Raw genomic sequence first — 141,736 nt, 5'->3', positions numbered from 1 at the left:
GCCAGAACAACAACTATAGGTTATGGTCTTGTGTCATTTCTTTCCTCAAATGCACGGTTAAGTATAGATATCCTACATTTATATCAACGGGGAAAATATGAAACTCAAAAAAATTTAATCAAACCATTTGACTAATTTTTGTACAAACATATATAGAAAGCTTGTTCTAAATTTTTTTTACCTCTCTTGTTTTTGTTGGTCCTCATTCTCAGTTGGAGGCTAGATACTTATATAAGCATACTTATGTATAGGTGTGGTAAAAGCAAAACTTATACCACAGTTGAAACTCCTTTAGATTTTCACTTAGAATAAGCCAACTTACATGAATATCCTAGCACAGCAAATTTGGTAATTAAAAAAACATATTTGTTAAATTTGAATAACTATTAAAAACCCATGGCAAACTTAAGCCAAAATACCTCCTATTGATTTAAAATAAAACCCATCTATCTATTTATACATGTGCATTGCAGAGGGGTTTTTTAGTCGTTATGTCCGTTGTAGAGGTTACTACTTACTTAAGTTATACATTTATGGAGAATAATTGTAGTTGAACAACTCACTAAATTTACTTTTAGGATTTTTTGCATTTTTATTAAAATACTCCAACATTATTATTATTATTATTATTACACATAAATTACACATTTTTGGAGAACAATTGTAACTAAAAAACTGATTAAATCATTTTTAGAATTTTTTGTATTTTTTATTAAAAATACTCCAATAATATATGATATATTAATGCAGCCAAAGCCAATCCATAAGCATTACCTTTGAAAGATTTCTTCAAGGAGTGTGCACAGCAGATCATGCGTATGTCCACGAAATGCAAATGAGAGGTGCTCACAGGATCCAACCTCACTCTTGCAAAATTCTCACTGATTCTCCTTTAATTTTAAAATACATATTGACATTCCCTTAATTCGTAACTAACTTGCAACATATGTATTTTGAGACTAGTTAATTGCAAATAGTGCACGTACATTTTTCCGCAAGGGTAAATAAAAATAATGCTGATAAGAAAACACAACTTCTAATATTTCACGTATACTGTTTAAAATATATATATATATTTATATAAAGAAGGATTCTGCACTAGTTTAAAATTTTGACAAAAACAGCAAAGACTAATTGATTAGCGCCATTTACAGGTTTTGATACTGCTACATCTAGGATGGAAACGAAATTTTGCAATCTTTTTCTCATGGTCTTCATACATTATTTTTCTTCCCTCCAACAATAAAATTTAAATCTCTGTAAACCCATCTGATAATCTTTCATAATACAAACAAATTTTTTTATTTGTGTTTGGATCATGATTTTTAAAGAATTATTTTTTATCTTTCAATAAAATTTAAAAATAGCCAAAGAAAAAGCGTACCATCTCATACATTTACATTAGCATCATGTAAAGCACGCCATAGTTTGGTCATATTTTGATTTTCGGAAGCTAATTGGTTGTGGCTGGTTGTTTTCCTCACAAAAAGCTTTTTCTTATCGATGATGAAGCTGTCTCTGCAGCCTCCTACACTCAATCTTGAAGGCGGAATTTACTGTCTCCATGGGCACAAATTCTGCACCAAAGCGAACCTCAAAATTTTCTCCACCCCAACTAGCCTCCACCGGCAACATTAGTCGTAGCCAATAGCCTTAGTGTTGAGGGTAGATTTTGCTGTCCCCATTCATTTTCTGGTTTCTTTTCAGAGGCAATTGGAAGCGTGGGGTTTATGGGCTTAATAAATGTCCACGGTGAGTATATGGGGTTTTGATAAGAACATCTGCATGACATGATCTAGTTATCCAGCATTTAGACGAAACCAGCGAACAAGGATCGATGGTTATTGTAACCGTTTCTACATTTTTCTAGCTGTAGAAACTTTTATACACATTAAACTCTATGATGCAGAAAGGGTGGGAAAGTGCTGGTGGAGGGGTCGAATTCTTGTGCATTATCCTCAGGCTAATAGACTTGTAGTAACCCAGTCTTCTCATTAAATCATGGCCCAGTCATTTGAATCATGGAATCAATGTAAACTATTTGTAACTTGAATGGATATTCAGGAACCGCTTCCTGTATCTCCTTTTACTACTGAAACCAACAGGCTTTAAGAGCATTTTCTTGCTATGTGCGAAGCTGAATCTGAGAAGCCTGCAGAGGCCATCTAATAAGATATTTTTCTACCATTTGCTTCTTGATGCTGCTGATTTCTTGTTTCGTTGATTGTGTGAAGCTCACCTTTATTGTTTGTTCACTGTATTTTTGCATTATATCTGCCAGTTCTTCTGGATTCAGTGAGACAGTAGAGGATCCCTTAATCTGGCACCCAGGTGAGACAGCCCAAATTTAATAAACTTGTAGTGAAAGGGAAATAGGAATAGATTTCTCAGTTAATACTTAATGCTAAGCACCTGGTAGGCAAAACAACAAATAGTTGACCTACACCTAACCAACACACAATAGAGGAAAACAGACACAAAAACAAGTCACTAATAAGAGTTAAAATAATTGGAACAGGGATTAGAAGCCTTTGAAATTACGACAAGAATGCAGATGAAGTAGTGATCGAAACTATTATGACAAGGTAGTAGTTTAATGAAGTTGTCTTGGATCAATAGGGATTTTGATTTTGAACTTTGCATTTGGCTTTTTGGATTTGTAATGTTTGAAATATTGAAAGTTTTTCAAAAGGATAAAACTCTCATCTTAGGGAGAAAAGCTCGAGTAAATTCTCAGAGAGAAATGTTATTTGCACTTCTACTTTTGTTAATCAAACTTTCACTATCATTTTAATCATATAATTTTTATTTATTGGACTATATTATAATAAAAAAAATGGTGAAAATATAAATAATAAAAGATGCAGTGTAAATAATATTTCTCTTTTTGTTCTTGCGTGAACACAAGACAATTCGATCGAACCACATAAATTTTGTGTCTTTTTATTTGTTTTATTTGATTTGTTGTTGTCTTTGTTGAATTGCCAAGAGTCCTATTGTTCTCCTTGGTCACATATATTCAAGATGATTTGGAAAACTTTTCTAGAAAGTGTAAACAAAACCGATAACAATTTATGCTGTGGCATAATAGAGTTTTTTTACTTGAAATTTGCCACAAATTGGTGACAATTGTAAATTGTGTTAAAGACAAATTTAAATTTGTTACACTCTGATAAACATTGAGGTTATTTGGATAGGAGGTTATTTGAAATATTTATTTGAAATAATTACTGTAGTACTATTTGTAATGTGATGTATGTGAAATAAAAAAGTGGTTGAAAATTGTGTGTATGATATAAGTAAAACAAAATCTGAATTTTTTTTTTTTGAAATTCTTGATATCCAAACACACTCTCCACATATAAAATAAGACGAAAGGTCACCCTACGTAAATAGTAGAGGACATTGATTCTACTCATTTAGCTACCCTACATCAAGTAACGGGTTAATTACAATTAATCCCCTTGAAATGTATCACATTTATTATTTTATCCTCTAACCTTTAATTTTTATCACTTAAGTCCCTATAGGAAAAAATTACCCTTCCATTATTTTGATTTTTCATTTATCTTTTTCTTTCCCCTTCTTCCCCTCCTTTATTTCTTTTTCTCTTTCTTCTTTCTTCTCTCGTCCATCCTTCTTAACAAAAAAATTCATCTCAAAAGAAAAAATTTATATGAAGATTGTAATTGAGTTTATGGGTGCAATTTTGAAAGGTATCAAAATCTAATTTCGATCTTTTCTACGATGCCATGTTTGCAAATTCCAATTAATGATCATTAATTATGTCACAAATTTATCTTGTGATGTTTTCCTGAGAATAAAATATGAAACTGGGATGGTAAGGGGAAAAAGAAAAAGAATTCAGAGGTCAAAAAATGGTATTTTGGGAATAGGGTTTGAATATTTTGTGATCATTTGACAAGAAGATAGATATCCACAATTGCTCTTTTTTAGCTTCAATTGCTAAAATGAAGTTTCTTATGGGAAAAATAGAGAAGTAAAGAAATAAGAAAGAGATAAAGAAAATAGAGGGAATAAGGGGAAAGAAAAAAATACAAAAGGGAAAAAAAGGAAATTAAAATAATGGAGGAGTAATTTCGTCCACCAAGGGATAAAGTGAGACTAAAAAAAAATGAGTTAGGGGGTAAAGTGAAAAATTTTGGCTTAGTAACTTGTATAAATTTGCACTACAAATTTTGTATATGATTTTCAAATTTAAAAAGATCAAGCTAAACTTGAGAGTATGTTGCTTTTCAAGCCTTGACTAATTTGTTCCTCGCCAACAAGGGTTTTGACAACTGATTAATTTTGGACATTATACCAAAGAGAATACTAAATTCAAATCTTTCAATCCCTCCATAAAAAAAAGGGAAAAAAAAAGTCCGCCGTCCCTTGTTGATTAGCAATTTACAAGAAAGATCGAAAAAAAGAGAAGGCCTGCAGTTAGAATTAATGATAATGTATTAAAACTGGTAAAAAAAAAAAGGTTAAGAGATAGCAGTTAGAATAAAACAGTATATTGTCATTAATGTTCATGGCTCTTTATCTCATTAATTTTGCGAATATAATCATTGATTGGATTTAAATTGGACAAATTTGAGAGACTAGGGTGCCAAGTGTCTAAAATTAAGAATTTAAAGTGTAACAGGCTCAAATTTGAAGTTTAAAATAAGAAGTGAAAAGGCAATAGAAGTTCAGCGGTGTAGAGTAAAATTATTATTGCGCATGACCCGTGATAACCTTGTGCAATCTTCACTATATTTCTGTCAGTTAGCAACCAACCAAAAATTTATTTAACTGAATGCAATGATGTTTGTCTTGCGGAATTCATGTGCGACGAAAATCAAAAAAAAAAAAAAAAAAGCTGCTCCGCCCCATACTCCTTTTTATTTAGTGCCCTGCGCTTAGAGGCATATGTTTGTTTTTGGTTTTCGACACTTTGTTATAGAAACGTCAGCCAAAAAAAAAAAAAAAGCACTATCAAGGACTATATAAATATAAGGCTGCATAAAGCACCATTAAGCACTATGCAAAGCACTATTAAGCACTTTATAAAGTTATGTAAAGCACTATATAAAGTTCTTTTAAAGCACTATTAAGCACTTTATAAAGTTGTAGAAAGCACTATTAAGCACTTTATCAATTTATATAAAGCACTATATCAAATGAACTCCATGATTTCATCCAACTCTAGGATTGGCCAAATTAGCTATTGTTCCTTATATACAGATTGTTATAAAACTAATAAAATAAAATATTACAATAGGAATTGAAGAAGTATTAGAGAAAGGGAGAATGATATCCTTATATTTCAACAAGATACAAAAGTACTCTCAAAGGGTTTCAATGTACCTCTATATATAGGCACTACAAGGTTAAAGGTACATAAATCCTATTAAACATCCATTACTACAATAATATGAAGAAACCTATGAAACGGTTTCTCCACTACATGAATAGATTTATGAATTGTAACTTCTATACATAATGTAATCATAAATCATGAATTAATTCTCTTGGGAATACAAAGGGACATCCATACTTTTAATTGTTTCATAACACTCCCCCTTGGATGTCCATTACACAAAGAATATGCCTCGTTAAAACCTTACTAGGGAAAAATCCATCGGGACAAAAACCCTAGTGAAGGAAAAAGAGTACATTATTCTTGTGTATTAATTTCTCCCCCCTGATGCAAACATTATTTGAAATCTTTTAATCGTCGCATTCCAATATTCTTCACCAATTGCACTGAGATATGGTACTTCAGGACTAAATATCTCTTCATCTTCCTCTCGCGGTCTAAAAGAATCTTTATTAGGATCTAATGATCTGACGATCATTGGAGTACTTAATATATGTGCCTTATCCATATAAAATCGCTTTAATACCTTCCGAGTATATGCAGTTTGGTGGACAAAAATTTCACTTTTTAAATGCTCAATTTGTAAATCAAGGTAGAATTTTGTTTTTCCAAAATTCTTGATCTCAAATATTTCTTCAAATATTCAACACTATTTTGAATCTCTTCAGGAGTTCCAATTAAATTTAGATCATCAACATATACCGCAATTATCACAAAATTTGATCCATTTTTCTTGGTAAAAACATATGGACATATTGGATCAATGGTATAACTTTCTTTAGTCAGACATTCATTGAGGCGGTTATACCACATACGTCCAGATTGTTTTAGCCCATACAGAGACCTTTGTAATTTAATAGAATAAATATCTTTAGAATTTGATTTGCATGCTTCAGGCATGTTGAATCCTTCGGGGATTCTCATATAAATATCATTTTCAAGATTCCCATATAAATATGCAGTAACGACGTCCATTAGACGCATATCTAATTTTTCATTTACTGCAAAACTCACAAGATATCTAAATGTGATAGCATCCACTACAGGTGAATACATTTCATCATAATTAAATCCAGGCCTTTGTGAAAATCCTTGGACTACAAGTCTTGTTTTATACCTCACAATTTCCTTTTTCTCATTTTTCTTTATCACAAATACCCATTTATATTCTATTGGTTTTACACCTTCAAGTGTTTGGACTACAGGTCCAAAAACTTTTCTTTTAACCAATAAATCCAATTTAGATTGGATCATATCTTTCCACTTTGAACAATCATTTCTATACCGACATTCATCAACCGATTTAGATTCATGATTCTCATCAACTTCTATAATATCAAGTGCTACATTTTATTAGGCTCCAATTAAATTTTTTTTTTTTATGATTTCATTCTCTTCATAAGTTGGCTCTTCAGGAGCAATCTCTTCAAGAGGTTAAATTTTGTCATGACATTTAATCTCCGGAGATATATGAAATCAATTTATACCTTATTTAGGTAGGCTGGCCTTAAATTTATTTGTAGCACTTGTGCATGTCCTTCAGGGACATCAATTTTAATCAAGGTATTTCATGCAGGAATAGTTGATTTAATAACTCTTCTGGAGTCGATAATATATCTGACAACTGGTTTGCAATTTTCTGCAAATGAATAATTTCTTGAACTTCCAGTTCACATTATTTTGTATGAGGATCGAGGAAATCCAATTTTTCAGGTGATTTCCTTTCGGTTGATTTCTTTCTCCCCCTAATGTCGGGAATCGTAACTCATCAGAATAAATAAATCATTTAATAGATCACTCATCAAATATTTTACGATATTTAATCGTAAAAAGTGATTCATACCCGACATAAATTCTAAATTTCTTTTGGAGCCATATATAATATAAAGGGGGTATGAAACAATTAAAAGTATGGATGTCCCTTTGTATTCCCAAGAGGATTAATTCATGATTTATGATTACATTATGTATAGAAGTTACAATTCATAAATCTATTCATGTAGTGGAGAAACCGTTTCATAGGTTTCTTCATATTATTGTAGTAATGGATGTTTAATAGGATTTATGTACCTTTAATCTTGTAGTGCCTATATATAGAGGTACATTGAGACCCTTTTGGAGGACTTTTGTATCTTATTGGAATATAAGAATATTACTCTCCATTTCTCTACTTCTTTCTCTACTTCTTTCTCCAATATTTCACTTGATATTATAGTAGCTTATTTGATTAATTTTATAACACGTTATCAGCACGAGTCTCTACATTTGAACAAAAGGTGAAAACGGAGCCTCTACCTTGAGTAAAAGTGAAACAAGAGATTCTGCTCGTATTTTTTTCGGCAATTTCTATCTACTTATTGAGGTAAATTTTTGACACATAAATTTATTTCAATTTCTTATGCCTAACATTTGAATGATCGAAAAATACAAGTGCCTATTGCTGAACAATTACTAAACACAAATATATACTGGTTAACATCTTTGAGGTAATATTTCTCCCTTTAATTCTATTTATTTATCTTTAGAATTATTTGTTATAAATACTTATATTCTGATGCAATGAATTTTGGAGATGCTATTATAGAAAATCAATTATATTTGAGGATCTATTTGTCCTTTGAAATATTTAAAGAAAAAGATTCGACCACCTGAAGATGGTCGTTCTTTAACGAAAATATTTGGTCACTAGAAGATGGTCATTATTTCAAAAGCCTGGTATGATAAATTTACCTGTGGCTACAAGAACATAATTCTGCAATTTTCAGAATTACTTCTCAGTTGAAATTGTGCCGAGAAAATTTTACTCATAAAATATATTGAAAATGATATTCTCTACAATTGATTTCTCGAATATGCTCCTGTTGTAGCAATATTGAGAGAAAATTTGAGAAGTATTCTGTACTTATTGTATGTTAGTTCTGGTTCATTCCCAGAAGTGAATGTGACTAAATTTCAATTTATTAGTTATTGTTGCTGCCATGACTATGATTTTGGTAAATATATATTTTATCATGACAAGAGAAAAAATTACCACTTGAAATGGGATAATAATGATGAGGACAAGAAAATAAGAATTCTAAAGATAAATGTCCCGAAGTACATTTGACGAATCAAAATTATAATATCATCTTCACATGACCAATTTCTTTAAACACCCTGAACGTGTATGATGATTGATTTAATTAACTTTTCTTCCTGAAGAAGAAATGGATATTAAATATTTGGGATCAAAGGATTATGGTGATGATATTTGTCCCATAAGAATTATGGTGACAATGATATATGTCTCATTAATAAGTGCTACTACATATACTATATTCCAGTAAGAGAGACAAACACAATCAATAGTTGTGCTCAAGTGATTGAAAACTCCAGAAGAGTCACTACTATATTTCTCTTTGTAGGAGAAAATTTTATCATAAATAAAGCACTACTTTTTACCATGTCTCGAAAAATTTATTGAATTTGAATATCCAAATTGAGACACTAAATGAGACAATGACAAAGATCATGTTTAGAAATCAAATGAGATAAAGGTTAATTATATTATAATAATCATTCGAGAGAGAAATGATTATCGATATAGTTGTCTTCATTCTCATTTGATTTATAATCATCACCTGTAGTAAACAAGAAGTTTACTGATTCCAATGGATATATGATTTGACAAAAGTGAGAATATTTGAGAGCCGATAAGTATTTATACATACCCCCTTTATATTATATATGGCTCCAAAAGAAATTTAGAATTTATGTCGGGTATGAATCACTTTTTACGATTAAATATCGTAAAATATTTGATGAGTGATCTATTAAATGATTTATTTATTCTGATGAGTTACGATTCCCGACATTAGGGGGAGAAAGAAATCAACCGAAAGGAAATCACCTGAAAAATTGGATTTCCTCGATCCTCATACAAAATAATGTGAACTGGAAGTTCAAGAAATTATTCATTTGCAGAAAATTGCAAACCAGTTGTCAGATATATTATCGACTCCAGAAGAGTTATTAAATCAACTATTCATGCATGAAATACCTTGATTAAAATTGATGTCCCTGAAGGACATGCACAAGTGAATGGAGAGTGATATTCTTATATTCCAATAAGATACAAAAGTCATTCCAAAGGGTGTCAATGTACCTCTATATATAGGTACTACAAGATTAAAGGAACAATCAATCCTATTAAACACCCACTATTACAAGAATATGAAGAAACCTATGAAACGGTTCTTCCACTACATGAATAGATTTATGGATTGTAATTTCGATACATAATGTAATCATAAATCATGAATTAATCCTCTTGGGAATACAAAGGGACATCCATACTTTTAATTGTTTCATAACACAGATCATATTCACAAAGAATCTTGCAAGGCCTAGTTCCGTTGGCTTTTGCAAGGAAGTATCTGCCATTGACATGCTTAGAATCTTTTCAAAATATCTCTCCATTAACAGGCTCAGAAGGATATCTTTCCTATAGGTGCATGTATTGTATTCACGTAGAAAATAAAAAAAATGATAATCAAAAGTATATTCAAGTTAATCTAGTGAAAACATTACGGATTTGTTTCTTATTTGGATAGTTATATATTCCATTAGCCTGCAAGAGGAAACTGGGTAAAGTGCTTTTAAAAATAGACACTAGTTGTTGCTTTTGCAGATGTTTTGTTTTAATAAGCTCATAATAAAGCATTTGTATTGTTTTTTTAAGAGTGAGTGGATTCAATGAGAATCCTTGCCACTTTTTGCTGCAGATTTTAAGTTGCCTTCTCAAATCTTTAGATATTGTTCTGGACAAGGCTTTTATAAGAAGCTTTGATATCACTTTATTGGTTTTTTTTTAAGGTATAAATTAAGAAACAATATCTTAATTAGTGTTGTAAAAAAAAAAAAAAACTGCTTACAAAAGGCTTGTATTGAAGGTTGAAAGTAACTTTATGTTTTTCATTTATCAACTCACTATTTGTGGTGTTTACGTTAAACAAATTAATATAATTTCTAACTAACAATTATCCTAAAAAATCTCAACAAAATATAATCTAAATCTTAGCAAAAATATTTGTTAACAACTCAACATGCTTTTTTGTTAACAATATATCCTAACAACTAAATTTATTTAATAATTAACTAAATTATTCTAGTGCCAAATGAATCTATAAAAATTGGCATATCTCAACAATTTGCACACAAGTTGTCTACACACATGTAGTGCATTATTTTTTAAAATAATTTTATTATTCTTAACTTAGCACAATAAAGAACCTAAACATACTGAAAACCATAAAAAATGTTTAAATAATAAAAACAACTCCAAAGAATCTCTTCTAAATATGCTCATCTTGAAAAAGAGAATGTAACAAATCATTCATACTTGTTGCAGATCTTGTAGTCTTGTTTGCAAAGCATTTTCCTCCAAAATTTGTTATGTTTTCCATGAACACATTTCTTAATTATCTTTTTATCATACATACATCAAATCGCTATAATACATTTTCTACAAAAATTCTAAAAAATGGCAATTCAAATCTCCCATCTTGCAGCGAAAAAGAAGAAATAGGTGACTTTTAAAGAGGGATCTCTCTGTAATTTTGAGTGAGAAATAAAGGCAAGAGATTCATGGATAATGGATGGAGAAAATAGTATCCATTACCTAGTTGTGACTGAAAGATTAAGCTAAAACCTCATATATGTTCTATTGTATAACCCCTATTCTGCTGCTTTAGTTTTTTTTTTTTTTGCCCCGTTCTTCTTGCTTTCTTGACTACTCAATAGCCAGAACCTTTGTTTAGAGTTTCTTTTTTTCTTTTTGGGATTGGATTGTAAATTTTTTAAAACAAAATTTTATGTGTTTTTTGTAAATATTTATTTGTATTATTTTAAATTATTTTAAATTATTTTTTTATCTCATATATATCATATCAAAAAAAATGCTACAATGATTTTTCCCTAAAACTCTTCAAAAAATGCAATCCAAATGGGCTCAAGAGAGGAATTTCCCAATTTTTAGTGAAAGAAGGGAAGGAAGGAAGGAAAAGGGTGAACGAGGCTAACCAGACAGAGATAAAGAGATTATAAAAGTCTCACCGCCAAGAGATAGTCTAGTGGTAAAGTGGGCTCTTGAACTGAACAAGGTTCTGGATTCGAATCTTTCTCTAAACTTAAACCTAGCTATCGAACTTGGGTGCGTCGTGGGGAGCTGCAGCGTATTCCCTTGTTTGGTGTGTCGGCTCAAGTCCAAAATGACTCGAGTCGGGCATGTTCTGGGTCACAAAAAAAAAAGAATTATAAAGGCTTGGCAAAAACGAAAGAAAATGTGAATGAAAACACAGTAACGACGCGTATTAAAAGCATTTGAAATGTCAAAAAAGCACCAATCCATTACCAGATTGCAGTGTTCATTTGTCAACTCTCCCTTGTTTTTCCAGTGTAGATATGTAGATTGTAGACAAGGCTATCGCAGGACAGAAGTTCCAACTCCAATTCCACACTTAAAAAGTGCAAAGTCAAGTGTGGTAGCTTTCTCACATCAGCTCTATTTGCCTATTCTTGAGATTTAACCATCTGCTTCGTTTTCTCTTTTGAGGTATTCTTCGTCCTTCACTCTTATGTCTTAGTATTTGTTACTGATGAAATAAAGGGGTAATTATGTAGTTGTTGAACCGTTTTCTTCAGGGGTGTTAGGACCGACCCAGGAAATAGACAAATCCAAATTAGGACAAAGTAGGCGGTATAACCGACCATATAATAGATAGGCGGTAGATACCAGCCATATAATAATTAGGCGGTAAAACCGACCATATAAAGACGGATAACAAAGCAAATAAAAGACACAGAAGATTTACGTGGTTCGGTCAAATTGACCTACGTCCACGGGCGAGAGAGGAGCAATATTTCTACTATGAAGAAGAAATACAAAAGACCGTAGGAAAGTGGTTCCTAGGCCAATAGGCACTTACAAAAGAGTTTAGAAAATATTCCTAAACTCAAAACAAGAGAGCCTAAAATATTTGACTGAATGGGCTAGATGACTCAAGAAGCTAATAGCCCATATAACTCTCTTGAGTGGTGTGATCAATTCCTTCATAAGGCTCCCTTATTTATAGGAAACCAAAAGAAGAATTCCTTTGGCTTCTACCGATGTGGGACAAAGCACCAAAAGTATTTGGTCAACAAATGCGGCTTCAATAAATCTCCACCTTGATGAGTCCCCAACATCGAGAGATTATAAACTTGCTCCACCTTCTCCATATAAGCCCCAATGGGCTTAAATCACCAATAACGAACACCAACCAAGTCCAAGCACTGCTTGAACTTGTAAACTGAAAGATGTTTCGTAAACATATCGGCTGGATTGTCCTTAGTATTGATTTTCTGAATAAGAACTTTTCCCTCAGCAATGATATCCCGAATGAAGTGATACTTCACATCAATGTGTTTCGTCCTCTCATGATACATCTGATCTTTAGTCAAGTGTATGGCACTTTGAAAATCACAGTGAATATCAATAACACCTTGATATAGACTTAGCTCGCTAAATAAACTCTTCAACCACAAGGCTTCTTTGATTGCCTCGGTCACAGCCATATATTCTGCTTCAGTAGTAGACAAAGCTACGACAGGTTGTAGAGTAGCTTTCCAACTAACAGCACAACCGCCAATGCAAAATACATAGCCTGAAAGTGATCTTCTCCTGTCAAGATCCCCAGCGTAGTCTGAGTCTACAAAACCAACCAAAGTGTTATTATTTCTTCCAAACTCCAAACATGCATTTGAAGTACCTCGCAAGTATCTGAGAATCCACTTCACAGCCTGCCAATGTGCTTTTCCAGGGCAAGACATATATCTGCTAACAACACTGACTGCTTGTGCAATATCGGGACGAGTACAAACCATTGCATACATAATACTGCCGACTGTACTGGAATAAGGAACCCGTGCCAAATAATCTTCCTCTTCATCTGATTGTGGTGATTGAGCAGCAGATAGCCGAAAATGGCTTGCAAGAGGAGTAGATACTGGTTTAGCATCTTTCATGCCAAAACGCTCCAAAACTTTCTCAAGGTAATTTTTCTGGGTCAAGAACAATTTCCCTACTCCTCGATCTCGCTTGATATCCATGCCAAAAATTTTCTTAGCTGCTCCCAAATCTTTCATTTCAAATTCACTATTTAACTGCAGTTTCAAAGTGTGAATTTCTGACAAATTCTTGGCAGCAATGAGCATGTCATCAACATAAAGCAGCAAATAAATGAAAGAACCATCATTTAACTTCCGGAAGTAAACACAACTATCATACATGCTCCTCAAATAACCATGACCCAACATAAAGGAATCAAATCTTTTATACCATTGTCTTGGAGACTGTTTCAATCCATATAAGGATTTCTTCAATAAGCAAACATGGTCTTCCTTACCTTCAATTTCAAAACCCTGGGGTTGTTTCATATAAATTTGTTCTTCAAGTTCGCCATGTAAGAAAGCTGTCTTAACATCAAGCTGCTCTAACTCCAAATCATACATAGCAACTAAAGCAAGTAAAACACGAATAGAGCTATATTTAACAACAGGTGAAAATACATCATTAAAATCAATACCTTGTACCTGACTATAGCCCTTTGCAACCAATCGTGCTTTATATCTTGCATCTTCAACCCCTGGAATACCTTCCTTTTTCTTGAAGACCCATTTGCATCCAATAATTTTCTTAGCTGACGGCGGCTTTACAAGAACCCAAGTTTCATTCTGATGAAGAGATTCAATTTCTTCATTCATCGCAATCAACCACTTTGCAGAGTCATCACAAGAAACTGCTTCTGAATAGGTGGAAGGCTCACCAACTGCATCAGTTTCTTCTGCAACAGACAAAGCATATGCAACTAAATTTGCATATCTTTGTGGTGGTCGAATGTCTCTCCTTGCTCTATCTCTGGCTATGGAATACTCTTCTTCTTCTGAACTATCTTCAACAGTAGATTCAAGTGTATCTACTGACATTTGTTGAATAGAAGATTTGGTCTGAGAAAGACCAGAACTGTCAATATCAAACTCCACCTGCTTCTGTGTACTATCAGTAATACAAGGACTAGAAGACTCCTTCTTAGAAGATAACATAGACAATTCATCAAAAGTAACATCTCTACTGATTACAAATTTTGGGGATTTGGGATCAGGACACCATAATCTGTATCCTTTCACTCCAGAAGCATATCCAAGAAAAATGCACCTTTTAGCCCTAGGCTCCAATTTTCCATCATTCACGTGCATGTATGTTGGACACCCAAAAACTTTTAAATTGGAGTAATCAGCAGGAGTACCTGACCAAACTTCCTCAGGAGTTTTGAAATCAAGAGATGCAGAAGGAGAACGGTTGACAATATAACAGGCCATATTGATCGCCTCTGCCCAAAAGTCGTTTGTCAACCCTGCATTGGAGATTATACATCTTGCTCTCTCCAAAAGCGTTCTGTTCATACGTTCAGCCACACCATTTTGTTGAGGCGTCATCCTGACGGTGTGATGCCGAACAATTCCTTTATTCTTGCAGAATTCATTAAATTCACCTCCACAAAATTTCATGTCATTATCTGTTCTCAACCGCTTAATATGCTTTCCTGTTTGTTTCTCAATCAAAACTTTCCATTGCTTGAAAGTTAGGAAAACATCATTTTTATGCTTAAGAAAATAGACCCAAACTTTCCTTGAATAATCATCAATAAAAGTCAACATGTACCTGGCATCACCTTTAGAAGGAGCACGAGAAGGACCCCATAGATCTGAATGAATGTAATCAAGAGTACCTTTTGTCTTGTGAATTGTTGGTGAACTGAAACTGACTCTTTTCTGTTTTTCAAAAATACAATGTTCACAGAATTCCAATGGCCTGGTACTTTGACCACAAAGAAGTCCCTTTTTGCTTAGTATGCCCAAACCTTTTTTGCTCATGTGCCCCAAACGCATATGCCATAATTTGGTGATGTCTGTATCTGACAAAGATGATGTTGAAACAGCAGCAGCACCTGTAACAGTAGATCCCTGTAAAATATATAGAGTACCAGATCTGTGTGCCTTCATAACAACAAGAGCACCTCGAGTGATTTTGAGAACTCCGTCTCCACCTGAATACCTGCACCCTATAGACTCAAGAGTGCCCAAAGAGATGAGATTTTTCTTCAAATCTGGAACATATCTAACATTTGTGAGCGTCCTCACAATACCATCGTACATTTTAATCTGGATTGTGCCTTTGCCAACAACTTTACAAACAGCGTTGTTGCCCATTAAGACAACTCCACCTTCAGCTGATTCATATGTTGAAAACCAGTCCCTGTTGGGACACATATGATACGAACAACCCGAATCTAAAATCCACTCATTGTTAGACCTAAAATTATTTTCCGTTGCACAGAAAATAGTTCCATCATTCTCATCAGCTGCTATACTAGCTTCAGCAGATTCAGTATTTTTCTCAACAAATTTCCCTTTTTGCTTTTCTTTATTTTTCAATTTAAAGCAATCAGAAGTAACATGGCCCTTCTTTTTACAATAATTGCACACCACATTTTTATGTCTGGACTTGGATCTACTTCTATTTTCTGTGTTTCTCTTTTCAGATCTACCCCGAACAAACAAGCCATCGGCTTGACTCCCACTAGTTTCCCCAGTAATGTCCCTATCTATCTGTTCTTTAGATTTTAATGCAGATTTAATTTTCCGATACGAAATTGTTTCCTTTCCATAAATCATAGTATCGCGGAAATGCTTAAAAGACTGGGGAAGGGAACACAAAAGTAATAGGGCTTGATCTTCATCATCAATTTTCGAATCTATATTCCCCAAATCCATAATAATGGAATCAAATTTATCAAGATGGGAGAGTATAGATGTACCTTCAGACATCCGAAACATGTACAAACTCTGCTTCAAATATAGCCGATTCTCGACTGTTTTCTTCATATACAAGGCTTTCAATTTATCCCACATAGCCTTGGCCGAAATCTCCGTTGCTACCTCACGCAATACCTTATCGGAGAGATTTAAAATTATGCTGGATCTGGCCTTCTTATCCATATCGGCGAAATCCGCATCCTTTACATCTTCTGGTTTGTTCTCGATTCCGTGAATCGCTAGATCAACTCCGTCTTGAACAAGAATGGCCTCCATCTTGAGCTGCCACATTCCGAAGTTGACATTCCTGTCGAATTTCTCGACAACCGTCTTTGTTATCGTCATTGTTGCCACAAAATCAGTAACTTAAAATTTGTCTCAAAAATTGGCTAAACAAATATGCATAGTTATTAAACCCGGCCCGGCCCGGCGGTCGAACCGGTCAAACCGGTGAACCGGGCATGAGACCGGGCTGGGTTTCAAATTGGATCGTTTAAGCAGTCAAACCGTTGATTAGTCAACGGACCGGCGGTTCGACCGGACTAAACCGGAAACCCGGCCGGTTTTGTCTAAGAACCAGGTTTCATATAAAAAATTTTATGCTTATGCCGAGAGTCGAACCTTGTACCTCTGGTACAAAGCAACAACGACGCAACCGCTAGGCTACTTCATGAGATGGTGATAAGTTTGCTTACTTATACTATATAAACATTTTCAATTTTATCTTTCTTTTTCATTTCTCTAAAACAAATTTATTTGGAATCTTTTAATAAAAATTTATGACCCCCAAACTTATGAAATGGACTTCAAAAATAACATATTACATAATTCATTTTAAAAACATATATTATTTTTAATAATTTTTTGCACTTAAAATTTATAAATAAGTCAGATAATTACACTAAACATAGATAAAATTTTATACTTGAAATTTGGTGTATTACTAAATAAGTTTATATTTTATTGATTCTTATATGAATTAATTTTTTTATAGCAAATTAAATTATATGAGCATTTGCTATGACATTATTTATTATAATTTATGTCATACATCCTATATCAACATTTATAATATATAATATTTAAATATATGTAGTGACCCACTGGTTCAACCACTCACCCACCGGTTGAACCAGTGACCCGTTGACCCACCTCCTTCGCCGGTCTCCCCTCCGGGCCGAGTTTAATAACTATGCAAATATGCAAGTCTCGTGAGCGGACCCCACAGGGTGAGCGGGCCCCAAGGGATGAAAAGACCCCACAAGGTGAACGGGCCCCACGGATAAACGGACCCCACAGGATGAGTGGGCCCCACAGGATGGACAGACCCCACCAGATGAACGGACCCCACCAGATGAACCTGTCTTGCAAAATATAATAATCAGCTCTGATACCAGTTTGTTAGGACCGGCCCAGGAAATAGACAAATCCAAGTTAGGACAAAGTAGGCAGTATAACCGACCATATAATAGATAGGCGGTAGATACCAGCCATATAATAATTAGGCGGTAAAACCGACCATATAAAGACGGATAACAAAGCAAATAAAAGACACAGAAGATTTACGTGGTTCGGTCAAATTGACCTACGTCCACGGACGAGGGAGGAGCAATATTTCTACTATGAAAAAGAAATACAAAAGACCGTAGGAAAGTGGTTCTTAGGCCAATAGACACTTACAAAAGAGTTTAGAAAATATTCCTAAACTCAAAACAAGAGAGCCTAAAATATTTGACTGAATGGGGTAGATGACTCAAGAAGCTAATAGCCCATATAACTCTCTTGAGTGGTGCGATCAATTACTTCATAAGGCTCCCTTATTTATAGGAAACCAAAGGAAGAATTCCTTTGGCTTCTACCGATGTGGGACGAAGCACCAAAAGCATTTGGTCAACAAATGCGGCTTCAACAAGGGGTACATGACTTTCAGTTCCTATCTTCAGTTAGGGTAATATGCAAATATATATCCATAAAGTTTCGTCTGGTTCTGTTCATTTAGATAATACTTCTATTAATTGCATAACTCTGCTTTGATTCTGGCTTTAATGTGTTATTGCTTGTTTCTACTAAGGAAATTATGCTACCATGGACAATCACACATGTACCTCCTTCCATCACCATCCCTGAAAGCCTCATACAGAGGAAAGTTTTATCTTAGAACTTTATATTAAGCCTGCTGCCATGAATGGAAGTCTCTCCAGTCATTAATACACAAAATTTCGTTCTGATCCTTGTTCTACAACCTTCCAATCTTCTTCCTAACGTACTATATAATGAAACTTTCACTATCCTGTATAATAGAACATAAGGCACAAGATGAATATTTTGCTCACACCTCTTGTTGCAGTCAAAACGGAAAACAAAAGAAAGCTTTGCTGTTTATTTTTTTTTAAATTTTCCCTCCCAGTTTAAAGAAATCTTATTGGTTGAAAAAGTAACAATTGGCTCCCCATTACTTTCTGCTTGCCTTATTGCCTTATTTTGAGCATTCAACAAACATATATATGTACTTTTCTTACTTTTTCTTTTGATTTCTTCTTTCCGGTTCCAAGTTCAAAAGAGTTTTCTTCTACTTATCAACAGAAAAGGGACTGGCAAGAACAAAGTCAGGTTTCATCAACTGACTGGAATGGAAACTGAAGAAAAAGTTGTAATTGTTGTTGATCCTGGAAGTGAGGTCAAAATCAGTGTCAATTCTTCCAAGCCGATCCCCCCTGGGCAAGTAGAATTACCAAGGTACACACACTACTCTGCAAGCGCAGTACATTTAGCATCCTTGATCAACGATAAGTTATCCATGCTAGCTTCAGATCCTCTTAATTATGGTACAGTTTGTATCTATAGAGTTCCTGAGAAACAAAGGAGGAAAAATGAAGAAGCCTATACGCCTCGGTTAGTCTCGATTAGTCCCCTTCACCACGGTGATGTCCAGTTGAAAGCCATGGAAGAATACAAATTAAAGTATCTAAACAATTTCCTGCACACCTTTAAAGTTCCATTAGAACTTTTGGCAGAATATGTCCATAGTCAGGAAAAGAATGTATGTGGGTGTTATGAAGATACCTATATCCGAAATCCCTTTAAATTATCCGAAGTGATTTTGTTGGATGGAATTTTTATTACTGAGCTCTTCTTAAAAAGCTATTTTCCTGAAATGAGAGAGATGGGTGACATGATATTTGAAAATTGGTGGGTATCAAATGATACAGGCTGCCAAGATAGATTGTATTGGCGATACACTAAATCAGGTGTATTTATAGTAAAATCTGCCTATGATGTGGCAATGGAAACAAGACAGTATCAACACATGAACAGGCTGAGGAGAGATAGTGGAAGTACGAGCTATGATCAACAGAACTCAAGGATCTGGAAAAGTGTGTGGACACTAAAGCTGAAACACAAGCTGAAGCACTTCATATGGAGGTGCCTACATCACAGTCTACCAGTAAATGAACAAATACAGAAGAGAACTGGTAAAGGAAGTCCAATGTGTCGCAGCTGTGGGGAAGAGGTGGAAACACTAGAACACATGTTCTTCTTTTGTGACACTGCGGAAACCACATGGAAACTAGCACCTCTGCAGTGGGATGGATTAAGGGAGTTGCGGGGAAATTTTGTCAAATGGTGGGAAGGGATGTTAGGAGCAAAAAAAAGAGAACAAGGACAAGAACACATAGCATTAACTGTAAATATTCTTTGGCAAATATGGAAGGCAAGAAACAGGAAAACCTTTGAGGAAAAAGAAGCAGACCCAAGGAAGACAGTGCAGAAGGCTATAGTAGAATGGGATGAATATACAGAGACCCAAAAAGATATAGCTGGACAGTTCATTCAACAAACAACAAACTCTTGCAAAGCAGAGAAATGGAGACCACCACCAAATAACTCCATAAGGATAAATTCTGATGCTGCATTCTCACAACCCCAAGGGCTGATGACTGGCACCAACTCCAGATGTGAGTTCAAAAACTGGAGGCTCAGGTAACAAATATTGATGTTAATGTGCATAGCACGGCACAGAATTTAGCGGCGTTTATGCACCACGTGGGTGTTGAACCTCAACTTCCGCCTAACCCGCTGCTGTTTTGACAACTTCAGGGGAATTTCGTTGCACTTCTTCTTACTTTTACTGTTTAATTGTCACATTGAGGGCAATGTGTGCTTTAAGTGTAGGGGGAGATTTGGATTTAATTGGAGTTTCTTTAAATTGTTGCTTATCTTACTATTGTCTTGATGAATAAATGTGGCATCTCACTCGTCTATTGCTGGTTATGATTTATTCTATGAATTTAGTTTAAGTGGCAAGTAAAAGCATGTTATCTTGGTGAATATCATGAGTTTAATGACTTGGTGCAAATTGTGGTTAACGTGTTTAGGCAATATAAATATTTTACTAGCAATTGTTGTGTGAATTGGGCGATTGTTGATCTCAGTTCTCCATGTTAGGAGATGACGTAGGCTATGATCTTTAATTATCTGATATTCTGGTGCTTTAATTGTAATTAATAAATGACTCTACTCCGCTAGTATCGTCACCTAGTAACCGGGAGCCTTCACCACAAGTGTCGACTTTCGCGTAAAAAAGTGGCGATATCTATGAGTAGTTAGTCCTGAAGTTGTGAAAAGTTGAGTAACTGGGCTCTTTCATCTAAAAATGTCAGAGTTCACGTCAAAAGATTTGAATAGCTTGGGACTGAGCATTTATCGAAAAATAAAAAAAATTAAATAAAAGAATTCTCAAAAAAAAAAAATGTGTAAGCTTATGATCATGTTGGCCTGCCGATCCTTGTTCTTCAATGTTGAGATTTTGGTTGTCAGTTGACACAATTGCTAACTTTTGCTAGTTTAATATTTTGATTTCTTAGACGAATTAGCTATGAATTGGACGAGTCTATGATTTCAAGAGCTAACCGGGAGAATTATGTCTTGACACTTAGCCACTAAAACTTGATTTTGGTGTAAGCACAGCTTGGCAATAGACGACATGAGAGCTAGTTATTGTTGAGTTTAGTGTTCCCATGCTTGAGGACAAGCATGATTTAAGTGTGGGGGGAATTGATAGGATGTTAATTGTTAGTAATTTTATTGTTAATTCTCCTCTTTATCCTTGCAAAATATTGTTTTAATTGTCAACATATATTTATATTTGGCATTTGGATATAATTTCAGAAGGTGGAGCAGAAAAGTGCTAAAAAAGGGAACCTTCTTGAAAAGATTTCTCCACACGTGAAAGCTTCTAAAAGCTTTACACAATTGGTCCAGTGAAGACCAACATCCATTCCTTTGCTGATGAAGAAGAATTGAATTGCATATCTCAATTCAGCAGGGACCACGTATGGATTGATTTAGAAAGTTTGTCCTGCTTTTGGAAGATATATTCATTGGCCATGATGGACATGTGATAATTGGATGTAACTTTCCAATTGCTTCCTACGTAGCTAGTCCCTTAAGAGACTAGTGCTCCAATAAAATAAGAAGGCACTAGATTGGTGGGCTCATGGAGAAAAAGCTATGAAGACTAAATGCTTGCATTGATATTAGACTAGTTTTCTCTCCAAGGGGGGAAATCGGACGAGGGCAGAAGACATTAGACTAGTTTTAGTTTTCTCTCCAAGAAGCTCTGTAGGTAGAATAGGTAGTTGATTGGTTTGTTGGATTTTGGGTGTGAAGTTTTCTTCAGAAGTTTGTTTTATGTTTCTTCGGTCTCTTTCATTCAACTAGTGTCTTCCATGAAACTAGTTTTATTGCATTAGATTACGGAGAATCAAATTTTCATTTTCAGTTACTAGCAAGAGTTATTTATGTCTTCGAATTCAATTAAATTGCGTGAAAATTTTATCATGAGGCGTGGCTAATCTTCTCATCTAGTCAAGGATCAACGCGAAGACGCAGTCCCAAATATCTGTGAGATCTAATTAGTTTTTACGCGTTCCTTAATTTGTTAATATTTGCATGTTTTCTATTTCAATTTCTATGGGATTATTTTGTTAATTGGATATCAAGGGCCCGATGTGCAATTTGACTTATTAATCTCCTGTCAAATTCATCAATTAAATCCGTAATTGTTTAATTGGTTAATATAAGTGGCAACTAGTATTTGCACATACTAGGGGAACATGCAATCTGATTTAAATAACCCTCGTAGCGTGTTATTAATTTGGGTTAGGCTTTTCTAGTTTTTAAAGCAATTAGGAAATTAATTCCTACGGTCGTACCTAGGAGTATTTTCTGGTTAGGGGTAATCAATGGTCGTACCTTGGTTATCAATAAATTAAAGAAAAACTGGTCGTTAGAGCTTATCGGCGACTATAACTAACCTGTTAATAAAATTAAGTTAACATTCTTTGCATCAATGATCGGATGAATGGACTGTGTCTGCGTAGTTGTATCCTTGGCTAGAATTTATTTATTATTTATTTAATTGCTATTTACATTCGTATTAATTAATTATTTATTTTTGGTTAAATTGTTTTAATTATTTTTAGTTTATTTCTGATAAAAATCCCCCGTGTCCTGAACTTGAAAAGAATCAAATTTTTCCCGGTCCCTGTGGATTCGACCCTACTTACTACTATACACAGAAAATTTATTTTTTTCGAGTAGGTATTTATTATTGCACAGGATCGACACCTGTCAATGGTGATCCAAATGCTCTTGCAAATGTGCTTCCTAAACTGTTGAAGAATCGCTTCGTGCAGAGCCTCTGTTTTAAAACTCAGCCTCGAGGCTTCTTGCAACTGTTCATTACATCATTCTTGGCTGTATCTAGTAGCCAAGTTGGGAAGGAATCCTTCCAGAAAACATCTTCACGCAAGTCAATGGCAAATTTGTTTGCCCTTCTAGTGAAGGAACTGAAAAACGACTCGCATTCCACAAACTCTAGTCCAAGTCTACGAATACCCTCTAGCACGGTATTCAAGAGGATTATAGTAGCGTGACAGACAAAGTTACAGACAAACTACGATACCGTCAATCCTTAATTTTGCACTAAAAAACACAATTTGGAAACTGGGTTACCCCAGTTGGCCGATTTAGTCGATTTGGAAACTGGGTTCACAACTGAGAGTTGATTTCTAGGATGTAAAAGCTTGGATTTTTAATGTGAAGGACCAATTTGTTTCATTTTAAATGTGAGGGACGAAAAAAAAAATTTACGAAATGTGAGGGATAAAACAGATTATTTTCCCTTTTTTTTTTCCCAAATTTTCATTGGCAGATCTAGTTGGTCATAGTGCATTAGTACTTGCCCAAATGGAATTGAGTTGGTATTGATATCAAAACTTCTCGTTTTTCAAGTATTTTTTGCATTCGCCCTTTACTTCTGATCTCCTGTTAGCTAACGGCATAGACACAAGTTGACACGAAATGAGATTAATTTGGCCAGAACTACGAGAAGCATTTGATTACATTCAAAATAGTTTGGGACTAATTATATTGACTTCAAAATTTTTTTTTTAGACCAAAAAGTTCAAGAATGTTCAAGATACCTTAAGCAGATAAAAACTCAAACACAAAATTTGGGAACACACACAATGAAAGACACCAGTTTTGTTTCAAGCAATTACAAGCATCTTCTACCCGAAATATGTTGGGCGATAAAAACTTTTTTAGCACAATCTTTTTTCTAATGCTTTTACCTGCCTGATGAGCTATGTCAATCAGCCACTTGACGTTGGAGCTTTTAACGAGTAGAATCAAATCAAGTACATAATGTTTAAACTCTATTCACTTATTATATGAATAGAATTGGAATTCAATTGAATATTAAACGAGTTATAAATGCTACTCAATTTGATTCATTAATTGGTATAGATATTCAATTTTCAAATTTGAGTTCGGCTCATTAAATTAAACCAGGTGAATTTGAGCTTGGGTTCAATTTCAAATTTGAGTTTGAAAATGATTTAGTTACTTTTTTTTTTTTAAGTAATACATGGTTTAGAATAAATTTGAGCTTGGCTGCACTATTAACGATTGATGGCACCGCCCGACTCTGGAGAAATTTTTACCGCTGAATTTAAATGGAGCTAGAGGTAGGAAGAATACTCCACCTATCATATATATATGTGTGTGTAATCATTTCTTTTGAGTAGACAGACAAAAAAAAATACATCAACTTTTTTTTGTGATGGCTCCGACTGTTCTTGACTTAATTAGGCTTGAATAAGTAACAAACATCACGGACAAGCCAGTTTTCCAAGACGTGTTTTACAAAGCTCCACCATCCGAATAGCCCCAGTTTTGAAAGTACAACCATGCAAATGGAAGATTTATTTTTTGAAAGCATCTGCTATAAATATTTTCTAAAAACACCCAAGACAAAACTGATCCAGCTTTTATTATTTGTTAAGAAAAAATTACTGTTTTATTCATTTTTAAAAAAATAAAATAATTATTTTTATTTTTTAAACTCGAGTAGGCTCGACCTCGAGTTTGACTCGGCCTAATTTGAGGTCGAGCTCAAATTCAAACTTTATATTGAGAGTTCGTCGAGTTCGAATTTGGTAAAATTGAGTCCAAACTCAATTCAATTAAATCAAAACTTCACTCGAATCAACTTGTTTGCAGCCCTACACCAGCAAAAAAAAAAAAAAATTACTCCCAAATATTTTGTACACTTAAAACACAGTCGGATGAACTCAATATGTTAAAAAAGGAAAGTAGAAATGCAAAGGAGTAATTTTCTACCAATTCTATGGGCAGAATTAGTTGGCCGTAGTACTGGCTCAAAACAGAATTTAATTGATATCGGAATCTAAACTTCTATTTCTGTCCGTTTGAATTCCAGTATTGTCTGCTTCAGGTTTGTATACCCTTCTCTTTTCCTGTTAGTTAAAGGGCAGCAAATGTTTCCTAGTCTTGTAGATATCTAAGTTTTGCCCAAAACTTCCCCTTCTTCTCTCCTTTCGCCTTCCTGAACTCCCATCAACACGTTGTGGTTGACTCGGGATCATGACTTTAATCAAATGGTAATAGCTTTTATAAGTCTTCCAGAATGATGGAAAAAGTAGGACGAAATTGAATATGGAAATTATTTGGAAAGAACCCACCATTACACTTAAGTTCAACTCGAGTTGCCAAAGATCGTTACTTTGTACCACAAACGAAACTAGTACTTATCCCAACTTTACAATACGGGGAAGACTTCGGAAGTATTCTGCTTTGGTCCCTCTCTCCTTCCCTTTCTTCTTCATTTTTATTTTTTTTTATAGTGAAACATATAAGATGTCTATTCCAATGGGCCAAGAAATTTAATGCAATATTGCAATGTTCGGTGAAATTGACCATTTTTGTCTTCTATGAATAGTTCTCCCTAATGTGAATGGCTTGAATAGGAAAGGCCTTTCCAATTTGTCTATTTCATTTTAGTGTTTAATATGGCTCGTTTAAGCGAAAAAGCCCTTTATCTCTAGGATACTCATTCCAAATTTTTTAAATTCCACTAATTGACTACTACATTTTGGAAGCTATTGTTGACAAAAAGAAATTCGTCTAAGAGCGATGATGGCTACCCGAATCTTTTCCTTGAAGTAATTCCACTAATTGATTACTACTTTTTGAAAGCAATGGTTGAGGTTGATGAAATGAGTTTATTTTTGAGAGCGTTGATGTATCATCTTGACTAAAAAAGTCTTTTGGAATAGAGTAAAAAAGTCTTTTTCATTTTAGAGAACTGATATATATCATCTTGACATTTTTAATCGAGAAGTTCACTTAAACTTACAAGTCTTTCAAAAAATAATAATCAATTAGTCGACACTAAGTTCTCGACACTAAGTACTCATTCAAACTTTTTCCTGACATCTCATTCCTCATAAAAACATAGGAAAAGTTCTTTCCACATTCATTCTAGATGCCCGTATAGTAGGATGTCAAATCTTTATACTGCATCATGATATCTTAGACTATTTGTAAGTTCAATTAATATTTAAATGTAATTTTCCATAATAATTAATTGTCTTTTGTATTTAAAATAATTTTTTTCTTATATACAAGGAAACAAATGTTTTAAGATATTTTAAATAAACTTTATTTATAAATTTTTTATATTACCAAGTATTTATAAATATTCTTTTATTAGGCCATTGGTTGAAGCAGTGAACCATCCATGTCGTCTGTCTGTCGACTTCCTTGTCGGGCGAGTTTAATAAATATGATTAAATATAATTTTTTAGAAGATGGTAGTCCTGTTTTTCTACAAATTTAATTTGATGCTAACGTTTACTGTTAAAGGCCTAACAGACTTTCACAGTCAATATATATTTTCAAACAAATTTGATGCTGGGCCCTTGTTCGTAAAGGTCCGGCCAATCGTCAAGATGAATCCAGTAGCGGTCGGCTTCCTGCAATTGTAACATTGGGTCCCTGTGTGCGAAGGTCCAACATATAGGATCAACTTGACGAAAATTTGGATGGAAACAGCTGATGTTTTCAAACAAATTGAGTGGTTGATTTTAAACATATTTAATGTTGGGCCTTAATGGCAAAGGTCCAAAAGACTTTACAGTCAAGATGAGGTTGGCTGTCCAAGTCTTTTCCTCCAAGTAATTCTCTACTAATTAATTACTACATTTTGAAAGCAGTTGTTAACGAAAAGAATTTATTTAAGAGCTCGAATATATTTATCATCTTGACTAAAGAAAGTCTTTTGGGATACAATAAAAAAGTATTTTTTTCATTTAAGAGCGCTGATACATATATCATCTAATCGAGGAGTTTACTTAGACTTTTTAAGTTCTTTAAAAAGTAGTAATCAATTAGTGGACGCTAAAAAGACATTAGTTGGAGGAAAAGTCTTTAAGGGGATAATGACAAAAGATCAAAGACTAAAACTAAGGAGTGCCAAAATCTTTTTTTTTTTTTTGACCCGACGTACAATTACTTGGTATGTCCCGACGTACAATTGCTGGTGAACAATCATGATGCATGTAAAATAAAGCATGAGCGATGCCTTGGATGGTTTTCAACTTCTTTTGCCAGTCTTGTTCCTTGGCTTCTTCTTTGACGCTCAAAATTTTTGACAAGCTTCCTCTTTCAAGGTACTAATAGACCAAAAATGAGTGCTGAGCATGAGCTTGAGCAGCTTCTCAAGCTTCTAGGTATTGGACCTGTAAGCATGTTCTTAGACACAGAAATGTTTTGGAGTGTGCCATTTTGACAAAGTAGTTCTGGCAATGGACTAGATAATTGATTTTAATCCAATTCCAAGACTACCAACTATTTTAGGTTTCCAAGCTCTTGTGGGATGGTATCAGAATATGGCTTTTTAGGAGATACTACTGTTTTTCTAAGTTACTCGAGTTACCAATTAAAATAGGGTTGGAACCATATTAAGTTGGTTCTTACCTAATTCATAGCTAGAAGGAATTTTTGATCACCCAAACTCTTTGGAATTGAACCAGAATGTTGTTGTCAAAGAGATATAAATGCATCAAATTGGTTAAAGTTGCCTAGCGACTTAGGGATTGAACCAATAAGATAATTTTGAGACAAGACAGGAAACTGAAGTGAGACTAAGTTTTCGATCGCATGAGGAATGGAACATAATAGGTGATTTTTGAATAGATATAAGTTGACTAACCTATCTAGATTCAAATAGACTTTCAAGTTCGACTCAAGTTGGCTTGTTACTTCGTATAACAAATGATGCTAGTATTTAATTATCCCAACAAAACATGTAAAATTTCAGAGGTCTTCTTGTTCTGTCCCTTTCTCCTTTCCCTTCTTCTTTGGTTTTACCTTTTTTTAAGATTTAAACACGCATAAAATGTCTATTTCGATATCTAAGAAATTTAAAGCAATGAAATGTTTTAATGAGATTGACCGTTTTTATCTTCCATGACTAATTTTTCCTACTGAATCCACAGAAAAAGGTGATTCGAGTAGCTTTTGGAGAAATATCTAAACTATGATCAGTCCATAGGCTAAGCCATTTATGTTGTAGTTCTATAATTTCTGGTGACAGATTATGCTAGAAAATTCGATAGTATTTTCAAGACAAATTATGCTATTTATGTTGTAGTTATATATTTTCTAGAGACAGATTATACTAAATAATTCGTGAAATTCAAGAAAGTCAGAATAAATTGGCTAAAACTAAATTTTTATCAATTCCAGGCAGATTTAGATGGTCATAGTACTTGTCCAAATAGAATTTAGTTGGTATCGGTATCAAAACTTATAAATTTTTCTATTTATTTTTTAGTTTTTTTGGCTTCAGGTAAATATACTCTTTTCTTTTCTTTTCTTTTTAGTTAATAGGCCAGAATTAGGAGAAGCATTTGATTAGAAGGACAATTTGATTAAATTCAGATCTGAAAGTTTAGAACTATTTATGCTGATGGATTCCAAAAATTTTATATTGCAACTAAAATCTCCGCCAAAAAGTTCAAGAATGTCCAAGACAACATACATATAAACATGAAACACAACATTGTTCAGAAAAAAATTTTTTTTTTTTTTTTTGTGAAGAGTGGTTTTCTGTTGTGCAACTTTGATCATTTTATGTTCTTTGATAACGTCAGAAAGAATTGTTTACACTCTATAGAATTTCTTTATTACGCAAACAAAATATTGGCAGTTTAAAGATGCATTTTGTTTTCTTTTTAATGTAAATTGTAAATATAATTACTTTATTGATCTTCAAGAAATTTAAAAAGAAAAAAAGAGCTTCAAGAAATTCGTACACCTTGGTGAGAGAACAAAAAAAAAATCATTACTATCAAAAAAATATTCGTACTCCTAATATTAATATAAGGGTATTTTAGGAAAACATTATGCTAGATTTACCTTTCTAATAAAGTTAACTAATTTTTCTTAAATTGTGTGAGAACAAAAAATCAATACTATCAAAGTAGAACGGAAGTAGTAACATCTAAATAAACTTGATTTATAAATTTTATACATTACCAAGTATTTATAGATATTCTTTCACTGAGCCATTGGTTCAATCACCTACTCAGTAGTGAACCATCCATGTAGTCTCTCTGTCGACTTCCTTGTCGGGTGAGTTTAATAAATATGATTAAATATAATTTTTATAAGATAGTAGTCATGTTTTTCTACAAATTTAATTTGATGCTAATGCTTACTGGCTAAGGCCTAAAAGGCTTTCAAGTCAATTTATATTTTCAAACAAATTTGTTGTTGAGCCCTTGTTGATGCACTTATGTAGGCATGTCAAAAGAACAAAAGCATCCAAAGGTGACTGCTGATTTGTGGATGTTTACACCTCTTCCAATCATCCGTTTCGATATTGAGACGAGATGACTATGAAATACATGGATCACCGAGAAATCGACCGAGTCACCGAAAACTCGGTTGAGAAGTCCCTAACAAGGCTAGACTCGGCTGAGTCATACCAAATCACCCCGAATCAACTCGAATCCGACCCAAAAAATACATTTTACAAATTTTCTTTTGCTAAGTTTTTATTATTTTTGTTTAACATATTTTTTTATATTATTCACAATTTTTAGAATATTAAATATTTTAAAATTTGTGTCTCGCTGAAATCGCGACCGATGTTCAGACACCGATGTAGAATAGTTCGAACCGCGACTGCGCTTTAAACCGCCCCAGGCGCCTGAGGAGGAGCTAGGCCGGCTCTGTTCTTGTTGAAAACGCATGACATGGTGGATGATTCGACCACGGACAACACAGTTGCCTGGAGTCCGACTACAAAGACCTTCATCGCGTAGAGTTGGAAAACTGCTGCTGGGGTGAACACTTCCACCTTTTTGGTCTCCTTCCTCAGCTCAAGATTTTTAAGATCATAGGGATGGATAGTGTCAAAAGTATTGGGAAAGAACTTTTTGATTTTACCGATCTCTATGGTGGGATCAGTGATTCTATTGGTGAGAGTAGCAATTCTACTGGTCCTTCTATAACATCTGATGTATTTCGAATGTTAAAAGAGTTCACTTTACACGGGATGATAAGTCCAGAGGATTGGTCTGGAGCTGTCAACTAAATCGATAAAATTGTTTCCTTACTTAGAGAAATTTGAAGTTGAACATTGTCCCAAGTTGATATCCTTGCCAGACGTGATTCTAGCTAGCAGCTCTACATGTCTCCTGCAGACAGAAACAGCTGTGTGTGACAAATTGAATCATCTACCACATGGAATAGGAAGTGTCAGATACCTCAGAAGTCTGACCATAGGTTCCTTCTCTGGTGATTCAAAGGAACGTTCCTCTCAAAGTGGGTCGACAGAGCTAAAATTTTTGCCACAGAAAATTCAGTATCTTTCAGGTTTGCGGAATTTAACCATATGGGGATATGCTGCATTGGAGGCTCTTCCTGAGTGGGTGGCCAATCTGAAATACCTTCAGATTTTGAAGCATGAGTTTTGCTGGAAACTCATGTATCTGCCACCAGCTGACAAACTGAGACAACTCAAAAGTTTGAAAGAACTAAACATCTGTTTCTGCCCCCTCTTGAGGACAGATGCACCAAAGCTAGCCGCCCAGAGTGGAACAAGATCTCCCATATTCCCATAATTACGATAACTTGTGAGACTATCAAACCTCAGAGGAAGCTACAACTTTAAATTGCAAGTACGTGATTCTTTCTTAATTGCTTACGTTCTTTTCTGGTGACTCAACTCCCAATCAAATTTGTGAAACTCTAAAGCCCATTTTAGCGCTTGGATTTGTTTGTTAGTTTCATTTGGCAGGTCTTATGATCGATGATTATCACACCAAATAAGTGGTTAGAGCTTTAGTTGAGTTGAGGGCGGCCAGAACCCACGATTAATAGCAGATGCTAGTGGACAAGATGAAGTTCAGAGACTGTCTATGCTTCTGTTTGGTTTATACAAAGCCTCAACCTTCAAAATCCAGTCAGGGCAATATCAGAATTCAAAAGCGCATCTTGACTTGCAACTGCCATGCAAAGGAAGGACAAGGAAAAAGATGAGCAAAAATTATGGTATGGTGATCCAAATGCTCTTGCAAATGTGCTTCCTAAACTGTTGAAGAATCGCTTCGAGCAGAGCCTCTGTTTTAAAACTCAGCCTCGAGGCTTCTTGCAACTGTTCATTACATCATTCTTGGCTGTATCTAGTAGCCAAGTTGGGAAGCAATCCTTCCAGAAAACATCTTCACGCAAGTCAATGGCAAATTTGTTTGCCTTTCTAGTGAAGGAACCGAAAAACGACTCACATTCCACAAACTCTAGTCTAAGTCTACCAATACCCTCTACTCTAGCACGGTATTCAAGAGGATGATAGTAACGTGACAGACACAGTTACAGACAAACTACGACACCCTCAATCCTTAATTTTGCACTCAAAACACAATTTGGAAACTGGGTTACCCCAGTTGGCCGATAACTCATTATTTCCTCCCCCGGTCTTAATTATTTTGTCATAATTCAGAAATTCAATTTTTTAAAAATAGTAATTTAATTGTAATATTTGTACTTCTCTTTTTAATCTTACCTCCATAAATTTAAAATTTAAATTTAAATGACAGCATGCATATGATTAAATGGAAAGATTAAAAAGTGTTTTGATTTTTTCAACATACAAATATTTTGAGACATTATAAAATGAAAAGTACAACAAATTCAACGGGATAGAATGAGTATTTATTATTTATTTGGTTTCTCTCCATCTTCTTCTATATCTTTCTTTCCCTCCGTCGCCTCTCTCTTTGTCTGCAATTTTGTCTCGCCGGTCTCAACATTTTTCTTGAAGACAATTATCTCATAGTTGTTTAATATGTCTTTTGAATTAAATTGTGTTCCAGGCGAAACTCCACGCGTACACTTTCGCTCATAGTTATTTAACCAATATTGCATCTTTGAAAAAAATTTTGTATTGTGTCATATGGTTCAACCTGCCGCACTAGAGGGAGCCATTTGTGCCACAATAGTCTGAACAGCAGGAAATACCCTGAAGACATAAAATGATCAGTAGATTCCCCTTGTCAAGGAGATCACATATTAATTCTAAAGCAATTAAAGATTCTGTTCATGCATTTATCCTCATGCAACTATTTCTATTTATGAGTTTGTTCCGGAGATTAGATGCGAGGCTCGTTTTTCTGGCTCTAAGTTTTGGAATTGAGTTTTTGCTTCGAGTTAGTTATATTCTCAAACCTATCAGTCTTGAGTTTGAAGATACTTTGGAAAATAACGGAGAATTGACAAATCAAAGTTGAAAATTGTTCACTTTTCAAGGAAAATTAGGCGATAATAACATTTTAGTATTACCCATTTTTTATCCCATAAAAATAGATCCAGATGTTGGCATATTAAATCAAGGCTAAAAAATAGAAGTTTCCATGTTGTTGTTTAGTAGTAATATTTTAGTCAAGTCAAGTTTTTGGTAGTTTATTAGAATCAAATTACAGTTGTTCTATTATATACGAATTAGTATTTTATCCGATAATTTCTTGTGGTTGTCAAGACTTGTTTACCAAATGATGTAATCTATAAATAAGGAATCTCGATTGAGAACAATGAAAATTCGAGAGTATTATTATTATGTGTGATTAATGATCAATTGTCGACATTATTCCTCTTCTCTCGAAATATATCCCGTTTTCGCTGTCAAAATTGGGACACAAGGTTTGCTTGGAAATATTCAATTGATCGAATTAGGAACAAGGTTAGTCCTCGAGTATTCAGCTGGTGCAAAATTGAATCATAAAATTCGTTCGGGAATTGCAAATTGATTGTGGTGTTGCGACAAAGATTAGAAAAGAATCTTGCGATTGAGTTGTAATTAATAAAATCACAAAATGACGAGTTGTTAATAAATTGAGATCAAATTGTGCTATGAAAACAATCTATCCCGATGCATATATTATCATAACAATTCAAAAATAAGTAAAGTGGCGAGATGAATCTGTCCTGTGCATGGAATATTGTAACAGCAAAAGGTTTTTGAAGATTATTGTTTAGGATTATGTTGGACCTGACTGAATCGAGAACTTGATTTATAGGAGGCAATATTGGCATATAAAATCAATGCTAAAATATAGAAATTTCCATGTTATTGTTTAGTACTGGTATTTTAGTCAAATCAAGTTTTTAGTAGTTCTATAGGATTCAAATTGTAGTAGTTTTATTACTTAAGGATCAGTAATTTATAAGATAATTTCTTGTTGTTGCTAAAATTTGTTTATGAATTCATTTAGTCTATAAACAGGGAGTGAAAATTTAAGACTTGGTCCACATTAAAAAAGGGAACACAGAGAAGTATATTCATTGTGGTAAGACACTAATTTTGTTATTAATTGTTGTAAGATAATAATAATAAAAAAAAGGTGACTAGAACCAATGATTCGACGTTGGAATCTTTTTGTTTTCTAAAACGAAAATTAGTCCAATGGTTTTGGTACATGACAACCGCATCGTTGAATTTGATGGGGTTAAAAATTCACTATCAACATTCCAGTCTTCTGAATGCACTAATTTATTTAAGAACTTATTGATTATCTGTTTTAATATTCATCATGATGAAATTAGACGATGTTATTAAAATAATATTATTACTAATAACAATATAATAACATTAATTAGTGAGGGTACTCAAGAAAAAGTAAAACGAATTCACTGCCTCTTAGCTTGACTTTTCCTCAAGGGGTAAAGTGCTTAATTGTAAATTGGTTTGATGTTTTACCACACAATCCCCCTATAATTTAAAAATTTATACTCCCTCGTGATTTGAACTCAAGTGCCATTAATAGTTTTGCATTAGAACTAACAATCAATAGTAAAAAGTTAAAGTCAAACTAATAAATTGACAAAATTTACCCTTTTATTACTTCTTTTTTTCCCTTCAAACAAAAAAAATAAGAAATTGAAATAAAAAATAGATAAATAAGAACTAGAAAACACCATTAAAGATTTGGTTTAAAAACTCTATAATGATATTTGTAGTAAAAAAAAAAGATTTGGTATTTTTTGTTTCTTATTTATTTGTTTTATATTTCTCTTCCATCTTTTTTGTTTCTTATTTATTTGTTTTTTATTTTTCCTTCCATTTGCTTTGTATTTGCTGAAAATTAAGAATTTGTAGGCCAAAATATAAGTTTTCCAAATCATCCCCTCTCCCCAGAGAGAGAGAGAGAGAGAAAGTGACAGGGTGTCGAGCCTGTGCAATAATAATTACCTACTCAAGAAAAATATAAATTTTGTATATAGCGGTGAGCAGGGTCGAATCCATAGGGATTGGGGATAATTCGTTTCTTCTAGAATTCAGCACATGGGAGATTTTTGGAGAATATAAAATGACTGATTAACTAACTAATGAAATAACTAATAAAAATAAACACGAATTAATCAATAACCAATACGACTCTAGCCAAAGGTGCAACTTTTCAGACACGGTCCATGCAACTGATCATCGATGCAAAGATAGTTCAAGTACTCATTAATAGATTGGTTATAGTTGTCATACACGCGATGAACAACCAGCCTTTCCTTAATTTCTCGATAGTTAAAGTACGACCGTTAACTATTTCCCTAACTAAGAAATAATCCTAGGTACGACCATAGGATTTAATTACCCGATTGCATTAATAATTAGAAAAACCCAACCCTAACCAACAAACACGCTACGAGAGTTTGTTTAAGTTAGATCATACGTTTCCCTAACATGAAACCAATCACGCTAGTCGCCACTGGTATTAATCAATTGAACAATTACGGATTCAATCAACTAATTAGCATTAGATCATTACATTAATTTGAATATCGGGCCCTTGACATTCAATTAATAAAATAATCCCATAAAAATTCAAGTAGACAACGTGTAAATATTAATAAATTGAGAAACGCGTGAAAACTAATTAGATTTCACAGATTTTTGAGACTGCGCCGTCGAGTTGACCATTGCCTAGATGGAAGGCTTAGTCACGCCGCATAAATAAATCTTCACGCAAATTAATTGACTGCAAAGACATGCAATTTTTCACTAGAAAGCACAAAGTGAAAGGTGTTGTTCCCGTTGGGAAATTTTGTCGAACAGTCGGCGTGCGCCTTTTGTTGGAAAAGAAAAGAAAAGAAAACTAAAAACTAAAGCTATCCTAAAACTATTGATAAGAGCTCCGGTGTACGTTTGTTTCTCTTTTAAAGCCAAATGACTAATGCCTTCCCTATTCTCCGTGGTCCCCGCCGCATAAGTCAACAAAGGGTACCAAAGGGCCAGGCCCTACTCAATGTTTCCTCTCTTCCCATTTGCTATTGCTAGTAGAGCCCCTAGTACCAATTAATTCTTCATCTGCCATTCCGTTTCTTCCTCTCCTTGTGGGCCAGGTCCATGGAGCCTTCTTGAAGTCTCCCACTTATGGAGCAAGTCCCTCCTTTTTGTAGTTTCTTGCTCCAATCCCTGAAATTAAGTCCAAATATCAAATATAAGTAAATATTACTAATTAAAACAATATTTGGCAAGGACAAATGGGAAATTAACAATAAAATTACTAACAATTAACACCCTATCAATTCCCCTCACACCTAAATCATGCTTGCCCTCAAGCATGGGAACAGCAATTGAACACCAAAAATTCGACAATAGCTATTGCTCCAAATACCGTATTGCCAAGGTACCCAAGAAAAATAAATATCAAGCATCACAGGTCAAGATTCAAGAAAAAAACACCCCGGTTAGCCTCTAAATCACCAACTCCTCCAATTTAAAGCAAACTAATCTAAGAAAAAGGAATTGTTGCTCACATTTATCAGCAAACGGTCCAATTATTAACCAAAATCTCGACATTAAGATCACAAATAGGCAAGCTGACCCTTTTTTTTCTAAATACTAACACAAACTTTACTTTACTCTTTTGTTTTTGTTTTTGTTTTTGTTTTTTTTTTTTTTGAGTAACAAAAGAGTTAGTCTATAGCCCTTAGAGCCTTTTAACGCGAACTCCAACATTTGCCAGATGGAGGAGCCCGGTTACTCAGCTCCAATTGCTACGGGACCACGTACTCATAGCAACTACTACCTTTTGATGCGAAAATCAACATTTTAGGTGAAGATTCCCGGTTATTCAGTAGTAACCACTAGCGGAGTACAGTCAACTCTTATTTACAACCATATAGCACGATATCTAAAAGCAACACAAGATTAACAGCAGTCAGCCTCAAATTTCCAAACATGGAGAACTAAAATTAATAACTGGACCAATTCACATGAAAAATGCCAACAATCATTCCCTATGCCTAGAAAAGTTAACCAAAAATTGGAAAAGTTATGCAATTATTGATATTCACCAAAGAGATGTTCCTGAACTCAACCACATTAACTTGATACCTTTTTATTAATAAACTCGGCAATATCAGAATTAGAGACAAAAATCCAACATCAAACTTGGTATTCAAATAAGAACTGACCACTGAAAAAAAAAAAGAAAAGAAAATAAACGAAAAGGAGATAAATATCAAACTAAAAACAAAGGAAAAACACCTTAAAATCGAAAATTGAAAATACTAACACCTAAACTGATCTCCCCCACACCTAAATCACACATTGCCCTTGACAGGTGCCGAACCTGTGCAAGAATAATAAATAAAACCTAACTACCACCTAAAACAGTCAATAATCAATTCGAGTACTGGAGCAGGGACTCTAGGTGTGCAATGGGTTACTTGATTCACCCTATTCCCGAAGAGTTTGCTTAATCCGATATACCTGAATTAATTATTTAACTGAATTCACTAACTAGTAGACAGTGGTAAGCAGGGTCGTCTCCTCAGGGACTGGAGAGAAATTTATTCCTTTTCGAATCAAGACAAATGGGGGTTTTCACGATTAAATGCTAAAAATAAATTAACTGCAGAAAATAATTAATTTAAAGAAATAATTGGAGAAACTCTAGCCAAGGGTACACTTCAGAAATGGTTCATGCACTGATCATCGATTCACAGATAATTTCAACATTTATTAATAGATTGGTTATAGTTGTCATGCACGCGATAAACAACCAACCCTTCCTTAATTTATCGATAGCTAATGTACGACCGTTAGCTATTTCTCTAACCCAAAAACAACCCCAAGTACGACCGTAGGATTTAATTTCTAGCTTGCATTAATAATTAGAAAGGCCCAATTCTAACCAACAAACACGCTACGAGGGTTTGTTTAAGCTAGATCGTATATTTCCCTGACATAAATCCAATTACGCCAGTTGCTACTAAGACAGAGATAACGAACAATTACGAATTTAATTACCCCTATTTAGCAAAATAACCTATATGAATAATTAATTATTGCGCACTAACCAATCATACACGAGTCTATAGCAATTAAAAGCAAGGAACATATAAATATCAATAAATGAAGAAAATAATTAAAAATGATTTAGATCTCACAGTAATTATTGAACCAATTCGTCAGTTGCTCCCTTGACTAGAAGTAGAGAGTTAGCCCTCCATTAACGGAGGACAAATCGCCCGTGTAGAATTGGGAAAAGTTTGCAAGTCGATTCTCCCACTTCGGTCCACCACAAGAGAAAAAAGCACGGGATTTAATTGCTTCCAATTGTCTCTCACGGAGCAAGCATGGGAGAGGGTCTGATGCCTTATATCAATTCCAGTCACGGCCAATTGAAAAGCGAAGCCAATGGTCAACAATTGCGGCCCTTATTTCTTCTCCCAATTGCTAGCAAGACATACGAGAGAAAGGTTTTTCAATTGCTTGATTTCGGTCAAAGCCAAGGATAAAGCCTTGAGTCCCAAAAGTCAATAATAATGGCCTCTCTTCTGATTGCTTTGCTTGCTTTTGTCCTTTCAATTTCGGTCAACCAGACTTAGGATTGGAATTGCATGAATAAGAGTTTATTTGGATGATTTATTTGAGATATTTACTGTAGCACTTTTGTGATGTGATGTATGTGAGATAAAAAGATGGTTGGGAAGATAAAAAGGTGATTGGGATTTGTGAGGCAAAATTTTTTTTTCTAAATTTCCTTTGTCCAAACACATCAAATGTAAAGTCAATAATGGAGGCTCTTGTCTCCTCTGATGGTTTTGCAGAGCTGCCGCCACCCCTTCTATTCAAAAGCAAGCCTAGGAGCAAACCTAAGCCAGGCGAAAAACTGGTTTTTTTTTTTTAGCGGCGGCCCCCCTGGCCTCTAATACCCCTTTCTTTCTGTTTTTGGGTCATCCGAAATTAAGGAGGGAATTTCCCCCATTATTGGAAATTGGTATTTTAAAATTAAAACAAGACTCCCTAAAATAAAATAAAAATAAAGTCTATTACAATCAAATTTCTTCAGCTTCTCAAGAGGGCCCCACGTACGACAAATCCTCTGAATTTCTATTTTAAGTACTTTTCAGCCTCCATTTCTGCAATTAGCACCAAAATCACATATGAGTAGAATCCACCCAATTAATGAGATATTTAGTCAAACAATTAAGCCATAATGCCCAAAATATCCCACTAAAATGCACCCTATCAACCCTCAATGTGATAAATAAATAGTAATAGTAAGTAAAAGAGCAACGATACTTCCCTGAAATCACGGGAACCATGGCGGGGCCACAGCAGTGGGTGAGGCCGGAAATGGTTGAGTTGGGTTGGGGTAGGCTAAGGTCAAGAGGTTCCGGACCTAGAAGAGAACTTTGATCTCACCATTATCGCTAACAGGTAGCCCAATCAACAGAAACAAAATTGCCAACATATAGAGGAACAAGTAAATGTAGATCAGTAGAAATCAATATCCTCTAGTGAAGTCAACAATCAACCCAATAAGCACAGGTATCTCCCAATTCAAAAGGGTAGTGCACAATAAAAGGGCCCACCAAATTAGCAATGTAAAGCCCTGAGCAATTTACGCCCAACAATTCAATCAATACCAGAAAATCGCCCCAAACAATGTAACAATTAAACTCCATGGGCCGTGGACGTCCAACCAATTTCACTCGAGCAAACTAGGAGCAATGCGAGTGTTTAAACAAAGCAACAAATTTCAGCAATTGGACACATATCCACCCAAAATCCTAACAAATGCTCCCAAGAATTCAGCAAGTCCAGTAATAGCAGGTCAGAATTTAGGCAATAACAACTTAGTCACAAGCTCTGAGCTTTCAATCAAGCAGCCAACCAAAAAGAATGAATAAATGTTAGGCAAACTACTACAACCAGTACCACTGGTGTACGCACAGGGAAGAATTAAATCAAACGGCAAACTCAATTCACTAAGAAATACAAACAACACCAGACAGTACTCCAAGAGCCTAAACAAATGACAATTATATTAGACCAGGCAAATCAGTTGCAGGACATAACCCAACCCACTGGCTCCAGTAACAGCGATGCAACCCAATCAAATTCACTCAAAGAAATTGCAATCATCAAAATCCCCTCAACATCAAGAAATCGAAATCGGAGACTACAAAATTAATAAGAAAAACCTGGCACCAGGGAGTTTGGGCTACCGACGGCGGCGTTGATCTGTGCATCGCGACTAGTGGAGGTGGAGTGGTGCGCGAGGAAGTGGGCTGGACGAGAGGCGGCGGTGATGGAAGCTGGTCAGCAGCGTGCGGCAATGGATAAGAAAGGGAGAACTGGTGGCGGCGGATGCGAGAGGAGATGGAGAAAGCATGGTGGTGGCATCTGTGAGCTGGTGGAGCGCGTAGCCGTTACCGTGGAAGAGTTGGGAGCTGCGAGGAGCTGGTGCAGGGACTGGCTTGCTCTGGAACGGAGCTTGGAGCGTGGAGGTGGAGTGGAGGATAGAGGCGGTGCGCGAATCGAGGTGAGCTGGCAGAGGTCCGTGGTTGCGCAAGACGGAGTGATGCGGTGGTGGTGTGAAGGTGGCGGACGGCGAGGCGCGGCGGTTGCTAGGGATGTCGGGCGAAGAAGAAAGCAAAAGGGGAAAAAGGGAAAGCGGCGGGGAAAAAGGAAGAAAGAAAAGAAAGGAAGAAAGAAAAAGAAAAAAAGAAAAATAGTTTTTGGGGATTTTTTTTTAAAGGTTAAAATTTGAATTTTTCAAAACAAAATCGCAGGTTACAATGGAAAGTATTTTTTTTATTTTTCTAAAAAAAATATTTTTTCAATAAAAAATAAAGAGAAACAAAAATAAAAAATAACAATTTTTCTTTTATTTTTGGGTCGTCAAACACCGCGTGGGCACGCCAAGATTGACAAACCTCCACTGACCTCAGGAGTCACAAACACCGCGTGGGCACGCCAAGATTGCTGTCCTGACCACAGTGGAAGAAAACATTAAGACCGACCACAACCTAAATAAGAAACGACATAATTAAAGAATTTAACAACGAAAAACAATAAGATCAATATTTGGGTTGCCTCCCAAAAAGCGCCTTTCTTTAATGTCTTTGGCTAGACATTGTCATGTTTGCTCAAGGAGGATAAAATCTTGTGACTCGTTTCAGTGCTTTATCCTTTATATAGTCCTGATAGCCCTCGTAAATAGAGTAATCTTTCAGCACACGAGCTACGATCTTCCGTGAACTAGTAGATGGCGCCAAACCGGTCAACAATAATCTAGATTCTTCACTCACTCCTCCATCACGCGCATTTATTGGTTCAACATATTTTGCTACTACCGCTCTTAATTTATTCCTGTCATGAAATTTAAAATTTTCGGGTATAATAAAATCAATCTCAATAACAGGAGTTGAAGAATAGAAGTCAGGAAAATATTGATTAAGGAATAGAGGAGATGTCATCGCATTTGGAAATTGTTCACTGGATTCATTCACTTGAACAAGTTGATGTTGGGGTCTCATTTCTTGCACTTCAACTTCCTTTTCAATTGCATTTTTAGATCCATTTTCTTGAGACTCTTGTAGCTCCATGTCACTTGTCAGAATAATTGCACTCTCATCTTCTTCAAGGTCGATGATGGTTTGTGAGGGCAATTCTTCATAATTTGAAAGTCTTTCTTGGACTTGGGATTCTAGGCGGTTAAGTGCTATCATCAATTGATTTACTTGAGTTTGCACTTGTCCCCATTGATTCCTCATACTTTGTAGGTCAGAATTCGTCTTTTGTTGATTAGCAATTAACTGCTTCATCATTTCTTCTAGAGACGGATCTGGCATGGATGATGGTTGTTGAGATTCTTGCTGTTGAATATCCATCGGCCCGGTTGTATAATTGAAATTGGAATCATCCCACCAACCTTGATCATACCCGTTTGAATAAGGGTCATACCACGTTTGATACTGAGGCGAAAAATCTCCAAAAGTATCAATAGGAGCACTTAGGTTATTTTGAAATGCGGGGCATATGTCGGTTGAATAACCTGAGAAAAAATAACTTTCACAATTTGCAACGATCAATTGATCATTAGGAAAAATACGAGTCTCATACCCTATTCAGGAATAAAGTCCAGTCTATCATCAAAATACGGAATGTTAGCAGCCATAAACTAAAAAAAAATAGAAAAATAAAATAAAAAAATATGAAAACAAGATGAACTCAAAAAGAAACAAAATAATCTGGCACCAGTCCCTGGCAACGGCGCCAAAAATTGACAGGGTGTCGAGCCTGTGCAATAATAATTACCTACTCAAGAAAAATATAAATTTTGTATATAGCGGTGAGCAGGGTCGAATCCACAGGGACTAGGGATAATTCGTTTCTTCTAGAATTCAGCACATGGGGGATTTTTGGATAATATAAAATGACTAATTAACTAACTAATGAAATAACTAATAAAAATAAACACGAATTAATCAATAACCAATACGACTCTAGCCAAAGGTGCAACTTTTCAGACACGGTCCATGCAACTGATCATCGATGCAAAGATAATTCAAGTACTCATTAATAGATTGGTTATAGTTGTCATACACGCGATGAACAACCAGTCTTTCCTTAATTTCTCGATAGTTAAGGTACGACCGTTAACTATTTCCCTAACCAAGAAATAATCCTAAGTACGACCATAGGATTTAATTACCCGATTGTATTAATAATTAGAAAAACCCAACCCTAATCAACAAACACGCTACGAGGGTTTGTTTAAATTAGATCATACGTTTCCCTAACATGAAACCAATCACGCTAGTCGCCACTGGTATTAATCAATTGAACAATTACGGATTCAATCAACTAATTTGGCATTAGATCATTACATTAATTTGAATATCGGGCCCTTGACATTCAATTAATAAAATAATCCCATAAAAATTCAAGTAGACAACATGCAAATATTAATAAATTGAGCAACGCGTGAAAACTAATTAGATCTCACAGATTTTTGAGACTGCGCCGTCGAGTTGACCCTTGACTAGATGGAAGGCTTAGCCACGCCGCATAAATAAATCTTCATGCAAATTAATTGACTGCAAAGACATGCAGTTTTTCACTAGAAAGCACAAAGTGAAAGGTGTTGTTCCCGTTGGAAAATTTTGTCGAACAGTCGGCGTGCGCCTTTTGTTAGAAAAGAAAAGAAAAGAAAACTAAAAACTAAAGCTATCCTAAAACTATTGATAAGAGCTCCTGTGTACGTTTGTTTCTCTTTTAAAGCCAAATGACTAATGCCTTCCCTATTCTCCGTGGTCCCCGCCGCATAAGTCAACAAAGGGTACCAAAGGGCCAGGCCCTACTCAATGTTTCCTCTCTTCCCGCTTGCTATTGCTAGTAGAGCCCTTAGTACCAATTAATTCTTCATCTGCCATTCCGTTTCTTCCTCTCCTTGTGGGCCAGGTCCATGGAGCCTTCTTGAAGTCTCCCACTTATGGAGCAAGTCCCTCCTTCTTTGTAGTTTCTTGCTCCAATTCCTGAAATTAAGTCCAAATACCAAATATAAGTAAATATTACTAATTAAAACAATATTTGGCAAGAACAAAGGAAAAATTAACAATAAAATTACTAACAATTAACACCCTATCAAAAAGAAAAAGGGAAAAGGAAAAAAGAAACAAGAAAAATAATAAATGAAATAGTGAATTTGTCAATTTATTAGTTTGATTTTAACTTTTTACTATTGACTATTAATTTTATGAAGAAACAAATCACGACAATTTAATCAAAACTACGAGGAGTTCATATATAGATTTTTAAATTTACCCTTTAGTTAAAGAGACAAACTGCAATTGTAGTATTCTTGTTTCAAATTTCACCCAATGTTTTAAAATCGGACCGTTAATTGAACCGGTGAAGTGAAAGGGTCGAGGTTCAACCGGTCGGACCGGTTCAACCTCGGTTCAATGAATTTTTTTAAAAATAATTTATATAAATATATATATGTACAAAATAAGACATGTAATGAACTAATTTAATATTTTATATGATGAAAATTTTACTATTTTTTAATAACTTGGATTTTTAAAAATAAATTTTTAAATTATAAGTTAAAACAAATAAATTTCATCTCAATTTCAATTATATCTAAATCCAACCCCAAAATATCACAATATTTTGAAATTATACAAAATTCATGTCTCTGAGAATTTAGATATTATGAACTTCAATTTTAATTTACATTTTGGGATTTAGAGATTGCAATTTAAAAAAGAAAATTTGGAGTTCGAAGGAAGTCAAGAAAATCGAAAATAGAAATGTAAACTTGATAAAAAATAAAAAATAAGATAAAAGTGAGTGGTTGTGGCATTAAATAATTTGGGTTAAAAAAAATTCTTTTTTAACTTTTTTCAATTTAATGGACAAAAACAAAATTAAAAGATGGAAGAAAACATCAATAAATTAAAAATAAAGAGATTTGATTAAAAAGGGAGTGACAAAAGAAAAGAGGAGAGAGAGAGAGAGAGAGAGAGAGAGAGAGAGAGAGTTGAAAATTAAAAAGAAAGAGCCATGAGGGGATGAGATTTTGTAAGAAAAATGAAAAAAAGAAATATGAATGTTTGCTTTATATAAATTAGTTATCAAAAAAAACTAATAAGATGTGATGGTGCAATGGTTAATATTGGCCTTTTATTACAAAGGTCTTGGATTCGAATCTTGATAGCTGCATTTTGCAAAACTTAAAAAAAAAAAAAAAAAGAGGGAAAGCTGAAAACCGGAAAACCGCCTGTTCAATCCGGTTCGGCGGTTTTCACGGTTCAACCGGTCTTTGACCGGTTTTCTAGCAAAGTCAACAATGTCATTGAACCGGACCGATGCCATGGCCGGTTCGCGGTTCAACAGGTCGAACCGGCCGGTCCGGTCCGGTCCGGTTCAATGACATTGATTTCACCATTAGTGGTGCCCGCGTTCTACTTTATCTGTTGTTCTTTTCCCGTTTCTTTGGAAGTTTCTGTCAGTCTTCTTTGGAAGTTTTTATTTCAATTACATTCTCAACTGGAAAGAAATCATCTGAGTAAGAAGAGAAGACTAAGAAGCAAACTGAAGATGGCTTGGAGATCTTTTGAACTGCAGTTTCACCTTGGTCTAGCCTTAACTGAGCTCCATCGGCAATTGCAGCAGGAGGGGTGGCGTTTTGGCTGCGAAGGTGTAGCTGGAGTTTCAGGTTTGCGAGGATTACTGAATCCAAATTTGCGCAGGATCGGTGATCAGAAGCTGTATAATACTCTAGATGATCGTATAACCAAACTCCAAGACGATGCCAATTTCTTGATAACTTTCAGGGATTGCATACACAAGTGGACTGATCCAGGCTATGTTATTAGGAATTCGGGATTTCTTGTCTCTAAGATTAACGCTGAAATTGTTGATATTGCTGGCAAACTCAGAATAGCCTGTCGCAAAAAGTACGTTTCGAAATGTCCTTCCAAGCTCATTGATGTGCTCAGCAATTTGCTGACCAACATTCAGAAATTGAAACCGGAAATTGCACAAGCATGTCAGGCTCTGTCTGCCTCCCGCTCGTTTCAGGTTGTTTCTCCCTTGCACCGTTATTTTCTATGGGTTGAATTTGTCCACTCCGTTGCAGCCACGAACATCAGGCCTCTGTTAAAGAAGGTGGATCGTTTTGATCAACAAGAAAACTTAGCAGCCTTGGTAGAGAGCTTAAACAAGCTCATATCGTTCCTTAATAGTGCACAAAAAGGTTTTGAGGATGGATTTCTAAGAGACCGCAGCATAATTGATGGCTTCTTGGTTCATGCTGCATCTGTGGTGACAAGGGCAGCAAATCTGTCATGTTTTTTCTGGTCCAAACATTGGGCAGATCCAACATCTGATCGGGACATGGCAGACAGTACTATTACTGATCTTTCAAATCTGCGAAGCGAGATTGATTTTACTACTCCCAAGATGACAGAGTTCGCGCTCAAGTTCCTCAATGCTCTCAGTAAAATCAGCCATGGACGAACTGCGAATCATGAGGCGGATATAGCAGCTACTTTTCTGGAGCAGGTCCTTTGTGGCGAATCCAAGACTTGTTTTAGCAAGGAATTGCTGCCCCTGGTGATCTTTGTGCTCAATGAGCCAGGGGAGTCCCTTCAGCCTCTGGACGCCAAGTGTTTCTCTGCAGAAATTAAACATTTGATCCTAGAGGCGGCATTACTAAGACAACGTTGGGTCACAGGAAAGATTCGGCTTATCAAGGAAAAGATGTTGCTTCTGGAGGTACAGATTTTCCTCAAGGAGCAGCTCGGCAACAGCACCATATTCAGGCATCCTGCCGAGGACCAAATTAAGGTGCTTCATAAAAAGCTGAAGAACCTGCTAAATGATCGCTCTGGCCTACAAGAAGCGGAATTTGAAAATGGGAAGCGAGTTTTTGACTGTATCGAAAAAGCCACTGCAGAGATAGAAAGTCTATATCAATCCTTGAAGGCAGAGAAAATTAAAAAAAGCAAGTTGAGGAGTTTGGTTTCTCTGTTGCTTTCCAAGATTCTGCTTTTCAAGGCATGTTGGGTTCTAATGGAGCTACGAAATGGTGAGGAAACTTTGACGGGTCTAAAATCTGAAGATCAAATTGAAGCCTTTCTTATTGGGGCAAAATTGGTTCTAGCTCTTCTTGAAGATAAAAAGGAGAAGAGCAAAGAACATGAGGAAAAGATGTACATGAAACCGATGGAGGCAATTATTTGGAGGATAACACATTTGTATTACTCAATTATTGCCCAAAAAGTCGAAAAAGAGGTGATCGAGAATTTGTTTTCAGGTTTCATACATGAGATGGAAATAATCACGGCAGAGCTGAGAGGGATCTGTCCAAAAATTTCAAGGTCCAATTTCCCCAATTTCATAGGGACTCAGTTCTTTGATTTTCTTTCGGCCAATCTTTTGGAGCTGATAAAGCGTAATCCAGATTCAATCGCTCTAGTGAAAGATCACATTGAAAAGATTCAACTGGACCTGGTGTCTTTCACATCTCTGTTCACAGGAACTTCGTACCCAGACAATGAGCATCAAGAACTGAAAGATCTTTCTACATGTCTCACAGAGATGGCATACGAGGTGGAATATGTCATTGACTCGATTGAGATGGGGATTGGTGCTAATTTGCAACATTTGGTATGGATTTATGATCTCCAAGAAAGGATTAGATTCATCAAGAATCTGGCAAAAAATACTGGGGTCCCTAGTGTCGCCCAGATTAGGGGGCATGTACGACAAGCCAGTACACCAAAAACTGACAAAATGGTGATATCTCTTGGTGATCAGGAACAAGAGGTAATTGATAGACTAACATGGGGATCATCGAAACGAGATGTTGTCTCTCTTGTTGGTATGGCAGGTATTGGAAAAACCACTCTGGCTAAGAAGCTATACAATGATCCAAATATAGTCTATCACTTTCACTGCCGTGCATGGTGTTCCGTTTCACAGGTATACCTGAAAAGGGACTTGTTGCTGAACATTCTGAGAGACATTGAAGGACTTACAGATGAGATTCATGAAATGAGCGACGCAGATTTAGAACAAAGGTTGAGGCAGCGGTTGTTGAAAAACAAGTATCTTATAGTTCTGGATGATGTTTGGGATGTTGAGGTCTGGAATGTTTTAGAAAGATCATTACCTGATGATGGAAACGGAAGTAGAATCATGATAACAAGTCGTCTCCGCAAGGTGGCTTTAGAAGCTGAACCTGATAGGGATCCCCATTCTCTACGTCTACTAAATGATGATGAAAGCTGGAAACTACTGCAAATGAAGATATTTCAAGAGGAAGGATGCTGTCCTGAGGAACTAGTCGACATTGGGGAGCAAATTGCTGAACGCTGTGGCGGGCTACCTCTAGCAGTTGTTGCAGTAGCTGGTATCCTAGAAAAGACTGAAAAGGAATTGGAGCGGTGGGAACTGATTGCCAAAGAGTTGAACTCCCTGGTAATTGGTGATGCAGAAACTCGGTGCAAGGACATATTACAGTTGAGCTACAGTCACTTACCAGCTCATCTAAAAGCATGTTTTCTGTACTTTGGAGCATTTCAAGGAGAAAAAGATGTTAGGGTCAGCAAGTTAATACAGTTGTGGATTGCAGAAGGATTTGTACAGAAAAAGGAGCCAAGGAGTTTAGAAGAAACTGCCGAGGAATACTTGCTTGATCTAATTGATCGGAGCCTAGTAATAATTTCCAAAAAAAGATCCAAGGGAGGAGTGAAAGCATGCCGCATCCATGATTTGCTGCGTGATTTGTGTCAGAGCCAATCATCAGAAGATAAGTTTTTACAACTTGTAACCAGGTATGATGAACCGTATGCTTCTCTTCTTGATTCAGATCACTGGGTTGACTTTGATTCTTATTATCCTTCAAATCCTGTAAAATATGAGAGCCATCGACTGTGCATATGTTTGAAACGAAAGGTTTTTGTTGATTCAAGACCTTCTGGTCCAAGGACCCGTTCTTTGATATTCTCTGCCTCTAGCGATACATATCCAAGGCGTCCATACAATCTCTCATTCATTCCTCGGCATTTCAAACTGGTTAAGGTTCTTGATTTGGAATGTATCAATATCGGTCATTCCTTTCCCACTGAAATGGAGTTTCTAGTTCAATTGAGATATCTGGCAATCAGCGGTGATATGGGTTCTATTCCACGCTCAATATCCAATCTCTGGAAACTTGAAACTCTGATCGTGAAGGGATTAAGCGGCATGGTTTTATTACCAGATAGTTTGTGGTGCATGACATGGCTAAGGCACATCCACGTTAAGAAACAAGCTGCTTTCAGCATGGAAGATGACACGTCTGGAAATTCCTTCCAATTGGAAAACTTAGTCACTTTTTCTTCACTGTCTCTCTCTTTTGGGATGGATACAGAGAAGATACTGAGGAAGCTGCCCAATCTTCGAAGCTTCAGTTGCATATTTCTGGATGCTAGGGATTCCTCTCAGAGTTGTAATCAGTTTCCAAGGTTAGATTTCTTGCCTCAGCTGGAGTCGCTGAAGATATTCTATGCTGGTAGGACTCGTAAGCCTGGGGAATTCAGTCTTCCCCTAAATTTAAAGAAATTAACTTTGTCAAGCTTTGGCCTACCATGGGATCATATATCTACCATCGGGAGGCTTCCAAACCTTCAGGTTCTTAAATTAGTTTCTGATGCCTTTGATGGGGAAAGTTGGGATATGAGGGAAGATGAGTTTCCTGAACTCAGATTCCTGCAGTTAGACTCTCTGAACCTCGTTCAGTGGAATGCCTCTTGTGATCACCTTCCCAAACTTGCGCAGCTGGTCTTACGAAACTGCAAACGCCTTCAGGAAGTCCCATATGATTTTGCTGATATTCCTACGTTGGAGTTAATTCAAGTGCAACGGTGTGGGAAATCCCTGGAAGAGTCCGTCAGAAGTATCGGTGAAGCAACTGAGTGCATTCAAGTCCTCATCAGTCGCTCATATTCATAATGTCAGCCAGCCACTATGGTACCTTTCTGCTCACTTGTAAGTAAACTTGCCAAATCTTTAGCAACTTATTCATCACTTCATAGCTTTTCAATTTGAAGGCATTGCCTCTAATAATCCAAACAGGAGCATAAATTTGTGTTTTAAATCGGGATCTGTACCTGTTCTTTCCTCTGTTTGGACTTTGGAGTGACTGAAATCAATGTTTTTCTCTTCATTTTTTAAATGCTTGCTAAAATTTTAGAATCAAATCACTTAAGATCTTACTTCAGTGAAAGCATTTAACTTCTGATCTAGATGTGCAGGAATGCCTCCAACCTCTCTGGAATACGAGCATTTTACGATTTGAAACCTCATGATGGTTTTAGTATTAATCATGCATTTTTATCAATCCTAAACATAGTTCACTTTACATGACATCAACAGTCTGGTGGAGTGGTCTGGAGGAGAGGAGAGGATGATCTCTTGTGACTAAACCATGAAGGGATATAGATTGTGCATGAAACCCAACTTGTAGTCCATCTTCTTGCATATGAACCTGCATCATGTTTAGCAGTAGTTTAATTCAGCGAAAATGATTCAACCTTGAAACTGCTCACTGTGGAATTTCAGGTTGATAATTTAACATAGAGTATCTTCAAACTATTTCGGATATTCTAGTGAATGTTAATCAAACAAAGTAATTACGTCATATGTCCCCTCTCTTTATTTGCTATGTCTAATTTTTTTGTTGCCCAATTTTGTTATTGACAGTAACATCTTCTGAAGGGCTTGTAAGGCTTTCTGGCTTTTTGTGAACTGAGAAGGTGTCCACAATCCAATTTCAGAGTTCACTGGTTCAACAACTTCCTCAATTATCTGCTCTAGTCAAGAGAATCAAGAGAACTTTCATAGCAAAAGAAGGGGGGAACTGGAAAAAAGCCAGTAGTGTTTCACAAGCTTGACTGTGACAAGCCTTTGGAGGACTTGAGGAATGAGATACTTCTCTGTTATTTGTATATGGTGTTGTGGTTTCTTGCCTTTATGAATGCTTGTGGCTCACAAAAAATGCTGATTTCTTTGCAAAAGGAAAAAATTCCATTTATAATGGAAGGAATGATAAATGTCTTGAAGCACTGTAAATTTGCATTTCTGCCTTGTTTTAAACTTCACCTTGAGTGATGCAAAAAAGTCTTTATTGGGCATCACTCTCTTTTGGATTAACTTCATTATGCTGGTAAAATGATGACCACACTGGTTGGCATCTTATCTACTATATTAGACTTCTTTTTTTCTTTTTTTTTGGTCAAGTATTAGACATAATGGATGTTAAGGTTTTTTTTTTTATCGCAACGATAGCATTTATATAAGCTAATCTAGTCTAGTTTATGAATGTTGAGGTTTCCTGGATTGTGTTATTTGTCAAAAAGCCTTGTTTGGATTGCTTGTTTCCGTCAGAAAATATTGTCGTTTTCCGTGATCACATTTCCCTATCACCTTTTTCCCTCACATATATCAAATCGCTACAGTAATTTTTCCATGAAAAATGACGGAAAATGCAATCCAAACACAAAAGACTGGAGTTTTTTATTTTTTTTTTCTACACAACAAATATGTGTAGCTTATGCACAACAGACAACAGTAGGCTGTAAATATCAACTAAACATAGTCCAAGATGTGTAGCATATACAAGGGCTACTACTCCCATGGTACATTCTATCTAAGAACCTGATCATATATGATGTTTAGATTCTGAAAATTCTTGCTATAAACCCCATTTATTTCATTCAATAATCTTTAATTCAAAGGGTCAATTCATGTTACATTTGCCAAAGTAAGTCCTAAAATATGCTTTTCGACAAAAAAAATTATGTATGTAGAACTTATTAATAATTATGTTTTTTTTTTAATTTCTCTCGACATTATTCAAGCTTGCAATGACAATCAAATTGTTCCACATTCCCAAATGTCAAAAAAAATAAATTTTACCACAAATTCAACAACCTATTCTAAGAGATATTCTACAAATTCACTATGCTCACCTATCATTGTGTCAAAAGATATTTTGTTTTTTCTATTTTATCCTCAGAAAATAAAGATACAGTATTTATAATTTTCTCACAATATGAAAAAAGTTTCAACAAAAAATAATTCGGTGATGCTTAAGTATATTTTGTTCTGATATAACTAAAAGAGACTTTTTTTAAAAAATTCTTATTCCTAAAAACAAAATTGGTCTAAATATGAATTTTGATTCATCTTTTTCCCATGGAGATGGATATAGAAAAAAAAATTCACCAACTAAAATTTGATACCCAGAAAACAAATATATATATATAAATAACCCTTTTGAAGTTATAATCCACAGCCAATTATGAAGGCGTGTACTAGTTATTTTATTACAAAGGTCCACGCCTTTGTTCCAAATTGACAACTCATTTGCTGACTATTCTCCGAGACTCTTTCCAACCCCCAAATGAATGTGGCCAGCACTCCGTGTCCGTTCCCATTCAAAAAAGCAAACCCCAACAAAAACCTTCTCCATCAAAATCCCATCAAACCACAACCAATTTCAGCAAAATAATCAATGGAGGCAGCTGCTGCGGGTCTGATTTCCGCCCCAGGCGGCGGAGGAGGAGCTGGGCCGGCTCCGTTCCTGTTGAAAACCTATGACATGGTGGATGATTCGTCCACAGACGACATAGTTGCCTGGAGTTCGACTAGAAAGAGCTTCATTGTGTGGAACCCACCTGAATTCGCCCGACTTCTCCTCCCTACTTATTTCAAGCACAATAATTTCTCTAGCTTCATCCGCCAGCTGAACACCTATGTATGTATGTTCTTTAGTTGATTGAATAGATTACTTGATCATTTCTATATATATGTATTGATTTTGGAATTTTATTAGTATATTTTTGTTTAATGATTGAATTGATTACTTGATCATTTCTATATATATGTGGGTTTCTTTTTTTGGGTCTAGTGTAACCGAGGTTAATTTTGATGGATTAGTAAAAGGAAAAGGATGTCTCTTTTGGGGTATGCTTGGTTCTGGATTGATATATATATATATATATTTTGGTTGATGTGTGAATTTTTAATGTTGTGCTGAATTTGAAAAGGGAGGACTTTGTGTGATATGGGATATTTAGATTGTTTCCTATATGAAGAAGGCTTTCAATTGAGTTAAGGTGGAATGATTGGGAAATGTATTGAATAATTGGTATTATTGGTCTGTATGTTTATGACCCTGTTGGCATTTTGGCACTGCACTACTTTTTGTGGGGCTTTTTTATGCAGGCGGTGATTAGCACTCGGAAAAGTCAGTTTTTGAGTACTAGTTTTTGTTAGAGACATGGAAAGGAAGGGTTGCTAAATTAAACTCTCCGCCATGGTTAGCAATATCAGCCAATTCCGATACGACTCGGCCGAGTAGTAACCGGAACAAAGGGGACCGGTACGATACCGATCCCCTAATCGCAGATAATACCATATCTGTGGCGACTCACTCTAACTTGGCCAATATTGGCCGATTCGATTCTGTGATGCATGGTATCAGCTGATATATCCGAGTCAACTCCGACTCGGATATTTACTCAGATTGTGTCTTTTTTGGTATTTTCTGATTTTAGTAATTTTTTCAAAATTTTTGGAAATTTTTATGTGGTATGATGTGCGTATCATCCGATATTCAACCGATATGCCGGGACGGATGTGGAACAACCGCGACCACGACCCGCGACGGCAAACCATGCTCTCCGCTATTGGAAGTGGGTTTTTGTGATTTCCTTGTATTTCTTGGTGCTTAAATTTTTCTGTTGTGATCCTTATAAGACATGGATGATCCAAATCAAATCGTGATCACCTGGCTTATTAAACTTAGAAAGATCTTATACAGCAGTATACTATAGTGGCATCACAGTCTTCAGTTGTTGTCTTTGGCATATTTAAGGAGATAATTTTTTTCGCACACATAGTTAAGGAGATGTAATGAGTTTGATTTGACAATACAGATGAAAAAAGTTAAAAGAAGTGCATTTCTAACTTTAGTTTAGTCCCTAAGATTTAAAAGGAAGTGAGTGTGACCGTCAACATTTATAAGGCATGTTTGGCTGTCTCTTGGCTCATATTCTATCAGCTATAGATCCAAGAAGCACTTCCAGCTGACATGGTTACTAATATTCTAGGATATGTCAAAACCCATGATTCTCCTCATCAAGTTCTCACTTTAATTTTTGATTTGGGACGGTATGCTTTACGTGTCTGGTAGTTGTTGGAGGATGCGTCATTCCCACTTTTATTGTCTATTACTAACTAGGCAAGGTTGCTGTGATTTTCCTACTAGAAGAGTGTTCAGATTAAAGGCCGTAGGAGATGGTGTATGACTTTTTAAATTCTGATGAGTTCTTTGTTTTATTTCAATGTATCAAAACAAGATTATAGAAAGATTCTAGGGAGTATTTCAGCTATTTTCTGTCTAATTTTTGAGATGATAAGAATGGGACATTGGATCTTTTGTCTAATGAACTAGCATTTTAGGTATTGAGATTAACATAGCTGCCTATGTTGATCAGCTGACTTGTCCTTGAGCTGCATGAACCCCTTGCATTCTTTCTCAAAGTTAAGGAGCTTTTGCTCTCTTTTTTGTGTATAAGTGCTCTTCCTGTAGAATGTATTCTATTGGTTTTTATCTCCCACAAGTCTGCACATTCACTAAAGAATAGATGGCAGTTTTTTTATTGAGTTTTATCTCCCTAAATTGTTGAAATGAGTGGGAAAATGCGGTAATTGAGTCCATGGTTAACAGTGCCATTAGAAGATTACAGAGTTTAAAGATTTTATATAAGACTAGAAAATGGATATTTAGCCATTCTTTATGTTCCTTCCTGTTTACATTTTAAACTCATTAAGAAACTACTCTTCACCAAGTTTCAATCTTGTCACTTGCAAACAGATACATTCACCATTCCAGCGTTCTAAACACTATTTCCACATGAATGACTATGTTAGTTGCTAAGTAAATAAGCTAGGAGTGAACTGCAGAATAACCAATTACCCCATCATCACTTTGGTCATGCCTTCCAACATTCAGTATTATCACCACCCTGCTGTTTAGTACTTTAAAGCTCTCTACTCTCAGACATTGAGAACTCCAATGGTGTCACTATACGATGAAGCATTTGATCAAGTGTTTTTGTTACATATTTAGGATTTATTTGTAACTGATTGTTTTCTTATCTTTTTTCGTGAAATATTGTTTCTTGCTTTTGTAGTTATTGTCACATGAATGAAAAATTGCTTCAAACTTTTCCTCTCTCTTAGTTTTATTCTGCCATTAATGCTTAATGGAGGAGTTTGAGTTTTAGTTGTGCATAGCTATTATGATTGATGAAATTTTATTTGAATTTTGCGTATGTATTAGAAGTAAGAAAGAATTTTGCTTTATTATAATATATCAAAACACAGTTGAAAATACCATGGTTGAGATGGGGAAATATTTCTTCACAAAAAGGGATAATGGATCAAAACATGCTAAAGGAAATGTTCACCAAAGAAAACAGAAGAAATCCAGAAACTGAACGAAATATCTGCAGTTGAAATTGACAGACAGAGAAACCTGCTAAATATGTGTGGATTAATTGTGGCAAGTATACTTTCATGGTTTATGGTTAACTGCCCAAATAGCCAAAAAAATCCTGTTCCAGTATACACTAATTAGAATATCTGAGTTTTGTTGGTATCTTATTTTGGCCCCTCTCCCCTCCTAGATATGTAATTCTGTCCATTATCTGAAGAAGAAAAATAAAAAGGACTTTTGTAATAGTTTGTCTGTGTTTTGGTTTGGTGAAGCAGGATGTTACTTGGTTTTTCTAGTTAAGTCTCTTCTTTTACACACAGATTTGTAAAGCTCACAACATAAACACCTTGTAGCAAGTGGTATTGTAAAGATACAACTCAAGATGGTTTTGTTTTATGAAATAGTTGGTTCTATTACTTAAATGGCCCTCAAATCTATTGCATTAATAGTTTTCCATGTTTATTGTGTGAAATGAATGATATTAATTCAGGGATTCCGGAAGATAGATCCTGAAAGATGGGAGTTTGCTAATGAAGAGTTTGTGAAAGATAAAAAGCATCTCCTTAAGAATATTCATCGTAGAAAACCCATTCATAGCCACAGCAACCCTCAAGGTACAGTGGTTGACCCAGAACGGACAGCTTTTGAAGAAGAAATTGATAAGCTATCACGTGAGAAGGCTGTTCTTGAGGGGAACGTCTTAAGGTTCAAACAGCAACAGTCTACTGCAAAAGTCCAGCTAGAAGATCTAACTCAACGCCTAAGTGGCATGGAGAAAAGGCAGGATAATTTGCTGACCTTCCTTGAAAATGCAGTTCAAAAACCATGTTTTGTTGAAATTCTTTCTCAGAAGCTTGAGTCTATGGATGTTTCAGCATACAATAAGAAACGAAGATTGCCTCAAGTTGATCAGACCCAGTATGTTCAAGAAAATATGATGGTGGATGACCATAGCAGCTCCAGACCTGAGTTTGGTAACAATTCAATACCTCAGGACTTCTGTAATAAGCTCACATTAGAGTTGTCACCGGCTGTTTCAGATATTAACTTGCTCTCACATAGCACGCAAAGTTCAAATGAAGATGGGGAGATTTCACCAAAGAGGATATCTGAAGGGTGGCCAAAAGATGTCCAAAAATGTGGGGAAACACTCTATGCCCCTGAAACTCTAGACCTGTCAGATACTGGGACATCATTTGGCTTGAAGGTGGATTCCCCGTTGCCACATAAAGCAGCAGATGCTGAAAGCCCTCAACTACATTCCTTTCAACCATGTTTAACTTCTAGCGAAGATGGTGATGGTCACATCTCCTGCCATTTAAACCTGTCTTTGGCTTCTTCTGCATCGCCAATTGGCAGGAGTCAGTCTTCAGCCAAGGTAGACCATGTGGTTGAGGAAACTGGTAAGTCTTCAGAGGCAAATTTGAATGCTGATGGTAACGAGGCTGATCTCAGTATTCCCATGGAAAGCAGAAAACATCCTGATGGGGATACAACTTTATCTTCCTCGCAGAACAAGCAGCAAGGGCCTGCTACTCAAGCCCGTGTGAATGATGTCTTCTGGGAGCAGTTCCTTACTGAAAAACCGGGCTCCATGGATAATGAAGAAGCAGGCTCTAATCATAGGGCTAGTCCACACGATGAGCAAGAAAACAGAAAATTAGGCCGGGGATTACCACGAAGCATAAAAAGTGCTGAGCATCTTAGTCTTTAGTGAGCGCCAAACTTATGACTGAACTCTTTGGGGTGTACCTAACTTTAGGTTCTTGTCATGCTTTGAATAATAGATCTGGCAGCCATGCAGTACGTTTTGTAAAATATTTTGTTCTTGGTGCCTAGGTTCTGTCTTCTTTGTTTGTAATGGTTCTTTGAATGATAGCTATACAATAAATCAAAGGGTTGACGCATGAACCGTGAAACAAATAAAAATTTTCAGGTGTCTAATTCTGCTGACTCCAACCCATGGTCGTAAACTTAAATTTTCATGTTCGTTGCACATATATTTCTCAGTGTTTTCACAATCTCCCTAAAGCATGTGCTGGCTGTCACACCACGGTTCCTCATAATAGTTACCTAAAACTAGGAAGAATAAGTTTTGACCACTGGGTAACGGATATTAAACAATTACCCATGAATCTCCTTCGTAGTTTCATGATCAAGTTTCTGTTCTCTTGTAATTGGAAGAGTAATAATAGGGAAGCTAGGGATACCCTGGCCTTCTGCTGGTGTTCCATCTCGTTTCTGCAGATTCTGCCGTCACTCATCCATGCACCAACCGAACACAGTAGTTTGATTCGCTCCATCAGAAACTACGTTTGCTGTTTCCAGGTCCCATTGTGCTGCATCGCCATGTTGAGTTTGTGCATCGATATTTCTGTTTTTCAGTTGGCTATATGACAATTAGATTGTTTATTACGCTAAATGTACTGCCTGACAACAAATTTTTTTTCGTCCAGATGGGTCGTTTGTGATGTCCAGAAAGAAAATAGAAGTGAAAATCTGTTGAACTTGGGGTAGATGTTTTAAGAAAAGTAGCCAAAACAATGTTAACTAAAGCTAATAAAATGAAACTTATGTCGTACTTAATAGCACTATACTAAAAAACTATTTCAAGAGGTTGAAATGTTTCCCAAGATTAAATAAGCCTTCTTCTTGTTATGAACAAGAAGGATCAGAGCTAGCAAAATGTTGCGTAAATCCAGCAGAGAATAGAAGAAGAGGAAGAAAAGAGTTGACAGGAAAGTTTCGACTGTAAACTCTGAACCCACACTAATTATCAGTCTAACACAAACCCAAATAAAAACTAAGCATTATAAAATGATGAGAAATCTCTTTGATTTTCTAATATGGAAAAGATGTTTTGAAATAATTATTTATTTACAACAGATATATGGCCTATAAATGCTTACTTTGGATGCTGCTAATGAAACAACAGTTGCAGTATAGGTACATTTTAAGTTTACTTCACAGAGAATCATGTTTGTTGCTGCCATGCTCAATGTATTGAATATCTAGAATCTGGATATAGGTGGAGTTTCAGTTTCTCCATTGTTGACCACAAATCTCTCTCCAGCTGCAAGTGTATTGCTGCTCATAATTGGCAAATTCCAGGAATATGGGAGACAGTGAGGCTACTGCTTTTTCTCCACTTTAAGTAGAGATCAACATTGCAATTAAGCAATAAAAGCTGTCAAGGACAGCCACCCAAATTGTTGAAAACACGTTATTGTGTGTTGACTGATATGTTCTTCTGGCCAGAGGAACTGTTGATTTTCTTTTCAATTTTAGCAATTGCTTGCCTCTTGTATGTTTGGTGGCTTTGCTTTCTAACTTTTGCTAAAACTGGACGGTGGCCAAAATGGGAAAGACTCGCTGGACAATATCATTGCTTTGCACTATCTTAGGTGCAAAAGACTGGAAGAAAGTATTTACATAACAACATCTACTCATTCAGTTTGAAAACGTAAAGTATTTTATATAACATGGTCTACTCATTCAGTTTGAAAACTACGTCACTTTTTCCATTGCCAAGAAAAGGAAAAAGAAGCAAAAGAAAAAATTTTATATTTTGTATGAATACGTTTCTCGATCATTTTTTTATCTCATATATATTAAATTGTTACAAGGCATTTTTTATAAAAATTCTAGAAAATTATCAATTCAAACGGGCTTTTAGTTTTGACGACATATAGAGTATCACGAGAATATTCTTGATTGTCGAATGAATCGGTTATGTATGAATATCAAATTTTTTCAAATAATATTTCGCTTATATTATAAACATATTTTTTAACTCATCATTTTATGTTTCTAATTACCTTTTATCTCATATATATCACATCACAAAAGGTGCTACAATAATTATTCTAAATAAATATTTCAAATAATACTCTTGATTTACGAACAAGCTAACTATATAAATCCGGTGCAAAATAAAGCATTTGATCAAAGAGCATGAACGATTAAAAAAGTTAAAAACATGGACTTTTTTATAAAGCTAAGAGAGAGGCATTTATTCTTTTTTCCGACTCAAAGCAATTGACTTTTATCGAATGAAATAAACCTAATCCCAGAGCTAATACCAAAAGCCGGCAACTCTTGGTATAGCCCCAGGGACTTATCTACCCAACTAACCCGACCCCCCGACCCCGAGAGGCATTTATTCAATAGAGTAGAATTACATGCACTTCATTATGAAGAGTCTTCTAGACGAAATATTGTGTAAAATTTCTTCGCAAATAGTAACATAAGTTCGGCAAAAGTTGGAAGACCGATTATCTAATTAATGTTTTAAATGGCCTGTCCAGGCGAGGTGTGTGTCGTAAGGCATTCTTGAAGGAGTTCCCCCCCCCCCCCCCCCCCCCCCCCTCTCTTAAAAATGTGTTTTCAGATTTCAATTTCACTTTTGATGTTTTTAATTTTTTTTTTTTGGAACAAAAAAAAAACCTTTTTTTAGTGTAAATAAAAAATTTCAAATTCGAGATATTGTACTTACACCCCTTCTCCCATGCCACACAACTCATCCCTCTCCCTTTGTCTATGTTACTTCTTTGTTATTAGATTTGCATTGAAATAAATTAATTGGTGGCAAGGAAGAGGCTTCATTCACCGTAATTTGTATTTTAACAATCATAGTAGTCATATTTAATAAATTTCAAAAGAATTGCAATTTGTGGGTGAGGACAGTGTTAGACAAATTTTATATGTTTTTATTAATTTCATCCCTTTTTTTGTATTTATTAGTGGTCATCTTATAATTTTTGTAATTTTTGATATATTTAAAAAATCAAAATATATGGAACTTGCCCAAAAGTACACTAATAAGAAGATCATCGCCTTTTTGTTGTCTTCGCTATTAATACACTGATAAGAAAAACCTCATTAATTTCTCTCTTTTGGATTGCCATTTTTTGAAATTTTATAAAAAAATATACTATAGTGATTTGATATATATGAATCAAAAAGATGATTGAAAAATATATTCATTGAAAAACTTTAAAATTTTTCCTTAGAAACTAGCAATCCTAACATTTTTGTTGTCTTTTTAGTACTACCTTATAGTGATTTTTACTTTCAATTAAACTTACATTTTAATTCTTATATTGTAGTAAAACTTAAAGGCCCCGTTTAGGTTACTGTGCTTTTGATAAAAAAGCACTTTTAACTGCTAAAAGTACTTTTAAATTGTTTGGTGAATATTATTCCATATAATTAGAAGTTTAGTTTTTAATGTTAGAAGCACTTTAAGCAAAAACTCAAATTTGGTACTTTTAGAGTAGCTTTTGTGATTTAAAAATAAAACATCAAAATTAATTATTTTATCCTATATTATGAACCAAATAAAGAAATAAACATTTTAAAATTTTTTCAAATTATGCATTATCCAATACAATAACTATATATTGACCTATGTCTTCAAACAATATATTTAAAAGTATTTAAATAGTTTATAGTTATTTTTATTAAAAGTTTTGTTAGGGAAATACTTCTCAATAAGTTACTATGACCCCAAACGGGTCCAAAATCTTCAATATTATGTCATCATTTTTTTTTTCCAAACGATAATAAATTATGTCATCATTTACTTACATATAATTGACCTACCTATACCTTAACTCTTGTCTAATTCAAAACTTTTACGAATTACTGAAGTGCTTACTTGACATTGATAAGCAATCGTCCCACATTTCACGAGACTAATATTTAGCCATCGGTCAATTATCACTTCCAAAGGATATGTTAAATAATCATGATAATTTACTCTTGTCAATTACATCCTGTCAAATAGTCTTTTTTTTGTTTGGATACGAGGTTATTTGAAATATTTATTTGAGATAATTACTGTAACATTTTTTGTGATGTGATGTATGTAAAATAAAAAGATGATTAAAATTATATATATATACATATATATATATATGATACAAGTAAAACAAAATTTAACATTTTTTTTAAAAAAAAAATCTCGTAATCCAAACACATCCGGCCAAAATTTCATAGTTTTCATATAAGAAAACGCATCTTACTTTCGTAATATGCTTTGATTGGTACTAGTACATCATGCGTCAAATTATTACGGCTTCGACCACTAATCCACCAAGATTATCAACAAAAACAAGCCAAAATAATGGTTGTGTGTCAACGTCATTCGCCCATGACTCAACAATAGTTGCGTATACTTAGTAGTTGACGTAGGTACACACTGTTCACTGTGGCCACTGCCAACATTAATGTCTAAATGCTAATGTCTGCTTTACTCATCTCTGACTGCCATGTTATAGAAATTGAAATCTCACTTTTCTTGCCTCTAAAAAAAATCTCACTTTTCTTAGTCCTCTCTTCTACTGACAAGAAAGAAGAAAAAATCTAAAACAAACTTCAACCCACAAAATGCTCAAAACTCAGCAGCACCCCTTGAATACGCTCATTTTGGTAATGCTAGTGCTTTTCTTGGTGAAAATGTGTTGTGGGATGTCAGTTTTGGACCTGAATTCAATGAAAAATGGTGAGTTGGATGCCATGGTGAAAAGGGCTTGTGCTGGAAAGATGAGTGATTGCCCAACTGTGTCTCTGGAGGAAGAGGAGGAGGAGATGGATTCTGAGAGCCACAGAAGAATGCTGCTTATGCGGAGGAGGTTCATAAGTTATGATACATTGAGGAGGGATTTTGCTCCATGTGATAGGCCTGGTTCTTCATACTATAATTGCAAGGCTGCTGGTCCAGTTAACACTTACAACAGAGGTTGTGAAATTATCACAAGGTGTGGTAGGGGAGATTAGTATTAGACCTCTAGAATGGAGGATGCCCGTGGAATTGGTAAAGTAAGAAATTGGTATTTTATGACTTTCATGTCTAGTAAATGTTGGTGGGTTCTGGTTAACTTTGATTTAATGATCTCTAGATAATGATCCTAATGTTATATTCCACTTGGAATTTTAAGGAGATCCAGAGCTTGTTTTGGCTCCTAAAATGGTGGCTAAATGCCTTTGGGGCTATTATATTGGGTTTATCCTTTTATTGAGGGTTATTATTTGAGGGTTTCGTTCTCTTATGCTCGGAGTTAATATTCTGGAAGATTAATTAACATGGAATGAATGTCTTAGGTTAGATATGCGTAATAGTAGTACAATCCCTTTATGTATGATGTCTCAAATAAGTAATGCTTCATTGTACTCCCCAAAAAGGGTTTAGCTTAGATCAGGTCTTTATTCATAACTTCTGAGTAACTTAATGGTATAAAGTACAGAGCATAAACGAGAGGTAGGTAGTTTTGCTTGCTCTTCTATGTTTTCTACATTTACTTGAGCAGTTTGGCTGTTAAGTCAGAGAATTAAATTTCTGGCCAAATCTGGATATTATATTTTTGTTTCTTGGTTGTGCTTCAATCTTCGCTTTCAGATAAACCGATTAACTTCTTTTAGAACGATAAGATGAATGCCAATTTCAGTTCCAATATCCAGATACCATCCAGAAACTTTAATGTGCCTCTCGAAGGATGAACGTGTTATCTTAATACAATAGTTCTGGCAAATGGTTGCCAAAGAATCCCGGATTATCCATATCGACATGGCATGAACTTTTCTTCTTTTAATATGGTACCTTGTTTTATTATTGCTGTTCTTCACATTATTTTCAGGCCTAGTTCAGTAAGAATGGAGAGCAAATTGATGACATAGGAAAGATATTACTGCTTTGAGAGCAAAGAAGAGGCAGGAGCTTGCTGATTGCTGTTCTCTATTATATGTAACAAGTAGTATCCCTTTTACTGAAGAGCTGTTTATTTTGGATCCTACAGACATCAGAATTGTAAGAATGCTGGAATCATTCATGCTGATTTTTTTTTGTTATTCTTTCTTCCTATCTCTGTTTCCTTCCATTGTTTATTATGTAGCTAATTTTGAACAAGGTTTTCGATAATTTTCTTTTTTGGAACCTTTTTTAGGCCGCATTGTGTGTGTTGGTTTGTAGTAGACTTAGCTAACTGTTGCTAGTAACCAAACTCTCAGTTCTTTATCACTGAGAATATACTTTTGTTTCAAGTTGGAAGTAGATACATTCATTGTTCTGATGACTTAGCATTCACTCTGTGAAATGCATGATCTCATTGTTCATTCTTCATCACTTCAGCAGTATTCTGAATTACTGAATTCTGTCTCTAGTACTATCCTATCTTCCTCTCATTTTAATTTGGTTCTCTACTCGAATTTATCTTTCACATATATTCCTTTGCACAATTCAATGACTGAAAAGCTTGTTCTGGGTTACACCGTCTGATTCTGAATACGATGCTGCTTTCCTAGCAATGTGTTCATTTGAGTACAGAATAGGAAAGAGAAGTTTTCTGCAAGTTGCTTCTCGGATATTTGTTGTTATTCCTCATCTCTGAATTTATTTGACCTCTTGTTTGCTGGTTCTTCTTGTTTCCTTCTGTTCTTTTTTCGTTTTGGCGAGTCGGTCTTTTTGATTTAGAATCTGTAATACAATTTCCCATAAACACAACCTATTGGTTGCTAGCTTAGAACTTAAGATCAATGTCGATGATCTATGAGGTTGGAGCTGTTGACAAGTTTTCAGTGAATCAGCCCATCACCTTTGTTACTTTGAAACTTTTTCCTCCAAAGTGAGAGTCCCTTCTTTTCATTTTTCAGTAGTAGTATTTCCACCTATCCTTCTCTACAGTTTGCAAGATCACTACTTCAAAAACATTCTTCCATCTTCAAAATTTTTGCACTCTATCAATAGCTGTATTATGATATCCAAAAGAAGTCCATGACTAGTGCTGCAACTTTGTTTTACTATTTAACTGTCTGGTGGCAGTTGTTATCTCTGTTTGGGGCATTCATTCATAGCTTGTCCTTTCACATTGATAAACTTTGCTCCTACAGGCTGTGATTTGTACAATCATAGCTGAAATTTTCACTCAATCAAGGCCTATAAATAGGTAAGCAGCAGAGGAGATTCAAGTGCTGAAATTTTCACTTCTACAGGCTGTGATACTCAAGTGCTGATGCATTAGAGCTTTTAACATTTTCGAACTTGAGAAGCAATAGTACACTTCTGAACCTCAGTTTTTGTGACTGATGATTCTCTCTTTTCATTTGTGCTTTTGCCTTCTACCTGAGAACCCTTAAAACCTCTGAAAACAGAGGCTTTGTTTGGCAAGCAAGTTTTTGGCCAAGTTTACCTGCTATAAATTTTTTAACAACTTTAGCTACAATAACCTCAAAAAACTTCTTTAAAACATCCAAAAATTTACATACTTCAAAAAATTTTCTACAATAAATTTTTACAGGAAAATTTTAGACAAACATCCAAAAAGATGTCGGCAGTAAACTGCAGTAGCTTAATTCAGTACCTTAAAGTCTGTGCTAAATGTAACCCAAATGCAAAGCCAAATCAAGACATAAATTCCGCCCGCAACACCAAGTAGCATCACAGCTCATGATATATGTGTTTATGGAAAAAGATGTCGGCCAATTGGTAATATTTACCAATCAAATGATTAGTACATGGATGCAGGTGGCCGACCAATGCCTACCAAAGCAAAAGAAGAAGACAGAAACGAAACGAAAACGTGAAGATACAGCAAGTTCAGAAAATCGGCATGTTGAAGTTGATTGCGTGGATTGAATTTCCTTAATTGATAATACATTATTGTTACCTCATTATGATCTTGCACCCATGAGTTTTTTTATTCCATACTTTCTACGGGCATATCTACAGGGAGGCAAACATGAGCGCGGATCCTTTGACAAGGATTGGGGGGGGGGGGGGGGGGGGGTGGGGGGAATATATCACTTCAAAATTGTAGTTTTGGTCCCAAATGGATGTTTAGAGTACAAGCAGTTTTAGTCCTGGAAACTTGGACGAAAGTAGATGAAGTTTCAAATGTTTCAATTTTCAAACACATTTAGTCTCATTCATTGATTTTTTTGCTAATTGTTACCGGAATTCAGTCATATACTATCACATGCCAGTAACTAATTTTTTTTTTTAAAAAAAAGATAAATATTGTTAGCCATAATATGTAATAAAAGAGGATTAATTACCCGCATGCCAATCACGCGAGTAATTAGTCTTTTATTGGGGGTAAAAAGAAATTACTCAATATCGACATGTGAGTAATTAGTCCTCTTTTATTATCAATTATGGCTAACAATATTTTTTTAACATTATTTAAATTTTATTCATAAAATTAATTACCGGTACATGATAGCACGTGATCTAATTCTGGTTGCAATTGACAAAAATCATATTAAACATGACTAAATGTGATTAAAAATTAAAATAATTAAAATTACATTTGCTTTCATCCAAATTTTAGGGATTGAAACCGCTGATGTCCTAAACATAAATATATTTGAGAACAAAACTATACAATCCATCCATCCGCTGATGTCTTAAAGTAGTGTTATTGCAGGCTGATGTTGTAAGCTGTGAATTTTATTTTATTGATCTTATTCTTACCCAAAAAAAAAAAAAAAAGAATCATGAAGCACGTGAAAGAACACGTGAAATTAGCCGGGAATTTCTTTATATTATTCAGAAGAAAAATAAAAGAAATGTCATTTTTGTCTCAATAAAACCCTAAGACAAGGAATTGACGCCACTTAGGGAAACTAAAACCAAGAAAAATGAAATTGCAGAAATCTGGAAAAGTGAAATGCTTCAGCTAGCCAGCCACAAGCTAACACGTGTCCTGTGGGACTCCAAATCAAAAGCAGGTGGTGACGGGTGAGTGGTGAGTGATGGGATACATATAAAATATCCCCTACATTCCAAAATTGTTTATCACATGTTGAAATTCTAATTTTTAAAATTAAAATAGTAGTGATTTGATAATGATGTTAATAAATTTCGTTTTTAAATTGCCCTTAACAACTCAAATAAATAATATTTAGAAAGATCAAAAATAATTTACAAAAATTTTAAAACATCTCAAAATGATTTCATATAACGCTTTCAATGGAACTTGTTTTCTAGGGAAAAGTATGAAGAATATGATAGATAAAATCTGAGGCATGAATCAAATATCTGATTTTTCTGATGTTGAGCAGCTCAGAAAAATTTGTTCCCTTCACCACGAAGCAGCCAGTGATAAACCGACTACGAGGCAAAAGACAATTGCAAAAATTTGTTCTCTTGCCTGGAACTGGAAGTCACCCCGTGATGTACTCAATAATTTACTCCTAGACAACATGATGTATCGTACTCTACTTTATTGCCGACTAGACATTTTCCCCATCGGGCCACCGGTCCTTAAAGGCTGGTCAGTGGTCACCACCAGTCTTTGAAGTCAAATTCAACTTTTATCTCCCATCAATTTATTACTATGTAACTATCTAAATTAATCATCTTCGGCAAAATTTCTATTCACGTCGACCCTTCTTCCTAGATTAACTTAAACAAGATTATAAAAACAAAAATTCTACCGCTACGAAAAAAAACCATTTTCCTCGTTAATAATGAAAGCACACCATTCAATTCTATCATTATATGCATTCCATGTTACAGAATGAATGCCGAAAGGGTCTACAGCCTCGGTAAATACTTGCCTACGTCTGCTGCCAAAGAAATCAATTCAAAACATTCACCAACACAAACAGCCTTGGTAAAACATTGATGCCATTATATAAAAGACTTTACTAGAGAAACCAACAAAATTCTTTTTCTTTTGTTTTGTTGTGCAAACAAGAAGAAAAAAGCAATCAACCTAAGCTGGAGCAGCTAAAAATATGATCATTCCACACCCCCATACAATGCCCTTATTCAACATTTCTTGGTCAGAGACCATATTTCTTTCTTCCGATCATTTCAACACTCCCAACAACACCTCCAAAAATCAGAAAAAAAAAAAAAACTAAATCCCTATTGTAAACCCGCAATGTAACAGAAAAAAATCCATGCTGTTAAACAAGATCGTTGCAAAGTGTTGACATCTCTCCCTCAGTACCTATAGTGAGGAGGCTTGTAAGGACCCTCAACGGGCAAGCTAATATAGTCAGCCTGATCCTTGGAGAGCTTAGTGAGCTTAGCTCCAAGCTTACCAAGATGGAGTGCAGCAACCTTCTCATCAAGATGCTTGGGCAAGACATAGACCTTCTTCTCGTACTTTCCGGTACTCTTCTCTTTCCAGAGCTCAAGCTGGGCAATCACTTGGTTAGTGAAAGAGCAGGACATCACAAAGCTAGGGTGCCCTGTGGCACAACCCAAGTTCATGAGACGACCCTCAGCCAAGACAATGATGCCGGAATTTGTCTCAGGGAAGACCCATCGGTCTGTTTGGGGCTTAATTGTGATCCTCTTAACACCTGGGTATGTCTCGAGACCGAGCATGTCAATTTCATTGTCAAAGTGGCCAATGTTGCAAACAATAGCATTGTTCTTCATCTTCTTCATGTGGCTAACCATGATGATGTCTTTGTTACCGGTGGTGGTGACAAAAATATCAGCTTCGGAGACAACATCTTCCAGGGTCAAAACTTGGAAGCCTTCCATGAGGGCCTGAAGAGCACAAATTGGATCAATCTCAGTCACGATGACACGAGCACCAGCTTGCTTCAAGGCAGCAGCACAGCCCTTTCCAACATCTCCGTAACCGCAAACAACTCCAACCTTCCCGGCAATCATCACATCAGTGGCTCTCATCAGCCCATCAGGGAGTGAGTGGCGGCATCCATACAAGTTATCAAACTGTATCCACCAAGTTCAAGAACACTCCATTAGCTCATATTGATGCATAACTCCAACGACTGTAAATACTCAAAATTAACTACCAACACAACTTTAATAACCAAGATTTTCAAAAACCAAATCAGAGCCATTAATAACCAGGATTGCTAGCCAAGTACCATATATCATAATAAAAATATAACATCCACATATGCTATTGCCCTATTTATATCAACAGAAAAATTGAAACAAACAGCTCAAGAAACTGAGGCAAAGATTGTTTTTCTTCTAAACGCCAATCCAGATCATAGCATAATAACCAACTCTACTACTTCAATAAACAAGCACGGAGCTATCTTTTTCACCCAATACTACTAACAAATATGTATGCTTGCATTGTCCAACACCACATCCTACTAGAATTTATACTATTTGGCAACAACCAACTTTCTAACAACAATCAATCAATTATTGAGTTCAGCATTTACCAAATCATAGATCTCAACCAATACCCGGAAACCCATATCAGATCTACTATAGAAACCACGAATTCAACAAAACTAAACTGGATCCTGGCAAGTAAGCATAAAAAACTATATCCCAAATTCAGATCTAATAACAAATCAAATATTTTCACCATCAAAATCATACCTTGCTCTTGGTAACAGAGTCGTTCACATTAATGGCAGGGAACAGAAGAGTCCCATTAGCCTGCATTTGGTAAAGCCTCTTAACACCAGTGGTGGTCTCTTCAGACACTCCAACTAGTCTCTCCTTCATTTTGGTATATTTCGTGGGATCAGTCTTCAATCCATCTCGAATAATCGTCAAGACAATCTGGAACTCAGCGTTATCAGTGGAGGCCGGATCGGGCAACTTCCCGGACTTCTTGTACTCTTCCTCCGCCTTCACTCCCTCATGAATCAACAATGTGGCATCACCACCATCATCGACAATGAGATCCGGGCCACCGCCGGGACCCCAATCGAGGGCCCGCTCGGTGCACCACCAGTACTCCTGGAGGGTCTCGCCTTTCCAGGCAAAAACGGCGGCGCTGTCGCGGGCAATGGCGGCGGCAGCGTGGTCCTGGGTGGAGAAGATGTTGCAGGAGCACCATCTGACCTCGGCTCCCAATGCCGTTAGGGTTTCGATCAAGACGGCGGTTTGGATGGTCATGTGCAAGCTGCCGGTAATCTTGGCGCCCTTGAAGGGCTGGCTGGGACCGAACTCGGCCCGACAAGACATGAGCCCGGGCATTTCTACCTCGGCTAGCTCGATTTCGAGCCGGCCGAAGTCGGCTTGGGACATGTCCTTGACTTTGTACTCCCTACCGGAGGTAGTTTTCTCTACTAGCAAAGCCATGGCTTAAAGCTGATTGGGTGAAACGGGCTCGGGCCGGGTTGGATTTTGGATCTGGTCTTTTCAGGCACTCTCTCTTCTTTTGGGGGGTTTTGCGTGGTAAAAGAAGGGAGCGGGACAAGAGGAAGGATAGCGGATGGAGGGATATAAATAGGTTTTAGGGATGGGAATGGACGGCGGAGATTTGAGATTGGAGATCTGGGGATATATGGGGTTTGGTGAAGTGCTGTGGAAATCTGCATTGATGATGATTTGGAGGGGGATTTGGTAATGGGATAATAGCATAAGGTTTATCTTAATATCATTTGGCGCCTCTAAAATTTTAAAAATATCATTTATCTCCCTTATATTTATTATTTGTATAATAAAATTTTTAAAAGTCCTAAACTACCCTTTTACTTGCTAAATAATAATTAAATATTCCTAAACCACTTTGTTCACTTCAAAAAAATCATCATCTTAAAAATAATTTTTTATAGCACTACCACATCATAATACTATACCCTATAAAAAATAAATTTGAAAAATTAAAAAGATATTTGAAAAGAAATACACTTGTACTAATTTAACTCTATATGATTAAAACTAATTTCTTATAAACTTTACATTTTTTTCAATTTCTTCTCAACCCTTGCCCAAACTATTAGTAAATTGTATCAATCATTATAAACATTAACTCAAAATAAGCAAATAAATCGTACCCCACTTTATCACAATCACAAAAAATAAATGATAAATAAAATTTAATTTATTATAATTTACAAATAAAATATTGCATAGTCATCCAAAAAATGAATAATAGAGAATGATGGAGAAAAAGAAAAGAGAAGAAAGTGACTTTCGTTTCTCCATTTATTTGGTATGTAAATTATGTGTCAAGTAAGGGCAAATATAGTCTTTTTATAATTATTATGGAAGGTAAATGATATTTCAAAAATTTTAAGGATGTTAAGTAATATTAAGAGAAATCTCTTGGTAAGGAGTTTGAAATACAGTTGAGATGTGGTAAAAGTGGAAACAGGGTAAAAAGGAAAGTAACAAGTTTCCTTTTGACAAAAAAAAATTTGCGAGTAAATCTTTTATATAACGACAGTACAAGACATTAGCGAATTTAGACGCACGTCACATGTATAAAATCTTATATTCAAATTTAAATGTAAATAATATGGCATACATCTGACGCCATCAGTGTATAAATTAGAAAAAAGATTAGTCCAAAAAAAGTTTTTATCTTTGATTAGTGATAAATGAGGTTAAAATAAGGTTCTAAATTTTATTTCTCCTATTCCCTCCTCACTTCTTAAATCTCACCCCTTTCTTTTTAGAAACCAAAAAAAATATATAGCTTAAAATAAGGTTATGACATGTTAAAAAGACAATTGGCTGGATGGTGTGGGTTTGTGGGTCCCCCTTAGATTAGTCTTTGATTCAATTTGGCGATGACTTCTTGAGTGTTCTAATTTAATTGGATGTGTGTGTTTATTTCTTTTCTATGGAAAAAAGACATGTTAAAGAGGTATAGTTTTTTGACCTTTGAATCAATTGCTCTATTACTTTATTTGATTTGAAGGGAGGTTTTAACTTCTACCGAAAAAAAAGGGTAAAAACAATAGGATTTGAAAGTTGAACCATGAAACTCACAATTATCTTACTAATATTTTTACTGTCTAGGTTGATTGCCTTTTTACTTTTCATTTACATTTTAGCACAATTTTCCGTCCTTAATCTTTTCTCTTTTTAGTTTTGACACATTTAATCGATTGTGTTTTCCATAAAGTTTACTGACATTTATACTGTTACTGATATTTATATACTGTTACTGATATTTTCACAAAGCAATAGGGTTGCGGAGCTTGAGATTTGATAGATCAATGTGTCATAAATGAAGTATGAATGACTATATGGAGAGTAAAGACTACCAACAAATCATCAAGTCGAGAATGGAATTTGGCTTTTGAAGTGTCTTCGCAGAGTCCATTTATCGAAACACTCATACAAAAAACTGTGAGTTATGAAAGGGAGAATGGAATTTGGCTAAAAAGGAAATTTGAAGTGAAAGGTAATAGTTTAGGCATGAGATTCAACTAATTTAAAATACAATTGGATTGCTATTTTCTAAAGTATTTGTAGAAAAATACACTGTAGTGATTTGACATATATATATAAATAAATTAAAAATAATTGAGAAATATATTTATAAAAAATATAAAAAAATTTCGTTAGAAAATTGCAATTCAAACAACACCTTTATATTTCACTTGATCATCCACGGAAACAACTAAGAACTTGTTCTCTATTTTTCTTGATATAGAAAAATTGTTTTCAAATCAGAAGCTAAAACCACGTCTTTAAATTCATTTTGGTCAATTAGGGATGTTTCAGGGGTGGCTGACCAACCACTCGTGTTGATTCTTTGGGTTCTCGAGAGTTAGTAAAGCACAAAGCAAAAGGATTCCTTAGAAAATTCTTGCAAATATTTGTAAACTTTTTCTTGTAAACATGGCATATTTTTTCTGTCTTAGGACCACTAGAAAGGGATGTTTTTGTCTTGTCCTTTTAGGTAGGAAATTTTTTTAGAAATGCTTCAAACAACAATTGATTCTACAACTGAATGACTTTCGTTATCTGGCTCAATTGGGTAGGTAAGTTTGGTGATGCTGTTTCATTTTTTTTTCTTGGCCCTGAAATTTGGTAGAAGACTAGACCTTGGTGCCTAAGTTCCTGGCATTTCTTCATTTCCGGACTCCAGGAATTTCTGCTGCAAAGGGGGAATCAAATCCTCTAAACTTAAGCAGAACCAGAAATTGGCTATTGGAGTTTTTTAACTGTTAACCATTTTGTTCAGTTTACTCGAAAGTGTGTGCACTCTGTCCGGAGCACCACATGACCGACGGATACTCAAAACGTCGTAGTTTTCGGTTCCCCTTTTGTGTGGGACAGGGATGGTTGTCGGTCCCTAAATACTACTGATTGATTTTCCTGATTTCACCCCAAAAAATAAAATAAAATAAAATAAAAGTTCATATTACATTTTGTACATTGATTTTATACGACGGGTTTTATAAATTTTGTTCTATGTTTATAAGTCATTAAAAATGAGTTGCATCTTGAACAAATGAGATTATATCTTGTGCATTTAAATAAAAACCAACCTAAATGATTTTTTTGACAACATTTGAACCTCAGTCCTTTGTGACACTAGGATTTTTTTTTTATTTATATTTTGCAAGTTTAGAAATTTTTGAAGTCGCTCTCCGTTTACCCCCTAATATGTATAAAACTCCCAAAGTCCACAAAATTCTTTTTCTGGTGCCCTTCCCCTTAAAAAAAATAATTAAAAATTTGATTATTATTACCCTTCACAGGAGTGTTAAAAGTTTAGATATTAACCCAAGAATAGGGTCTTTCGATGCTATCAAACTGAAATTGATAGTTTGATTCTTATTGGTACATTTGAGCAAAATTCAAACTCGAAAACATATTTTTGTAGGGAAAAAATGTATCTTTTACATAGACTTTCATTAATTTTAATTTATTATTACTATATTCCATGTGACGCCAAAGATTAACCCCTCGATCCTAAGATCCCAAACCAAAAGCTATTATTGGTCACCATCAAAATTTTAAAATTTGGTGGGATGGAAGGTAAATATTCAAACCTTACCTCCGATCAATTGTCACAATATGTGATTTTCTCAAAAAATTCATATGGATGTGTAGTGCATCCGTCTGATCTAATGGTGATTTAGTCCCCCGTAGGTCTAGTTGAGTCTTTCCTTTAAATTAGATTAAAATAGGATAGTATAAATAAAGTAACATGATAAAAAAAAAGGATCTTAAGATCCTGACTCCACCGCTGCTTACCCTCCCCCACCCCAAAAGAAAAAATAAAAAACTTTGCAATGTACTTTTCTGTGACCAAAAATGAATTATTTCCCTGCCCTACGTACGGTAGCTTAACTCCAAAAACATTCAGGTAAATTATCTGCACTGTGAATTCTTCAGGGACAATATGAAATGTGCATTAATTTCTTGTTAAAGCTGTATCATTCTCTCCATAATATCAACTTGCTACATAAGACAATGACTGCATATGTATATAAAGTCTCTACCTTTTTACTTGTTGAAAATTTCATTTTGTCCGCTCTTTCAGATATGAAAAAAAGTGACTACAGTACTGGATATGAAAAAATCCTGATAACTACCAAGTTCTTGTGCCCCCGGGGCTAGAGCAGGTCGTTGTAGCCCAGTTGGGCGAGAGCCTCCGCGCACGTTCGAATCCCGGGTAAACATTGGTGGGATGATGCTGGGCAGCCTCTCTCTCAAACCGCAGTGGGATTAGTTGGGGTCGTACAGTATTACCAGTCCATGGGCCCCAGATTTCCACTGTGAAGACAAAAAAAAAAAAAAAAACACCAAGTTCTTGTTATAAAAACAAGCCCTAAGTCCCAATTCCACCCTTTCACTATACCTAGGAAATTTGTCAGATTTCTAGGATTACATCCATTTTAGTTCTATGAATTATGAGATTGCCCAAAAAACTTGTCACTTTTTCATTGATCTAGTGGAATGTAAAACTTGCATCATTAATGTATCTATCTCTACCTCCTTAAGAGTAAGAATTTTGGATTTTATTGGCTTACACTTGTAAGCACAAGCTTGGCAAATGATGAATGTTAAACTATCAATTGTGGTTATATTTGTTATTTTGTAGAACTTGGTTTCGACTTCCTTTTCAACCAATATTAGGATGAAATTTCAACCAATAATTTTGAGATTTATTTAACCATGAGAATCAACAATTAATTTGCACAAGTATGTAACAATGGAATTTCCACGAATCCTCTTAAAAGTACAGCTTTCAACAATTTAAATGTAAATCTCTGAGATAATCCTATGACATTGGATTGTACTAATGCACTACAGATTCTTGAAAATAATAGCACCATTTTGAATGGGTTACTACTTAAATTCAAGTAGGCAATAATTTTCCCAATGACCCTTTTTGTCTCATATCATTTGTATTAATTATATATCAGCAAAAACTATGCAATTATACATACATACATACATACGTGTCTGTATATTTTTTGAGCGAATTTTTTGTAATTATGATGTCATCCAATGATCCATCATTCTTGTGACTAAGTCGGTCGATCAAGGGTTTTGTTTGAAACCATGAATAAGTTAAAGCAATAAAGGTGGACGCTAAGGCATAAGGGTTTACGTGATTAGCATTCATGCAGGAGTCCTATCATATATTCTAAGCTTTCACAAGTTCCAATTTTCCACCACACAATTTGCAACCATGAACTTTTTAGTATGTAACAATTGCTGAAAATTCTTTCGCCATTGTCAAGTTTGGTACTAGGACATCGGATAGGTGAGGTCGACCAAAGATTAATTACTTGAAGCAAGCTTGAAACTTTTTTGAGTAGGACCTCATGTTAAGTAATTGCTTTCCCAGGGCTTTAAGACGAAATGGGAACTCATAGATCGGAAGCTATCTAGACGGTAGATTGCCCATATTTCACTCCCTGCAAAGCAGTTCATAATTGAGATTATGAAGGTTTCTTCTGCACAATCAAATAAGTACCATGAAATAAAGGGAAGAGTTCATGATTAAATGATGTTTGCCTAGAAATGTATTGGATTAGTCTTTTCTATGCCGTTAGCGTATTCACTTACGGATTTAGATTTATGTCACATCATCTGAATTTAAATTTGAACAACAAGCAAGCTTTTTATACGTGACATGTATCTAGATTCATTAGTATATATATACTGATAATGCATAAAATATTTATCTAAATGTATTCCCAATCTTTCATTTTATAAAGTAATTTGTTGGTCCAGAAGAAGTCAGAGCCAGTGGCTTCCACCATCCTATAAATAAAATGATTAAATGAAGAAAGTGAGTGTTCTCTGAATGGGATAGCTGTGCAACAAAGATTATAGTAGTAAGAAAGATAAGGAATTGGGGGAAATGTGGAAGCCACGACTACAAATCAGATCAAGATTTAGATCCAAATTATACTGAAGTCCAACATCCTAAATGGTGGTACGTACTTGACCTGCCAACTTGTCTACAATTTAATGCTAATGTGATTATTTCACTGAAAAACGCAGATAGTTTATTGTGTTTCGAGTGTGTTTGGATTATCAAATTATCCCAAATAATATTTCGCTTGTATTATAAATTCATTTTCTAATTCACCTTTTTATATTTCTAACCACTTTTTATCTCACATACATCACATTACATAAAGTACTACAGTAATTATTTCAAATAATATTTCAAATAATACTCTATCCAAACACAGTATATCAACTTGTAAATCATTGCATGATCAAGCAATCAGAGCTAAAGAGCAAAAACACAAGAAGGAAGAAAAAGAAATTGACCGGATAAGACCATAACATCTTTTATTTGTCTCAGCAGACCTAGTTCTTGTCCCCATTTCTACATGTTTTTAGTAACTTCAACTAGACCTCAAACTAGAGTGTTTTTTTCTTCATTTTTGGGATAAACTTAGGGGGTTAGCTGTGTGTTTGCGAGTAATTAATTGGGAAATGGGGCCTCTCCAATGCCAGTTCTTTTCCAGCTGTGTAAATTAATACAATCTTAGCATAAAATGTGTACAATTTTGGTGTAAACATGACTTTTATATTAAATTGATGAAAAACTCATGATTACTCCAATGTTGCACCAATTTATACTACAGTTGTATTAATTTACACAACTGGATGAACTGGACAGAAATTTAATTGGTGATGTAGAACCCAAAAAATTCACCAAAAATTTATAGGAGATATATTTCATAAAATCAATGTATCCGGAGATACAATTAACACACATAAAAATATGTGTGGGAGAAGATGAATAATATCAATAATAATCTATTAATCACGTCATATGAACAAGGATCTCAACTCTTCACTCTTCTCAACTAAACACAATAATATGACTCACTATTTATAGATTAGATGACTTGATAAACAGGTCTTACAGCCATAAGAAATTTCCTATTAAGATACTAATTTCTAAACAATAAAACTATCATAACTTGACTCCAATAGAATTACTAAAATCCTAACTTGAATAAAACACTACTAAATAATAATATGAAAATTTCTAATTTTGAGTCTTGATTTAATATGAGAGGCCCTGGATCCAATTAGTTGATTATTGTGTGTATTGGTGTGGGAATATTGATTGAATCTATAGATCTCACCCGAGTTAACGGAGGTGGAGTGGCGACTAATAGTTTAATAGCAAGGATCCATGGGATAGGCTGTCGGCCAGTCGGTGGTCATGCCCAAATTACCTTCAAACGCAAGTGTTGAGTTTTGTATTCTTGTGATCCAAATTTTCATATATTGCTGCATATAAATTTGTATGGAAAAAAATATATTCCTTATTTTCATTTGTGAGTCAAGAATACAAATGCAAAATGTGGCTATCCAATTGAGGAAAATATATATAATTAGCGAATTCAGTTCACATGTTTCCATCTTGAAAATGTTTGGTCTTCGACACATGCTTTCCTTAACTTTAGTAGTAGTACACTCAAGCGCCTTCTTTTTTTTTTTTTTTTGGGAATCATGCTATTAAAATGAGAGGTTTGGTAAATTTGCCAAGAAACATAAAAAATAATAGAGACAATATTGTAGAGAGGAAAAAAAATTTTTTTTTGTCATTCATTGCTATTTTATCTATATTCTACTCTATCCTAATCTATCTAAGGGGAGATCCAACTGGACCTATGGAAGGCAGGTGGAAACTAAAATACCATCGGATCAAACGGGTGCATTACGCACCCGCCTAGATTTTTTAGAAAAGCCACTATATGGCAATTGGTGGGAGGCAACATTCGAAGCCTTGACCTCCCAGAGGATAGAGGAATCTTCTTTTATTACCACGAGAGAGACAGAGAGAGAGAGAGGAGGGTCTGCACATCATAGCATGTGAGCTTTCGCAGACAACGACGAAAAGCGAGAACACGGCAACAAGTTGACGACATCAAAGGCCTTATTTGCCGCAGGTTAACCCGGTCCTTTGGCCGGATGGTATTGGTTTGTGGGCTTCACCTTAGATCGTCCTTTGCACCAGGATTTTGATTACCTCTGAATGTTAATCTAACTTTCTTGTGTGGTTTCAGTAATTTCGATTGTTGAAAAAACCCGGTCCTTCTTCCGGAGCTGCAAAACTATAAACAATTAACTTTATTCTGTTTAGATTGTAATTTTTTGGAATTTTTGTTAAAAATATACTATATCGATTTAATGAATGTAGGATAAAAAAAAAGATGATTAAAAAATATATTCAAGAAAAATATAGAAATTTTTTGATAAACAATGACTTTCCAAACAAGGTTGTGTCACAAAAAAAAAGAGCTAATTAGCATATAATATATCAATCGTAATCGTTGTAATTAAGTGCTATAATTTACTCTACCAAGAGTAGTTAATACCATTAAGCAAACTAAGAGATGGTGGTGGGCCAAGTGATGTCTACGTTTGGATTTTTTTTTTCCACCAACAACCTCGACTTGTTTGCTAGAATATACATGATCTACACTAGGCTTATTTGTAAATGCAAACGTCCCTTATTGCATCTATAAATTTTTAATTTTATTTTATATTAATTTTAAAAAAATTAGTACTCCAATTCTATCTTAACAAGTATTCATTGGGTATATTATATACGATTTTTGAAGATTTTGCGTCACTACATATTTTTTCACTTGTGTACGTACTCATATTTATCTTCGCTTTTACCTTTTTGCGCTTTTTTTATTCGATTTCACTTTTCCAAGAGAAAAAGAATTCATAGTGCAGGAAACAAGAAGGGAAAAAATGACACCATAATGCGCACTTTAAATTTTTGGTATCTCACCTTAACTTGCATTTTTTTTAATAATCTTATTTATAGTTGTTGTGCATCCTAAGTTATAGTTATGCTATTGTATGGTTAATAATTAGCTTTATGACCTGGTTCAAACTGTTTCTCAAAATGGTATCTAGAGATGACATATTTAACTAGATTTGTTGTTATAATAGTTCTTCAAACTTGATTTAGAAAAGTCTATTACGTTAAATTATGATAAAATCACAGCAAATATCAACAGCATTTTATTAGATGCATCACAGTAATTTCTTCCTTAGTTTTGCACACAATACATTATTTTCTCATGTCAATTAGATAAATCATTGTTTCCAAATCAAGAAAATTTACATAAATAATTAAATAGCATTTCCCAAATTAAGAAAATGTGTGTTGCCTTTTTTTAAAAAAAATAAAAACGTCAACTTGTATTATGTAGAAGGAATATACATCAGAATCCAGTGCAAAAACACCCGTTAAAGACACCCGTTAAAGAACTCGATGTAAAATATCAATCAAGATTTATTAAGAAAGTGTGCATTGGAAGTACAAGATTGACTTTTTCAAACCAAGATATTAGGTAGGTAAAAGCTAGGAGGCTGTAATTAAACCCACCTAATCTAGGCGAATCAATTGCAACATACGTGCGAAGATTACATCTCCTCAACTATTGGACAACATCCCTTATTGGGTTGGTGCGTGTTTGGTGAAGAGCTATTAGAAGTACAATAGTTTTACAATCACACGACAACAACGATGTTTTTGTCTTCATTTTGTTTTTAAGTTATTAAATTGAGTGTGTTTGGATTGGGAATTATTTGGAAAAAAGATAATTTCGAATAATAGTGCAGTATTTTTTTGTAATCTGATATATATGAGATAAAAAAAGTTATTCAAAAGATAAAAAGTTAATTAAAAACAAGTTTATGATACAATCAAATCCATTTTAGTAAATAATTCCCTATAAAGAAGTATGGTATACTATTGAATTTCTTACATGGTTCATGTATGAGACAAAAGGAGGAGAAAAGCAAATTGAGGTCAGCATCAAGGGATATATTATGGGGTTTGGTAATTCAAGAGGACCATAGTCTACTTCACCAACCTTTACCAACTTTTTTAGTTATTTTTCTAAACAAAAAGATTGACACAGATTGGTTTACCAACTACATAGATGACATAATGACCACATCATTTGATCATTATATTGTCAAATAAAGCAGCTAGCCATGTAATTCATCCAGATTTGCATTTGCCTTTTAGACTGAGATTTTTCTCTCTTTTTTTTTTCCCAAGTTTTTCTTCCATTTTATGAACAAGCTGTTTCACATTAAACTACAAAATAGGTGTACTTCTCTAGTAAATCAGCCAGATCCAGAAATTGTCAATATCAGCAAAATCATAATAGTATTATTAACCCTCCCCCCTCCCCCCACAAAACAAAAAAAAAAGGTCAAATTTCCTATGCAATAGGAAGGTGAAAATCTATCTTAAAAGATTTATTGATTTGCAAAATGAACATGTGAAAAATTTTAGCTGTGTGATCTTGATTGCAGAAATTGGAAGCCTTATTGAAGATAGAAAAATGGTTTGTTTCATTCTATCTTCTTTCTATATCAGTATTGGTGGAGCTTAAGTAGAAAAGCTAATACAAGCATTAAGCAATTTTATTCAAGCTTGAAATGGGGATTTTTTTTTTTGGTCCAAGAAAATTATGCAATTCGATTTCAGCTTATTTCAATTTGACTCACAAACTGCATAAGACAAGAATTTAGGGGCATGTTCAAAACTTGATGAGTTCGGTTTTATGTTTTATTGGTACTTCACAGCAAATTAAAACTATCATAAGTTCTTTAAACAATAAAATACAAAAAAGTTTGTATGTATTCTCACACTTTGTTATCTTTAACAGCGAAAATGCTTTATACTACACATCTAAAAAAAGAAAATACTTAATTCATTGCACCAATATTAACACTAAGATTTTACTTTGTGATATGTCAACATGTGGTATATTAACAAGGGTCTCACTAAAAAGTGCTTCCGGAGGACTCATTAAGAGGAATTCAGATGTTAATATTTTGGCAAGAGTGTAATTATTTTGGAAAAGCGTCCAAATTTAATAAGTGTAATAAATGTGAGTGTGTACATTTACATAGAAAGTCAGATTGAATTTCGGCATTTTAACGAATGCCTCGTTAGAAAAATCTTATTTATTATATTAACAAAGAAGAAAAGGATGTACTAAACATCTGGTATAGGTTTATATACATCAATGGTTGTTAGATTTGAGGTTAGGCAGATAATAATTATATTCAAGTGAATGCCTACATACCTTGGCCAAGAAAGTGTTTCGTCATAGTTGTTAGAGAATGGTTTAGATCCAAATAGGGTTTAGGTCCAAATAGTTGTTTTCATTTGCTGCTGTATACCTTCCAAGTTCCCAAGAAGTCAAAAATGGAGTACTACCATAAAAAGTGAAAATTTCTTTTTTAACTAAAATATAGGATCAACTGTAGGATCTGGCTTATGAGACCCATGAGAAGATTTTAATTTTTAAGAACTTAATTTTGCGCATAAAAATTAGTCCGAAAATTGAAGATACCGTAATTGAATATCATCGCATTTGAAGTCAAATAAAGGAGTTTTTTTTTGTTCCCTCGATAATAATGTCATGTATTTTCAATGTACATAAGAAAATTATATGCGTAGCTATCGAACAAAATTAAAATTTACAATGGCAAAAATTAAAGACCACTGAGTTAAAAATTAACTTCAAATGCATTACCAACTATGGAACAAACACCATCAGAAGGAATATTAGACCATACCATTATCCAACTTTAGTCCAACAGTATAGTCATGCAAGACTTTGCCCTAAGGTCTCAAAGTCAAAGGCACTGTTTGTATTGAAGGAATGGGAGGAAAAGGAAAGAAAATGATACCACTTTAAAAAAAAAAAAGAAAAAGAAAGAGTAAAGGAAAGTGGTTTACATCCACATTGTTTGGTGCAAGGAGAAGAAAGAAAACACTGATTTTTTGTTTGGATTGAGGAAGGAAAGGAAAGCAAAAAAAAGAAAAGATCAAGTGTTAATTTACTGAAAAAGACAGGCAAACATCGATCTTTTGAAAAAAATTTAAATTATTTTAATAAAATTAATTTCATTGATATTTTTAAAGTCGGCGAAAACCATAATTCAACAAAATAATTAGATGCTCTCCCTTTCTATCCCTCCCTAATTCTTTCCTTTCCTTTTTCAAAAATTGATCCAAACAATCAAAATCAAAATTTTCCAATTTTCTCTTTTTTCCTTTCCCTTCCATTCCCTCAATCGAAAATGGTGAATATACTTTGTGCCAATTTAAATTGTTTTGGATGAATTTGTTGCATGTACTAAATTTAATGTTTGGCATTCTATATAGAAACATTCAAAATTATCAAAAAAAAAAGAAACATTCAAACTTTTAAGAGATTGGTCATACTTTCTTAAAATAAAAGTACTAGTATATAATTTCACTCATTCGTCTTAGGTCCACCCCTCAACCACTCCCAAAGTCCAAACCCAAAGAAAGTCCCACCCACCTACCACCCAACGACAAATAACACTTACTACTAATAAAATAAAACAAAAAAGATAAGAAATTAATTCTCCACCGAAAAACTTACCATAAGTCTAATAAACAATAAAATGAATAATTTATCATTTTGGACAAGGAAAAGAAGGGGTAATTATGTCCACCAACCGCATTCCACTTCCCTTTAAACCCCAAGCTCCGCCCCCTCAGTTCCCTGCCTCTCTCTGTTCCCTCCTCTCTCTATCATTTCCCTCCCTCCTCCCTGCACCGCCACCAACCACCGTCCTCCGCCGTTGCCACCGCCACACCGAACCACCCAAAAAAAACCTCATGGATCCCGTTCCAGAATGGGGAAACACCCCACTTAGCACCGTAGACCCCGAGATCCACGACCTAATTGAGAAAGAAAAACGCCGACAATGCAGCGGCATCGAGCTAATTGCCTCGGAAAACTTCACATCCTTCGCCGTTATTGAGGCCCTCGGCAGCGCTCTCACGAACAAGTACTCAGAGGGCATGCCCGGAAACCGCTACTACGGAGGGAATGAGTACATTGACGAGATCGAGAACTTAACTCGATCTCGAGCACTGCAGGCGTATAGGCTTGACCCTACCAAGTGGGGGGTCAATGTGCAGCCGTATTCCGGCTCACCTGCGAATTTTGCAGCATATACGGCGGTGCTCCAGCCCCATGACAGGATCATGGGTTTGGATTTGCCCTCTGGTGGGCATTTGACGCACGGGTATTATACCTCGGGTGGGAAGAAAATCAGCGCAACCTCGATTTATTTCGAGAGTTTGCCCTATAAGGTGGAGCCCACCACGGGTTATATTGATTATGTTAGGTTGGAAGAGAAGGCGTTGGATTTTAGGCCAAAGTTGATTATTTGTGGTGGGAGTGCTTATCCTAGGGATTGGGATTACAAGAAGTTGAGAGAGATTGCGGATAAAGTTGGCGCCCTTTTGCTCTGTGACATGGCTCATATTAGTGGCCTTGTTGCTGCTCAGGTATATGCTTAATTCTTGTTAGTTTTAATGAAATTTCAGTTCTTTAGGTACAATGTGCATCTGATCTTACTTTTTGGATCTGGGCTTTGGTATCTTGTTTTTGAAAATGCATGTGATTAGTTGTTGGATCTGTTTTGTGATTAGTATTGTGGGATTATAATGTTTAAATTGTTGGATCTGATCAAGGAAGGGTAAGCTTGTGGTGGTAGGTTGCTCAAAATAATAATAAAAAAAGCTTTTTATGGTAGGTATGCCTAATTGGAATCTTAGGATTTGCATTTAAGGACTTGGATTGGCAATAGTAGTACTATATGTTTAAGAAGCTAGAGTTTCGGTACTTGTTTGTATGATCTAAGATTATGAGATTTAAAGATTCTGAATTTGATTCGAAATGTACATTGACAATTTCCTTGGAGTAATGTTGTGGATCTGTTGATTCAGTTTACTATTAGTTTATTGTGTGTTTTACTCTGTTGTCGTTGTGTTGGAATCTTGGAAACTTGAGGATTATTATATTCAAGAAATATGAGTTAAGATCTGATGCAACCTAATACAATTTATGTGAGTTTATTCTGATAGAACTTTTGGCTACTAGTGCAATTTTCTAGATCTAGTGATGCCAACCTGCAAGAAGCAGGGGAATGGCATATGCCAATTTCATCTATTTGGCATCTGTTTATTGTGTATTTCTACTTTAATGGAAACTTCTGTTTTGACTAAACAAAGAAAGTACAAGTAGCTCTGATATATGATTCAAGAGACAGTCACATAGGATTTCATGCGATGTGAACCAGTGCTCCCTGCATTGGGATTCTTTTGAGAATATTGTTCTGCAACCTGTTGATATTGCAGATCATATTGATAACCATCACCTCAAATATTTGTGGATTCAGGAAGCGGCAAATCCTTTCGAGTACTGTGATTTGGTAACAACTACTACCCACAAGAGCTTAAGGGGCCCTAGAGCTGGAATGATCTTCTACAGGAAGGGTCCTAAACCACCCAAGAAAGGTCAGCCTGAGGATGCAGTTTATGATTTTGAAGATAAGATCAACTTTGCTGTTTTTCCTTCACTCCAGGGCGGTCCTCACAACCACCAGATTGGTGCTCTGGCTGTGGCTTTGAAACAAGCTATGTCTCCTGGGTTCAAGGCTTATGCTAAGCAAGTCAAGGCCAATGCTGTGGCCCTTGGAAATTACCTAATGAGCAAGGGATACAAGCTTGTAACTGGTGGAACTGAGAATCACCTTGTCTTGTGGGATCTTCGCCCTCTTGGTTTGACAGGTAAAGGAAATGTAATTTCTTACCCTTGACATATTAAGACTTTATCCACTTACATTGTGCTAATTGAGGTAAATCCTTGCAGGTAACAAGGTGGAGAAACTTTGTGACTTGTGCAACATTACTGTCAACAAGAATGCTGTATTTGGTGACAGCAGCGCTTTGGCCCCTGGAGGGGTTCGCATTGGTAAGAGTTCTCACATCACATGTTTTATGAACTAACCTTTAACCTTTGTTATGGGATTAATAAGTTCCTTCTTTTTTTTTTTTTTCAAGATGCAGCTTTTCTGTTTGTTGTTTGTATTTGGGCTCACTTTATAATGTTGTTTTATTTTATTTTACTTTATTTTTTGCTTGCTACTCTATCTCTGATTTCTATTGCGTTACCCACGTTACAGTGAACACTTAGTGCAATGTTAGGCCTATGTTGATTTTGGATTACACTTAAATCAATTTGATAGTTTGGTCTCGCAATAAATGGATTCTGTTGGCAGGTACTCCCGCCATGACATCAAGGGGTTTGGTTGAGAAGGACTTTGAGCAAATTGCTGAGTTTCTCCACAGGGCTGTGGCTCTCTGCCTGAAGATCCAGAAAGAGCATGGAAAGCTTTTGAAGGACTTTAACAAGGGGTTGGTTAACAACAAGGACATTGAGGAACTTAAGGCTGATGTCGAGAAATTTTCTACCTCCTTTGACATGCCTGGCTTCAAGGTGTCTGAAATGAAATATAAGGATTAAGTATCGTGCATCAACTCTTTTTTTTTTTTTTTCTTTCTAATGTTTGATCTATTAATTTTTCCCCCCTTCAATTTCATTGAGTGCTTAGGAAAAATAATGTAATTTTTACCACTGCTGCACTACTTCTGGTTTTAGAGTAGTAGTCAGACTTGCTTTACACAGAGTTGTAGTTGCATCAGGTTTATTATGAGCTTTGGAATGAAAATGTTGGAAAAGTAAGAGCTATCTTTGCCTCAGGTCCATTGCTCAAGAAAGAATTGAAGTTCTTTGATCACTTGCTATTTGCAATTGTCTAGTGTATGTTTGTCATACCAACTCAACAGTTGGATGAGATAGTCTGTGTTAGTGCGTAGTGTTGTTGATGCTCGTTGTAATTTTATAATTGGCAAAGTTGTCAGGAAGAGAACCTTGTCAAGTTTGGGACTGACTTCAAATCTGAGTCCGGGAAATGCACTTCACCATGATAAACGCTCTAAATGAAGTATCCAACCAATACAAGGAATTCTGGACCATGTCCAATTCTTGAAGCATTTTCCTCGTTTGGCCCCTTGATTAACCGATGATATAAAAGCTTGCTTAACCATCTCTCCTGCAGCCCTCTGCACAACATTTATGTCTGCACCCATTAAAACATATAAATCACACCAAAATCTTTCAAGAAGTTTATGCAAATTCTATTTGATAAGTAAGGGTCAGATGAAAGAGCAAGCGGATTACTGTAAACTTTTGAATATTAAATTCTGTACGGTACTCCATTCAGCTCTAATGCAAGATTTTTTATTTCTGAATCAGAAGGAATGAACTGGTTCCACTCAATACCACAATAAGAAAGGGGCATGGAATGGTTTCTCCGACAACCGTTCCTTGCTGTCAAAAGGGCCAGATCTAGCTAACAACAACAAAAAGAGAGCAAGCCAGAAAAAGTGCAGTGTGGACTTTGCGCTAAAAATCTATAGACCATGAGTGCCCTTCATATATTATTATTCATCATGAACGTTATCTGATTTTTCACATCCCTGTTGCAAAGCTAATACCAATTACTGGTGATAAATTAGGCCTAGTTATAAACGTTGTATATCATTCAAGAATGGTTGCTTGCTAGCGTACCTCTTCCTCTTACTGTCCATTCAAAAGATATCTATGTTACATATTCCGCCATTTAACCATTTTAATTTTTGTTCCACATTGTCTTGGCTTAAGGGAAAGCAGTTTTTTAGGCGCTTTATTCTTTGTAAAACAGGACGGAGCACATTTCGCAGCAAACGTATTTCTACTTGCCACTTTCCATGGAGCACAGCACTTGGAAAATATGCACCATAATCTTAATAAACGTCCAACGTTTAGCTACTCCATATCATTAGTGGCCATCAAGTTGACACTTCTGGTAAACAGAAACACAAAATCATATCAACAACTACTGCTAAAGAACCTCAGCTTTTGCAGTTCTCTTCACTAGAAATCTGCACAAACACCATCCCAGAAAGGCTTTTTGGCAGTGTAATACAAAGTTTTGTAGCCCAAGCTTCTGCAGAATTCTCATCACAGAATTTTTCCCTCCGATCAAGGTATAGCATGGCAAAGTGGTATTCCTGTTTCAGAGTTTTCTCGACCAAAAACAGGTGCAGTAATATCTGCACACTTTTTTTTTTTTTGTGGGGCTTATTCTCCTGGGGCTTCAACTTCTACTAAGGCCCAAAAACTGTTATCTGCTCCGAGTTCGTTCTTAATTCCAGGAATACGCTGTAGCAAAAATGCTTGGGAATTTAAACCCCTGACATCTAAATCAGTTTCTGATGAAAAAACAACAGACAAATACAAGCGCTGGTTAATCAACAGGCTGACCATGGACAGATATTTTTATCAAGGCATTATCTGAAAAAGGTGGCATGTCATAACGCAAATCGGAGCAATATTCTGATACCATTAAACACAGATGGATTTGACACCTACAAAATGCAACAATTCAACTGTTAAAAAGAATGAAATACAAAGCCAGGGTGGGGCAGGAGGGTGTGTAAGCAGAAAGAGAGCCTCAAAACTGCTGGAAGATTGCTGCTCCAATCTGCTATTTTATCTAATACAACAGAGAACCAGTCGAAACCTTCTCTAACGCATCACCACCTTTGCGAGGATAAATGCGGGATCAATCAAATATCTCTTGAGCTTCAATAATGCTATGCTGACTACAAAAATAAAAAAACGAGATGATTTTTGTGGGAAAAGTAGAACAAAGATTTAACTCTCTTAGTATTTCTTTTTTTTTTTTTGGGAGGGGGGTTGGGGTGGAGGGAGTATAAAGATACTGGAGATTAATTGCAGATGGAAAAGTAGGCTTACTGGTCATCTTTGCTTATACGATAGTATTTTTCTGCATGCTGGCGTTGACCAATAAGTTGAGCAAACCGCTCATCATGAGTAATAACAATTAGTTGAAAATTTTCCTGTCCTTTCCTGTCCTCCATAATTCTAGACAACACAATCATATCAATACATAAATAAAAGTAAAGAGCAAACAAGAATCTACATCATGATTAATATAACGTAAATGAGTAGCCATACCTAAGAAGAGCTGCGGCAAGACTCTCACTATTAGGGGCATCTAGGTTTGTCGTTGGTTCATCAAGTGCTAGTATTCCACAATTGAGGCAAAATGTTTCAGCTAGTGCTAACCGAATAATAAGTGAGGCAAGGACCTGAGTAAAGAAACACGTTATTTAAAGCAGCAGCAATAGTTCTCTTGCCAAACTTCTCCAGATTTGATCTAAGAAAAAAAGCAGATTTAAGCATCATTTGACCTTTTGACCAGCACTGCACCTTCCTCTCATTTCTAGCTCCGCATCACCAGTTTGCATCAAAACCTGCAGCATTATATGATTCCAGTTTGATCAAATACTCATTGGCTTTTATTGAACGGTTAAATCATGCCAGAAAAGTAATGGTAAAATTAGTTACATATCCACAGGAGAAAACATAGAAGAGTGCAGAGATTGTTTACCAAGAAAAGCTGCAGGAGACAAGGATTACATGGTGTCAAGTTTGAAAGATGCCATCATTAGTTGAGGTAAGTTGATGAGACCATTTTGAGAAAATGGGTGCACACATTTGATTAGCTATTATCGAGAACGAACAGAAAATTGTGTAGAAGATTTAAGTTCAAAAGTACTCAGAAAAAGATAAGACACATTTCTCTGAAATAGAGTCTGCTGCTTAATGAATTTAGCAAAGCATGAAAAGCCCAACTAATTAGAAATGTGCATGCAACGCCAATAGAGCATCAAGTACGTGCAAAGGGCGGCTGCATCTTCTAGACAAGTCAATAAATGTAGAACTTCAATTCTATGTCAATAAATGTAGAACTTCAATTCTATGTGATGGAATGCTTTTAAACGATGCAATTGTGATTTTCGGTTTTGCAAATATGCATGTCTAAAGATGTCTATGTCTTGTCGTAGTCGATGCATGTTTACAACCATCGATCTTTTGTTTCTGGATGAGATCCTCACTTTTATGTTTCAATTGGATATGAAACAAATTGCTTAAATGTTTATGCTATGCCTTCCTTCAGCATCTATTACCGACTATACCATTGTCAAACGATGCTTGCCAACAAAATTGTTTGTAAGCATTTAACTAACTGTCCAATTTTTGACATTTTATGTCCTGAATTGTAACAAAATTTACAAGATGGCAGATGCCTGCCCCAAAGTGACAAAAGGCACTCAAGTCAACTCACTTGAACCCCACTTAAAATGATGTAAAATTAGATTGAAATACAAATACATATAAAGTTGGAAAAAAAAAGCAACCAGTTTCTCTTATTAAGAAATGGAGGACAGAAAAATAATTCACTACCTTATAGCTGTATGATCTAGTACCACCTCCTTCAGAATCTGAATGAATGCTTATGTAATCAATGTCCTGTCCCCTGTAAGTCTGTTGCCACAGTTCTCTTACAATCTTGTTTATTTCTTCCATTTTCATTGTGTGGAAGCGCATCAGTGCTCTAACAAAATAGTCAGAGTAAGATTACTATATCCTCATGGACAGAGGTACTGCCATGTTATCCAACTCAATAAAATAAAAAGAGCGGAGGCAATTTTGAACCTTTTTAGGCAAAATGACAGGTCAGTTCAATATTTGGACATCACTATTCAAGATAAATTACACCAAACAGTTCACAGTGCTATAGATTACATATTACATTTGTACCATTAAAAGGTTAACATATGATTTAGTTTCCGCATTCATGGCTACTCTTCCCTGTTATGGGGACAAGGTTTTCATCTACATTTATTGCAACTATCGTAATACAAGAATAAGCAAGACAAAAGGTTATCATATTCTTATATCCTAATAAAATCAAGGAAATGATGTGCAAGGACATGTATATGCATGTCAGAATATGTAGCCAAGAGAGGGGGGAATAAAAGGGACGCAAAACAATAACAATAAAATTCCCAAGTAAAGATGGATTGATGCAATCAACAAGAGGAAGACAGAGAAAACTTAGAAGAACTTACTTATCAAGTGCATTGTAATATCTGTCAAGATCCTTATTTGCCATCTCAGTTGTCTGTCAAAAAATTGAACGATCATAACACACTTCATCGGTGAGTGCGCACATAATGAGGCATCAAAATTATACATTACCTTGAGCTGAATTAGCTGATCAAAATAGCGTTTATCAATGTCCTTGTACTGTGCCTGTTTAAGATCAATCTGATTTGTCGAAATATTGCTTCTATAGACAGACATGGTGCCACGGCATCTGTTTAACTGCAACCAGAGGCGAGTCCCTGATTATTCTCAAGGAACAAATTCTGATGTTCACCCCTTGAACTAAAATATTACCACTTACAGTGAGACAATTACATAAATGCCAACGAGGTTAAAAATAATGACTGAACAGTGTTTTCCAACCAAAAAAGAAATGATTGTCCCTGAAGAAAAAGAAACAAGTTCCTTAAAGGGACAAACTTTCAATAAATACCTTAATTCCTAACGCGCTACAACTACTCCACAAGCTTCAGATAAACAAGAGCACATAAACATCATATTACCTATAACTTTAAAGTAGATATCATCATCACAATTGAAATTTACCAATCTTCGTTGAAAATTTGCTTTATGCCTTGTTATCTATATCACTCAATAACAAAGTACCAGTGTGTTCTGAGGCACATAGTTCTAAGACAAGAAAGCATGAAATAACCCGAAACAGTTTGGCACAGACTAGTCCAGAATGGAAAAACTATTTTTAGGAATGACTTGCAATATCTTAATCTTTAATTACAGAAGCCAGAAATTGCAAATGATACATGGCTTTTGTAAACAAGTAGTTAATGGGTAAGCAATACGAGTAACACAAGCTAAATACCCATCTCTAGCAAAAGCTTTGGCTCTGATTTTGTAATGACCTCTAAATAGTTTCAAAGGAACAAAAGGTTGCAATCCAAAACAAACTACCAAACGTGCCCTGCACTTGTTTGGGTGGGTATCTCTCTTTAGGTTGGAATTTGAATAATTGAACAGTTTTGGATTCAAGGATTTACATCTCAAAAAGTAGGGATATGTTACGAGTAACTGAAAGTTCAATAACCTACAAAACCAAACCATAATCTTACAACAGCCAAACTTCAAGCGCCACACATTTTCTGAAATGGAGCATTTATAGCATAAAAAACTAGCATTTGACTTATCAGGAGACACAATCCAAAAGTGGAATCTAACCATCATATAAGACTTGGAGATGGCATAGAAGTATATGAAACTTTGCTTACATACTGAATGAGGTGTTGGATATGCAACAGTTAATTGTACCTCTGACAGAAGTCCCTCCCTTTCTTTAGAGAGCTTTGCAAGCTCAGCCTCAACTGCAGAAGCCCCACCGACTTTCAGTATCTCTTCTTCCAATAATTCAATTTCACGGGCAAGCCCATCCACTTCAGCTTTTATTTTTCTATAGTTCAAGTTATCCTCAATGCCACGTCTTACATTATCTTGGTTGCGCATCAAATCTTTAATTTTGTTCAGTTCAACAGAAATCTCCTCTTTTCTTGCTTCAAAACTACGAAATTGAGATTCTGATTGACTATGCTTTTCCTGCACCTCCTTCAATCTCTCTCCTTTTTTTAAAGCATGATACCTGATAGAAAAACATAATTATGAAGATTATACATGAAAGAGACATGGGTATCACACTTCAGGTTCATGAGACATACTTCTTTATCTCGTCTGTAATTTCAAGAAGTTTAACAGCCTCCTGTTGGTAGTTTGCTTTGAGTTTTGCCTGTTCCTCGTATTCGCAATTAAGTTTGGCTTTCAAAACATTATGATGCCTCAAAAATGCTTCTTTCTCCTTCTCTAATTGACTGGCAGCTTCTGCCAAATGCTAAACATTTTTTGAAAGTATCACTACACAAACTATGGTTTACTGATAACTGAAAAGATACAACTAAGTGAGAAAATATGCAAAGCACATTAAGTAGTTCTAGGGTATTATGACAGGATAAATTAAAAATCCCAATTGGGTCAAGAAACTCACCTTTTGAAGATAAATGTGAAAAGTACAATAAGATTAACCTCAATACAGTTGCCTACTATCCAACCATTCCTAACACATAGTGTTGCCCCATGTGCGCGAGAATATCTGATCTCAAGACTTAATGCCAAAGCCTCACCTTTCTTCATTTTTTGCATCCCAGAATCAGAAAAATAAAAGAAGATATGAGCCAATGTCTTCCTCAGAGGCCATTATCACTAAAAGCTCAATGTCATGTTTATTGCTCTCACATTTTGGTTAACAAGGATGTTATCACATCATCCCATTCATTTATTGTGGTAAATTGCAGATAAGTATAAAAGGGATCAATTGCAGGCTTTAATATAATGCGGCCACACGTAGCTTGCTAAATGGACAGTTTATAGGGAAATCTGTGACAACTGAGGCGAAGAGAAGAATCGCAGCAGAAGGAATAAATTCTAGAAATGTCACCTACATTTCCAAGAACAACAGAAAAGGTAAGGTTTCTCAAAGATCTATAGGGAGCATCTAAAAATCCATAAAATGTACCAAATTAAGAAACAGAACACATAAAGTTCAGGAAACAATTTAAACAGTTCAAAAGTTACACTGGGGAGATTAGATATAAATCAGTTCTTAATCTAATTGTTCCACTCCTTGTTTTGTGGTTCTTTGGAATTCTTTTGAGCCGATATCCATGCTTATGCAATCTCAACTGTTTTGAATGACAAATGCTACAAGTCAGTGATCCAGGTAAGACTCTCTATTAAGATACTTAGTGCAATGGAGTTCTTTGAAAGCCTTTGAGTTCATAATGCATGCAGCATGCCGTTTATTGTTCAATTACATGTAAGCAGAGAACCTGCCAATTTGATGTTTGGAATCCTGCAGGGTCCTAAAGAAAAGTTTGGGATTATACAACCAATGACCGGTTGTAAGTTGCATGGTACTTTGGATGAATTCCTATACTAAATTGGAGCTTCCAAGAACCATCTACTTAAGAACCATCTACTTTAAGGCTCTATTCAGTGCCAATTACAACTCAACCATTTAATTTAAGTGTCAAAACTAACACCCTTACAAACCCCCAGTATGTATCCAATTCCAAGTAGGTAAATGCATGACAAGAAAAAGGTTTAGATTCCTAGATTCAGTGACCAGGAGAGCAAATAATATAGCATGCATATAACAAATGGATTTCTATAAAAATCCAGATATCTGCATGTTAAGCCTGATTCTAGTCAGTAACATGCAACCGAACTCATACCCTAAACCAAAAAATTAAACTATACTCTTTACGCCTTTCTCTTTCTAAGTTTTGCATCACGCATAAGTTCCATATTTATTCCAAAAAGTTCTATAATTTTCATTCTGATACTTGTTACATTTTCTTTTCCAACAGACTACAACTTTAGAACTCTTTTCATTGCTCATATCAATGTTTTATATAGTGGAAATTTTCTCCAATAACAAAACTTGCAGCAAGGCATCCAAAGAAAGCATCTTAGCTTCCAATTTCATTCAATTTACGAGATTCCAATCAGCCAGTTACCTTCTCATCAAGCTCAGCCTGATTTTTTTGCTCTGCCAAACGATCTAACTCCTCCTCAACCTTCCTAAGCTCATTCAATGTATTAGTTGCTCTGAGCTTCTCTTCCCTTAGAGAATGCCACCTCATCTGGATACTTGATATATCCATTTCTGTGTACCTCTGTTCTTCTCTCAGTTTTTCCACATCATTATGCAAACTATCCCTGGTAAACAGCAGAGAAGACAACAGTAGAAGTCTTAAAAATTTCCAAATGAAAGTTATGAAATAAGTAGTGCAGAATACGAGTGGGAGCATAGTCAGAAGTAGCTAAATGCATGAGAGCAACCTAAACTGTGAAGACAGGATTGTATGAGAGCAATACGAGCTCATACAGAACACTACATACAGGAAGCAATTTGAGTGCAGAGACTGCAGAAAGATACCATTCCTTGTAACCAAATTTATGCTTACAAAGAGCAACATAATTTTTGGTTTATGAAAAGCAACATAATCTTGAGTTTATTATAAGGATTATAATTACTAATTGTCACATCATAAAAAAAGATAGTAACTCTGAAAACTAAACAGAAAAAGACAGTATACTTGGTCTGTTGCAAAGAGTCCAACTCCCTTTGGATGTCCTCCATAGTTTTGCCACCTTGCCCTCGAAAATCAAGCTTGTCTTCCAAATCATCAACCTGCTCCTGCAAGGTCTGTATTTCTTGGAAGAGCCTGTCAGCTGTTTCTACAGGTTGTATCAAGGCATCAACTGAGCCCTTCTCCGATTTTACTTGTGCTAGAACACCTAAGATCTGTGGGAATTGAATTCCCCAAATGTATCAGTGTTACTAGATATAGAAAGGTCATATAAATCTCAAATACAAAAATAGTAACCAGATTTATAGTAACCCGATTTATCACGTCCTTTACATGAAAAGCAAGCAAATCAAGCAAATAAGAGATGCAGAAAAAAGGAAACGAAATAAAGGATTTCATTCTGACATAGTTAATGGAAAATAACTATGCCATGTATGGTTCAAGGCCAAGTTACCAGAACATAAAGTTCGCCAATAAGTATCAAAGACGAGAAATCTAATCAATGTAGTCTACCAAATGGTTTATATTGCCAAGCTATAAAGAAATATGACATAAAGAGAAACAATGGATTGCTGGCCACAGAGGGGAGGTTGAATAACTGGGAACTAAAGGGTTTCACTAGAAGACCTTTTACTTGGCTTTCATAGAGGGTATGACCTCTTTTCCTCATAACTGCTTTCAGCACATTGCCCTCTACCTTGCATGTCCTGATTGTTCAGACATTAAAAAAGCTATATCAGCTAGGATAAGTTGCAGGCCATATATCTATAGATGATGGACTTTCATGAGGATATAGTCAGTCTTTCGATCAGTTTTTACTCTTAAATCAACTGAACTCCTATAGACAATTTTACTTTTGGACGGCTTAGAAGTCAGGTTAAGTCACCAAGAATACTACCCCAGGGTAGTCCCAATTTCTATAAGCTTAACTGTTAAATGATCTTTACCTTGTACAAAATCAGAGAAAAAAAAATGTTGATGCGAAGAATCAGATATTTGCACCAAAGAACTACTAAAACAAGCTTCACATAACAATTTATAGAACAGCATATAGTATGAATAAAGAAAATAAATGAGATTTACTAGTTACATCATCAAGAGCTTGATTCTTTCTGTCCAAATCTTCATTCAGCTCACTGAGACTCTTCTCAGCAAGAGGAATTGATTCCTGGCCAATTTTGGTATACTCTTCATAGACCATGCGAAGTTTGTCCAACTGCTGAAATTGAGAATCAGTATCTGAAGATTCCACAGCCAACAATTTCATGTGCTCTGCGGAGCTTGCAGCTTTCACTCTTTGCTATAGTAAAAAGATCAAAAACCAATTCAGTGAAAATAGCTGAATCCGACATTAAATTGGATGATAGCACATAGAAAATCAAGGGATGAACCTTTTTAACAAATTCATCTTCTTCTTCAGCAGAGAATGGACGCTCACAGCAAGGGCAAATATGATGAGCACGAGCAACTCTCTCAAATGGATCAAACATTTGCCTCATACCATCCGCTATATTATATTTGCTGCACCGGTGAATGGTAATTTTATTTTCATAACATTTCAACAAATTGTGGCCTAACAAAAGATACAAGCAGCAGTCTTTTGAGAACTAAATTGAAAATAAACTGCCTTTATATTGCATTAAGATTTTCAATCAACAGATGCAAGCGGCAGTCTTTTGTGATCTATAAAATGGATGTCAAATACCACCTTTTTTGGACATCTCTTTTCTCCTTGGAAGAATCCAAAGCTTTAGGATAAGAGTCAATACTAACAGACTGCTGGTCCAATGAGTGGAGTTTCGACTCAATGAATCTCCTCCTTGCTGCATAAGAATAAGATATTATTAAGTAAATAAGGTAAGAACTTCTAAGAAATCAACAGCACACACGATATTAGGAAACTTAAAAAGGTTCTCTTCCAAACACAAATTCCTTCACAACTCAGCAGTGTCTTTCCGCAGTCATAAGAGCGCAAGGAAAGACTGCAAGCAGGTTATTCCCTAGAGTTTGCTTATTTAGAAAGTTAGCATCAAAACTTATGGAAACCAACAATGGCACCCTTCATTGACAATTTCAGAAAATTCTTACATGAAAGAAAATAGTCAATTCTCAAGCAGCTGTTTTGTCAAGAAACCTAGTAGTAAAGCTTATTCCTAAAATAAAGTTCTAACAACTCAGACACCAAGTTTCATCTTCACTGAATTTGACCGCTCCTTGGCATCCTATTCTACAAAAACACAGTGTTAACATTCTTTAAAAGGATCATCCAGCCTGTTATTTGCTGGGAAATATTTGGAAATAAGAAGTGGAAGTTCTAGGATGACCGTTGTGATGTGTGAAGCCACATACAGCTTGTTTTATCTCCATCAAATATGTGATCAGCCACTTTGTTGCACATTAAGCATACCCTGAACTTCAGAACTTTTGATTCTATCACACTTTTCATTTTTTGGCTATTAATTTCCTAAATCCACTGCCAAAATTTGAGATATCAAAATAACCGATGCTCAATAGGTTTAATAAAACTCAAATGCAAAAAGTTCAGCAAAAGTATTTCTTCTTCATGTTCCCGGAAATTGTTCTGATGTGAAACTGGAATGTAAACAGACCCAATAATTACACGGTTCCCATTATACTTGGCTAGAGGTATATCGTGCAGCCAAAGGAAACTCCACTTAAAGGTGCAGCTTATTGTAATTCAGCTGCATTTAGTAGTATTTTGCTAAGAAATATGACTAAGAATGCAAACCCATCAGGTATTCTTGGTGCTTTTGTAGACTTATCCATTCTAAAAGTATTAAATATTTGAACTGTTACCATGCCAATTTCTCTAATACATTCAAGCAGCCTATTCCTTGGAGCTTGTTTTTTCACTTCAAACAGAAGAATTACTCAATCCTCTTGACAGCCAGTGTCAAAATGCACTGAAACTTCAAACATATCAAGTCAGACCAGTAGACCCCATATCCACACCTTGTCTTCTAGTCATTTTTCTTTGGTAAAATCTCTGGAAATTATGCCAAACCCTGGAGACTGACCATCACAAGATGATTGAAGAAAATCGAAAATATTTCCAAGGAAAAATTGCACTCACAATCCATATCCTTATGTAGTTTGGATAGGTTAATGTTAACTTCTTGTATTTTCAACTGCAACAAATTCACTTCCTTCTCAGCTTCACGGGCTTTTGAGTTCAAGTCATCAAATTCTGCTTGGGAAGCTCTGCACCATCAGAAAGCATATCAAAACAGTGAAACATAAAATTCAAGATTTGAAGAAGAAAGTAACAAAAAAATCTACACAGAGAGAAACAGTATGCTTATCCAAACACAATTAGATCCTAACAAGAATCTTCCAGAAATAAATGAAACAAGGAAAGCTATTCAATAAACAACTTCTTACTGCACAAGGCCTACAATTTAATATAACAACTTTTAGCTTAAAGAAAATATTCATGACAAGAGTTCTTATATTAAAGAAACAAAAGCACCAATGGCCAATTCAAATTAATCACAGAACAGATCTCCTGTACCTTGTCTGTCGATCAAAGTTAAATCTCAAAAATAAAGGATAGCAGAAAAATAGAACTTCTAGGGAAATGGTACTTTCAAGCTTTTCAAACAGGAGATGGTTCAGAATAGCTGAAGAATCTAACACTCGGATAGCCGAAAAATAGAACTTCTAGGGAAATCGTACTTTAAAACTTTTCAAACAGGAGATGATCCAAAATAGCTGAAGAATCTAACAGTGGGATAGTATGGTTGGTTAAAACAGACTTTTATACAGAACCATGCAAGATACACATCAAGGAAATTAGATGCCCCTCAGAGTTATGGTCAGAAAAACAGGTGGATGTCAAATTCTTATGATATTGGAAGCTACAAACAGACAGAAATGCTGCTGAAGAAGTCACTTGAAGACACCATAACTAAAACCTGAAGACACAAGAATCACCAGAAAGACCATATCACTTCAGACTGCATCTGTCAATGTGTATGCTGGTTGCATGCAGCAGTTACTGTCATAAAATTCTCTCATCTAGGAAAAATGAACCGACTGAATATACTCAGGCAGATGAACCTGCAATTCAGCCAAGGGAAAAATACGATAACAACATAGTCCATCCTAGCAGTTATGTTGCTGCGGTTTTCCACTTGAATTTTGGTTCTCGTAGTCAATATGGTGCCCTATGAAGTGTAGCAGGATCGCGCAATTGTTGTAATACTGCATTGTACTTTACAACTTATTTCTCTCTCAGATGGTTTATGAAACTCAAATATACAAATTCTGGTGTTTTTCTTTTATGATTAATCGAGTATAACAGTTTTCTTAATTTGCAACCAAATCTTCATGTCCTGGAGAAGAAATTATCAAATGATGTTCGTATTTCCTTTAAATGAATATCCTCTTTTAGACCCAAGCATAATCTATTTCACTAGTCTATGATTAAAATGACATAAGCTGCTCAAGTTTCTCAAAGCTACACCATGCAACAAGAAACTAGGAAAGATCAGTCTTTGTACTTGCATTAAACAATCAATTACCATTAAATAGTTTTTGGTATGGCATTATATACTATCTATACTATCCCCTAAACCTCAAATCAACAGGACATTATATACTATCCCCTCTCTCAAATATCTTGGTAAACTATTATCCCAACTACTAGTGAATGAATTGATTATGCCCCGGTTCATGCCACCAAAATGAACTTGCATATATAACTTCATCCATGAATCCCATATAACCAGCACAATAATATTGTAAGGCTATGTAAAATCACGGTGTCAGAGTATGTCATTAAAAGACTAGAGATGAGCAGAATTAACAAGTGGAAGGGGCTTATCTAATAATGCAGAGCAAATTCTTAATTATCATTTCTTTTTACCTTGAACTATACGAAGCTGTAAGAGTCCTCAAAATGTTATATTTCCAGAATACGCATGCAGATAGATGTCTAAGCATGCTTATAAACAAAACACAATATAAGCATGATAGCACATAGAATTTCACAGAATATTAGGTAATTGTCTATATATTACACCTGTAAAAACTGACTTCCCTTGAGCATCCTTTATCTTCTTTGATAAGTCAAGATTTTTACCAGGATCCACAAAGAAGGTAAAACTGTCCAAAAAGTGCTATACTGGAAAAGAGTGAGTATAAAAATTTTCAACCCCAACCTTTGCACCTTAGCTATTTCCTGCTTCAAATCCTTATCTGCAGGAACCCTTCCTTTCAGTACTCCTCTAATTTTGTCCTTGTGCTCGTCCATTCTGAAAATTGAAGTTATAAAGATATTCATTTTCCAAAAGAAACAACAATAAAATGATAAAGACCTAGTAAACTACAAACCATCAACTCAAATGAAATCAAAGCTACAAATTACATCTTTTTAAGCTTCTTTTTGAGATTTTCCAACTCTGCCTTCCTAATGGAAAGTTTAACTCGGTCTTCAGAATCAGCAACCATGATGTCCTTTTCCCTATTAAGAGCTTTGATTTTTGGCTCCAAACTATGTATCTCACTCTGCTTTTTCTGTATACTTGATTCAAATTCTCTTTCAGCAAGGTGTTTTGTCTTCCTCTCCATCTCAATACGCTGCATTGAGTATAAAAAAAATTTGCAAACTGTAACATAGCTGTATTCTAAGAGAAAACTACATAAAAAATCCCCAAATACCAGTTTGATCAGCCAGCAATACCATGTTCTTCTCTCTTTCATCCATGTGAGATAGATTAACATTAGAAATCTGCCGCTCAAATGAATCCCGCTCATTCTCCTGCTCTTCAATGCGCTTCAAAATGCCACGCTGCTTGGATTCAAGACCATAAATTCGCATCAGCAACTTGAGGATATGAGACTAGTCAAGAAACAAACTTGCACACTGAGATGACAGAAACTCAACAAGAGACCTTAATCTCCAATTTAGCCTGTTTTTGAGCATCAACATCCTTCCAACAGTCATTTGCATGCATGTATTGACCGAACGCCGCTTCAAGTTCTCTCTCGTTTGATTTCTGAAATACACAGTGATTTTTCATCAACAAAAATATTTCTTGGATGAAAAAATTTGAAACAAGTAAGAGATTGCTCAACAGATGTTGGGAAGATGAAGAGGAAACAGATCGTTCAAGTTTCTAGAAAACTTCCAAGGGACTTGAGAAGCATAAGCCCCAAAGAGAAAATACTGATCAACAAGGATAGTACTGCTTCGCATATGATTTCTGTGCAGCTGCACATGTACTTTATGTAATAAAGGAAACCCCTCAGACAAAGGATCAAATCTCTTTTAAAGTCAATCAGGCAATTTAAAAACATCACTGCAGCATTTTCAATAAAGTACATCAGAATGGATCTTTGTTTTCATTTGCATAAAAGACTTCTCAAACAAAAGCCAAGGAGTTCTAGGAGCCACCACTCTTGTGATTGAGAAATGACTACTAGACGTCAAAATTATTTCTGTCTAAGGTAACAAAATACATAACCAAGATTGATTCCACATAAAACCAAAACCACGATTAAGAATTGAAGGCTCCTCGATCAGTAGTAGAAATATCATGTTGTGCTGAGCAACAAAGACACCACATTTCAATAAAATTAGGCAAACCAAATTAAAACAGGAGTTTAAACCCAAAAGAAAAGGTACCTCTACAACTTCATCATCTATTCACTGCTATTGAATGGTCATTCAAAGGGAAAAAAAACATATACAGGCACAACCAACATTTGCTTCAAAAGCACAATAATTAGCAGGCCAAGTTACATCAACATCAAGAACAATTCCCCTCCTTTTCCAGTTCATTTATGCAATTAGCAATTAAGAAGCACCTCAAGGGCTTAAAAAGAGCCAAAAGTTCAAGAATATGACACAAAGAAGATTCTTCTTGCTAATGGCAGGTAAAGGATTGTAAAAAAAAAGGTGCCTTATAAGTGTGGAAAAAAACACTAACGCACAGGACAAGCATGCTGATAATCTTGGCAAGACTTCCAAAAGTGTAGATGATCTTTTTGCTTTGCTTATCTCTGTTTTTTTTTTCAGAGAAAACCCACTATCATTCAACTACTATGACACTAACAGAAACTGGAGTTGTATGTTGGAACACACTCATAACGAAGCAAATGCATTGACAGATTGGTTGGCAAAATTGGGGCCACAGTTGTTCATCTTTTGTGATAGGCAGGAACTTTGTCATGAGATAGGACAAATTATACATCAGGATACACAAATTATAGATCAGGATAGTAGTGGAGGGGGGGGGGGACACAATCATGGTGACATTTTTCCTTGTGACCAAAAGAAAATGTACTTTGACACTGAAAGAGTTCAATTTCTAGCGTGAAGATACAACAAACTTTCAACAATCAAGAAACCCAACTCAATGAGGAACTAGAATCATGCACATGCAAATCATTCCAGACACTAGAATTGAGGGGGAAAAAAAGAAGGAAACTAAAACATACACTAGTAGTTTCAAGGATGCAAATATCCCGGTTAGACTGGTAAAATCAGCAAAAGATTTTCCACAAAGGAATTATACCAGTTTGATAACTTCATTAGTTAAACAATAAAGGTTTACCTTTTTATCATCTAAATCATTGTCCAGGTCCTTTAACCTCGACTGCACTCGGTTTATGAGGTTCAAAGCTACTTCATCAGAAAATGGGCTGTTAGGGACAACTCCAAGATTATTCCTTTCAAAAAGCCTCTTGATTTTCAGTTCTCTATCATTCTTCAAGTTTTGATGCACCTAATTCAAAAAAAAAAAAAAGGAAGAGGAATGATTAGTTACTACCACAAAGCAACATTTTAATAAAGCCTTGTTAAACATTATTTTACTGATCAACTTACTTCAGCCTCAGTTTGCAGCTTGCTAGTCTCTCGTACATAGTCATCCATTGTCTCCTTAAGATAAGAAATCTTGGTCTCTGTGTCATTCATTTCCCTATTTAACTTGCTAATTTTGGTCTCCAAGATTGCAATCCTTTCCTCAAACTTGCTTTTCCATTCCATCAGTTCTTCATCAGTGTCTAACACAGAAAAGCAGGTGGGCTAATATTCACAGGAAGACATAATCCCTTGAAAAAAATGAACAGAGAAATTGAAAAGAAATTGTTGCAATGTTGAGAAAATGTAAGAAGGAAAAACATTAATTACAAGAAGCATGAGATTATGGTATCAATGCACAAACCCTCATTCTCTTCGGTAAGAGCTGCATACTGTCTCTCCTGTTCCTTGAACAAAATGCTTCTTTCAGCAGTTTTTGTGGCTATTCGTTCCTGCAACTTCCTTAGGTCCTTCAATGTTACTTCAGTATTATGGATATTATTATCCAGATGCTGAATATCATTTTCCAACTCCTGCATTTGACTTTTTAACGCCTCGGTCCTATCTTGATCAGAAGCAATGCTTTCCCGTAGCTGAATGGACAATACAGAAGACGTACGAGATTTTAAGTTGATATATGATCTTATAAGAATCAGCAAGCAGAGAATCTATCTTGTTATCCATCCTTAATGTGACAAAGTAAAACATATCTCCTGAGAAAAAACATGAGGTAGCCACCAGCCTATAAATCAAAATCCTCACAATGACATAACGTAATTAATAAAATCCTTGAAAGTTTTAAGAGCTCCTCAGCAGAGCAGGAAAGGAATAGAATACAGGACTATTATATGCATATCTATTTCCAAGCAAAACCCATGAAATGATTGAGAGTTTCTATAGCAGAATCAGAAACACTCTGACGACTAGAAAACATAGGGAATCAAATTAGCCATCCATTTACTCGAGCATATATGAAGTCATAACCTTCATCAGTATTTTAGCATATGAAGCTTTGATCTTAAGAATTAGCCTGAGTTTAGAGGACATAATTTTCGATGCTTTTTTGAGAAAAACGGTGAGAGCTGTTCCATTGCCATTTCAGAGAAACTATACATCTGCAATTAAGCAACTTAAGGCAACTAAGTTCGTAAACCACCTCTCTATAAATTGGAAACAAAAGTTTATGATATAGAAAAGATAGCAATTTAAAGTGAGTATATCACATGATCTGAAGTGTAAAGGACAAGTAAAATACCTTGTAAGCAGCATCCTTCAATGTTTGAAGATTCTCCAACTTCAGCCTATACTGCTTTATCTCTTGTGCTTGATCCTTATGAAGCTTCTTAATAACCTCCAAGGCCTTTGTGTATCTGAGAGCAAAAGCATGTGTTAGCTTTTGCATCGAAAGTTCTGAACCAATATAGAATGAACAGAGCAAATTATCAGAACTCTAAAGCATTGTATACTTAAAAAAGTTTACCCAACCTATCTGTGACGAGTTTAAAACTTCAAAATTGTATAGTGAGGCATATCAACCACAATTACAGATGATGAATGATGTTTATCTGAACCTTCAGTACCTATTAGGTTAGTCAGACCAAGGTCGTTGCAATACATTAATGAACTTGCTAGATGGAAGTAGAGGACCAAAGCAATATACCATACACAGCAGCAGCCCCCATGTCAATGTCTAAATATGTCATTGAACGTTCACATACTTGAATGGGCAAAACTGTGGTGTTGAATGAGATATAGAATCCATTCGCATGTACCTGGAGTAGGCAAACAATTCCTAGTTGTACAGATGTTTTAAAACTCACAGTGAACTTCGCATACTCCATTTCCAGGCTACTTCCAACTTCTATTCCAACATTACACATTAAAAGAAAAGGCTCTCTAATGAACAGACTGACAAAAAGCACTCTGCCTTTCACAAAATCATCCAGTATACAGTCACAAGTTGTATTACAGTGGAAAAAATCACAAAAGTAAAATAAGACTATATGAAATGTATAATTTGTAGCATGGATCGAATCTATGCATGCAGAACATAATGCTATCTTTGTTTATTTCTTTGAATGGTCTAAAATAACTGAACTATCGTTGCATGTCACGGTCAATGGCTCGTAAAGCTTCATACAATCAGCTGCCTATATTACCTAATCATGAGAAAAAAACCAAGTTTCATCAAGATAAAAATCCCCACAATCATCTGGATACTAAGTACTAACAAATGCATTCTTCCTCTCAGCAACTTTTTCAGGATCTTTTGCAGTTGGTATGGAGGATTTTTAAGTTAAAATTACATGTCAAGCCACGTGAAACGACAAAATTGTAATACTTGAAGAGATTAAAGCAGAAAATAAAACAAGCACGATTTTTGGGTGGCAGAAAAACTGACAAGGCTTCCTAGTACTATGGATTACCTTGTTGCAGAGAAGATGTCATCAAATTTCTTTTTTAGTGTAGAAGGATCTTGCAGCGGCCAGTTAGCCTCATCTTGGTGCACAAATATAACATTTTCAAGAATAGCCTTTGAGACACCCATTAGAGCAGGAATTTCCCGATCCATGTCAGCACATCGATAGCTTAGGCAAACTTTCTGCAGAAGGATAACAAAAGTAACTTTCAGTTGCAAAACAACCAGCACTAGGATAGCAGTGAAATCAAAAGACGAACCATAGTAATACATGGCCATGAACAAAAAATCACAATAACCTTGAATAATGTTAGCAAAGAAGAGCCAAAAGACATCCTTGACAAAAGAAGCAAACAATGAAATATTCTTCCCTCAGGTCAACGTGACATCTTTTACAAACTCAAAGAGCTCAAATTCCAACAAGGTAATGAGATTGCAACTCACATCATAGTCTGCACTGAGCCCTCTTCTGATGGAGGGGTAATCAAACGAGGCAAGTTCTTTGACAATAGGAGATGCCAGAAAATTCTTCTATAAGTAATTTTGTTAAGGATACAAAAGTAAAATCGTGAATCTTAAACTACTTCGCTGAACCATGGACCTCTGCCTGACATACTAGAAAAGTGTATCAAGAAAATCATATAAAACTTCAATGACAAGGATGTATCTTGATAAAACATCTCCATGCATGAAACATATTGTATGGCAATCACTTGTTGCGAAGATATCTTATATCATATACTTTTCCCCATGCACTTTGCATTCAACATATGGTAACAGAGATTTGGAGAAATCATCCAAAGAAATTCAAACAGGAATCTGAAAGGCAACTCTGAAGAACATAGATTTTAGTCGTGGATATCAAAAAATTACTCAACTATGTTTTCTCTTACGGAAAAACTGCTCGAATAGTCCAATTTGCAGAAATTAAACAGGCCAAGCAGTTTGTTCAAGCTGCATAGCAAGATGCTGAACTTGAAATGGTAAATGTCTGTAAATCCAATGGTGGCAAATTCTATCAAAATGCTCAAAAAACAATCTAAAACTAACAGACAAGAAAATAAAAGAAAAGGATGCAGCAAATAAAAATGGTTTAGATGGGCCAGATTATTCCCCTAGAATACAAATGATCCAATTCTTCAGCAAGGACATTAAATACATAATAACATTGTAAATGCTTGCAATACTTAGTTTCACATGTACGCCACAGCATCCTAAGGCTTCTTACATATATATACCAACATCAGATAATGAATCAAGAAGTTGAGCAACTAAAACCAAAACTAATAACAAGGGCCACAATGAATTGCCAAATTGCCAACATGCCAAATTTTATCTACACTCCACAAGTATAACTAACTAACTTAACATTATGTTCTTGTTTCATTAAATGAAGAAATTACTATCTAACTCAAGTTGACACCATCCCAATTCCTGAATACTTATATATATTTCAGAACCAATATTGAAGCGAAGATATTCTCTTGCAATGCTTCCTTCCAGGTTATTCAACAACAAAACTCGTTTAGCTTGATGGGCAGCTCATGCCAATATTTTAGATGTGTAGTAAAATCTTACTAGAAATAGAGATTTTGGTATTCTTCATAAAATTGGCTTAGCTTAAAAAAAACAAGAGGTTACATTAAGAATATCATCATAGTTGTTTGCCACAATTTATCTCTTTTGAGTACCATGATAACTATGCCTACTCAAATGGATGTTGTAAGAATTATACAAAACTTGTGGCAAACTGTGAAACTTGACCAGTTCACATACGGACTTTTATGAGTTGGATCTTTAATCTTTTGAGTTGAAACAACTAGTCCAATAATCCATCCGACATCTCCATTACCACTAACTCAAAGCATATTACTTACAATCTTGAACAGGGCACGACACAACCATTATGACAAGGAAGTAAACTAAATTACACCAAATCATCTACCAAAAGAACTAAACATAGCCAACCCTTTTGCTTTGTGTGCTATCAAGAAAGGCCCTGGTACCTCTCTGTGATATATCTACAAAACATATACCAGAATGTGCATAACATAATAAACATTAACTAACATATCAAAACTCATTGGATTAGTTTTTCAGAACTCCACATGATGGCAAACCAACCTACCTACCGAGAAACATACAAAGTCAATGAAGATATACGTTGCTCAAATTTACCTCTCCAGTATGGGGGTTGATTGTTTGCAGCACACTCTCAAGAGCTTTATATTCCATCTTGGTGGCCTTTTGGGTCAGCTGAAACGACCTTATACAAACCACATCCTTTCGAGCTGCAGTCTTAAACCTCAACTTTATCTGCCCTTTTGTCTCTGTCTCCCCAGCTACCTTCACCATTCACCACCCCAAATATCAGCAAAACTCTTTACCCACAAACATAATTAAATTACTGCAAATGTGAATACTAAAACACTATTGGTCAAGTAGGGTAACCTTTGGGTCATGAATGAAGCTCTGACCGGAGCGAGCATTGGGAGGCAATTCACCAGTGCAAGCAACCTTCAAGGACTCAATTATAGTCTACACAACAAATCAACCAACAAATCAGTGTCTATGCAACATGACAGAAGGTAGCGTAGTGTATGACATGGATACAGGCAGAGAAAAATATTCGCAGTTTACGACAATCCGTGATTCAACTGGGTGCCCTTTTGCTTAAATTATTATTAACATGCTGAAATCTACTCGTAAAAAAAATGACAGGACAGGATACAACAGGCTATGCATCACGTCCAACAACAAGCAATGCATAACGTCCAACTATTTTTCCTTTTTTCCTTTTCATCAACAGAAACACACTGCAGAAGCACAAGAGTGCAAACATACTGTCAAGTAGTATTGCAACAGAAGGTACAACTCTTAATAAAAGACGTACCACCTCAATGCAGTTCATCATCATTTATACAAGAAACATCACAATTCAAAAAAAAAAAAGCGTGAAAGACCGAGAGTACAACCTGTGATGCAAAACGTATAACACTTCACTTCACTGCAGTGCTTGTTCTAGAGTAACTCATCCCATGCACAGAATAACTTTAAAAAATAAATAAAAAAAGGGACCGATCGTGCAACTTGTAATGCACAACGTACAACACTTAGCTGCAGTGCTTATTCTAGAATAATCGGTTCCATATGCAGAAAAAATAAAGCAGTAACATGTTAAAAAAATGAAATGAAAAGTACAAGCAGAAAGAGTAGAGAGAGAAAGTGGAAGTGGAGAAATTACAGTTTTGCCAGCTCCGTTGGGGCCGACGATGAGGGTTAAGGGCCTGAAGAAGGTGATGACGTTCTTGTTTTCCGGGTCGAAGCTACGGATACCCTTTATCAGCATTTTATCCACCGTACTCATTTTTCTTGTACTTTTTTTCCCCCAATTTTCAATTCAATAAATTACATGAGAAAGATAGATAGATGGATAGATTTTGGGAGGAGGAAATTGACAGAGATTTCTGGGGAGAGTCAAGAGCGAATTTTGGGAAGACGATGGCGGGGGAAGGGTTTAGGAAGGTTTTTATGAGGAGGAGTGAAGCGCGGGCATTTTGGAACTGGAAGAGTAGGAGAGAAGTCGAGGACTAAAATAAAAATTAGAAGTGCCTTTTCGTTTTATTATTATTATTATTATTAGTGCCTTTTTTTATTTTTTATTTTGCAAAATTCTTTTTTCTTTTCTAAGCTCAAAATAATTTTTGGCTTTTTGATGTTATATTTTTTATAGTTTGTTTGATAAAACTTATGCCTGGATGAACTAATTCATGAAGTATGGTTTAAAATGTCTCATCTTTCATTTATTTATGGATAGGGTTTGATTTAGTACCAGTATTAATAATATTGTAGTATAATAATAATAATCTAGACACTAATAATAATAATAAAGTCAAAAATATCTTTCAATAAGAATTCATACAAATAGTAATAATACTGTAATTATGATAGTTTATACTAGGGGTGTAATCGAACCGAGTCGAGCTCGAGTATTGCTATACTCGAGCTCGACTCGACTCATATACACCAAAGCTCGAGCTCGAGTCGAGCTCGAGCGAGTCCAAAAAATCGATACTCAAGACTCGACTCGAAAAATTTCCTTTAGGCTCGAGGTTTGACTCAATACTCGAGGCTCGAAAATTTTTTTCATTTTAGGTCTTTTTACAATTATGTTATTACTTTTTTGCCATTATAGGATTTTATTATAAAGAAGGATATATTGTAAATTTCATATAACTTATACCCATAATGGTCATTTTAAAATTATAATACATATATATTATTTAAATTATAAATATATTATTTAAATAACTCCGGCTCGTCGAGCTACTCGACTCGACTCGACTCGAGCTGAGCTATTTCGACTCGAAACTCGACTCGATTTTCATTCGAGTTACTCGAAAGCCGAGTCGTTGACCGAGCTACTCGCGAGTAGCTCGGCTCGCGTACATTCCTAGTTTATACAATCTCTTTTTTTTCAATTGTATACTTTATAGTTTTCATAATTTTTTTTAAGTAAATAAAAAATTTCGTACTTGAAATTTTTCGCTTAGACTCTCCATCCATTACCATTTAATCTACCATTTCCACCTTGATCCCTAATTCCCTATTCACTAGTGACAAAAAATAAAAATACATAATACAATTTTGTAGTACTACTTTTCGAGAATTCTAAAATGGCTTATGGACTATTAGTGCAATTTATGTGTTTCTCTATTCTCACACCTTTGTCACGCTGCCCGGCTGCCCGCCAGTGTTTAGTGTTTAAGCAACCACTCTTCAGTCTTCGCTCTCTACCCAAACTTTTCAGTCAGCTTCAACAAAATGGCATCCGCTTCTTCTTCACTTACGCAAGAATTCGAGGATTGGGATCGTCCCTTAACCGATGAAGAACTCCAAGCCATTGACTACGCCGTTTTGCAGTCCACCACGACTACCGATCGTCCCTTAACCAATGAAGAACTCCAAGCCATTGACGACGCCGTTTTGCAGTCCACCACAACCACCGATCGTCCCTTCACCGATGAAGAACTCCAAGCCATTGACGACGCCGTTTCGCAGTCCACCACGACTACCTCTCCCTCAAAGCGCCACGTGTCATGTTCATCCGACGATGACGCCGATAAAAAATCTCGCCGGCGATTGCCCGACTCCCTCTTCATTTGCCAACGAAATAACACTAATTCGAATTCTTTCTCCCTTTCCCCTTGTCATCGAAGAAATCGCTTTCCCTCCTACGCTTTTCGCCGTTCTTCTTCTACATCTACTTATCAAGGTAAAATTATTTTTATTTAGTTTTTAAATGCTGCAGGGGTTTTTCTATTAATTGAATCCCTGCGAATAATTTTGGGAGAAAGAGAACATATGCCAGAAGAAGAGCTCTGCTGCATTGTACCCTTTGGATCAAAAATTGTACTTTGCGTTCTGAAGTTAAAGCATTTCCTTTTAGAGGGGGAAAAATAAAAAACAATAATATTGCAGTCGATACATAATGAGGTGTTGTATTCTGTGCTGAAAATCTTGTACCTTGAGTTTCTTGAGAACTCTGGTGACTGCATTTTTTTTTTTTTGGGGTGGGAAAAAGAAATAGAGTTATTTGCTGTTGAAGCATGTATTTTTCTGCTTAGTTAAATAAATCGATTGCGAATTTTTTTCATGAGAGGAGAAGTAAATTCTTTGTTTAGTATTGTTTATGGATTGTAGTTATGAGGTATCCAGAAATAGCATTCAAAGGCCGAATTGTCTATAGCCGGAGCTTTGATGAGGTGGAGAAATCTGCTGAGGAGCTTCTCAGTTTTGTTGAACTTAAGAGAAGAAAAGGAGGGCAAGCCATTCTTGGATTTGATATCGAATGGAGACCCACTTTTAGAAGAGGTTTAGTCCATTCGCCGACCTTTTTATTTTTTTCAGCTTCTCATTGGTTAAAATTACGTATTCGTTTTGTTCACGATATTCGTCTACTAAATTCTTGATGCCATTGATGTTATTGTTCACAGCATTGTCTATTATCTGTGTTTTTAGTACTGTGAAATTCTTTATATGGTTTCCTTGACTGTGGAAATGGGTTTTTGATAATTCTTAGAAAGTTTGGTCATGAAGGTTTTGTAGTTACATATTCAGAAAATTGACTTATAGTTCCTATTATTGCTTATAAACTGAGTCTGATTAATTATGTTTTCTCAATGAATTGAGTCTGCTCGAGTCAGAAAGAAATGATGTATCAAGTTAATCAAGTGAAGTACAAGAAGAGAAGATTGATAATTTCTTTTATAAGATGCAACTGTTCTAGTAGTTGATATCCGTTTCCTGCTTAGGAGCCAAGCATCTTATTTCTTATCTGCGCTTATAATGAAATTTTTCCTTCCAGCTTTCCATTTATTATCCTATGTGTCCCTATGTGACCTTTCTCTTTTCTACTTGCTGACTGTGGTTGCTTTTTTCTTGCTCTTGGTCTTGCTTCGTGGACTTTGTTGGCATATTGCTCATTTCTACATTTGCATGCTGCATATTCTTCAACTCTAAGGAAAAAGGGAACGGAGTAAGGTTATGACTGAAATTCATTTCAAATGAAAATGAAGTTGAAAATGAATTTTTATGCTAAAGAATTCTATCTTAAGTTGAAGAAAAAAAAAGATGCTATGAACATAGTTTTCCTCTTCCACATTGTTATTTTTTGACTATTACCAATCAATGGAGTTTAGGGTGAAAGCAAGGGCAATATCGAGACGAATCTATTTGACTAATCTGCAGCATCTGGAGAGTGTTAAGTGCCTGTAAGGGGGTCCTTGAGGATATCAGAACTGGACTTCTGAGATGAACTACGAGTTAGTAGTCAATTTTCAATTTGCAGCTAGATGGATGTCTGTGAGGTTGTATATCATCTGTAGGGCCACATATGAAGGCAGTATTGGCCATTTCTTGCAAGAGAATGTGATGCCAAAGTTGATCGAGTTCAACTTTTGGTGGCTGATGTGGTTTTGCATGGCAACCTCAGTTGGATGCGGCTATGTTTTCGATGCTTGTGGTACTACTTTGTCAACTAATGGAGTTCTAAGCAGTTTAACTTTTGCTACGATTCTACAGTAGTTCCTTGGAATCAAGCTATTATGCATAGTGCATTTTGATTTTTTTTTTGCCCTTCATTGGAGCTTTTTCTGCTTATGCTTGGCATGCTTTTTCTTTTTAAACTTTCCAGCTTCTCATTCAAATTTATAGCAGAAACCCAAAAACTACTAGATGTTGGAATGTTGCCATCCTTTCCTATGCATCTCCATTCTATACTATTTTTTCCCTGCTTTTTGTTGCAGTATTTATATTATCAAGTGTACAACAGAAGTAAGTGTTTAAATAGTTCATTATAGAAGATAGCTAATTGTTGCAGGAGTTACACCTGGGAAGACGGCTGTTATGCAGATCTGCGGGGACAATAATGTATGTTATGTGATGCATGTCATTCATTCTGGAATTCCTCAAAATCTGAAAAGTCTTCTTGAAAATCCAACTTCAGTTAAGGTTAGTTATATCTCTCTATCAAAAGTTTCTACTTCTTTTGGTCAAAGAAAAGGTTTTTCTTTTTCTAAATCTTATTTTCTGTCTGATTAATGTGCTCAGAACATATGTATAGGTCGGCGTGTGCATTGCCAATGATGCTTTTAAAATTTTTCAAGATCATAATGTGTCAGTAAAAGCTTTGGAAGATTTGTCAGATCTAGCAAATCATAAGCTTGGTGGAGATTGTAAGAAGTGGAGTCTATCATCACTGACTGAAACGCTTATCTGCAAGCAGGTTTCCTTGGGCTTCTTTACCAAAAAGAATATATGGTTTCTGTGGTTGATTTGATTAGAAAATGAGAAGCACTGACTGACTAGCTCTGACATTGGGATGCTCTTTTGGCTAGTAGGATTTACATGTCTACAAAGATAAGCTTCATCAATTTTTTCTTCCTCTTTCGGGTTAAAAATGAAGATTTCAGTAAAATGCTGTAGATGGAGTGCAAAATACATATTCTGGAACTTATGGACAGCTACATGTAGAGTGCTGAGACTGTCTTCACTCTTGAAAAGTTGTTCATCACCAATCAGGTCCTGAATACCCTGTTCTCCAGCGATCTTATTGGACTGAGTAGGGCTATTATCTATAGAGTTGGATTTCATATTAAAGCCGTGCAACCGACCAAAAAGAAACAAAAACGAAGACACTGTTGTTTTGGTTTTCAGCTTTGTCCATTAAATCCTAGGTTTGGATTGATATGCTCTCTGTTTACTTGTTAACCCAAAAGAATAAGGTCCATTCACAAACTTTCATTCATCATTCTTAATGTACAGTGATCTAGAAAATTTTGAAATTAGAGAATCATTTGAAAGCTTTATCACTTGAAATTTATTCGGAATCAGCTCCATTCCACTCCCCAACACGTTGTTACATGTGAGCACAATTGAAAGGTGATTGTCCCACTCTCCATATCCTGTGAAAATTTTGATAGCAGGGATTACCTTGAGGCATGTGCTATGTCTTGCTGAAAATCAAAAAGTTTATTTTGGTTGGGAGCCTGCTCACTGAAAAGATGAGGCTGGCAATAGATGCAGACACATAGTCTTGTGCCATTTGAGTTGAGTTGGATTCTTGTTCCTATGCTTCATACATCATATGAGAGAGAGTGAATTCAGGGATCTTTTATTGCGTCCACAAGCATTAATAGTTAGGCTTTTGATAAAGGGCCTTCCTGAGATTTTTCTTTGGATTGATGATTAAACTTGGACCTTAATTTCAACAACAGGTCTCTCTCTTTTACTTTTCATGTCCTGATTATGGGTGGCTAGACTTTTTATGATCAATTATTTTTCCCAATTCAGGAAAATTATCACATCCTCTCATTAATTGTCTGGGATGGTACTATTATAGTGTCTAAAAAACTCTTCTTTCTATGCATTGATGATATAGCTGGGTTTTAAAGATGTCAGTCAACTTTAGCCATTCACTTTCTGTACAGATGTTTGCTAACATATAGAGCAAAAAGCATTCTACTTGTCTTTCGTGGCCTTTTTCTATGAGGTTTTGTGTCTAATTAGCAAACTTCGATGAGATTTCCATTGTAATGTTTTATCTGGCTGAAAAAATAGTGCTTAATTAGTAGGTCTAGTTGTTGAGCTATGCCATTTTTGTTGTCTCTGGAGACACATTATCTCTTGATGCATGTAACTTTTTTGGGTTGCACTTCTCCTGATATGGTATCTGGACATGGTTCTGCTGAAGGTAAACATAGCAGGAACTGATTATATTAGGATATACTGTCTATAAATGTGGGAGCTGATGAGCCTAGAGGTAAACGATTGATTGTTTCATCTAGTCTATGAAACTTTAAATGTCTTGGTAATGATTTTACGTAGAAGAGTTGTGTTAATAAAATAAAACATTGCATCTTGAATTTCACTAATCAATTACGGCATTGCTTAGTCTACTAAAGCAGTCCAGCAATCTTGCTGTGAAATCTAAATGTAAGTTCCTGGATTCTTGTATAGCTGCCTAAGCCCAATAGGATCAGGCTGGGAAATTGGGAGACTGACGTTCTATCAAAGGAACAGCTACATTATGCTGCCACAGATGCTTTTGTTTCTTGGTACCTATATGAGGTAATCGGCACCTTCTGTATGTTCATTTCATATTTTATGTTTTCTCTTCAGTACATCATTGTCATGTATGAAACATTTTCTGCACTTACTTTACCTTAGCTCTTTAACCAACGAATATACAGGCACTACAAACTCTTCCAGAGGCGGATAACAAGAAAATTGAGGAATCAGTGGTTCTGTCATCATAGCGGCCTTCTTTTAATCAATAATTATTTGCTTGGATCAGCATTGTCTCTGTACTTCCAGTGCATAACTTCCCCACGAGACAACCATTAAACAGCATTCTGGATGCCACTTTCTTGATAATGATGAAATGTGAATCTGCACTAAGGAATATCAGAGATGCTGTTGTACCTGAAGAGCGTTTCCTTGATGGCCACTTTGATTGAGTCTCCTATTCCACAAATGACTTGTATGACCTAGCCAAGTTATTCGATTTTTTGCTGCCAGGTTAATCAGTTCCTAGATTGTCTTGTGGCAAAAATCCGCCCGCTTTTGCCTTGAAGCAACTCATTCTTTCAATGATACAATGAAGGCTTCAGAGCTTAAGTTGCTTCCGGCCATCGTCTGTTGTAATTATCAAGGTTCCCTCTTAAAACTTCTTCTGAGGGAAATGATGTTTATTAAGGCTTGACAGAGTAGTAGTTGTTTCGACAAGTTTTGTATCTGTTGTGTCATTTTGCTACAATCATCATTGCACGCCCTTTCTGCAAGATACTTTTATTTGTAGGTTCATAACAGTATCTTAAATTGTAAATAAATTCTCTAGTTTCTTAGATGGTTCTCAAGATATGAAATATATTTAGTGGTTAAATACATTGTCCAAACTTGATTCTTTTTATCAGGTTTGCATTCAAGCCTACAGCAACTGGTTTATGGGATTACTGGTGGAATCACTTGTTCACTCTCTCTTAGGCTAATCAGGTAGTGCACTACTTTACTCTGTCCTAACTGCCAAAGGAGCTTCCCTTGAATTATTATGAACTTTAGGCTATATTTGACTACAACCCTGCATTATTGGCATATATTGCATTTTGCTCCCTAGAATTTCTAAATAAAATTGAACCTTTTTAATTTAGGTGAGAGGTTCTCTTTTCAAAAAAAAAAAAACCCCTCAATTTTCAGAATCTTCTTTTCAATTTTTTGCTCATTACTTTTTTTTTAAAAAAAAAAAAAGAGAAAAATATAAGTTCAAGAATGTCTCTTTGTTCGAAGATTATCTCTCCTAATGAAAAGCTTTTAAGTGCTTACTTAGGAGGAAAAGTATCACTTATGCTAAAGCGTTCCAGGGGATTTCATGCAATACCAACCCAATCCCTATTCAAATAAGTGAAGTATTGATACTTGTTGTTTATACAAATCTTTGAAGTTATTAATCCAACTCCTTAAAAAAGAAAAGGTAAAAAATAGAAAAAGTCGCTTAATACTAAAGCTAAGTAATGTCAGATTAAGACAAGACAGGAATAAATATGCCTCTGGTCCTCCCTGCCCCAACCCCCAACCCCCAACCCATGTTTAAAAGAAATTAATCCCACGAATGAAACTCATTTTATACTATAGATTGTCTCTTTTCTTCACTTTAAATAAAGTAATTATGACTTTTTACACCAAGGAAATTCGAAAAGGGTTCTTGGTTATTTGTTTTATTCCTTTTGGCTTTTAAGCAACATGTTGAGAAACCAACTTTAAAATGTTGATAGATATATTCTCTAGCCAACAGCTTTTGGTTATATAACTAAAATCTAGAGATCAAAAATCTATTTCATTTTTCAGTGACTGAGCTGATATAACGTTTTCAATCACATTGACAAAAAATTATTTGCTACATTATTTTTTTCAATCACGTTTTTATCTTTTTAACCACCTTTCAACCTCACGTACGTTGTATCACACAAACTGTTAAAGTATACATTATTTAGAATAATTTTTCCAAATAATCTTCGATCCAAACAGACCAAATATTGTATCTAAATCAAACAAGAAATTTGGTCATAACATTTTTTTGTTCATGCATCAGCAGAAAGGTACTTGTTCAAACTCAAGTCTTGTTTAATAAGAAAAACACTTCAACATATGAAAACAAATTCATATGTAATATATGATGTCACCCAGACTATCAGACACTAGTGTCTTACCATCACAATCTCCTGGGCCATATAACATAGCATATTTCAGTTCCCTAGACTTCTAGTGCACTTTTACTGTACAGCATGTGCAAATGAATGCCCCAAATTGAAGTGACCAAAGGCAACTTTGTGGGTTCTTGAGGACCTAATATCTTCTGAATCTCCAACATCCAAAGAAATGAAGGGTACAAAGAAACAGGACCAAGAATTGAAAAGAAAAGAAAAGAAGAGAAAGAAAGAAACAAAGGTGAAAGGTGATGGCTTATCAGTTGTAAGGGCAAGTGCATGTGAGTGGGCCTTAGGCAATTTAGCCATGCATGAATGGAAGTCTTGTTCAATTCCCTCCACCCCTCGAGTTTTGTGGGTGATAAAGGCCTCCATGTGAAGGGGATGCGACTTGTGAGAATGTGATTCGACTTGGGAAATGGACAGCCAAAAAATTGAACTTGAATTCGATTTGACTCTCCATTTAAAGTGATAGTGAATCATGTGGGCATGAGTCATTGTTTGTTAGGGAACTCCATTTTGATATCAATATCAATCAGGGCTTAGCTAGAATGCCTAGAAACAAAAACAGGTGATGCATAGTAATAAATTTGGCCAAGAAAACAAAATACTAACAGAGAGATATGATGTATAAAATGTATGAAGCTGGGGATATTTGAGTATTTTTATTTTTGGGGTGTCCCGCAGGGAGTGAACCCCGCAGATTATTCCCCACCCTCCACAACTTGCTGGCGGCAAGGTTCGAACCAGGGATATTTGAGTATGTTTTAGCATAAACCTGTATATATGTTTGGTCTTCAGTTCCTTCTCGTCTTCTTTTTTATTATGTAATTTTCTAAGTTTGCACATCAATTGATCCTATCATTAGTGTGATGTCAATTTGAAACACATACACAACATATTTGGTAGTGTATTTGTTACTTTTAGTTACCATTGATGAATAAAAGTATGTTTTCTTAAATCTTACTTCTCTATGCTTTTCTTATCTCAGTGAGTTTGAAATAAAATAGTAAGAAGAATAAACTGCAATAATAGATAAAATTATATTATATATTAACAACCATAATAAATTACAACCAATCTCCAAGTATTGAGACGTTTTAAATAAAAGCCATAATCAGCTAAAAGCCATCTTCTTTTACTAGCCAAAACCATACATTGTAACTAGAGAATCCACAATAATTATCATCAGCTAATGTTTCATTATAAGCATCAAAAGATATATCTTTTTGCTACCATCGAAAATGGCACCAGAATTCAGTGGTATCGGAAAAGTTCAGGCAGAAATGCCAATCAAATGATTCTTTTACGTGAAGGGTACAATTACCAAGATCATCGTCCTTAGATTGGCAGCTGGACTGTAACCGGAACAGATGCATCAGGAAGATCATCAACTATAACTACTATGCAGAAGGCAAAAAGAAAGTATAATTAACAAGATAAAGATTTTCATTGCACTAATAATCTTCAATTTTCTTGTTATGTGTTGAAGTGTTAGTGCTTAAGTTCATATGGTAGTAACAAGTAGAACTTGCTAATAATGAGAGTAGTAAAAAGTAATATTTTGTTGCATTTCCTATCAAAAGGGATGCAAAATAATGGGTATAAGCCAACCTTTTTTTAAATGTATAAGCCAACTTCATAATTGACCTAATTCATTTCTTTAGTTGGATCATTAGATGTTTCATATAAGATAGGAAAACTCTATAATTGAATTGCGGCTTTCATATTTACATACTCAATTTTTTTTGGCACACTCCATTCGTGAGCAATGCGCGAACCTACATATAAGTATATATTGTATCAGAGCCCTTGGTAGGCTCAATGTCTTGCCAAACTCCATCCTTCCTTGGCGAAGAGGAGGACCGTTGATATTGGCTTCATAACTATCTTCTCAATAGGACTAGGTCTTGACTCGTAAACTCTAACTATTGTCTTTGGTTATGCTCTCCAGTTGCAACTTAGACTGATGTTATTGATCAAAACCATGTTAACTTATGATAGCTTAATGAAAACTAGATCTTTATCAGTTCACAAGTTTCTGAGGTTTTGAGACATATACTAAGGCCCATTTGAAGTTGCGATAACTTATTGAAAAATGCTTTCCTAGTAGAGTTTTTAATAAAAATACTTATCAACTGCTTAAGTGCTTTTAAATATATTGTTTGGAGACATAATTCAATAAATACTTATTTTATTGGATAATGTATAATTTGAAAATTTTTAGAAGTATTTATTTCTTTATTTGGTTCATAATATAGAATAAGACGATTAAATTTGATGTTTTATTTTTTAAATCACAAAACTTACTCTAAAAGCACCAAATTTGAGCTTTTGCTAAAAGTGTTTTTAACATAAAAAAATCTACTCCTAATTTTATGGGATGATTTAACCAAACATTTTAAAATACATTTAACACCTAAAAGTACCTTTTTACCAAAAACACTGCAACCCCAAACGACGCTTATGTCAATTTGTCTTGTTCTAAATATATTCTTGATCACATTTTGAGATGTTTGTATGATGCTATTTTGTCTTCCTTACTCTGATTCTAAAGGACCACCGATCTAATATTTCTCCACATATCCATCATGGAGCGATCTACATCAAACTTCTCTTTCAAAGTGAATGATTTATATGATGTAGAATATCTTGCTAAGAACGTCTCAGTGACTAATGTATGTACCTCTTGCAAATTCGGACTCGGGGCACGGACGTCCCGGGCAATTTTGGTCATTATCAACTGCGCGTAACTTTCTTTGTACATCGTGTAACTTTTTTTTCACAGGATGTATTTTCTTGCACCTGCAACCGTCCCGGGCAATTTTGGTCATTATCAACTGCGCGTAACTTTCTTTGTACATCGTGTAACTTTTTTTTCACAGGATGTATTTTCAGAACAAATAATGGTGGGCCCCACACTTGGCGCGAAAATCGAGTTACATGGTATAATCTCAGCCGCACAAAATTTTGAGGGCAAATATTGGCCCTTAACCGTGCAGGGACGGTCATACTGATGACCGTCCCTGCCCCAAATCCTGCAAATCCCTATTATATTCATAATACACCTTAACATCTCTCTCTCTCTCTGAGAAAGTTGTCATTAGCCCTGCCTTCCAAGACTCCAAGTTTTAACTTTTAAGCAGTTTGTTCAAGCTTCCAATTATGACCAGTATCTGGTACCAGCTACTGAACAAGAGTATTTTTTGTTATTCTTTCTTTCCCTATTCATGTGTTTCATATATATTTGCTCTGTGGCTGCAAGAAAAAAAAAAAAAAAAAAAAAAACGGGTCTTCTTGTGGTATCCAGAGTGGCACTTCATAAAATATGATTCTTGGAATATCAACAAGCATGTATCGCCACTCTCTAGACAATTTTAAATGCGGGAAGCATTATGGTTACTCTCTTCCCGGAAATGAAAGTGATATTTGCTTTTATGTATATAAAATATTTATGTGTATTTTATATACACCTTGCAGAGTATTTTTGGATGAATTTAAGGATTTTATAAAATTTTTAGAATTTTTTTGAATGTTTTAACTTTTTGTCAAATCAATGGCTTGAAAACAAGAAAAAGATGAAGTTATTAACGAAATAATTTGAAACTTGTTCAAGGTATTTTCAACGTCTAAAAATGTTATTTTTTTTTAAATTGTAACAATTTTCGGGTGACTTTTATGAGTTATCTAAATTATTTAGAATTTGCATTTTGTTCTTTGCATTTCTTGTCCAGACTAATGACATCTAACACGACAAAACGCCTTTCAAGCTCATTAACACGCTGTAATTCTTAAAGAATTAACTTGGTTTGTTCTTCTGAAAACTAAAAGGTTCACAAAAAAAGAGTGACTTTGGAATAGAAATATCTTCTCTCTCTCAAAATAAGTTTTTAAATCATATTCTTCAAAATGAGTTGATAAAACCATTTAAAAAATTTTAAAATAGTCGAGGTAAATAATATTTTTTTAAAAATTCAAAGATATCAAGTAATACCGTCATATATCTCGCGGGAGGTTTTCAAGCTTATCACACATACCAAAAAAAAAAAGGGTTTTAACCAAAATGAAGAAATTCATCCCTATCCCCTACATAAATTTTGATTAATGATTAATGGAAAAAAAAAAAAAGAGTAAACAATGACGTCATGGCATTAATTGAAGTCAAGGGGGGCCATGGATGAGCGTGTGGGGCTCTCTTGTAGTTGGGGGGTACTGGTAAGGAATGATGGAACAATAACTGTACGTGAAATGACATAAATGACCCTCAAGCGGATCGAAACAATCACTAGAAGAAAGTGGGGCATAGAAGGTTCTTCCCTGCCGACAATTTCTGGGAATGCGCGCTCAGACTCAGAGTACAAGGAGGCGTGTGCGTGCGATCTCCTTGGTCTAATTGTGCAACTACATCTGTCGTTTTGCAGCTTTTACCGACGGAAAACGACAATTCTCGCCAAGGCTTCCTGTTGACGAGTTTAGCCTTTCGATCACTTTTTGTTTTATTTCGTCTCGTGTCAGCTTTTTGGTTTTGTTTTTGCGGCTTACCCTTTAATTGATGTATTATTAATTTTTTAGGTAGGGCAGGTTCCAAACTTTCAAGTTTCGCCTCTCCTACTTATACTATAAAAATAAAATTTAAAAAGTGTTAATTTTTTTTTAAAAAAAAATAAATTAAAAATTTATCTTTATATAGGAAATATAATAATTGTAATTATGCGTATTTATATCATTATAATTGTGTGTATCTACATTATGTATAATTTAAGCATGTTAATAAGCGTCTAGTCTAGTAGGCATTGTTAGAAAAAATTCTTAATTTTTTTTGCATTAACTAAATTTCTTTTTCAGAATCCAATCAATACGATATGTATGAAATTTTTTCATTTTGAACATATCAATTCGAAGTTTTTTCTTGGAAATTTCCACCTTGTTAAGTATAACAATAATCGCAACTGTATACAGACTCGTGACTATGGTAGGGCAATATACATGTAAATTTTTGTTTATATAAAGAAATCTTTACACAAGAAGCGTTAGAAAAATTTTAAAAAATACTAATTTTAAATACATATATGTATGGTAAATTTAGTTACAATAACAATTCAAGCTTTTTGCTCTTCCTTGGATTCCATTCATTTCAAAATTTTCAAACGGGTTTCATACTCATTTGAAGTGCATTAAAGGACTCCTAAAAAATATTGTTAATAATTATGTGACATTGATTTGAATCTCCTCCTAGGAGCTAATTTCTATAATTTAAAAAAAATACTTAATTTCAAATCAGTGAAGTCATAAATCTCATGCGCTCGCTAATCACCTTTCTCATAAGAATGCGAAAGGTGATGGACAGATCATTTAGCATCTGTCTTTTGTATTAGTGTTAAGTAGATATTCGGATGTTGATATATTAACCAATTAGGAGCTTCCTATGTTGATTAACGGATAAGAAAGAATATACTTTTGCTTTTAATTTTAAAAAGGTAGTTTAAAATAGCACATTGGATCCGAGTCCTAAACCATGTATCATAATTACAATTATCTATACACCTCTCCCCTTTAAAAGTAAAATTTTTTTGTTTTGATTCGAATAAAAGCGGAGAGAACTTGCTCTCCAAAATTGCAAAATCTTATAGTACCATTCAAGTTCTTGAATTAATTGTCTAGCTTGCATTTAAATTGTTCCTAGGAATATATATAGAAACTTCAATTATTTTCTCTGAGAGCTATTATGGGACCTTGTAGTCCCTTTTGACACAAATACAATTAGCGATACTAAGGACAAAGAAATCATGGTCTGTTTGAATAGGAGATTATTTGGAAAAAATTATTCGGAATATCATTGTAGCATTTATTGTATGTGAGATAAAAAGGTGATTGAAAATTGTGTTTATAATGCAAATTGAATAGTTTTTGATTTTTTTTTTTGCAAATTATGCTAAATATATATATTTATATGTCAAATATAAAAATAAAACTTAAAACTTTTGGTGCGTTGTATATATACATATATAAAGGGTGAGAATCGAACCATATGGAGGACAAAAATATGGACAATTTTTCTACTAGTAAAGTATGGAGGTTTGTCTGCCGTATTAGAAAGACTGAGAATGATATTTTTTTATTAGAGGACAAAAATATGGACAAATTTTCCACTGCTAACTAGATTTAGAGATTGTGTCGAGCATAAAGACTTTCCTAGTTCGGTAAGGTTGGTAGCTAATCAGCTCAAGCATTTTCTTAATTTGTCTAGAAATGATGGTCTAGGCTCTGAAACCTGTTTTGTCAAACAAATGTTTAAGAAAGACTTCCTAAGTGTACTTCTTCTACGTCTACTTTTCTCTGAACTGGTTTACATGTGTCCCACATAAATCCATTTTTATAAACAAGTTGAGCTTAGATTAGAAGGGTGACTTAACCTGTTAGGGTTTGGTGAATTTTCTTGCTATTATCATCAATACAGGAGAAAAGGCAAATCACCTGTGATTAGCGGAGTGATCAAGGGAAAGATAAGGATAACACAAAGAAAAGCAGGACTTTCAAAAAAGACTCATTAATGTGTAAAAAGAAAAAGTGAGGTGGTGAAAAATAATGATTACTCGGGAAACCTTTTGGGATATTAATACTACCTAGTTAATGTGTATTTATCTGGTTAAATTTTTGACAAAAATGACAATGAACGGAATGTGTATAGATTACTTTGGAGAACAGTAGTGGTAGTTGAAGAGTAACCATCATAGAAAAAGTATACTTAGTAGAGGTGAAACTTGATTTTAAAGGATTAGTTATGAGATTAATTCACAAGCTAGATAATTCTGTGATAAAACCAAACCTACAATGCTTGTTCGGAGTAGGAAGGATGCAGAGTTCGAATCTTGAACATGGTAACTGATGGTAGAAAAGATGTGGATTGAGTGTGGGATGTGGAGTGGGAGGATTAAAAAGAAAAAAAATTACAATTCTAAGGTTTATAATATTTTTTCCAAATTTTTGTGCAGGACACTCTAATAGTTTGAAATGGTTGTTGTTAAATCAGAAGGTGAAAATTGTATGGGGAAGGTGTACAAAAGACAATTACTTGAATATAATAAACTTTTCTTTTTTTTTGGTTCACTGCATTTAGGTGAGTTTCCTGAGAGCCATTGATGATAAATCAGCCAACACAAGTTGGTTCAGTTGGTAAGGACGGATTACTACCTCACAAAAAATCGTGTGCTTGAATTTCACTGTTGATCTGAGAACTATGTTGGTGGGCGATCTATAAATACCTCTGTAAGCAATCTATGGTCCCGGAGGCCTACCCTGATCCGTAGTGGTAATAGGAGCTGAACCTATAGGTGGCAAATCAACCCATTTAATTAAATTTATCCATACCCGCCCATGAATAGATGGGTATAGGTATCTAAAGTTTTTGCATATGGGTATAAATGGGTTACCCAATAAACGGGTATTATTGGATAACCCATCAAACCCAATTAACCCATTTAAAATTGTTTTCCCCCACCCATTTTTTTTCAGATTTTTTTATTTTATTATGATGTTAACTACTTTTGTTTCATTATTATTATTATTTGTTAGTTTTATTTTATCATTTTATTTTCTCTTAATTTGTTAACTTACTCATTTTTTAGCATTACCAATTTATGATAAGTTTTAGCCTCCTTTCCTACCTTTCCAAAATGAAATTTTAAATTTACACATGAAAAAAATATTAGGGGTTCGAAATTTTTGGATTAAATTTTTATGTTAATTTTTATAGTACTTAATTCAAATTTATATATTCTTATTATTCAATTATTAAATAGTATGTAATTTTGTGACATAGAGTACGGATAGGAAAAAAATTGATAATTAGGCTTATTGAAATTACAAGTAAATATTTAAAAGTAATGATGGGTGCAAAGAGTGGTGTAAATTGATAACTTAGTTTGCAAAAATGAATTCAAATGAGTTTACAAAATTTTAAAATAAATGAGTTATAAATGGGTAATTGGGTTACCCAATTCATTTTTTGACTTATCCATTTATACCCATCTAATTAAATAAGTATAAATGGGTTAACTCACTTATACCCATTACCCATTTTACCCAACCCAAACCCGCTCAAGTCACTCATTTTGACACCTCTAGGCCTGAACCTACCCAAACTCATTTTTACCAAAAAAAATTTTTTTTAACAAAGTCAGATTCACTAGTATTTGTTGTCTTTTCTTGTTTTTGGTTGTCAAATTTTACTCCTCTGAAAAGGAAAATTTTGAGAACTAACAGAAAGGAAATCAGACAACTGAGAGACCTTGGGATGAAATCATGTTACAAGCAAGCTAAATTGGTTCACTATCCTCATCAAATAATTACACCAATAAAAACAAAAAATCTCTAACTGTAAAATGCCATATAAAAGATGAGAGTCTTAAATGTTGAGACGTAAGATCTCAAAAAGATAGGGAGTATTAATTGAGCAGGCCCTTCAAAAATAGACAAGACCCTTTTTTTGTCTTGATTTTTTTTTTCTTTCATCCTTTATCATTCAGGTACAGCAAAGGTACAGCTCCAAGTTGCACTTCTAAGGACAAAAATATAAATTTTTGTAGGGTATACCATCAATTAATAATATTCAGTAGCATACAATTCATTTCACTAGAGATTCGATAGAAACCAAAGTCAATAGTGTAATGGCTCCACAGTCCATCTCTTGATTGCTGCTGGATATGGGAATCCATGGGATAACCATGCCCCAAACCTGTGGGCAAACTGTACTTCCATTTGATAGCTCCTTTTATCCAATCCATATACATAATAAGATTTGCACATATTGCATGTGGAAATGGAACAATAATATATCTCTTTGGAAATGTCAAAAACTGTTTTAGTCAGGTCAAGTTTTAATGTAGTTTGGCCTCATTTTGTACCTTTCTTTTGTCCTTAGTTTTGCAATACACATCTCCAAATGGCCAAAACTTGCAAACCCCACAAGGCCAATCAAACAACGATTTAAAGAAGACGAGGACATAATTAATTTGTTCATTTGGCATCTTCTTTTCCAAAAGATGTGGAGTTATATTTTTGTAAACTAAAGATTCGATGAGATGTTCTTTCTTTTAAATCAACTTTTAACTCATTCTAAGTTGAGAAAGCTGGTTTTGGAAACTATACAATTTTAATTAAAATGCCATCCAACACTGAGTTTGATCGAGCTTATTGATTTCTTTACAATCGTAAACGTCCAAATTGTCTTGTATATGAAGTTTGATTTATTACTAGACTTAATTAAAACTTATACTTATATAAGATGTGAATTGAAAATAAACGGGAGGGATGTGGATTTGGCCCTTCTTTATTATCGAAAAAATCAGGCTCTTTTGGCTGGAAAAAAAAAAGTGAGTTAATTGAATTTATATAGTTGATTAGATACTAGCTAGACTCTTAATTATCGTTTGAGTCTTGAAATGTTTCATCTCTGCTAAATAAGTTTAAAATAAATTTTGCATCATTTTCTAGTAAATTTTGACTTGGGCAGAGTTCCTTGTTTGGATTGCGGTTTTCCGTCGGAAAATTACATCGTTTTCGTAATCACATTTCCCAATTATCTTTTTTCCTCGCATACATCAAATCGCTACAGTAATTTTTCCATGAAAAATCATGGAAAATGCAATCCAAACACAACCTTAGTTTTCCAACAATTTGGACAGCCTTATGGCCTGCTGAACCTTACCTTACTAAAAGAATTCAATTAAAAGAAAAGGGTTCGAGAAAGAACTAAGAGAATGTGAGACACCACTTAGTGCTTGAATGGTGCAATTTGATATAACAAAATCCATGAACAATAAAAAGGTTGCTCAAATTCCACATTCTTTTCGTGGCAGACAACAAAGAGCCCACAGACCAAACTCCATTAATTTGATTTCCTAAATACCCAATTCAGGACATCAACTGTGAGTCAATTCATTCATAAACATGGTTCTGGAATATGTGCGTACAATGAATTGCATACAAATGTTACAGAAGAAAGTACAAAATAAGAAACACCATCATTCATTATAATAAAGAAAAACACACAAAAAGAAGGGAAAAAAACTGATTCAGGTTTAAGACTCACTAACTTGTTAAAAATATTCCAATCTGTATGTTTATGATTCGGTAAACTAGCATCACGTGGGAGAAGAGTTGAGTTGGGTGATAATGTAGGGGCGATTGTAAGTAGAAGATTTTGAATTTAAAACCTCTGACTTACCAAAAAAAAAAAAGGAACAACAGGCATCACGCAATGAAGATTGTAAAAAATAAAAAATATAACAAGGAACGAAAAGGACCAAATATGAAAAATATAAAAGGGTGTAAGATAAGTTAATAACCCATCATTTTCTTAGGGGAAGTGATAACCATGAAACAATAAGTTTTAGGACCTTTGGTGTATTATAGGCAAAATTGTGTCCTATACGTACGTTTTCTTGTTTGTGCAAGAACCCCATCTCCCCTAGATACCATTATTCTTAATTGAGTTTTTAAAGTATTCTTCTTTAGAACTAGCTGGTATTGCGTATATAGGATGGCATAAAAGTACTTGAATACTAGTGATCTTTTAATTATTTAGTCATTTAATGGATTAGTACTCATATTTTTCATATTTCAAGAACAAATCTAATTCAAGGCATACAGCTAGATCTGCGATTAAATTAAAACTGGACCTCATGCGATGAAAATTGAGATCGAGCTTTCAAATGCAATAATAGAAAATTGAAGGATCACGATTTCAAACAAAAATAGCTAGACACTCCACACAAGTAATTGCCCCCTATCAAACCAAAAGTTGACACGTCTTTCAACTTAAAGATATTGAAAGGCAAGAACTAAAAATGAAAAAGAAAAATTAAGGATAGATTTTATTTTAACTTATATTAAATGTTTTAAGGTCCATTTAGATTAAAATAGTCCTTGTTCAATGATTATTGTTAGGCATGTCAATGAATCGATTCTTATCTCGATCTAACCCAGACCTAGCATATCTTTTATGGGTTTGAATTTAATTTTTCTAACCTAGACACTACCTAGGTCCTGTTAGAGAAGCATGAATCTGAATATGGTTTTGGTTTTATATGATCTATACCTAGATTCAAATTCAAATCACACACGCACACAAATAGAGCTTTTGAAATAAATAAAATTAGTTGATAATAGTTCTTTCTCTGAATTCATAACACTGCATTCAACTTTTTGAATGTTAATATTATTACTTGAAAACAAAAATTAGATAGCATTTACGTTATTTTTAAACTTTATATATTTTTAACATTTTTACTTTAGTTCTCCACTGTATGTTGAGAAAAATACTCATGGATACCTATTGGATACTAAAATTCATTAGGGTCAGGGAGAAAGATAAGTTGGGTGGTTCGGAGACGGGGAGTGTAAGTGAAAGATCTCGGATTCCACCACTTCCACTTATACTATTAAAAGAAAAAGAGAAAATAAAAATCCATGAGAGTTTGGGTCTAAATTTTCTTTTTTGAACCCATAAGAGTTTGAATCTGAATTTAGATCTAATTAGATTTAATGGTTATGGATCTAGATTAAAGAGATCCAACCCACGCCCCTATCTATTATAATCGAGTTTTCAAATGTATTAATTGAAAATCAAAGGAATTGATTTCTAACAAAAATATTCATCCGCACAAGTAATGTAAGACAACCAAAAGTAGATACTTATTTTAACTTAAAATAAAATATGATGATTTTGAGGATGAATGGGGTCTTCCAGAGCCTTCCCTAAAATACAAATATCTAAATCAAATATAAAATAATATGCACGAAAATCTTGCATCAAAATGATTAGAAAAACAAATTGCTGTTTTTCTCTCTCTTCCATGTGAATAGAGAGAGAGACATAGGCAGAAATTATGGGGAAGGAAAAACTGATCGGTTGGAAAGGAAACTTCCTGTACCATTCCTTCTCCGGCGGCGAAGGTCTCCCGTCAACGGCACCGACGCAAGTAAACAACATTTTGGTCCCACCTTTAAAGAATCCTACGTGATTTTGTATAAATTTCTTGACCAAAAATCAATTAATTCCGGATCGGTTTGGATAAATTTCTTGACCAAAAATCAATTATGTGGGAATTTACTTTTGAACAAGTTTTGCAGCCATAATTAAGTGGGCCATTGTAGAGAGACCACCAAAACTTATTAAAAGACTCCATGATTAATAGGACTTAAATATTGATGCTGTTAATTAACAAGTTAGGTAATTTAGCCAATATGTTTTCCAATTTGTACTCATAGGTGATAAGAAAGATCTCTTATTGCATCTTGACAACAAGAAAGGTTGCTGGTCCATTGCATGATATAGACATAACTTTACTTCATTCAAAAATCACATTACATATATATATATATGCCCTCTTATGGGTTGATTAGTGCTATGTAGTCCTTCTAACCTAATGCTAGTAAAAATTTTCAATGTATAATAAAGGATTATCTTCTTTTCATTTTCTTTTCTACACTTGAAATGTGTGATGGTGGTTGAGTTCAAACTACATTAATTGCCATGTTGTGGTTGGGGGAAGGAAGGAAGGAAGATAGGGCAGAAGAAATCAACATTTGCCTTGCCTTGTACAATATGACTCACTCACTCTTCCCTCATCAAGTTTTTCTATAATTACATGAGCTTCTAACTTATGAAGTATTAGAAGTTAAGTGGAAAATTAGAGAATTTTGAGGGTAAACATAATTAAAGAATTTGTTTCGAAAATTAGAGAATACACGCTCAAGACTAGAGAGGAGAAACAATTTCAAATTTAAAAAAAAAACTACAAGTTGAGCTTTATACAGCACTGTCGGTTTTGAATAAAGATCGTCTTAGAAAGATTAATAGTGTAAAATCTTGTCGTTCTATAAAAGTCGAGGTAAATTAATAGCAAATTTCATATAATATACTCTACCTTGCTAACTGAATCTACGACGTAATTTGAGGTCAATTAATACCAAATTTCATATAATATGATCTTTAAGTAATCCTAATAAGTCAATGAATATGAGCTAAAGCTAATTGTTTAATTTGGCATTGGCAGACGAGACGAAGCATCATCTTAATTAGAGTCTTCAAAAGGACAAGCTTCAATATTACTACCAATTGGAAGAACATGAACACCACCACACTTGACTCATCCAAAATTAATATTAAGTCAATGATGGTTGCTTAAGTTGGCTTGTTTAGGATATATGATGAGTTTGAATACTCTTCTAAACAGTTAGTTACAAAACATAATATAATTAATAACAATTTTTAAGTTAATAGATGCATGTGAGTTGATAACGAAAAGGATTGTAGTCAATCTTTTTGAACTATCAAATCTTCAGAAAGTTCAATTGGCTATTAGAAAATGTATCGATGATGGAAGGACGATTAGGCTGAAGCCCTCAATCGGCCTAACGCTATTTGGTTTTGTTTTTGCATGCATGAGTAATTTAATCGGACCATAAGCCATTGACAAGATTTATCAATTGCATTTCCAATCACCCCAAACTAGCCCCCACCCAAAATTAAGCCAAATTGGATGAAAGAAAAGGTTGGCCAGAGTACAATTCTATATTATAAAACTATATCTTTCTTTTTCTTTATTATTTTGGGGTACATCTTTCACCTTTGGCATGAAATTCTGCAATTTGAAACATGGATGAGTCAGATCAGAATGGGTTTTATATATATATATATATAGAGTGCATGCAGCAACTTCCGAGGAAAATTGCAAGTGACAACAAAACGAAGGAACTTCTACTGTGTCTGAGCTAAGATCTACTTCAATAAATACCCATGCAAGCCCAAATCAGTTTATTATTGGCTGAAGAAGCATATAATTTTACATCAAGATGCTGGAATCAAGACAAAAGTAAGTCACCTTAAAATTCTATGTGCTATGTCGGTGACAGACGGTCGTATTTAACAGCCAAACAATAATATGAGTAGAAAAAAAAAATATACAATACAACTATCTTTTTAAGATTCCATTACACTATGAAGACCGCTTTGACCATGCAGTAGAACAATTTATTAGACATGTCAATCAATCCCATGTGGGATTTCCTTTATTTTCTCCATTTGAACCCTAAAATTTCTTCTCTGCAACAACCTTGCACAATTTGACACTATTTTTCCTCTTTATGTCTCCCCTCAAGCTAATGGGGTCCCTCTTTGCTAACCTACTATCAATTGGACATATGCATATATTTGTTGATGTTCATAATTTTTTTTTTAATCTTCAAAAAAAAAAAGACGTTAAAATTTAGTTGGGATTTTGGATTAAAATTAAGATCTGTCGAGAGAGGCTAAATTCACACACTCACGTATTAATCTTTCTTGTCATACGATATTTATAGACTAAGTAACTCGAACATGTTTTATTTCGTTCATTTTGTACATCAAGATGTAAAACTTAAACTAAGACACTTGTCAAAACAAATAGGAGAACCTTTTCATTGAGGATCATCCCCCCATTGTTGCACTTTGTACTAAGTAAGTACATATTTCACTTGTTTTTTTTTTTTTTTTGCATAGTTTTTGAACAAAAGAAACTTGTTAGCATTCGTACACGTGTGTCTCACATGGTTTTCAGATTTTCCAATTTCTTTCACAGCTGGCATTTTTCATTACATAAATGCCTTGGACCAATCTGTAATAATTTAAAATCCCAGGGGCACTAAATCCCATCATCCCCCCCCCCCCCCGCAACCCCCTACCCCCACAACTCCCCGCCAGCCAGTCCCCATTCCCTCTTCTTCTTTCCATCTGTAAGCGAGTGACGCTAGTTAAATTACACAAAAAAAGAAAGTGGCCTCCAACCAACACCAACCTATCTTTTTCTTTGTCCTTCCCCCTTCCTTTCCCACTATATCATTATCCTATCCCCACATTCCCCCCCCCCCCCCCCCCTCCCTCCCCAACCCAAAAAATCCCTTTATAATCAACCTATCTCCACACTCTTCTAGCTAGGGGGTCTCACAAAACAAAAACACACCCTCTAGTCTTCAAAAAAAAGAAAGAAAAAAAAACCTTAAATCATATTTTTGAAAAAAAAAAAAAACCATACTTGGTTTCTTGATTCCTTCAAGAATTCTTGTCATCCAATCCAATGCAGTACTATACAACAACAACAACAATGGCTTCTTCATCCCCACCAGATTTCAGCAAGACGACCAAGCTAGAGAGGTACAACAGCTACATTAGAAAAGTTAACAGCACAAAACTCATAGCTGCATCCTCAAAGCTTCTCTTCAGAGTAACCCTTCTTGTAGCTCTCCTTCTTATTCTTTTCTTCACTTTAAACTACCCTCCACTCTCAGAAAACCCCCACCATATCCACCACACTACCCACAACCTCTTCTCCTCCGCCTTCTACGGCAGCGGAGCTGGCTGGGAGAAGAAAGTCCGTCACTCCGCCACCCCCCGCCGCCCCAACGGACTGTCCGTGCTGGTCACAGGGGCTGCCGGGTTCGTGGGGTTCCACTGCTCGCTGGCATTGAAAAAAAGAGGTGATGGGGTCTTAGGCCTTGACAACTTCAACTCCTACTACGACCCATCCCTCAAACGTGCCAGACGAGATTTGCTCACCAAGCATCAAATTTTCGTCGTCGAAGGCGACTTGAACGACGCAGAATTGCTCGAGAAGCTGTTTGACATTGTCCCTTTTACCCATATCCTGCATTTAGCAGCTCAGGCCGGTGTACGTTATGCAATGCAGAACCCTTTGTCTTATATAAATTCAAACATTGCCGGGTTCGTGAATTTGCTAGAGGTCGCAAAAAATGCCGATCCACAGCCGGCAATTGTCTGGGCATCGTCAAGTTCGGTTTATGGGCTCAACAAAAACGTCCCATTCTCCGAGGAGCATAGGACTGACCAGCCGGCGAGCCTGTATGCTGCCACCAAGAAAGCCGGTGAAGAAATTGCACATACTTATAATCATATTTACGGGCTGTCCTTAACCGGGCTGAGGTTTTTTACTGTTTACGGTCCTTGGGGTAGGCCAGACATGGCATACTTTTTTTTCACTAAGGACATATTGCAAGGCAAGGGGATTAATCTGTATGTCACGCAAGATGATAAGGAGGTGGCGCGTGACTTCACCTACATCGACGACATAGTGAAGGGGTGCGTCGGGGCGCTCGACACGGCGGAGAAGAGCACCGGGAGCGGCGGGAAGAAGCGGGCGCCAGCGCAATTGAGGGTGTACAATTTGGGTAACACATCGCCGGTGTCGGTGGGGAAATTGGTTTCCATATTGGAAGGGTTGCTAAATGTCAAGGCTAAAAGGCATGTTATTAAGATGCCCCGAAACGGTGACGTTCCTTATACACATGCTAATGTTAGCTTGGCTTACAAGGACTTTGGATACAAGCCCACCACAGATTTGTCTACAGGATTGAGGAAGTTTGTCAAGTGGTATTTGAGTTATTATGGGATCCAATCAAAGGTAAAGAAGGAAATTGATGCCACCAATGAGCATACAGAGTGATGATTCATGATTAGCATAATCTTCAATCATCACCAGGGCTGGTACTTTTCTCATTTTTTTCAATAGTTCTATAACTCATCCCACTTTTTCTTCTTCTTTTTTTTTTTTTTCCATGTTGATGTTGTATTTGGATTTTGATGTTACTGCTCTTTAGTATAGACATTAGATTTTATGTACACAACATCATAAAACAGTCAAACATATGAGAAGGAAGCACAACTGTAGATCTTGAAATTGTACCTGCTGTAATAATTAATACTATATGTTTTTGGGATTAGGGATTAAAGGTTGTCTCTGTACTGAAAAAAAAAAAAGGTGGTACAGATCAACCTGTGTATCATCATCAAGAATTGTAATTTGCTGGAACAACCAACATAATCATGACATGCATCAAGATTCTTCATAATTATTTGCTTTCTTTATTTGTTATTTTATGTAGGAGTTTGTCTCTTTTTTTTTTGATTATATATATATATATATATATATTTTAGAGTGTTTCAATTAGATATGCCCTTTTTTTATTACAAGTGGGTGATCATAGTCATCTTGTATAGAATCAGTAAAATGTTTTCTTTGTATTATTTGATACAAAAAATAAGAAGGGATATGTATGTTTGATGTTGTGTTGTTGTCTTAGAACATGAATTGGTAAAAGAAGATTAAAGAAAAGTTTTAAGCATGTTTTGAGCAAGTTACTGCTTAATAATTTATCAGATGTCATTTATTGATTGGAGTGTCTCTTCATTCTAAAAAGCCTCTAACTTACTTCTAGAAAAAAAAAAAAATTGCTTTCAACATTTATATCAAAGAAGAGATACTGCTGCTGCAGGCAAGTTGGGCTTTATTCATTCCTTTTTTCCCTTTGCCCCTAGGATGGGAAGGTTGGTGGGATTTCAAATTCTAGGGTGTATAACACTAGCTCACACTAGCTATAGCTAGACAACCTCATGTTTGTAAGATTATTTTATCTATCAATATAAACGTCAAATTGATTGATTTAGTGACTAAGGTTAAAATTTCAGAAATCAGAAGTCATCGATTCAAATTTTTTTCTTTCTTTAAAATTAAAAAAAAATCTCTCTTTTCCTTTTTCCTTTTTTAAATTCTATCTTCACCTTATTAAAAAGATAAATAAATCAGAAAAAAAAAACCTAATTGTTATGAGCACTATATGTAATGTCATTGAATAGGTCTAGAGTGTAGTGTCATGAAATAGATAGATTTTAGCATCTTTTCTAATGTACTATTTCCCTTTTTTGTTTCTAAATACAAAAGTCAGAGTCATCACCTGCTGTATGGAAATTGGAACTTAGGGAGGTAAGAAATGAATTTCTAGGAAAATTTTGTTCGTTTGTTTGTTTCTTTTTTAATTTTTGTTTGGCTCCTAAAGAAAACGTGGGAGAGTACAATGGACTCAGATTTGCATGTATCTCAATCATTTTGTTTGGATTGGGCTTTATTTCCCCAAATTTATTTGCTTACATCATCATTACAATTTTCAATACACCTTTTTATCTTCCCAATTATCTTTTTATCTCACATATATCACATCACAAAAAGTGTTACAGTAAAAATATCTCTAATAATTCACAATCCAAACAGACCCGATCAAGAAGATTTTTAGGTTAAAATTTGTAAGCAGTGTGGGAGAAAATGCCAAGGAATTTCTGAGTAGTCAAACATAATGAGAAGACAACTCTCAATATCATGAAATTAGCAAGTTTTATGGCAATCATTGAGCAAATAATCATGACCAAGTCTATCTACTGTGCAAGTTGGAATATGTCAGAAAGAAAAAATAAAACTTATATTCTTATCAAACATTCAAACATCGGCATCTGAAACCTTTGTTCAAAGAAAATATATACTATCGCAGAAACTCTTATTTTCTTATCCTAATAAAAATGAGAAAGGGGTAACAGAAATTACAAGTTCTTTTGTGCATTTTATCAAACACATAATAGACACCAGGATTTTTCACTTTGATTGTGTTTCTACATGATTATAAAGAAACATCCCGACACAAACTTGCAAAGCACAACTGCCAGCCATTTGTAGAAACATTTTAACACTAAATTATGATACCAAATTCCACCAAAAACAAATGTATTTTTCAACTAAAGAAACCCAAACGTCAAATGTATATTTCAAGAGCTTTTGAAGCTTATAAACAGGTTATTGCATTGACCTCCAACACGTACCTTCCTTCATTGATCAATTCCTTTCACTTTTAGATTTATGCATGATATATATATATATATATATATGAGAAGAGTTGGTGGATTCTACTTCACTGAAATGCGGAGGACAACAGTTTTTATATGTGCCCACAAATCTGAAAATTTTTGAACGCCATGAATCAGAGGTTTTGAACCTTTCTTGGAAGCCAACAAGGAGATAGAACAGATAATGAGTCCAGAGATATTATTATTATTGTTATCTTTAGTTGTTGAGGTTTAATTAAAGCATTATTTATGACAAGGAATATACTTCGACAACTAGTTATCTAGTTGGCCAGCTTTGCATAACAAATGGCAAGCATCTATTTTTCTTTACTCAATCAATCATCATAGATTTACACACCTATTCAATCCCTTCTTGTTCCCTACTCTCTCCTTCTTTCTAGTCTTCAGATAGAATTGTTCATACCTTCCAATGGTAGGGATTGAAGTATCTTTCACGTAATTCCCTTCCATTTGTGTTGCCAAATGTTTCCAATTTAGTTCACCTGTTAAACTATGATTGATTAATTCAAGGAAAATGATACCATCATGTTAATGACAAGGGTCTTTTGAAATGGCAAGCATGGACCATTGGCTACAAGAATCCTGATCCTATATCACAAACTTGTTGAGAGCTACTCGTACCCTTTAAAGCTAAGAGTCATTTCAATCAAGAAATGGTAAAACCCATTGGACCAGACATCATCTTATTTTATACAAGGTAATATCGTAGAATCCATAAAATTCCATCAAAAAAGCTATATGAGATAAATTTCATAGAATCAATCTATATAGGGATGTAATTTACACGCATAAAAGTACGTGTGGAAGAAGGCGAGTAGAGTAAGTAATATAATATTAATAGCACCATAAGGACAAGCCTATTAAACTTTCATTCTTCTTAACTGAAATAATAATAAGATTTCCTATTTATAGACGAGATGATTTGGTAAAGAATGCGTAAAAAATTACCTAATAAAATACCAATTTTTAAATAATAAAATTACCATAATTTGACTCCAATAAATTAGTAAAAACTTGAACGTACTACTACTAAATAATAACATAGAAAATTCTACTTTTTAAGTTTGATTTAATATGTCAACAAGCACAGATAGAAAACTCTGTGTTTGGATTGTAAATTATTTGAGATATTTTTACTGTAGCACTTTTTGTAATGTGATGTATGTGAGATAAAAAGGTAATTTGGAAGATAAAAAGATGCATTGGAAATTGTAATGGTGATGTAAGTAAATATATTTGAACAAATAATCTCCTGTCCAAACACATGGGCAAATATATTACTCTGAAAGTATACTTTTGGCTATTCAACTATTTGTTCAATTATTTCGAAACCTGGCGTATGCAGCTATTCTTGTTGGGAGACTCACCCACCACAGCCAGGTGTGCGACCCGAGTCGACCAACGGATTAGTCAGGGCAAAGCCCTGGATACCGTGGCAGGCAACCAAAAAAAAAAAACTATTTGTTCAATTATTACCAGTAATCATACAAAATTTGTGTATTAGTGCCCAATAAAAAAATTTCCATAAACGCCAACGGCAAAGCAGACACTACCATATAGTAACATTTAGTCCCTTAACAGACCAAATCCTCATGTCCACGACAAATACTACATTCAACATACAAATTCTGGCATCAAAAAATGTACATTGTAAGTGGAAACATACCACTTTGTTGCTCTAACACAAGTTCAGTTGATGTTGTACAAACGTGTCACTTTTTGTGACTATCATATTTCTAGTACCAACAATACATGTACGTCTTTGAAAACATCCCACTTGATTGTCTTGAAAAATACTTCAGATCATTGTATATGATCCCCTTACGAGTGGGAAAAGTACAACTTTTGAGCTTTCACTTGGTACACCATTTTTTGAGAGATTGGGAAATAAAAATACATAAGAAGGCTAGTTAAATTATTGGTTTGCCTGATGGGTGTCATAGGGCACTCGTTAAAATATATTTCAAATGTTATATTTTTTAAAATATAAGGTTAATTAGGAAAAGTAAATAAATATAAGGAAAGGTAAACAAGATTAAATAGGGAAAATATATAGATACAAGATAGGACAATAATTATTAATATGTATATGTATATGATAGGTTAGGTGAATGCTCGTTGTGTTAACAAATGCACTAAGAGCACCCGTTAGAAAAACCCTTAAATTATTTACGATGGCCTCGCAAGAAATTTCCAAATGGAAAGCTGACAATCTACCTGCTCTGTAAATTTGATATATCTAGTAAAGGGTATTAATAGTAAATCATTTCTAATTGTAAACCTACTTATCAATGAATTTAACACTAATTATGTATCAGTTCATCAGCTTATGACCGGTATTATTAGCGCTATGGATTGGACTTTTTCTTTTCTACTTTTTCTTTCACCTCTGGTCATCAGAAAAATAATAGAAATTAGCTCCTTGACTTTAGCCATTTTGTTGAATAAACACAATTTTCTTGAGAACATCATCAGCTAGATTGTGTCACCTTTTTGCCATTTTGACATATTCTACAATTAGTGATGACCATCTTGATATGATGTTTAAAATTTAAATTGATACCCAGTTTATTCTCTCATAAAATTAATTTATGTTTCTGTTTACTGCATTAGTTGCTTTTCAAACATATATACAAAGAAAACACAAATATATGGACTATCTTTTCTGCTTAATTAATTGTAACTTTGAGTAAGTTAAGCACATTATACTAAGTGGATCCTCCCACCATGGAATTATTCCACCCTGCTTACTATCTGTTCAACTTCATTGTCAATATCTATTATAAAGAGAAAGCAACGTATACATCCTACATGTTTGTCCTACATATCCCTACACTTATCTATAGTTTGGATATTCCACCACTACTAGCTTATATTTTGAGGATTGTTTATAGACTAAGGGTGCATTTGATAAAACTGCAGTCTAAAATCTGTAATTTAAAGTTTGAATCCATTAAATTATTGAATTGTTAAGTATCCAATTTGATATATTTGAGTATATATCACATTAAGTGTTAGATGAATAGCTTATCACTTATTTTTTAGAGCGAGTATTGTTTAGAAAATTCAGTATCACTTGATTAATTTAGATGTTTAATTTTTTGTTATCAAATGCGTCTGAACATATTAAGATCTAAATTCATTAAGTTTAACTGCTAAATTATATTATCAAACAAGACATAAATACAAGCATCATTTTTCTACGTACGGCCTCAGCTACTAAGAATATGACCAAGACATGATTTGACACCAAAAAAAAAAAAAGTATGAATGGCTCCGGTCAATATGTACTATATTATATAATAAATAGTCTTATTAATAGTCTAATTAGTCGATAACTTAGATTATCTCTTGACTTATTAATAGCCTAATTGACACTCTTATTATCTCTTCACCTGATTTCACAAAAAAATAAAAAAGAAAAGAAAAATGATCATGTGAGGTGACGGGTTAGCATATTCTAAATTATATAAGTAATACTCATATTAATAGTCTAATTAGTAGATAACTTAGATTATGTATCTCTTTATTTACTTGCTCCATGTAGGCTTAATTAATTAGTTTGGAGAATTGAGCAGTTGGTACCCACAAAAACTATCATCCAACAAGAATATGGTTACTGTTACATGATAAGATAATATAGATTTAGCTATGTCTTATCATAGAGGATTTGATTATGTCATATAAAGGAATCTGGGGAACTACTTAACTAGAAATAAGGGTCATTCTCTTGCACCAGCCACGTTAGAGGTAATATCTATCAAACGTAACCCTCAAAAATGCATTCATAAAATTCATGTTTAGCAAAAGCTAAAGATGATCAACTTTTGAAAAAAGATTAAAAAAAAAAAAACTTTTGTACTTTGAATGTTCAAACCTTATCCTATCAAGTACAAAAAAACTATTAACCAGTCTTATGAATTCAAGAACTATAAAAAATGCTTTACCAAAAAAAACCCTTTTGCTATAAAGTCCAAACAAATGTTTCTGAACATATTAGTGGCCTAATTTGATATATTTCTTCAGCAAAATTAGTATTATCTTCAATAGCATTTCTGTCAGATGCCACTCAGTGACCACTGTATAATCTACACATAATCTTACAGATTAATCAAAACAGTCTACTTTTTGCTATTCTCCCGTAAATAATCACCAAACTTAGTCTTGCCTGTTAAATACTAATCTCATTTATTCACACTCTGGTTCTAGGAGATGCCTCGTCTATGTTTAAAGGCGCTAAGGTAAGGTGTTTAAACTTTGAAGTAAGAGTTTGATTGATTATATTGAAAATTAGAAGAAAAGGGTTGTGGATGACTAGATGTATACTCCATTAACTCTGGATGGCAGAGGAAGAACCATATATTTTTTTGAGTTAACTGGAAAATACTCCCAAGCCAAAATTTAACAATAAACACTTTTCTGTTAATTCTTCTACCCCTTCTCACATCCTTTCAATTTTCACCTGCCACGCATAGGATTTGAATCCTGAATCTAGCAGCAGGAAAGACCCTAAAAACCTACCCCTACAATAAACAAATTTTGACATGATAAAGAATTGTAGACTATAGCTGAATATCTTACAAGATTTCTAGAAATTGTTTTGGCTCTGTCATACATGAAAAAAGAAATACAATTGCGGCAATTTTACACTAGTAACTCAATATAACCTTGTCTTTTCTCCAGTTAAACAGCATTATTGAGAAATGCGATTAAATATGGTGTAAACTTCATGGTTACACAATTTGGAAAAGTTAAATAGAAAATCCTGAAGCTGAGAGGTTCAATACTCTACTTGGCAATTAAAGAAGAGATGGTCTGTCACAAGCTAATAATTGGTCTAATTTCAACCAATGGATCTTTGAGACGTACCTTAATTAGTGGGGCATAACAATCATTTACAACGTCTATAAATACCCTTCATTTATGCTACTACTACATAAGGTTTTCCACTTTCTGGTTCTTATTGCATGTATAATGCACTGATCATGCTGAATTATTGTATCCACCTGAAATCAAAGTATAGTTACTCTTAATTCAGTACATTCCTACATATGGCAATTTCTTTAGATTTGGGAATTTTACTATGCTAGTCACAATGGCACAGTATAACAAACACACTAAACAATAGAGGTAGATACAAAAACAACAAATATAAATACTATTAAAAATGCAAAAACGCAACAAATTGTCATACTCATTGAAAGTTATATATCTGATCAATTCCTTCAATCCAATTGCAAAATCAAACCAATCCTCACCGTCAATTGCATTTTACGGTCACTTTTTGTCTTATAGAGCTTGACGTAGACATTAGATATATCTTATCCTTTTGATCCTTTATGTTGAAACCCCTTGTCTGCATTTCCCGTTCAGGGTTTCTTGAAACATTTTTAGAGGTGATTTAGTACTTTTCGAGTTCTCAATAATTTAGTTGGATTCATTCGCATCACGTCCTCCTCCCCTTCCTCCTAGTATACGACGTTCAATTTAAAAAATGTTGTACTAAAAAAACTAGTAATTAACATTTGACCTTTATCACTAGACGCGTCAGGTAATGAAGTCAAAACTTTTGGACCTAGCTGTTTATTTCTTGCCCTAACAGAAACTCTACCAAAAAAAATTTTGTCTAATCATTCCTAGGGCACCATGATACCTAATCATAGGCAAAGAAAAACAAGCACAAGAAGCAGTAGCATTGAAAGTTGAAACATTCTCAAGTGACCGGCCGACCTGATTTCCAGTGCCGACAGAGAAGTACATGTCGGTTGCTGTTGAATTTACTATGTTGCACTGCAATTAATCTGACAAGAATTTGCATCCAAACCGATTTAATTTGGCGTGCAAATATGGCACCAATAACCAACCTGTGATTAAGTGGAAAGTGGAAATAATTAGCTTGGAGGGACCTACTTAGATCGTTATCCAACTAATAATTGACTATATGTAATTAGGATTAGTGGAGTTTATATTGGAGTTGATTTTATTTTGTCTAAGAGCATGACCATCCGTTGTTAACAAATTACTCATGAAAGCTACCCCATGTTACGTTGTTAAAACAAAGAGCAAATTACTCGGGGAATCATTAAACTTTTTGAGTAGTCTAGTTTTCGCCGTTCAACTATTAATAGTATATTTTCATTCACTGTACTATTAAAAAGTGAAATTATGGACCATTTCATGTAATTTCGCTGTTAAGTCTATCAGATCTAACTATTAATAATTGTGTGGACGTGTAGATCTGATAGAGTTGACGGAGGAATCAGACAGAATGACCCAAAATTCACACTTTTGATAGTTTAGTGGATAAAAACATATTATTAACAGTTGAGCAACCAAATTTTAACTATTGAAAACGTATAGTAGCTACTCAAGTAATTTGCTCTTAAAACAAATTATCTACTCCATATTCTTAATTCATACTGACAATAATTCGGTCTGACGCGTGGATAAATTTTGTGGGATGTTTTAGAAATTCAATCTATTGGATGCCAACGAAAATGCATATTCGTTTACAAATTCTCGACCAGATTGATTATTATACACAAAGATAAAGACTTTTCAACCACCAAAATATACAAGTTTCCACAGTATTCTTGTGTCGTACGTACGTGAATGAAATTGGAAGTCCATTTCCAAGACTTGCCGACACTTCGGTGGCACAAGAAGTCTTCCATCATTGAATGGCATTGCTCCAATTATAAAGGCCATAAGTCCTAGCTGATATTCTTTTTAGGGCTCCACAAAAAAAAAAAAAAAAGTCTGTGGGACATATATTTGTTGGTGCAAATACAAGCACATGTATTTGTATAACTTTTGCGACTAATCTTCTTTGTTAATATTAACGGTGTATATATTAACAATTTTGGATGTATGACAATTAGTCTCACTTTGATTTTAAATTTTAAGTTCTGTGCACGTGTCATGCATCAAAAACTGCTAACGTATATATTATCGGTGTAACAAAAAAAATCTAAAGTTTTAATACTATTGATATAAGTTGTTGATATTAAGAGGTATAAGTGACCAATGTAAACCACAGGAAGGGAGAAAAGCAATAGTGGTAAATCTATTCAAACTTGGACTTTCATTTTATAAGTAAAGGAATGCATTGTAGCTGGCTGGACCATGATCAGTGTACGTATTTGGACCATTCTCTCTTTCTTTTTCAGATGCCTATTCTCCATTATCAACTTGTAGCCCAAGTAACAAATATTCACAGGATATTGATAGATGCTATGCATATCTACACTATTCAGCAATATCAACAATCTTATCACTTTTACACATTTAACCGACAAAAGAGTTCCCCCAATCTCCCCCACCAAAATAAATAAATGAACTAGTTTGTCTTCCCTCTCCTGCAACACACCTTGCAAAACAATAGTAAATCTCAAAAATGTAAATGTATACTGAAACGCAGATGATATTAGAAAGTTTTTGCTAACTTTTGATGGCACCAAAAATTAGTGATTTAGTGCCATTTTCCTAGTGTCACTAAACAATTGTAATGTTAGGCATGATATAATGAGTAGATATGAAGAGGACAATCTGTAACATTGAGATAGACACTGAGAAATATATGAATGACAGTTCACTCTATTGATTTGGAAATGTTGAGAAACAGAGTGCTGTTAAGGGCTCATCCTTCCCAAAACAAGCATCTCAGCCTGTGCATTATAAGCCCACTGAACTGACAATTTGCCCACTTTATGACCCCAAGGAGAAAAGTTGTCTAAAATCTTATAAACGTCCAGATAAGGATTAATTTTCTTTTACTTTTTCCTCTATTTTAAGATTTACAAAACAAAAATCATCACCTTGAATAAGCAAGTGCTGCAGAGGGTCTATCAATTGGAAATTATAAAAATCAAAGAACAAAAATCCATTGGACTGTGCTCTAATGGCTAGGGAGCCTCTTAAAACTCTCTCGTACACTAGTTGAAGTTTAGTACATTGCAAGGAAGCATTGCGCTTCCTTTCTTTGAAAAAAATTCGAAGAATACGATAGTATACTTGTCTAATCTAGAAGTTCATAACTCAATCTTCTTACAAATCTAGTTGGACTCTCCCTTTCCCACTTCGCTTGTCTAATCTAGAAGTTCATAACCCCACCCTCTTACAAATCTAATTGGGCTCCCCCTTCTCCATAACATAAAAATAGCATAGATTGTTTCCGTAAGAATAAAAAAAAATTTCAAATCAAACAACAAAAGAGGATAAAGACAAAGCTAATTTGGACACCAGGTGTGCTGGGGTAGGCCAGCAAGAAATGTCATTTCTAGTCTGATGCAAGATTGCAAGATTGACAACACTTGG

General features: G+C 35.0%; 9 protein-coding genes across 19 annotated transcripts; 7 read left to right on the top strand and 2 right to left on the bottom strand.

Moving 5' to 3' along the window:
• Window positions 1-19,544: 19,544 nt before the first annotated feature.
• LOC140038347 (uncharacterized) lies at window positions 19,545-20,246 on the top strand. The gene has a single exon (XM_072083681.1). It carries the CDS (start codon window positions 19,545-19,547, stop codon window positions 20,244-20,246), a length of 702 nt encoding a protein of 233 aa, XP_071939782.1.
• A 24,255-nt stretch (window positions 20,247-44,501) lies between these two features.
• Window positions 44,502-50,187, top strand: LOC113736327 (putative late blight resistance protein homolog R1B-23). 2 transcript variants are annotated; one of them, XM_072084671.1, is made up of 2 exons: window positions 44,502-48,956; window positions 49,689-50,187. In XM_072084671.1, exon 1 carries the CDS (start codon window positions 44,538-44,540, stop codon window positions 48,936-48,938), a length of 4,401 nt encoding a protein of 1,466 aa, XP_071940772.1. In that variant the 5' UTR covers window positions 44,502-44,537; the 3' UTR covers window positions 48,939-48,956; window positions 49,689-50,187. The 2 variants fall into 2 exon arrangements, with proteins under 2 accessions (XP_071940772.1, XP_071940771.1); XM_072084670.1 differs by having other exon boundaries at window positions 44,502-48,974.
• A 1,176-nt stretch (window positions 50,188-51,363) lies between these two features.
• LOC113736380 (heat stress transcription factor A-5-like) lies at window positions 51,364-56,399 on the top strand. The gene is made up of 2 exons (XM_027263318.2): window positions 51,364-51,744; window positions 54,983-56,399. Exons 1-2 carry the CDS (start codon window positions 51,502-51,504, stop codon window positions 56,204-56,206), a joined length of 1,467 nt encoding a protein of 488 aa, XP_027119119.1. The 5' UTR covers window positions 51,364-51,501; the 3' UTR covers window positions 56,207-56,399.
• A 4,319-nt stretch (window positions 56,400-60,718) lies between these two features.
• On the top strand, window positions 60,719-62,568 carry LOC113736902 (protein RALF-like 24). The gene is made up of 2 exons (XM_027264103.2): window positions 60,719-61,314; window positions 62,130-62,568. Exon 1 carries the CDS (start codon window positions 60,883-60,885, stop codon window positions 61,270-61,272), a length of 390 nt encoding a protein of 129 aa, XP_027119904.1. The 5' UTR covers window positions 60,719-60,882; the 3' UTR covers window positions 61,273-61,314; window positions 62,130-62,568.
• A 3,533-nt stretch (window positions 62,569-66,101) lies between these two features.
• On the bottom strand, window positions 66,102-68,653 carry LOC113736377 (adenosylhomocysteinase). Its single transcript, XM_027263312.2, has 2 exons — window positions 67,817-68,653; window positions 66,102-67,186 (listed from the first exon to the last, which is right to left on the bottom strand). Exons 1-2 carry the CDS (start codon window positions 68,525-68,527, stop codon window positions 66,440-66,442), a joined length of 1,458 nt encoding a protein of 485 aa, XP_027119113.1. The 5' UTR covers window positions 68,528-68,653; the 3' UTR covers window positions 66,102-66,439.
• Window positions 68,654-81,130: 12,477 nt separating this feature from the next.
• On the top strand, window positions 81,131-84,251 carry LOC113736375 (serine hydroxymethyltransferase 4). Its single transcript, XM_027263311.2, has 4 exons — window positions 81,131-81,995; window positions 82,889-83,279; window positions 83,362-83,463; window positions 83,771-84,251. The coding sequence occupies exons 1-4, from the start codon at window positions 81,144-81,146 to the stop codon at window positions 84,013-84,015; spliced, it is 1,590 nt and encodes a 529-aa protein (XP_027119112.1). The 5' UTR covers window positions 81,131-81,143; the 3' UTR covers window positions 84,016-84,251.
• A 1,632-nt stretch (window positions 84,252-85,883) lies between these two features.
• LOC113736374 (DNA repair protein RAD50) lies at window positions 85,884-106,512 on the bottom strand. 6 transcript variants are annotated; one of them, XM_027263310.2, is made up of 28 exons: window positions 106,158-106,510; window positions 105,365-105,451; window positions 105,092-105,259; window positions 102,921-103,096; window positions 101,750-101,864; window positions 100,859-101,087; window positions 100,519-100,697; window positions 100,247-100,417; window positions 98,582-98,686; window positions 98,371-98,478; window positions 98,056-98,267; window positions 97,850-97,942; window positions 95,761-95,888; window positions 94,375-94,489; window positions 94,058-94,187; window positions 93,757-93,966; window positions 92,673-92,881; window positions 92,091-92,292; window positions 90,237-90,406; window positions 89,836-90,160; window positions 88,666-88,791; window positions 88,536-88,588; window positions 87,868-88,018; window positions 86,811-86,873; window positions 86,575-86,708; window positions 86,353-86,481; window positions 86,117-86,198; window positions 85,884-85,961 (listed from the first exon to the last, which is right to left on the bottom strand). In XM_027263310.2, exons 1-27 carry the CDS (start codon window positions 106,278-106,280, stop codon window positions 86,159-86,161), a joined length of 3,951 nt encoding a protein of 1,316 aa, XP_027119111.1. In that variant the 5' UTR covers window positions 106,281-106,510; the 3' UTR covers window positions 85,884-85,961; window positions 86,117-86,158. The 6 variants fall into 6 exon arrangements, with proteins under 6 accessions (XP_027119111.1, XP_071940766.1, XP_071940767.1 ...); XM_072084665.1 differs by having other exon boundaries at window positions 85,884-86,198; XM_072084666.1 differs by having other exon boundaries at window positions 85,884-86,198; window positions 105,092-105,255; window positions 106,158-106,201.
• Window positions 106,513-107,624: 1,112 nt separating this feature from the next.
• On the top strand, window positions 107,625-113,361 carry LOC113736373 (3'-5' exonuclease-like). Of its 5 annotated transcripts, XR_011842468.1 has the most exons (7): window positions 107,625-108,188; window positions 108,617-108,787; window positions 110,295-110,425; window positions 110,538-110,699; window positions 110,815-110,995; window positions 112,433-112,543; window positions 112,666-112,702. XR_011842468.1 is itself a non-coding variant. In XM_027263308.2 (6 exons), the coding sequence occupies exons 1-6, from the start codon at window positions 107,738-107,740 to the stop codon at window positions 112,729-112,731; spliced, it is 1,077 nt and encodes a 358-aa protein (XP_027119109.1). In that variant the 5' UTR covers window positions 107,627-107,737; the 3' UTR covers window positions 112,732-113,361. The 5 variants fall into 5 exon arrangements, 4 of the variants coding, with proteins under 4 accessions (XP_071940765.1, XP_027119109.1, XP_027119108.1 ...); XM_027263308.2 differs by lacking the exon at window positions 110,815-110,995 and having other exon boundaries at window positions 107,627-108,188; window positions 108,632-108,787; window positions 112,666-113,361; XM_027263307.2 differs by lacking the exon at window positions 110,815-110,995 and having other exon boundaries at window positions 107,628-108,188; window positions 112,666-113,361.
• Window positions 113,362-129,637: 16,276 nt separating this feature from the next.
• LOC113736372 (UDP-glucuronate 4-epimerase 6-like) lies at window positions 129,638-131,580 on the top strand. Its single transcript, XM_027263306.2, has one exon. The coding sequence runs from the start codon at window positions 129,792-129,794 to the stop codon at window positions 131,172-131,174; it is 1,383 nt and encodes a 460-aa protein (XP_027119107.1). The 5' UTR covers window positions 129,638-129,791; the 3' UTR covers window positions 131,175-131,580.
• The last annotated feature ends 10,156 nt before the right edge of the window (window positions 131,581-141,736 follow it).

Source organism: Coffea arabica, chromosome 3e (assembly GCF_036785885.1).
Source record: "Coffea arabica cultivar ET-39 chromosome 3e, Coffea Arabica ET-39 HiFi, whole genome shotgun sequence".
In the NCBI taxonomy this organism is placed as follows: domain Eukaryota; kingdom Viridiplantae; phylum Streptophyta; class Magnoliopsida; order Gentianales; family Rubiaceae; genus Coffea; species Coffea arabica.
This window is presented reverse-complemented; position numbering and strand designations above follow the sequence as displayed.

What these genes read in the sequence shown, in the direction of transcription:
- LOC140038347 (XM_072083681.1), top strand. Translation starts at nt 19,545, where the DNA reads ATGGAAACAAGACAGTATCAACACATGAACAGGCTGAGGAGAGATAGT.
- LOC113736327 (XM_072084671.1), top strand. Translation starts at nt 44,538, where the DNA reads ATGGCTTGGAGATCTTTTGAACTGCAGTTTCACCTTGGTCTAGCCTTA.
- LOC113736380 (XM_027263318.2), top strand. Translation starts at nt 51,502, where the DNA reads ATGGAGGCAGCTGCTGCGGGTCTGATTTCCGCCCCAGGCGGCGGAGGA. An exon ending in TCCGCCAGCTGAACACCTAT is followed by an intron (nt 51,745 to 54,982) that starts GTATGTATGTTC and finishes ATATTAATTCAG; the next exon opens with GGATTCCGGAAGATAGATCC.
- LOC113736902 (XM_027264103.2), top strand. Translation starts at nt 60,883, where the DNA reads ATGCTCAAAACTCAGCAGCACCCCTTGAATACGCTCATTTTGGTAATG.
- LOC113736377 (XM_027263312.2), bottom strand. Translation starts at nt 68,527, where the DNA reads ATGGCTTTGCTAGTAGAGAAAACTACCTCCGGTAGGGAGTACAAAGTC. An exon ending in ACTCTGTTACCAAGAGCAAG is followed by an intron (nt 67,187 to 67,816) that starts GTATGATTTTGA and finishes TGGTGGATACAG; the next exon opens with TTTGATAACTTGTATGGATG.
- LOC113736375 (XM_027263311.2), top strand. Translation starts at nt 81,144, where the DNA reads ATGTCCACCAACCGCATTCCACTTCCCTTTAAACCCCAAGCTCCGCCC. An exon ending in GTGGCCTTGTTGCTGCTCAG is followed by an intron (nt 81,996 to 82,888) that starts GTATATGCTTAA and finishes TTGTGGATTCAG; the next exon opens with GAAGCGGCAAATCCTTTCGA. An exon ending in CCCTGGAGGGGTTCGCATTG is followed by an intron (nt 83,464 to 83,770) that starts GTAAGAGTTCTC and finishes TTCTGTTGGCAG; the next exon opens with GTACTCCCGCCATGACATCA.
- LOC113736374 (XM_072084665.1), bottom strand. Translation starts at nt 106,280, where the DNA reads ATGAGTACGGTGGATAAAATGCTGATAAAGGGTATCCGTAGCTTCGAC. An exon ending in ACTACATAAGGATATGGATT is followed by an intron (nt 94,490 to 95,760) that starts GTGAGTGCAATT and finishes ATTCTTATGCAG; the next exon opens with CAAGGAGGAGATTCATTGAG. An exon ending in CTTGCCGCAGCTCTTCTTAG is followed by an intron (nt 86,482 to 86,574) that starts GTATGGCTACTC and finishes TGTGTTGTCTAG; the next exon opens with AATTATGGAGGACAGGAAAG.
- LOC113736373 (XM_027263307.2), top strand. Translation starts at nt 107,738, where the DNA reads ATGGCATCCGCTTCTTCTTCACTTACGCAAGAATTCGAGGATTGGGAT. An exon ending in TTCTACATCTACTTATCAAG is followed by an intron (nt 108,189 to 108,616) that starts GTAAAATTATTT and finishes TATGGATTGTAG; the next exon opens with TTATGAGGTATCCAGAAATA. An exon ending in AAAATCCAACTTCAGTTAAG is followed by an intron (nt 110,426 to 110,537) that starts GTTAGTTATATC and finishes ACATATGTATAG; the next exon opens with GTCGGCGTGTGCATTGCCAA.
- LOC113736372 (XM_027263306.2), top strand. Translation starts at nt 129,792, where the DNA reads ATGCAGTACTATACAACAACAACAACAATGGCTTCTTCATCCCCACCA.